Source organism: Odocoileus virginianus, chromosome 28 (genome assembly GCF_023699985.2).
Source record: "Odocoileus virginianus isolate 20LAN1187 ecotype Illinois chromosome 28, Ovbor_1.2, whole genome shotgun sequence".
NCBI classification, from domain to species: Eukaryota; Metazoa; Chordata; class Mammalia; order Artiodactyla; family Cervidae; genus Odocoileus; species Odocoileus virginianus.
This window is the reverse complement of record NC_069701.1, coordinates 11,124,368-11,268,546: the sequence shown is the minus strand read 5'-3', so window position 1 is coordinate 11,268,546 and position 144,179 is coordinate 11,124,368. Positions and strand designations below refer to the sequence as shown.

The following is a 144,179-nucleotide window of genomic DNA, read 5'->3' as shown; positions in this document are numbered from 1 at the left end:
TCGAGTATTTTCTCATGGCCTTTCTTTTTGTCTTCTTCTTCTGGGACTCCTATGATTCAAATGTTGGGGCGTTTCACCTCTTTAACAAGTGGTGCTGGGAAAACTGGTCAACCACCTGTAAAAGAATGAAACTAGAACACTTTCTAACACCATACACAAAAATAAACTAAAATGGATTAAAGATCTAAATGTAAGACCAGAAACTATAAAACTCCTAGAGGAGAACACAGGCAAAACACTCTCTGACATAAATCACAGCAGGATCCTCTATGACCCACCTCCCAGAATATTGGAAATAAAAGCAAAAATAAACAAATGGGACCTAATGAAATTTAAAAGCTTTTGCACAACAAAGGAAACTATAAGCAAGGGGAAAAGACAGCCCTCAGATTGGGAGAAAATAATAGCAAACGAAGCAACAGACAAAGGATTAATCTCAAAAATATACAAGCAACTCCTCCAGCTCAACTCCAGAAAAATAAATGACCCAATCAAAAAATGGGCCAAAGAACTAAACAGACATTTCTCCAAGGAAGACATACAGATGGCTAACAAACACATGAAAAGATGCTCAACATCACTCACTATCAGAGAAATGCAAATCAAAACCACAATGAGGTACCATTACACGCCAGTCAGGATGGCTGCTATCCAAAAGTCTACAAGCAATATATGCTGGAGAGGGTGTGGAGAAAAGGGAACCCTCTTACACTGTTGGTGGGAATGCAAACTAGTACAGCCGCTATGGAGAACAGTGTGGAGATTCCTTAGAAAACTGGAAATAGAACTGCCATATGACCCAGGAATCCCACTTCTGGGCATACACACTGAGGAAACCAGATCTGAAAGAGACATGTGCACCCCAATGTTCATCGCAGCACTGTTTATCATAGCCAGGACATGGAAGCAACCTAGATACCCATCAGCAGATGAATGGATAAGGAAGCTGTGGTACATATACACCATGGAATATTACTCAGCCATTAAAAAGAATTCATTTGAATCAGTTCTAATGAGATGGATGAAACTGGAGCCCATTATACAGAGTGAAGTAAGCCAGAAAGATAAAGAACATTACAGTATACTAACGCATATATATGGAATTTAGAAAGATGGTAACGATAACCCTATATGCAAAACAGAAAAAGAGACACAGATGTACAGAACAGACTTGTGGACTCTGTGGGAGAAGGCAAGGGTGGGATGTTTCGAGAGAACAGCATCAAAACATATATATTATCTAGGGTGAAACAGATCACCAGCCCAGGTTGGATGCACGAGACAAGTGCTCAGGCCTGGTGCACTGGGAAGGCTCAGAGGGATTGGGTAGAGAGGGAGGTGGGAGGGGGGATCGGGATGGGGAATACATGTAAATCCATGGCTGATTCATGTCAATGTATGACAAAACCCACTACAATATTGTAAAGTAATTAGCCTCCAACTAATAAAAGTAAATGAAAAAAATAAAAACTTTAACATATTATATTGTTATATATATTTCACTACATTAAAAAGAGAGATGTTTTCCAAGTCCTTGAAAGACATGCCTGGCAAAATGTTTTTTAAAAAGATTTATATACATCTCAAAGGGGTAGAGAAAGAACTTATAGTTTTTCTAAAGAAAATGCTCTAAGGAAAAGGAGGGGGAGAAGTCTGTCTTCTTACTCTCAACAGGGAGAATTAAGTTCCTTATTTTTAATTTGTATGTGCCATGAGTTGCAAAAGAAACAGTCAAAAAAATATAAAGGGAAGCCCTGGATTAGGGAGAAAATATTTGCAAACCATACATCTTATAATAGGTTAAAATCCAAAATATATAAGAAACTTCTTCTACAAATCAGTAGCAAAAATACAGATAACCTGATTTTAAAGTGGGCAAAAGACCTGGATAGACATTTCTGCAGAGGAAAAAATATGTAAAGATCATAATAATAAGAGTTCAACTAGAACACAAGCCATTAGAGACAGGAGACAGGATGCATGGTAATCTTTCTCAACAGGAGCCCCCTGACAAAATTAAATCTTACAGAAAAAAAATTTTTGAATGACCTTCTTTTAAATTATCTTAAGGACGGTGCATATCTAGGGCCATTTCTAACTACAATGGAGAAAAGTTAATTTGCTACACATTGTGGATACATTAAGTATTGGGGCATAATTCCCTCATTAAATATACTTTTTAAAAGACTTAAAGTAAGAATCCAAGGAAGAGAATGGTCAAGAAGGAAGACTGGGCTTCAGGTTTCGCGCCTGAGAGGCTGGGAGTTCTATTCACTAAGAAACACAGTCCTCTGGCTTTGCAGAAAGTTCTGCTGCATCTAGAATGATATTTCTTGCCCTTTCAGCCCAACCTGCCTGGATGCTCCACAAGCAGAATCACTCTCCATGTGCCAAAACCAAGTTCTCATTTTCCATTTCCCTATAACCTCTTTCTAACCTCAGTCGCCTGGACTTTGACCTGGTGATGACAGAAAGTCTGTGTTTTGTAACCATCATTTCAAGGGCAGGGTTGATGCAGATGTTTCTGTGCAATCTCACAGCTCCCGCCACAGGGCAGGTGCTCTCTGCATATTCAGTTCAGTCACTCATTTGTGTCTGACTATTTGCGACCCTGTGGACTGCAGCACACCAGGCTTCCCTGTCCATCACCAACTCCTGAAACTTGCTCAAACTCGTGTCCATCGAGGTGATGATGCCATCCAACCATCTCATCCTCTGTCATCCCCTTCCCCTGCCTTCAATCTTTCCCAGCATCAGGGTCTTTTCCAATGAGTCAGTTCTTCACATCAGAGGGCCAAAGTATTGGAATTTCAGCTTCAGCATCAGTCCTTCCAATGAATATTTAGGACTGATTTCCTTTAGGATTGACTGGTTTGATCTCCTTGCAATCCAAGGGACTCTGCAAGAGCCTTCTCCAACACCGGCATCAATTCTCCAGTGCTCAGCTTTCTTTATAGGCCAATTCTCACATCTGTACATGACTACTGAAAAAAAACATAGCTTTGACTAGATGGACACTTGTTGGCAAAGTAGTATCTCTGCTTTTTAATATGCTGTCTACGTTGGCCATAGCTTTTCTTCCAAGGAGCAAATGTCTTTTAATTTCATGGCTGCAGTCACCATCTGCAGTAATTTTGGAGCCCAAAAAATAAAGGCTGTCATGGTTTCCACTGTTTCCCCATCTATTTCCCATGAAGTGATGGGACCAAATGCCATGATCTTAGTCTTCTGAATGTTGAGTTTTAAGTCAACTTTTTCACTCTCCTCTTTGACTTGCAACAAGAGGCTCTTTCTTTAGTTCTTCTTCACTTTCTGCCATTAGGGTGGTGTCATATGCATATTTGAGGTTATTGATATTTCTCCCAGCAATCTTGATTCCAGCTTGTGCTTCATCCAGCTCAGCATTTTGCATGATATACTCTGCATATAAGTGAAATAAGCAGGGTGACAACAGACAACCTTGACGTACTCCTTTCCCGATTTGGAACTGTCTGTTGTTCCATGTCCAGTTCTAACTGTTGCTTCTTGACCTGCATACAGATTTCTCAGGAGGCAGGTTAGGTAGTCTGATATTCCCATCTCTTTCAGAATTTTCCACAGTTTGTTGTGATCCACACAGTCAAAGGCTTTGGCATAGTCAATAAAGCAGATGTTTTCTGGAACTCTCTTGCTTTTTTGATGATCCAGTGGATGTTGGCAATTTGATCTCTGGTTCCTCTGCCTTTTCTAAATCCAGCTTGAACATGTGGAAGTTCATAGTTAACATACTGTTGAAGCCTGACTTGGAGAATTTTGAGTATTACTTTGCTAACATGTGAGATGAGTCCAATTGTGTGGTAGTTTGAACATTCTTTGGCATTGCATTTCTTTGGGATTGGAATGAGAACAGACCTTTTCCAGTCCTGTGGCCACTGCTGAGTTTTCCAAATTTGCTGGCATATTGAGCACAGCACTTGCACAGCGTCATCTTCTAGGACTTGGAATAGCCCAACTGAAGCTTTGTTCGTAGTGATGCTTCCTAAGGCCCACTTGACTTCGCACTCCAGGATGTCTGGCTCTAGGTTGGTGATCACACCATCCTGATTACCTGGGTCGTGAAGATCTTTTTTGTACACTTCTGTGTATTCTTGCCATCTCTTCTTAATATCTTCTTCTTCTGTTAGGCCCATAGCATTTCTGTCCTTTATTGTGCCCATCTTTACATGAAAATTTCCCTTGGTATCACTAATTTTCTTGAAGAGATCTCTAGTCTTTCCCATTTTATTGTTTTCCTCTATTTCTTTGCATTGATCGCTGAGGGAAGGCTTTCTTCTCTCTCCGTGTTATTCTTTGGAACTCTGCATTCAAATGGATTTATCTTTTCTTTTCTCCTTTGCCTTTCACTTCTCGTCATTTCTCAGCTATTTGTAAGGTCTCCTCAGACAGCCATTTTGCCTTTTTGCACTTCTTTTTCTTGGACCGGTCTTGATCACTACCTCCTGTACAATGTCACAGACATCTGTCCATATTTCTTCAGGCATTCTATCAGATCTAATCCCTTGAGTTTATTTGTCACTTAGATGATAGCTTGTGGTAACTAGACTTTCCTGGTGGCTCACACGGTAAAGTGTCTGCCTACAATGTGGGAGACCCAAGTTCAATCCCTGGATTGGGAAGATCTCCTGGAGAAGGAGATGGCAACCCACTCCAGTATTCTTGCCTAGAAAATCCCATGGGTGGAGGAGCCTGGTAGGCTACAGCCCATGCAGTCCCAAAGAGTTGGACACGACTGAGCAACTTCAATTTAGGGTGATTAGTGATCTAAGAAGAATATTTAGCTTCAGGACCAGGGACCAGGCTTAATCACTCAAGAGCTTTTGTGTAGCAGAGTTTTATTAAAGTATGAAAAGGTACAGAGAAAAACTTCTGACATAGACATCAGAAGGGGGACAGAGAGTGCTCCCCTTGCTAATGTTAGCAATGGAGTTACATACTTTTTATTTGGTCATTACAATAAATCAAAAGAAAGTCTCAAGGTTGTAAAGATTTTACTAGACCCACTCCCATAATTTACATTTTAAGATGACAAGATTGGAATTAATAGAAAGATCTTACAAGACTCACTCCCATAATATACTTTTTAAGAAAATAGGATTAGTCAGAAGAATATTGGAGAAGGAGAAACTGTCCTCAAGCAGGATACATTGTTGTCATATAGTCCTTCAGTTTAGTTCAGTTCAGTTGCTCAGTCGTGTCCGACTCTTTGCGAGTCACAGCAAAGAGTGAATCATGAATCACAGCACGCCAGGCCTCCCTGTCATCACCAACTCCCAGAGTTTACTCAAACTCATGTCCATCGAGTCGGTGATGCCATCCAGCCATCTCATTTTCTGTTGTCCCCTTCTCCTTCTGCCCCCAATCCCTCCTAGCAACAGGGTCTTTTCCAATGAGTCAACTCTTCACATGAGGTGGCCAAAGTACTGGAGTTTCAGCTTTAGCATCAGTCCTTCCAATGAACATCCAGGACTGATCTCCTTTAGGATGGACTGATTGGATCTCCTTGCAGTCCAAGGGACTCTCAAGAGTCTTCTCCAACACCACAGTTCTTAGTACAAAGTTTAAGCTGAGTTGTTTGTTGTGTAATCATCAGTTCCAGGCTTAAATTAAAAAAAATGTTTTATGTGACTAAGACTAAGGAATGTAGAGAGAAAAAAAGTCCTTTGTCCTTTCCTTCTCCTTGAGAATTCCAGACCTCTATCTCCTCCTTAAGAGCCCCAGACCCCTTTCTCCTTCTCAGAGACCCCAGACTTCTCATCAACCTGCCTAGGAATTGACTATTCTCAACTTCCACTGTATAACTGTAAGGGATTTGATTTAGACCATACCTGAATGGTTTAGTGGTTTTCACTACTTTCTTCAATTTAAGTCTGAATTTTGCAGTAAGGAGTTCATGGTCTGAACCACATCATCTCCTAGTCTTGTTTTTGCTGACTGTATAGAGCTTCTCCATCTTTGACTGCAGAGAATATAATCAATCTGATTTTGGTATTGACCATCTGGTTGATGTCCATATGTAGAGTCATCTCTTGTGTTGTTGGAAGAGGGTGTTTGCTATGACCAGTGCATTCTCTTGGCAAAACTCTGTTAGCCTTTGCCCTGCTTCATTCTATACTCCAAGGCCAAATTTGCCTGTTACTCCAGGTGTTTCTTGACTTCCTACTTTTGCATTCCAGTCCCCTATGATGAAAATGACATCTTTTTTTGGTGCTAGTTCTAGAAGGTCTTGTAGGTCTTCAAAGAACTGTTCAACTTCAAAAAAAAAAAAAAAGAAACTCTTCAACTTCAGCTTCTTCAGCATTACTGGTTGGGGCATAGACTTGGATTACTGTGATACTGAATGGTTTGCCTTGGAAACGAACAGAGATCATTCTATCATTTTTGAGATTGCATTGCAGATTCTTTTGTTGACTATGAGGGCTACTCCATTTCTTCTAAGGGATTCTTGACCACGGTAGTAGATATAATTGTCAACTTAGTTAAATTTGCCCATTCCAGTCCATTTTAGTTCACTGATTCCTAAAATGTCAGTGTTCACTCTTGGCCTCTCCTGTTTGACCACTTCCAATTTACCTTGATTCATGGACCTATATGCTGCTGCTGCTGCTGCTGCTGCTGCTAAGTCGCTTCAGTCGTGTCTGACTCTGTGCGACCCCATGGACGGCAGCCCACCAGGCTCTGCCGTCCCTGGGATTCTCCAGGCAAGAACACTGGAGCGGGTTGCCATTTCCTTCTCCCATGGACCTATATATATTGAGTCAATAATTAGTTATGCACTCATGATGATTAAACCATTTGGAACTTAAGCAAGAAAGTGACTTAAGATTTGTATTTAATAGGATTACTCTGGCTTCAATGTGCATAATCTCTAGAGGTTTTCTTAACCTCAGCACTATTGATATTTGTACTGGTTAATTCTTTGTTGTGGGGGAATGTCCTTGCATTGTAGGATATTTAGCATCCTACATTCCTGGCCTCTACCCGCTCATTATCATTAGCTCTCATCCCCAATTATAAAGGCGAAAATGTCTCTTCAGACATTGGCAATGTTCTCTAGGAAGCAAAATTTTCCCTTAATGAGAACCACTGTCCAAAAGGGAAAAGAAGATGAAGGATCAGTCAGGAGGCCAGTCACCAGGTAATGTCACAGGAGGAAGAGGGAAATACAGTCACATTGATTGAAAATGTCTACTATGTGTTGGGCACTTTACATATGTTATCATATTCTAAAGAGGGGTATGGAATAAGAGAGCCCCACTCCCATACTGACTGTCCTCTGAAACCCCCTGACCTGAGGTCAAGTTCCCAAATGATTAAACCCTACAACAGACACCATCACTTTCCCTGGCCCCATATGAGTGTGGTGGAGTCTAATTCCCACGCCATGTCAAAGAGGAGTGTTTGACACTGCTCCATGGATATTAATTAGGTATTCTGGGGAAGCCTCAAAATCACTTTCCAGTCAGCTCCAAGGGGGGGACAGGGAGAGGTTCTTTGCACACGCTGGTCAAGCTCCAGAACTTGGGTATACTATTTCTTTGCCCAAGCCCTCAGGCACCTTTGGGGAGCCTCTCCCTGGGGATCACACAGCTGTAGGGCTAAGAGCTGAATGCTGCAGTCAACCAATTTTCCTGGTGGGTTCAGCTCAGAGGGCCCTGGCAGGTGCCTATGCCTTCATTCAGCAGCCTGGGGACTTGGTTTGCTCTTCTCTGCTCCCACCAACGCCCGCTGATTGTTGCTGGTATTAATAACATAAGCAGCAGGAGGCTTTGCACCAGAATCAGGTCTGTCTAGATAATTATCTAGTGGCCTAGGACCAGTCAGTAAATTACTCTGTGACCTGAGAATTCAGCAGGTTACCACCATCACTCAGTCCTGCTCACTTTATTGCTCTCCCCTCCTGCTGCACTGACATTTATTTGTCTAGTTTACATTCAGAGCATTGATTTCATGCCTTTTGTTTTCTGTCTTAGAGATGAGAATTAGTTCCTTTGGGAAGACTGGTTCTCAGGTCAGTGGGATGACTGTAGTGACATGGGGAGGGGAAACACTGGAGTTTCTGTTTAGTGCAATTGTTTCATGGGCTCCCAGCACATCAACACCTGCTCTCTGTGTTACTCCCAAACACATTTGTTTTTGTCAAGAATTGTGACACTCTCTAGTAAACTGCCTGTATATGTAACCTTGCATATTGGAGAAGGGGAGGTCAGAGAAAAAAACTCACATCACCCCCACCTCACTACATTTCAGCTATACCAAATAGGAATGGTACAAACTACTTTTTCCAAATTATTAATACTTGGGATATTTGCTTAAAGTGTTCCCTTTATCTAGAACACTCTTTGTCCTCTCCTAAACTGCACTCTTGTTCATCTTTCAGGTCCTACTTTAGATGCTACTACCTGCCCGCCCTCCGCCCCCACCACCATCACAAGGAAGTTTTCCCTCACCAATCCAGAACATAGTTACTCATGCCCCTTCTAGACTGCCATAGCATCCTATACCTTATTTTTATGAGCAGTTCAAGTTGGTTGCGATTACCTGTTTTCTTGTCTGTCCATCTTTTCAGACTGTGAGCTCAATGAGGACAAAAACCAGTTCACATCTGTACTCAGCTCCCATTCAAAGTAGCCAAAAAGATTTAGTAAGTAGATGTAGGAAGATATCCCATATGTCTATTTTCCAGGCAAATTCATTTTTCATCTTCAGCTCCGCAAAGACATTCACTTTCATATTCAATACCACTCTCCAAAGAGAGCTGTCATGAAATTTCCCAGTGGGGAACCTACAGCTTTGGCTAAGGATTTTATCCCCATTCCCTGGAATTATCTACTTCATCCAATCCTCTTTTCAATTCATTGGTAAAGTGAAACTCTTACCCAGCGCTAGTAAGGGTTTAAACTGTTTACAGTTAGACATATTTGGGACTCTGATTTGGCTTACCACCTACCACTGTGGAAAAGCAACTTAAATTATCTGACCAAGCCTCAGCCTCCTCAGCTGTGAAATGAACATACTAGTTTCTACCTCAGAGAGCTACAAGGATTGAATGAGGTGTAACCTTAGTAAAACATATGACTCAGCTCCCAGCTGAGTGCTGTATAAGATTTAGCTATCATTATTGATGTCAGGTTAAAATTAATCACTTTTGATGCATTTATCAAGCTGAATTTTACATGCCTGTCTCCCCTACAAGATTGTGATCTCCTTAAAGTTCAGGAACTTATATTCATATCTGTATTCCCAGATTGTGCCCAGGACATAGTAAGCTACAAATAAATGTTTTGCTATGCCAAATTGAATTATACATGTAGAAAAGAAAGTTATTCTTATAAGTACAAGAATTTAAAATAATACTTTAAATTGTTGTTGTTTAGTTGCTAAGTTGTGTCCAACTCTTTACAACCCCATGGACTGCAGCACAAGTGTTCTCTGTCCTTCACTATCTCCCAGAGTTTGCTTAAACTCATGTCCATCGAATCAGTGACGCCATCCAACCATCTCATCCTCTGTCGTCCCCTTCTCCTCCAGCCCTCAGTCTTTCCCATCATCAGGGTCTTTTTCAATGAGTCAGCTCTTCGCATCAGGTGGCCAAAGTATTGGAGCTTCAGCTTCAGCATTAGTCCTTCCGATGAATATTCAGGGTTGATTTCCTTTAGGGTTGACTGGTTTGATATGTTAAATAAAGTACGATTTTTTATAAGTGTACAACATGTTATCTGAACTGATCATACTCTAGAGTGGCTGTGACATTTTCACTTCCAAGTTCACGTTTTCACTTTGGTTCTCACAGTGAATTCATGTGGTAGATATTGCTATTCTGAGTTTACAAATGAGAGAAAGAACTTTAATTTTGCTCCAAATTCACAGAGCAATTAGCAGAACCCCAAATTTATCACTTTTCTCCCCTCTTATGCTTCCCTTGTCCACCCCCACCTCACACCCTCCCCATAGGAGTAACTCAACCACTCTTAAAAAAGTCAGGTATAAGATACTAAGCTTCCCCAAATGATCCCTCACCCAGCATTCAAGGAAAGCAGACACCAGGAACAGGGCCCTTCTCCAAGATGCCATTCCCGCTGGTTACTGCAGCCACCACTTCTCCACAGGCTGGTGGAGAAAGCATGTGTGTGCTGTGTGTCCCGCCCTCAGCATCCAGGAGACACTTGGTTTCTCGCAGTGCTTTGGGCTCCTCCAGGCTTTTCCTGCACTTTTGTGAAGCTGAGAAGGTGAAGCGTAAGGGTATCAAAAGCTGCAAACAGTCCCTACCTCTGGAGACAGGCATTTACTAGAAGAAAGGACGGACCACTGGCTCCCCAGAGCATTGTTCAGCCACATTAGAGAAGGGATTAAGCAGATACATTCAGCTATTCTAACAGATTTTCTTTAAGCTTTGAATACGCCTCTCACACTCACTCAGATAATCACATTAGTTTTGTCATTAAAAGATCCCTTTTATAGAAAGTACCTAAACCGCTTAAACCACCCAGAGAGGTTGCATACATTATCAAACACCAGGACAAACAAAAGGGATTTTCTATTCCACATCTGTTTTTCTTATTCCTCAAAAAATCTGGGAAATTGAGGTAGAAATAATTTTGCAAGTAGACAGTGGCAGGAGAGCGATTCTCACTCCTTCCTTCCCTGGGCAGTCCCTCAGCAATCAGAACTGGGAAGACTAAAAAACTTCCAACTACAGGGCCAGCAGAAAACAGAAGTTAAGACAGAGACGAAGATAGCAGGGCAAAGAAGGGGGTAGAAAGAAGTGTGCTTGCCTCTCTGACACAGGAAATGGCATTTGGAACCAAGGGAGAGGAGAAAAGCACAGGACTGGGGGTCAGACTACTGCCATTTACTAGATCTATAGCTAGTGGGTGGAGGTGGAAGAGTCACTTTGTTTTTCTTGGCCTCACGGTCCTTCTTTATAAAATGGGAGTAGGTAATATCTGCCTTACTTTCCACACAGGGATGTTAAGGGGCTCAAATGAGAAAAGGAAGGTGGCAGAGTTCATATAAACTGTGATACAAGCATTACAGGGGAGGGTTTCTTTTGACTTTCCTTTAATAACCCCCATGATGATAGTAACTATGCCTATTCTTTTCAGACATGATGGGTGTCTAACACTTGGTGTATGACGAGTAGAGCTTAATATTTTTTAAAATAGTGCTTTCATTGCCTTTCTCACCAAACTGTATCCACCCTGCAAACTTCTATCCTTCAAGTCTCAGCTCAAATGTTACTTCTCCTTTAAAGCCTTCCTGAAATGTTCACAATAAATTCATCACTTCAGCTTTCATGCTTCCACAAAATCCTGAATGCAACACAAATTCTTAGCCCAAAGCATTTAATCATCTGACATTGTGATCATTTCTCCCCATTAAGAGTGAGATTCCTGAAAACAATAAGGTTTCGCCTTTGAATTCTTACTACCTAACACCGTACAGCACAGAGTAGCCATTCAATACATGGTTGAATGAATCAATGATAAATGAACAAACAATCTCAAGAATTGCAGTTATTTGGCCCTGGGAAGAGAAATTCAAGGGGTAATTAAGAATTAGATTTCAAAATTAAGGTTATTAAATTTTAAAGACGAATGAGTCTGTACCATACACTTTGCTATTGTGTTGTTTAGAGCGTAAGACTGTTGGATGAACTGAATTAACCATTGGCTTTTCATTTCATTTGCTGGGTAAAGCTTGAGGAAAGGGCCTTAAATTATAGTGGAGAAGATTTAGGTTAGACTAGAGTTTCTCAACACCAACATTATTTCCATTTGGGGTCAGATAATTCTTTGTTGTGAGAGGTTGTCCTTTGCATTGTAGGATGCCCACTAAATTAGATGCCAGTACAACCCACCCTCCCACCTCAAACACCCCCCTACGTGCGATGACCAATGACACCTCCAGACATTGCCAAATGTCCCTGAGTGGCAAAACTGACAGTAGTAGAAAACCACTGACATAGACCTAAAGCATAAATTCCTGCAGGTGAGGGTTTCGTGGCATCAGAAAAGGAGACAAAAGAGATAGTGTGGCTCTGACCATGAGTTCCTTAGAGATAAAGCAGATGGTTTCCTTTACTGGTTTACATTGTACCTTCTATTCTGAAGGTAGGCAGATCAGTTAAACTGATATCGTGATAACACATGAAGCGCCTCCTGTTGACCATGAGATTTCTGAAACAAGAATAATCCGATAGCCTTTGTTGATGAAAAAAGAGGCCATTTATCAAATCACCTGGCTTTTTCCACTGTATTGCACTTACTCAAGGGCATTTAACATATATCCACAGTGTTAAAGCATCTTACATATCACCTGAGCAAAACGAATCACATGGAGTTTAATATCTTGGAGTTACTGATGGTTTTCTGCATGCCTTTCTTTGGCTATTTACATCTAGATTTCAGGAGCTACAAAATAAAGAAAAATGGCTAAAGCCACTCTCCCAAAGCTAAAGATGAAGTCTGGTAATAGAACAGATGCAAACATCTCTGCATAGACACACCTGATTCCCTATCTCTGCTCTGCCACCTCATGGCTGGTGAGCTACCAGTGATCCCATAGTTCATCTGTGAGCCAAGTAAGGTGGAAAGTAAAAGTGAAAGTGAAGTTATTCAGTTGTGTCCGACTCTTTGCGACCCCATGGACTGTAGCCTACCAGGCTCCTCCTTTCATAGAGTTTTCCAGGCAAAAGTACTGGAGTGGATTGCCATTTCTTTCTCCAGGGGATCTTCCCAACCCAGGGATTGAACCCGGGTCTCCTGCATTGCAGGCAGACACTTTACCGTCTGAGCAACCAGGGAAGCCAAGTAAGGTGTTAGTAGATGCAAATGTCTGAGTAGAGTCAGAAGCAGTTTTTCAAACTACTTCACCTATATTACAAAACATATTCAACTATTCATCATGACATTATTCAACTATATATAATGACATTTAAACTGGCCAACAAGGTTTCCTGGGTGGCTCAGTTATAAAGAATTTGCCCGCCAATGCAGGAGACATGGGTTTGATCCCTGCGTCGGAAAGATCCCCTGGAGAAGGAAATGGCAATCCACTCTAGTATTCTTGCCTGGGAAATCCCATGCACAGAGGAACCCAGGACATTACAGTCCATGGGGTCAAAAGAGAGTCAGACACAATTCAGCAACTTAACTGGCCAACAAACAACTATTCAGAAAACTTTTTGACTCAGAGTGTTCCTCCAGACACAGTAAATCTATTTCTAGATTAAGGCAGATCAGGAAACACACACACAACACACACACACACATACACACACACATATATATATACATACCAGTAGTATATTTTATTACTTCATTATAGTATAATCATTATCCTTTGGTAGTATGACTTTCCTTTATGCTGAAAGATCATATAAGAATGAATACAGGGAATTCCCTGGTGGTCCAGTGATTAAAACTCTGAGCTTCCAACGCAGGTGGTGTAGGTTTGATCCCTGGTCTGGGAACTAAGATCCTACATGCCACATTGTACTGCCAAAAAATAAAAATAGATAATTTTTTAAAAGATGTTTTAAAAACAGAATGAATTCAGCACAATTTATCAGTATGTATAGAGTCCACCCACTTGATGGACATGAGTTTGAGCAAGCTCCAGGAGTTGGTGATGGAAAGGGAAGCATGGCATGCTGCAGTCCACAGGGTTGCAAAGAGCTGGACACGACTGAGCTGATAGAGAAACTGAACATCTTATTCATTACATTTTTATTCTTTCAGGAAGTTACTGTGTGGGATTCTCCAGGTTGATTTATCTGGTTTTATCTTAAGCACAGTGTGAACTATTTAACTGACTTTATTTTCCTCCTTGCAAATGGTTGATAAAAAGCACAGAGCCAATTTATTGGCTTTACTCAACAGGAAATGTCGAGAATTCCATGGCAGCATTTCCTGGACAGTGTTTGACAGAGCATTACTCCCTCAAATGTTGTTGGAAAGGGGCTCTAGATCAAATGAGTATAGGAAATGTCACATTCTTGTTGGTTCACATGCACGTGGCACATAGTTCTGAGAGATTCTGTAGTAAAGAAAAGTTGTTTAAACTTATTTTAGTCACAAACAATTTGATCATATGTCAAGAATACATCTACAGGTGAAACAATTCACAGAGTACCTGCTGAACACTTGCAGAGGACCTCAAAAGGAAAAGATCCTCATATAAATGGGTAGAACAAAAGAGAGAAAGGGGAGAAAAAGAAAAGAAGGAAATGAGATGGGTCACATCCCTGGTGGGTGGAGAGCTGAAGGAGAGGAGAGGTTACCACACCAGGGAGGCCCCCTCACCACCAGTGAGGTACGCCAAAATAGAGAGGGGAGCTTCAGGGGCTACTAGAAGAAAGTGCAGCAGCTGGTCTGTGTTGGGCAGGACAGAGGGAGACTTGCACCGATGGTCTGTGCCACAGCCCTGCATGCTCCAGCCTGAGATGTACATCCACCATTGCTGATGGGGGCTGAGTACTGAAGCATGGAGTTAGGACAGTGGACCCACGGAGAGGACTGCTGTTGGCTATATGAAGACGGACTAAGGGGATGGGAGAGAGAGCTCACCTGCGTGAAGACAGCCTGAGAGGAGAGGAGTGAGGGGCTCTGCAGGCAGGAATGCTCCTGGAGGACGTGCAGGCTGCCTTTGAAGCAAGGGGCCATTGCTGAGTGGTGCACAAGGGGTAGCGCCACCATTGTAGGCTCTCTCCCCACACACCAGCCCCTGCCTCCGTGGGCACTAGACAGGGAATCCCAGTGGAGCTGAGCCCACACACCCGTCAGTCACCACCTCTTGCCTTTCCCACATTAGTGAGCAAGCCTGCCCCAGTCAGTCACTGCCTCTACTGCCTCTTGCCTGGGCAGATAACAGATGCCTAAGGGTGGCCCACATGCAGAGGTGGGTCAAAACCAAAGCAGAAGGTCCAGGGGCCATGCAATCAAAGAAGAGAGACTGAAATCTCTCTGTGCAGCTGTACAAGCCATGGATTAAACCCCACAATAACCTTGGTAAACTGAGCATCTACAGCACATCTAAATGGACAAGTGCTCTACAACTGAGACATATCTAGCTTTAGCAGCTGCTTTGGGAGCATGCAGCTTGAGGAAAAGAGATCACAAACACAGTAAGTTAGACAAAAATGAGGTGAAAAAAAGAAATATGTTGGTAAGCAAGGTAAAAACCTACAAGACCAAATAAATGAAGAGGAAACAGGCAATGTCCCTGAAAAAGAATTCAGAGTGATAGTAAACACAGTCCAAGATCTGGGAAACAGAATGAAAGTACGGATCAAGAAGATGCAAGAAATGTTTAACAAGGACCTAAGGTGGCACTAGTGGTAAACAATGCAGTAGATATAACAGACACAGGCTCTATCCCTGGGTCAGAAAGATCTTCTGGAGGAGTGCATGGCAATCCACTCCAGTATTCTTTCCTAGAGAATCCAATGGACATCTGTCCCATGGACAGAGAAGCCTGGCAGGCTACAGTCCCTAGGGTCACAAAGAGTCGGACATGACTGAAGTGACTTACCACTTTAGCAGCCCACGTGGCTCAGTGATAAAGAATTCACCTGTGATGCAGGAGACATGGGTTCAATCCCTGGGTCAGGAGGATCCCCTGGAGAAGGAAACGGCAACCCATTCCAGTATTCTTGCCTGGGAAATCTCATGGACAGAGGAAACTGGCAGGCTACAGTCCATGGGATTACAAAGAATCAGACACAACTTGGTGACCAAACAACAGCAACAAGAACTAAAGAACAAACAATGATGAACAACGCAATAAATGCAATAAAAAATATACTAGAAGGAATCAATAACAGAAAAACTGAGAAAGAACAAATAAGTGAGCTGGAAGATAGAATGGTGGAAATAACTGCCAGGGAGCAAAATAAAGGAAAAGGAATGGAAAGAAATGAGGACCGTCTCAGAGACTTCTGAGACAATAGTAAACATATCAACATTTGAATTATAGGGGCCCCAGAAGAAGAGTAAGACAAAGGGTCTGAGAAAATATTTGAAGAGATTATGGTCAAAAACTTCCCTAACATGGGAAAGGAAATAGTAACTGAAGTACAGAGTCCCACACAAGAGAAGCATATTAATCAAACTAACAAAAGTTAAACATGAAGAAAAAATATTAAAAGCAGCAAGGGAAAAGCAACAAATAATATATAGTGGAATCCCCATAAGGTTATCAGTCGATTTTTCAGCAGAAATTCTACAGGCCAGAGGGAGTGGCAGGATATATTTAAAGTGATGAAAGGGAAATCCTATAATCAAGAATATTCTACCCAGTAAAGTTCTCATTCAGATTCAACAGGGAAATAAATACCTTTACAGACAAGAAAAAGCTAACAGAATTCAGCACCACCAAACCAGCTTTACAACAAATGTTAATGGAACTTCTCTAGGCAGGAAACAAAAGAAGAAAAAGAACTACAAAAACAAATGAAAACAGTGAAGAAAAAAGGCAACAGAAACATACATATCAATAATTATCTTAACTATAAATGGATTAAAGGCTGCAACCAAAAGACACAGACTGGCTGAATGGATACAAAAACAAGACCCATGTATATGCTGTCTACAAGAGACCCACTTCAGACCCATGGACACATACATACTAAAAGTGAGGGGATGGAAAACAATACTGCATGCAAATGGAAATTTTAAAAAATCTGGAGTGGCAATGCTCATATCAAACAAAATAGACATTAAAGACCATTACAAGACACAAGGAAGGATACAACATAATGGTCAAGGGATCCATCCAAGAAGATATAACAACTGTAAATATTTATGCACCCAATATAGGAGCATCTCAATCCATAATCCAAAGGCTAACAGCCATAAAAGGGAAAATCGACAGTAACACAATAATAGTGGGGGACTTTAACACTCCACTTACACTAATGGATAAAGCATCAAGACAAAATTAATAAGGAAACACAAGACAAATGACACATTAGACCATGTAGACTTAATTGATAGTTATAGGACATCTGCATCCAAAAGAAGCAGAATACAATTTCTTCTCAAGTGTACATGGAACATTCTCCACGACAGATCACATCTTGGGTCACAAATCAAGCCTCAGTAAATTTAAGAAAATTAAAATCATATCAAACATTTTTTTCTGACCATAATGCTATGAGATTAGAAATCAATTACAGGAAAAAAACTAAAAAACACAAACATATTGAGGCTAAAAAATGTTATTAAATAATCAATGGGTCACTGAGGAAATAAAAAAATAAAAGGAAACCCAAAACTTATGGGATGCAACAAACACAGTTCTAAGAGAAAAGTTTATAGCAATAAAACGCTACTTCAAGAAGCAAGCAAAATCTCAAATTTAGTAGGAGGAAAGAAATTATAAAGATCAGAGCAGAAATAAATGGCATTGAGACAAAGAAAACAAAAGCAAAGATCAATGAAACTAAAAGCTGGTTCTGGGACTTCCCTGGTGGTCCAGGGGCTAAGACTCTGAGCTCCCAATGCAGGGGGCCCAGGTTTGATCCCTGATCAGAGAACTAGATCCCACATGCAGCAACTAAGAGTTAGCATGCTGCAACTAAAGATCCTGCAAGTAGCAACTACAGATCCTGTATGCTACGCCACAATGAAGGCTGAAAAACCCATGCTGCCACTAAGACATACAGCAGCCAAATAAATAATAAATATTTTTTAAAAAATAAAAGCTTGATGTAAATCCATGGCTGATTCATTTCAATGTATGACAAAAACTACTGTAATGATGTAAAGTAATTAGCCTATAAAAAAAAAGAGACATTAAAAAAATAAAATAAAATAAAACACACACAAAAAAATAAAATAAAATAAAAGCTTGTTCTTTGAGAAGATAAACAAAGTTGATAAACCTTCAGCCAGATTCATCAAGGAAAAAAAGGGAAAGGATTCAAAATGAAAATGGAGAAGTTAGAGTGGACACCACAGAAATACAAAGGATCATAAGAGATTATTACAAGCAGCTATATTTCAATAAAATGGACAACTCAGAAGAAATGGACAAATTTTTAGGAAGATACAACCTTCAAAGACTGAACTAGGAAGAAAGAGAAAATATGAACAGACCAGTCACAGGTACCAAAATTGAAACTGTGATTAAAAATCTTCCAACAAACAAAAGTCCAGAATCAGATGGCTTCACAGGTGAACTCTATCTAACATTTAGAGAAGAGTTAACACCTATCCTTCTGAAAATATTTCAAAAAAATTGCAGAGAAAGGAACACTCCCAAACTCATTCTACAAGGCCACCATCACTCTGATACCAAAACCAGACAAAATATCACACACAAAAAAACAAAATTGCAGGTCAGTATCACTGATGAACATAGATGCAAAAATCCTCAATAAAATACTAGCAATATGAACTCAACAATGCATTAAAAGGATTATACACCATGATTAAGTGGAATTTATTCCAGGGATACAAGGATTTTTCAGTATATGCAAATCAATCAATGTGATACACCACAGTGACAAATTGAAGAATAAAAGAGATGATCATCTTAATATATGCAGAAAAAGTTTTTGACAAAGTTCAACATCCATTTATGATAAAAACTCTCCATAAAGTAGGGTTAGAGGAACTACCTCAACATAATAAAGGCTATATATGACAAACCTACAGCTAACATCATATTCAATGGTGAAAAGCTGAAAGCATTTTTTTGTAAGATCAGGTACAAGACAAGGATGTCCACTCTCATCACTTTCATTCAACATAGTTCTGGAAGTCCTAGCCACCACAATCAGAAAAGAAAAAGAAATAAAAGAAATACAAATGGGAAAAGAAAAGTAAAACTGTCATTGTTTGCAGATGACATGACACTATATATAAAAAACCCTTAAGATGCTATCAGAAAACTATAGAACTCATCAATCAATTTGGTAAAGTTGCAGGATACAAAATTAATATGCAGAAATCTCTTGCATTCCTACACACTAACAATGAAAGATCAGAAAGAGAGATTAAGGAAAAAATGCAATATACCATTGTATCAAAAAGAATAAAATGCCTAGGAATAAACCAACCTAAGGAGGCAAAAGACCTGTATAGAGAAAACTATAAGATATTGATGAAATAAATAAAGGATGACACAAACAGATGGATAGATATACTTTGTTCTTGGACTGGAAGAATCAATATTGTGAAGATGACTATACTACCCAAAGCAATCTAAAGATTCAATGCAATCCCTATCAAATTACCAATGGCATTTTTTTACAGAATTGGAACAAAAAAAATTTACAATTTGTATAGAAACACAAAAGACTATGAATAGCCAAAGCAATCCTGAGCAAGAAAAACAGAGCTGCAGGAATCAGGCTCCCTGACCGAAGACTGTACTACCAAGCTACAATCATCAAAGCAGTATGGTACTGTCATAAAATCAGAAACAGAGATCAATAAAACAGGATAGAAAGTTCAGAGATAAACCAACACATTTATGGTCACTTAATTATGACAAAAGAGGCAAAAATATACAGAAAAAAGTCTCAACAAGTGATATGGGGAAAACTGGACAGCTACATGCAAAAGAATGAAATTAGAATAAACCCTAACACCATACACAAAAATAAACTCAAAATGGATTAAAGTCCTAAATGTAAGGCCACATATTATAAAACTTTTAGACAAAAACATAAACAGAGCACTCTCTGACACAAATTGCAGCAAGATCTTTTTCTACCTACCTCCTAGAGTAATGAAAATAAAAACAAAAATGAACAAGTGGGACCTAATTAAGCTTAAAAGCTTTTGCACAGCAAAGGAAACCATAAATAACACAAAAAGACAACCCTCAGAATGGGAGAACATATTTGCAAATGAAGGAACCAACAAGGGATTAATCTCCAAAATATACAAATAGTTCATGAAGCTCAATATAAAAAAAAAACAAACAACCCCATCCAAAAACGGGTGGGAGACATTTCTCCAAAGAAGACATACAGATGGTTATAAAGAATATGAAAAGATGCTCCACATTACTAATTATTAGAGAAGTGCAAACAAAAACTACAATGAGGTATCACCTCATACCAGTCAGAATGGCCATCAGCAAAAAATCTACAAACAATAAATGCTGGAGAGGGTGTAGAGAAAAGGGAATCCTTCTAACTGTTGCTAGAAATATAAATTGGTACTATGGAGAACAGTATGGAGATTCCTTAAAAAACTGAAAATAGAGCTACCATATGATCCAACAGTCCCACTCCTGGGCATATATCTGGAGAAATCCATAATTCAAAAAGATACATGTGCTCCAATGTTCATTGCAGCACTACTTACAATAGGCAGGACATGGAAACAATCTAAATGTCCATCAACAGAAGAATGAATAAAGATGATGGGAGACATACATACAGTGAAATATTACTCAGTCATAAAAAAGAAGAGAACAATGCCATTTGCAGCAACATGGATGGAACTAGAGATTCCCATATTGAGGGAAGTATGTCAGAGGAAAACAAATATATATCACTTATATGTGGAATATAAAAGAAGACTACAAGCAAACATACCTACAAAATGGAAACAGAATTAGAGACATAAAAAATAAGCTTATTGTTACCAGGAGGTAATGTGGGAGGATACATTGGAAGATTGGGATTGACATATACACACCACTATAGATAAAACAGAGAACTAATAAGGACCTACTAACAGCACAGGTAAGTCTACTCAATACTTTGCAATGGCCCATATGGGAAAACACTGGGCTGGATGAAGCACAAGCTGGAATCAAGATTGTCAGGACAAATATCAATAACCTCAGATATGCAGATGACACCACCCTTACGGCAGAAAGTGAAGAACTAAAGAGCCTTTTGATAAAGTGAAAGTGGAGAGTAAAAAAGTTAGCTTAATGCTCAACATTCAGAAAACTAACATCATGGCATCTGGTCCCATCACTTCATGGCAAATAGATGGGGAAACAGTGGAAATAGTGGCTGACTTTATTTTTCTGGGCTCCAAAATCTCTGCAGATGGTGACTACAGCCATGAAATTAAAAGATGCTTACTCCTTGGAAGGAAAGTTATGACCAACCTAGACAGCATATTAAAAAGCAGAGACATTACTTTGTCAACAAAGGTCCATCTAGTCAAGGCTATGATTTTTCCAGTAGTCATGTATGGATGTGAGAGTTGGACTACAAAGAAAGCTGAGTGCCGAAAAATTGATACTTTTCAACTGTGGTGTTGGAGAAGACTCTTGAGAGTCCCTTGGACTGCAAGGAGATCCAACCAGTCCATCCTAAAGGAGATCAGTCCTAGGTGTTCACTGCAAGGACTGATGTTGAAGCTGAAACTCCAATACTTTAGCCACCTGATGCAAAGAGCTGACTCATTTGAAAAAGACCCTGATGCTGGGAAAGATTGAAGGCAGGAGGAGAAGGTGACAACAGAGGATGAGATGGCTGGATGGCATCACCAACTCGATGGACATGAGTTTGAGTAAACTCCGGGAGTTGGTGACGGACAGGGAGGCCTGGCATGCTGCAGTCCATGGGGTCGCAAAGAGTTGAACATGACTGAGTGACTGAACTGAACTCATATGGGAAAAGAAGCCAAAAAAGAGTGGTTATGTGCATATGTATAACAGACACACTTTGTTGTAACACCACAATGTAAATTACAGCCCCCCAAAAAAATTTTTTAAAGAAAATAAGTAATAAATAAACATGTTAGCTATAAACCTTGGGGAATAACTTTTACATTCCAGGCCTGGGTTTCTTTTTAAAGAAGTAAGCTATGTTAAACACACATGTAGAACTAAATGATACCAAGACTGATTTCCAGTCTTGTATCTTGTCTTCCAATATTGTATCTATCTATTCCAGTTCCAACATTGTATCTATTTCCACTATTAAGCAGCAAAATCTATTAAAAACAGACCCTTCCTTCACCCCTTGCATTAAAAAGTGGACCCAGAGAAATCTAGCCACTTGCATGGCTGTTTTTTGTTGTTCAGTTGCTAAGTTGTGTCTGACTCTTTGCGACCACATGGACTACAGCAAACTGTTTCTAATCAGTGTTTTATTCCAACCTAACATCAGAGTTACATTCAGCTCCCTGGACAAAAAGTACAAGGCTTGTGTAGTGGGAAAAGGAGCCTCAGGCATAAGTAGTTGAAGTGAGGGAATATCAGTGAGTGCAAGTTGTAGATGTGTTGCGTACTTGGAGATCCCTTTTCCAAAAATCTAAGGAAGGCTAGAGGAGAAGGTCACATGAGAACATCAGAGCTGTGAAAGATGCTTGGCTACAGAGATAGACAGAAAGCTTGGCCTTTTTACCTGGAAAGTATGCTTTCATATAAATTTACTGAGGGCCTACTGAGACTAGTTGCCTGGCCCCATGCCATTACTGCTGCTGCTGCTGCTGCTAAGTCATTTCAGTCGTGTCCGACTCTGTGCGACCCCATAGACGGCAGCCACCAGGCTCCCCCATCCCTGGGATTCTCCAGGCAAGAACACTGGAGTGGGTTGCCATTTCCTTCTCCAATGCATGAAAGTGAAAAGTGAAAGTGAATTCGCTCAGTCACATCCAACTCTTCGCTACCCCATGGACTGCAGCCTACCAGGCTCCTCTGTCCATGGGATTTTCCAGGCAAGAGTACTGGAGTGGGCTGCCATGGCCTTCTCCATACTAGAAGCTGATTACTGGGCAAGAGCACTGGAGTGGGGTGCCATTGCCTTCTCCACACTAGAAGCTGATTACTGGAAGAAATGAGGCCTAGTCCCTGCTCTCAGATGGCTTGGTCAAAAAGAGAGTGAGAAGATTTTGCAAAATATCACAATTTGGGGTATGTGTACTAAATTAGACATGGTCAGGCACTGTTGAAAGCCACTGAAGATGCAGAAATGAACAAGACAGACAATCTCTACCGTGATGAAGTTTACATTCTAGCTGACAACCTAGGTGTGAAACTTGTTCTGTGACAGCATAGATTTAAAAGAACTACTCCTTTGGGGAAGCTGAGAAAGACTTCACAAGAGAGATCATCAAGTTGATCTGGGCTTTGAAGGATGCAAAGAAGTTTGCCAGTGAAAACATATTGCAGGGTAGTGATGAGAAGAGGAGAAGAGTTTTAGAGTAACAGAAAATTTGATGTGGCTGAAGTGCAGGGTATTAGGAAAGTGAAAGACAGCAGTAAGAATGGGAAATGAGTACAGAGACAGATCCCAATTTTAGCAAAGGTTGTATCAGCGATCACGTGACGGATTGGCTCAGTGGAGTCAAATGTACTACAGTTGTAGAATTGGAGTGTTCAGAGTCTTCTCAAGAATGTGTCATGGTAAGTACAGTACAGCAGCAGCTCCTGAAGCATATTTCCTGAACAGTAGCTCCTTGAGCTCACATCTCATGCTGTGATTACCATCCATTCACCATGGCTCTCCAGCCCAGACTGGTTTCCAGATCTTTATATTCAATAGTCCAATTTGACAGCTAACTCAACTTGGTTATTTCAAAAGTATATAAAAGTCAGCATGACAAACTGAACTCATAACCTTCCTGCCATACCTGGTCACCCTGTGGAACTCTCTTTCCAGTGTATGGCACTATCATCTATCCAAGCGCACAAGTCAGAAATCATCAACCTCGACACCTGCCCAATTCACATCTCAAATGTGACCCATCACCAAATCCCACTGACATTTCTTACCAAATCTCTCTCAAATTCATCCACTTCTCATTTCCACCTCTACCACCCTAGTCAAAGCTTTCTCTTACTTAGACAACTACAACAGTGGTCTTCTATATAACATGCTTGCCCTCTCCAATGCACACTCCAATCTGTGTGTGTGTGTGTGTGTGTTTGTGTGTGTATGTTAGCTGCTCAGTCATTTCCAACTCTTTGCAACTCCATGGACTGTAGCCCACCAGGCTCTTCTGTCCATGAAATTTTCCAGGCAAGAATACTGGAGTGGGTTGCCATTCCCTTCTCCAGGGGATCTTCCCAACCCAGGGATCGAACCTGGGTCTCATGCCTTGCAGGCAGATTCTTTACCATCTGAGCCACCAGGGACGACCCCAATCTATAGCCAGAGTGGTCTTTTTAAATGAAAATCTGTTCATGTCATTCCCCTGAATAAGGATGGTCAGGGATTTTTCAGTCTTTATAATGACTCCTCATCATGGTCCGCTTGAATGAGCTTCCTCCCTACCCAAGTCTCCAGACTTATGTTATGTCATTTTCTCTGTGGTCACATGATCATCTTCTGTCCCATACAGAGGGCTTCTTTCAGTTCCTTGAATATACTATATCCAGGGCTTTTACACATGCCGTTTTCTCCACTCCTCTTCTACTATAGCCCCATTTATCATTTAGATAACATTAAAATGTCATATTTCAAAACAGCATTCTCTTATTCCCACAGACCAGCTCAGGTTATTCCTTGCTAAATTTCCTAATAATCCCCACTCTTCATAGCATTTACAATTGTACCCACTTTTTGTATAATTTGACATTTATATTCCACTGGAATATAAACCTTCTTAGGACAGATACTGTGTTTGCTTTTTCACCACTGTATCCTCTAGGTTTCACAACAACATCTTATGCCTTGTAGGTGCTCCGTAAGTAAGAGAGGGAGAAGTTGTATTCTTGATTACCATTTTGGAAAGTCACAATGCCTATTTACAGATTAAAAAAACCAACTATTTAACTTTGTTTAACCCATCATTTTCCAAACTTGGCTTATCTATGAATCTATTACATAAGTCATGTATTTTGGGGGGGGAGGGGACACCTGTGTTCCAAGAAACACTGTTTGGCAGATACACTGAATTGCTTGAGCTGCTCTTCCTCTATCCTTATGCTAAACAGAGTGTCTCTCTTAAGTCATGCCTTTATGATTGCATCCCTCCCTAGCCACCTGAGAGTTGTGAGTTTGTGAGGTGGTGCAGCCCAAGAGGCCTGAGGACACCATTCTGGGAAGTCACTGCAGATCTTCTGTGAGCAGAAAAGAGGAAGCTGCTCTGCAGAGATGAAGCAGCCATGGGGAAGGAAGAATTTGGCAGGGCTCCCATACTCAAATGGGATCATGTAGTTCAACAGGAGTGAGGAGAATTCTTCTTCCCTGTTTGAAAAATTCAAATTCAGAACTTTCTTAACAACTGGTCCTCGAAGTGTGATCCCCCACCATCATGTGGAAATTTGTTAGAAATGCAACTTCTCAAGATCCACCCCAAGATGTATTATATAAACCCCGGAGTCAGGTTCACCAATGTTTTAACAAGCCCTCAGGTAATTCTGATGCACATGCACATTTTAGATTGCTGGCCAAATTATAAATAAGAGAAACAAATCTTACTCACAATTTGACAACTGATGACCTCTGCTGTGAGCAAGAGAAACAGAAAGTAGCAGTCTTGACTTTTAATGACTTTCCAGACCCTAATTCCATTCTTTCACAATTCCTAGTTACCCAAGTCCTGGAGCTATTCTTGCATAGCTTCAATAAACTTTTTCTTTTGTTTAAGTTCGTTTAATGAGGGTTTGTTGCTTTAATTCAAACAAAGATTTAAGCTACACCAATAAAATGAAAACAACAAAACAACAGTGACAACAAAGAAACCAGGATGCAAGGCTTGGTTCTGCTAAAAAATGAGTTGTGAGACAAAGCCCTTTTCTCTAGGTCATGATGGCATCACCTATGAATGATGTGATTGGCCTGGATGACACCTGAGAGGTCTTCAAAACCCTCTAATATGCTTGGCTAGACACTGGCTCCTCTGGATAATCTCTTAACTCTACAGATCCCCTAAGAAAGGCCTCGAAGTTTCTTTAGTTCTTCCCATTAGTTCTACCTGTCACTCTAGGTAGTAAGAGTAACAAATACAGAAAATAAAAAACACTCCAACTCTCTGTCTCTCTCTTTCCTGGTCTTTCAAAAGCATCAATCATTAATTAGAGGTATGCTTTAAATAAGGCTTATTTGATGCTTCAGGTGTTTTTCAATTTAAATTTTAAAATTTTAGTACATTATAATTAGGCCAACTTTAGTTAAGGTTGCTATCTGTCATGAAATGTACATAGAAAAAACATGTACACACAACCAACTTGCAGAAAAATTCTCATTTGGGAGCAACTATTCTCTTCACAAAAATGCAGCTCATGCAAACAATCAATATTGTGAAGTGGAAATGTATTTTTTAAAGATTTTAAGTAAAAAAAGGTTTCAATGAAAATATCCTAAAATTAATATATCCTAAAATAAACAATAAGAATACCCTCCATTAAGCCCATAAATGCTGCATTATAAAACTTATTAGTTGACAAAGAATAAAAAGTAGTACTTTTTTTGACCCTTAAATTCTCACCCCAGTAGACTTCTCTGATGCTGAAATGAAAATAGTGACCAAATGCTTTGATGGACAACTCATTACAATGAGAACTGAAGGCTTCTGAAACCAGACAAAGATTTTTCTGTATCTCCCAGATGCCAGGGGAAGTAAGAGAAATATTTTGGTTTACCATCCAAGAACGAACACTATATCTGCATTTTATTTAAAAAAAAAATAAGCACTTTAGAAATAATCAAGCTCAAGATACAGTTTTCAAAAAGCAGAAAATGTTACCAAGGCAGAGTGAAGAAAAAAAATTTGAGAGAAAATAAAAAGAAACAAGGGGAAAGAAATCTTTCAACAGAGTAGAAACTGTTAGTCTCTCTCTGTCCCTGAGGTTTTGATCCAACCCTATTTGTTATCCTAGAAAAGCTCTTCTGAAGAAAGGTCTCAGTGTAAGAACTGCTTAAAAGAAGCCAACCCCTTGGAAATAGGAACGGCTCAGCCATTTATTAATGTCAAATATGCTGCCTGCATGAATTAGTCAGCTTGTCTTTTGGAAGCTATACAGAAAAGTTCTTCTGCACCTGCCTCTTAGTGTCCTGACACTTCTGGCTTTAATGACAACATAACAACCACCAGAAAATGAAATTTAAAAAACAAAGCACTGAACACTACTATGTTTTACCTTCTGAATAGCTGATTGATCAATTTTTAAAGGCTTCTTACTGAATATCATCAGCGACTGGAGAATATAAAAGCTTGCTTAGATGTAAAAAGAAAAGGAAAACAGAGTCATTTTCCTAAACTGGCAAAATGTAACCAAATTACCACAAAACTTACCTTAGAAACAAAGAGAAATGGGGCAGAAAAGGCCAGATTTCTTACTGGCAGTACCACAGTGGCAAATATCCCAGAATAAGAAAAGCTGCCAAATAGAAGAGAGAAAATTAAAGGACTTTCCTTTAAAAACAGCCAAGCCCAGTGCACACAGCATTCCTAACAGCTGGAGCAAGCTTCAGAAGCAACACACAGGTAGGTCCAGCCCTATTCTTTATTTACAGCACAGTTCAAAGTCATTGAATCAAGCACAAAAGAAACGACTCCCATTTCCTGGTTTGGCATTGGATATCCTTCCTACCAGCTGCAATTACATCATTTTTATCTATCTTCTTCTTTTCCTTTGGGAGGGTAGAAAAGGGGCAAGTGACAAATGGGCCAAAGAGACTTCAACTTCAAAACCAAGAGAAATCCTTGCTTTCAGAGAAACAAAAGAAGTGATTCTCCCTCTTGTGAAAGGCAATCAATACTCTGCTCCAGTTATGAAGGCCGTGGATGGTGTGGGAAAGCTGTGGTGAAGAGATTCTTCCTGGAGGTGGCACAAGGATAGTGAGGACTCGGGTCGTGGGATGGTGCTATCCCCACCATCACGTTTGCTCTATCTCAGTCTTCACCACACCAGATTTAATGAACAAGGGAAAGTAATTATGCACAGAAAGCCAAAGTGAATGGAAATGTAGGAGGAATGAACTTAAAAGAAGAAACTGAAAATGATCAAAAGTTACTCAGTTCATTTTTCTCAGACGGACATAGAAATCACTGATCCACTGCTTCATGTATTTAACTTCCAAGGCGCGAGTTAACTGCACACTGACAGGATCCAAGGCATTGCTGGCTCGGAGATCTAGATGATGGGCTCCATTTGGGATGACGATCGCAAGTAAGGTGTCTGTAATATTCTTGGTTACTCCACCTCCTGACCAGGGGTCTAGTTCGCCATTGCTAAGTGAGAGAAAGAAAAAAGTCAGATTGCTAGTTTTTTATATCTATATAAAAGATAAGATAGGAGAAACCTATTATATGCATAACACCTAAAATTATAAGCTTATAAACTAGGGAATATGATCTGAGGATTTAATCTGTCATATAGAAATGTGCTTCATCCTGGAGTTTGACAATACTTCTGTGACCAGGTACAAGAAACAAGACCAGAGAACACTGAAGGTGGTGCCCCATGAATCAATCTAGATTATACTGGAACTTCAAATTTAGAAGACTCAATTCCAATCCTGGCTTCATTACTCAAAAGTTGTCTGACCTTACATAAGCTAGCTGCCTCAGTTTCCTCATATATATATAAAGCAGAGTTAACAAGGCTTACATCAGGAGGTTGCTTTAAGGGTTAAATCAGATGGCACATGTATATATACTGAATTAATTTTAGGCACGTGGGAGTCCCTCAATTAAAGCCTGTTTCCTTCCTTCCTAGAATCCAAATATTAGTGATAAGGGAAAAAAAAAACTCTACTTAAAAATGCTGTCAAAATTGCTGTCAGTCAATTCAGTCACACAGTTGTGTCTGACTCTTTGCAACCGCATGGACTGCAGCATGCCAGGCTTTCCCTGTCCATCACCAACTCCCAGAGTTTGCTCAAACTCTTGTCCATTGAGTCAGTGATGCCATCCAACAATCTCATCCTGTCATCCCCTTCTCCTCTACCTTCAATCCTTCCCAGCATCAAGGATTTTTCTAGGCAGTTCTTCCCATCAGGTGGCCAAAGTACTGAAGTTTCAGCTTCAGCATCAGTCCTTCCAATGAATATTCAGGATTCATTTCTTTTAGGATTGACTGGTTGGATCTCTTTGCTGTCCAAGAGACTCTCAAGAGTCTTCTCCAACACCACAGTTCAAAAGCATCAATGCTTCAGGGCTCAGCTTTCTTTATAGTCCAACTCTCACATCCATACATGACTACTGGAAAAACCATAGCCAACCTCTGTCGGCAAAGTATTGTCTCTGCTTCTTAATATGCTCTCTAGGTTCATCATAGCTTTTCTTCCAAGGAGAAAGAGTTTTTTAACTTCATGGCTGCAGTCACCATCTGCAGTGATTTTGGAGCCCCCCAAAATTAACTCTGTCACTGTTTTCACTATTTCCCCATCTATTTGCCATGAAGTGATGGGACCAGATGGCATGATCTTAGTTTTTTGAATGCTGAGTTTTAGGCCAGCTTTTTCACTCTCTTCTTTCACTTTCAACAAGAGGCTTTTTAGTTCCTCTTCACTTTCTGCCATAAGGTTATTGATTATCTGAAGTTATTATTATTATTATTATTAAGGTTATCTGAGGTTATTGATATTTCTCCCGACAATCTTGATTCCAGCCTGTGCTTTATCCAGTCTGCACTTCACCTGATGTACTCTGCATGTAAGTTAAATAAGCAAGGTGATAATATACAGCCTCGACATACTTCTTTCCCAATTCAGAACCAGTCTGTTGTTCTAGGTCTGGTTCTAACTGTTACTTCTTGACCTGCATACAGATTTCTCAGGAGGCAGGTAAGGCAAAATATAATAAGACAAGTGCCAGTCCTGAATATTCATTGGAAGGACTGACGCTGAAGCTAAAGCTCCAATACTTTGGCCACCTGATGCAAAGAACTGACTTACTGGAAAAGACCCTGATGCTGGGAAAGATTGAAGGCGGGAGGAGAAAGGGGCAACAGAGGATGAGATGGTTGGATGGTATCACCAACTCAATGGACATTAGTTTGAGTAAACTCAGGGAGTTGGTAATGAACAGGGAGACCTGGCAGGCTGCAGTCCATGGGGTCACAATGAGTTGGACACCACTGAGCAACTGAAGTAAACTGAACTGATAGAGCTTCTCTATCTTTGGCTGCAAAGAATATAATCAATCTGATTTCAGTATTGACCATCTGGTGATGCTCATGTGTACAGCTGTCTCTTGTGTTGTTGGAAGAGGGTGTTTGCTATGACCAGTGTGTTCTCTTGGCAAAACTCTGTGTGGCCTTTACCCTGCTTCATTTTGTACTCCAAGGTCAAACTTGCCTGTTACTCCATGTATCTCTTGATTTCCTACTTTTGTATTCCAATCCCCTATGAAGAAAAGGACATCTTTTTTGGTGTTAGTTCTAGGAGGTCTTGTAGGTCTTCAGGGAACTATTCAGCTTCTTCTGCATTAGTAGTTGGGGCATAGATTTGGATTACTGTGATGCTGAGTGGTTTGCCTTGGAAACAAACCAAGGTTATTTGTCATTTTCGAGATTGCACCCAAGTACTGAATTTCAGACTTCTTGGTTGACTATGAGGGCTACTCCATTTCTTCTAAGGGATTTTCGCCCACAGTAGTAGATATATAGTAGATATCTAGTAGTAGAGGTCTTCCTTAGTCACCTCATCAAAAATTCAAACTCCCTCCCAACCCCCACTAACATTTCATAACCTTCTTCCCTGGTTCATTTTTCCCCCCTTAGCACCTATCTCCTTCTAACATGCTTATAAGTGCTATCTTGTTTTTACCCATCTCTCAAACTAAAACTTCCCAAGGGCAGGGTTTTTCGTCTGTTTTATTACTGTATCGTCAGTGCCTGGCATACACTAGGAGCTATACAAATATTTACTGAATGAATAAAAAAGAATAATCTAGTCATTTGTAGCCTTATATCAGATGCCCTACACAGAAGAGGTCTATACATACATGCTTGTGAGTTCAGGAACATGTAAATCACTCCAGTACTTTTTACATGGAAAAGCAGAGTTCACATAAGTGATTAATGTAAATATACAGACAGTGACATTCAGCTAGGTATAATACTGGCAAGAAACAGTGAACTAAGTCAGCAGGTCTAAGTTTTATACCCCCAGTAAGCCACATGACTTTGGGTAAGTCAGCTGACACCTCTGAATCTAATTCTCATGTGTATTACCAAAAAAAACTTTTAAAGATAATGCCCTTCAATCACAGAGACACTGTGAGATTCAACTTGAATAATACATTTGGAAATAAGGCATAAACTATAAAATACCACATGAATGTGCAGTATTATTATAATTATTATCATATTCTATAAGCATGAGAAGTGTTAATACTTCTGAGAGGTAAGTGAAGCATGAAAAGCGATGCCACAGCGTTTCTCGACAGAAATTTGGTCAGAAAAATGCATTCAATGCAATCAATTTTCCAGGTAAATGTTCAAGTTAAAAAGGAAATAAGCATTTAGGTACATAAAATATACGTGTGCTTGAAATACAAGTCTAAAATCCCTGTTCTAGCCTGACCACACTTTTAACCACATTTTTGGTTTTTTAAGAAATTAATTCAATTGTAACAACATCATTCTTGGGGGGAGAAATCACTCTGAAAAGTTACCTTTTTTGGTTTTATTAAAAACAAGAGGAAAAACTCACATGCAAAATAGGATGTTAGTTTTCAACTATCAGATAAATTTTTAAAGTAAACTACACAAGGGGTTGGATTCTCTTAAGTGAACAAGTGGCCTTTATCATTATTCCAGTTTGACAGGACCAACCAAGATAGGAAACTCTCCATTATTTGCAAAACAAAAAAGCTATCCCAACAGCTACATAATAAGCAAACTGCATTTGATTTAAAAGGTCATCTGAATCCACCCAGTGGCTTAGCAACAGTGTTTGGAGTTGCTGAGAGACCTAAAACGCACATGGACTTGAATTTCTTGGTCTTAGACATGAGAAAGCTAAATCAGTCACTGCGAAATTTACAGGAGAAAAAAATACTGGCTTTCATGAGAGAACCTAGATGCCTGCATAAAATTCCCAACAGTAAGCCTCACTTAATTGCTGGCAACAATTAATTTGCCTGAAAAATTATGTTAAATTAACCAGCTTCTCAGGGACTCCTTTTTGAATTTATATTTAAATAACTGAAAATGATTATTGGTAAGATAATTTCTCAACAACTGGGTTTTGGGGAAAAAAATAAATCCTTCCAACAAAAATATTGTGGAATAAGAAAATTGCTGAAATGGAACTATTAATAGCTACTATTAAATTCTTATTTGCTCAACATGTTTACTGACTGCCTACTATGTATCAGGTACTGACTGGGTAGTTAACTCAACTGTGAACATACAAAATCTCTGCCCTCATAGTGCTCATTTCTATGATTATCTACTCCTTGAAGTAACTCTGGCAGGCAATTATTATTTCTAACTAATATAAATTGGCAATTTGCCTGAAGGCACATGGTTAACAGAAGCAGAATGGCACCTAGGTCTCTCCAACTTCAAAGCCCAAGCTCTTAACTTGCAGATCTCTAATTCAACAATTAAAAACAGACTGAATTTTCTAACCAAAAAAGTAGTCACAGTTGGATTTGTGTGAGATGCCTTAAGTATGAACATAAAATATGCTTTCCACATGGTTCCTTGGACATTTTCTTATCATCAACCATAAATATTTTGTAACTGATAGCCACTCAGTAGACAGAACAGAATCACCTAATGCTGCTTTTTTATTTTCAGAATGTGCTTTCTTTTAGAAAAGCAATAGAATTTTGAATTTTTAAATAAGGTATGTTTTACATTGAATTCTTCACACCTAGCAGTACATGGGGAAAAAATTTCTTTTTAAAAGTATATTTGCCACTGCAGGAAGATAAACCAGCATTTTTATATAGTTCTGCCTTTATACTTTCACATGCCTCTGAAATTTTCCTGATCTTTATGTCATTTCTCATCCTTATCAACACACACATTAACTGGGCATCTACTATGTGCCAGTCACTGTGGCAGGTGCTAAAGGCACAGAGATGATTAAGAAAAATTCTCTGTCACTGAGAAGTTCATAATCTCATTTGAACAGAGAAATGAGATTTCTCTGTTCTCTGAGAAATGAGTCAGGGGCAGAGAGAAACACAAACAGGCAACTTCCACACAGAGTGCTAAATGATAGTCACAGGCTTTAGAGGAGCTAAGTGTGTAGGGGAAATGTAACCTCCTTGGAGATGTCAGGGGAGGTTTCCTGGAGGATGCCTGAGTCTTAAGAAAAGGAAAAAAGTGGAAGGAAAAGGACATTCAGAAACGAGTAGTTCCCTCCTGGCTCAAAGCTAAAGTATAGGGCTGTGAGTATACTTACACTTACTCATTCAATGGAAATTTTTTGAGCATATAATTTGCCAGGTCTGGGCTAAATATTTCACTGGGTTAACTCTTTCAAGCATCACAGCAACTCTATAGGGTGATTGGCATTATTATTCTCATTTTACAGAAGAGAAAACTGGGGATCAAAGAGCTTAAGTAATTTAAGACAGTTCACTCTAACTATGCATAGCTCTGTTAGGAAGACCTTTCTTACACTAGCCAAAAGTTTTTTTTTTTTAATGTTGAGCCATATTTTCTACCTACTGTTTCAGTTCTACTCCCTACTTTTTTCAACAAAATCTATCCTTTCCCCAATGATGATGATGACAATAACTTATTTTGATACCCAGAGGAAAATAAGTATAAAAGGATAAATGGACAACTAAAATACTCATGTAATGGTTGAATCCAACAAAAAAAACACAAAGTATTTGACCAAAACTCAAATATCAAAACCTTCACAGATAAGATTCAAAGACTCCACTTTACAATTCAACTTGAACTTCAGCTTTATGAGGTCAAAGCAAATAAGGATGAGTTTATAGCCTCTGCATGCCAGAGAAATCCATATAAGTACTACCTGGAGGTAAGTTTCTAAAAACAAGAAAATGACAAAGTATTTCCTCCTCTGAGGGAACAAAGATGAGCTTTGATACCCAAGGCTTACATTTAAGCCTTTTCAGTCCTCTCAGTCCTTTCATGTTTTCCTGATTTCGAACATCCTAATTTGGTACAGTTTCCTACCCTAAATATATTTGTTTGCTCAACTGTCACCTCAAAAGGCCGAGCTGAAAAGTATAGTTTTGAAGAATTCTACTGAGGACAAGGTAAATAATTCTAGGGAATTAAACAAAAAGAATCTTCAAGTTTTGCATTTAGTGTCTCACATTTGTGGGGGGAGGTATCCTACTGAGTGAGAAAGTAGCATGAATCCAACAAGAAAAAGGTTCTTTTGCAAAATGGGCAGTGTTACTGGCTTAAACCCAGAGAGTGATCTTTCAGTTACAACAGCATTGCTCCTTCCTAAAAGCTTTCAGTCATGTCTCCAAAGTCAAATGTGACTCTGTTTAGAAGAATTTGTGAAAGAATAATGTTTACAATTTAAACAATTGGTTAAGAGATATGTATGGATATCTCTCTACTATTTCCACATAAACTTGGAGAATTTTCTTATTAAATGGTTGCTATTTTAATAACTAACAATCTAATGTTCAAGCCAAAACACGGTTTTGAAGTCACAATCAGGCACATTTTGAGTCTACTTGATTATCTCCAATATGAACCAATACCAAATGTGACTCTTCTAGAGAAACAGTGTTACAGAATAAACAGTTTTTGTAGTCAGATAGGCCAAGGTTGAAAACTGGCTTTATCACTTGGTAACTAAAACAAAACTGGATGAGTTTTGGCAAGTGACTGCACACACTGACTTCCACTTTCCTCCTGTAGAAACTTCTTGCAGGATTTTCGTGGGAATTATGTGATATATTTAAAGTGCCTCATATAGTGCCTGGGACAGAACAGAGTGGGCAACTCAAAAGTGTTTACTACGTATATACTAAAGATTTTTTATCATTGATAACAATAGAAACAATCATGAGACAAATTGAGAACAACAGATAATGCTTCCTTTTCTTTTGAGCACACTTTTTAAAATATTTTAACTTTGCTGCTGTTGTTTTTAAGCCTTTAAACATACTGCAATAGAAAAAAAATCATATCACCTCTCAGAATCCTTAGTCTTTCAAGGAGTAGAAAAATATGATAGATACCACTGCTATATTCTACACTGTTTTAACTGTGCAACATTTTCCTGGTTTTCTTTTCTCATCCATTCTACAAATGTCTCCATCAGCCAGAATTTTCTTTGAATCAATAAAAATTCACCTGAAAATGATATTTGTGTGTGAACTGATGTTCTTGCCTCCATACATAGTAGGGATCCAAGAGGGCCTTGGTCTCACACCCCACTGTTTAAAACAGTCATCAGAATATTCCTTCATGTTCCACGAGTGAGGTTCGAACATGTCATCAACGCCATCAGAACAGGTGGGCATGACCATTTCTGTACAGGCCTGAAAAAGCAAACCAGGAAAGATTCTAGTGAGAAAATGAAACACTAAGAGTGAAATAAATTGTCCAAGGTCATACAGCTCGGAAGCAAAAAAGTGAGGGTTTGAACTCAACAGTCTGGCTTCAGAGCCCCTGTTCTTTACTCCATACCACCTCTCTTTATTCCTAAGGCTCAAATGAGAAGTCACAGAAGTTGGGGCTATATATCCTTCTTCACAAACTATTTCATTTCATATCTATTATCACATTGAACTCTCAAAAAACTCTGGAGGAAAATATTGCTATTATTACTGTTCTCATTGTACAGATGAAAAAATGGAGGCTCAGATAGAATCAAGTTAGACTCCCTCTTCTCTTCTTTTCTGTGTCCATAAAATGCTACCTTTATAGGACTTACTAAGATCTATTGTAATATTAGTTTAGCTACCTATGTTTTCCACCAAGCTACATTTGATGATTAGATCATATTTTATTTACAATAAGATAAATTTATATCCAATTTGTATAGTTGGGGCCTGGAATAGTGCCTGACATGCAGTAAGTACTCAGAATATATTTGGTGATGATTAAACACCAAACTGAAATAGTATACATAGGATAGATAAACAACAAGGTCCTACTATATAAAAGAGGAAACTATATTCAATATCCAGCAATAACCCATAATGGAAAAGAATATGCATATATATAACTGAGTCACTTTGCCATTTATTAGAAATTAATACAACACTGTAAATCAACTATACTTCAATAAAATTTTTTAAAAATTGAATTGGTATTTAATGAATGAATGAAGAAACTCATCCACGGTCTTGAAGTGGAAGGTAACAGAACCCAGATTTGGATCCAGGTTAGGTGATAAGATCTTGAGGATTCTGTTATAGTACAACCATAACAGTGAAAAGTAAGCTCCAATTGGGGAAATTATATACACTTACCTGATAGCTCCAACCCAGGACTCCCAGACTGCTGGTTGCTGTCTCTGAGACATTGAGACATTTCGCCTGGCCCGAATAATTGTAATATACATTCAGAGCTTGGAAAATATTCTGCAGCATCAGGGTATCAGGTACATTGTAATATTTGAAATACTGGCACACTACCTGTCATTTTAGAGAGATAAAAGGGAGAAGAATCAAATATAAATATAAAATCACAGTTTAGCAAAACAAAGAAGAAACATGATTCTGATTTGATCATAAACAATCTTTAGCATCTAACTTCACTGCTTGACAATTTCTATTTATTGAGTATAACCACTTTCATAAACAAATAAACCTTTAAAATTAGTCCCCATGGGACTGTCCTGGTGGTAGTGGCTAAGACTACACGCTCCCAATGCAGGGAGCCCAGGTTCAATCCCTGTTCAGGAAAATAAATCCCACAAGCCGAAACTAAAGAGTTTGTAATGCTGCAACTAAAGATTCCGCATAACCCACATGTCACAACAAAGACTGAAGATCCATGTGCCACAATTAAAACTCGGCACAGCCAAAAAAAAAAAAATTAGTCCCAAAATTATAGAAATAAACCAAAATTATCTGCATGGTATGCAAAGTGCTTCCCACTTACCACTCTAGCTTCACCTTCTGTAGCTTCTGCTCTAGTCTAGCAAAACCATTTCTACCACACTAGCTTCTTTCCCTCCTCATTGCCATGGCTCACATTGAAACGCCCTGCTCCCACTCTCCCAAAGCAGTTGTGCCTGGCAAACACCAACTCATCTTCCTCAACGCAGCTCAAGTATCACCTCCTCCTCGAGGCCCCTTGCCTATGCCTTCAGGGCAGGAAGAACTAAATCACTCTCTTTGTGCCTGCACTGTATCCCGTGCCTATTTCTATCACAGCCCCTGTAATGCTGATACCATACCCATTTGATTCCAGAATGTCTTCCTCAGCACTTAGCAAGGCATCTGGCAACTAAATGCTTGCTGATTAAATGACTATCTTTTTATGAAAATGAAAAATTTATTAAATTTCTTTTGGAAAAACTCCACCAAGCTCCTATATCTGTAGCATTATAAGAAGCATCTCAGGCAGCACCCCAGTTCCAAATACTTGACTACAGTCAGTGCTAAAAATCACAAGTAATACCTGGAGTTGGGAGTTAAGACAGGACTGACTAGTCAGGGACATAGGGAACTTTCAAGGATATGAAAATATTTCTTATCTTTAGGGGCCTAGTACACAACAAGTAGCACATTCATGATTTGTATGTAAATTTTACTTCAAAAAATCATCAACAAATATAGAACTCTAGATAATGTTGTTAAAGCTGAAGTATATAGTCTATATTTCATTTATTTCTGCTCTTTCTTTCCTTCTACTGACTTTGAGCTTCACTTGTTATTTTTCTAATTCCTTGAGGTGTAAATTTATGTTGTTTATTTCAGACTTTTCTTATCTCTTGAGATAGGCATTTATCACTATGAATTTCCCTCCCAGAAGTGTTTTTACTACATCCCATAAATTTTGGTATGTTACATTTCCATTTATCTCTATGTATTTTTATTTTTCTTTTCCATTTATTTTTATTAGTTGAAGGCTAATTACTTTACATCATTGCAGTGGTTTTTGTCATACATTGACATGAATCAGCCATGGATTTACATGTATTCCCCATCCCGGTCCCCCCTCCCACCTCCCTCTCCACCCGATCCCTCTGGGTCTTCCCAGTGCACCAAGTCCGAGCACTTGTCTCATGCATCCAACCTGGGCTGGTGATCTGTTTCACCCTAGATAATATACATGTTTCGATGCTGTTCTCTTGAAACATCCCACCCTCGCCTCCTCCCACAGAGTCCACAAGTCTGTTCTATACATCTGAGTCTCTTTTTCTGTTTTGCATATAGGGTTATCGTTACTATCTTTCTAAATTCCATATATATGTGTTAGTATACTGTAATGGTCTTTATCTTTCTGGCTTACTTCAATCTGTATAATGGGCTCCAGTTTCATCCATCTCATTAGAACTGATTCAAATGAATTCTTTTTAATGGCTGAGTAATATCCCATGGTGTATATGTACCACAGCTTCCTCATCCATTCGTCTGCTGATGGGCATCTAGGTTGCTTCCATATCCTGGCTATTATAAACAGTGCTGCGATGAACATTGGGGTGCACATGTCTCTTTCAGATCTGGTTTCCTCAGTGTGTATGCCCAGAAGTGGGATTGCTGGGTCATATGGCAGTTCTATTTCCAGCTTTTTAAGAAATCTCCACACTGTTTTCCATAGTGGCTGTACTAATTTGCATTCCCACCAACAGTGTAAGAGGGTTCCCTTTTCTCCACACCCTCTCCAGCATATATTGCTTGTAGACTTTTGGATAGCAGCCATCCTGACTGACGTGTAATGGTACCTCATTGTGGTTTTGATTTGCATTTCTCTGATAATGAGTGATGTTGAGCATCTTTTCATGTGTTTTTGTGCCATCTGTATGTCTTCCTTGGAGAAATGTCTGTTGAGTTCTTTGGCCCATTTTTTGATTGGTTCATTTATTTTTCTGGAGTTGAGCTGGAGGAGTTGCTTGTATATTTTTGAGATTAATCCTTTGTCTGTTGCTTCGTTTGCTATTATTTTCTCCCAATCTGAGGGCTGTCTTTTCCCCTTGCTTATAGTTTCCTTTGTTGTGCAAAAGCTTTTAAGTTTCATTAGGTCCCATTTGTTTATTTTTGCTTTTGTTTCTAAAATTCTGGGATGTGGGTCATAGAGGATCCTGCTGTGATTTATGTCGGAGAGTGTTTTGCCTATGTTCTCCTCTAGGAGTTTTATAGTTTCTGGTCTTACATTTAGATCTTTAATCCATCTTGAGTTTATTTTTGTGTATGGTGTTAGAAAGTGTTCTAGTTTCATTCTTTTACAAGTGGTTGACCAGTTTTCCCAGCACCACTTGTTAAAGAGGTTGTCTTTTTTCCATTTTATATCCTTGCCTCCTTTGTCGAAGATAAGGTGACCACAGGTTCGTGGATTTATCTCTGGGATTTCTATTCTGTTCCATTGATCTATATTTCTGTCTTTGTGCCAGTACCAAACTGTCTTGATGACTGTGGCTTTGTAGTATAGTCTGAAGTCAGGCAGGTTGATTCCTCCAGTTCCATTCTTCTTTCTCAAGGTTACTTTGGCTATTCGAGGTTTTTTGTATTTCCATACAAATTGTGAAATTATTTTTTCTAGTTCTGTGAAAAATACCGTTGGTAGTTTGATAGGGATTGCATTGAATCTATAGATTGCTTTGGGTAGTATAGCCATTTTGACAATATTGATTCTTCCAATCCATGAACACGGTATATTTCTCCATCTGTTTGTGACCTCTTTGATTTCTTTCATCAGTGTTTTATAGTTTTCTATGTATAGGTCTTTTGTTTCTTTAGGTAGATATACTCCTAAGTATTTTATTCTTTTTGTTGCAATGGTGAATGGTATTGTTTCCTTAATTTCTCTTTCTGTTTTCTCATTGTTAGTGTATAGGAATGCAAGAGATTTCTGTGTGTTAATTTTATATCCTGCAACTTTACTGTATTTGTTGATTAGCTCTAGTAATTTTCTGGTAGGGTCTTTAGGGTTTTCTATGTAGAGGATCATGTCATCTGCAAACAGAGAGAGTTTCACTTCTTCTTTTCCTATCTGGATTCTTTTTACTTCTTTTTCTGCCCTGATTGCTGTGGCCAACACTTCCAAAACTATGTTGAATAGTAGTGGTGAGAGTGGGAAATTTCTCTTTTAATTTCTTCTTTGACCCATTGAGTGTTCAATAGCATGTTGTTTAATCTCCACATATTTGTGAATTTTTCAATTTTCTTTGTGTAATTTATTTCTAGTTTCATACCACTGTGGTTGGAAATGATGCTTCATATAATTTCAATCTTCTTTAATTTATTAAGATTTGTTTTGTGGCCAAACATTTGATTTATCTTAGAAAATGTTCTTTGTGCACTTGAGTAGAATGTATATTCTGCTATTTCAGACAGAATGTTCTATAAATATCTATTAAGTTCATCTAGTCTAATGTGTTAAGGCCAATATTTCCTTATTGATTTTATGCCTGGATGAACTATCTATCAATATAAGTGGAATATTAAAGTCCCCTCCTGGTCATGTACTGCTGTCTATTTCCACCTTGAGGTCTGTTAATATCTGCTTTACGTATATAGGTGCTCCTATGTTGAGCACATAAATATTTACAAATGTTATATCTTCTTGTTGAACTGACTCCTTTATTATTATGCAACACACTTCTTTGTGAATTATTAAAGTCTTTATTTTAAAGTCTATTTTGTTCAATATAAGAATAGCTACTCCAGCTTTATTTTGGTTTCTATTTGCATGGAGTATCTTTTTCCATCCCTTTACTTTCAGTCTGTATGTGTCCTTACATTTAAAATGACTCTCTTCTAGGCAATAATATTGATGGGTCTTGTTTTTTAATTCAATCATCTACTCTATATATTTGATTACAGAATTTATTCCATTTACATTAAAATAATTATTAATATATATGTGCTTATTGACATTTTGTTCATTGTTTTCTGGCTGTTTATGTAGTTTCTCTAGCTCCTTTTTTTACCTCTTGCTCTCTTTTTCTGTGGCTTGAAAATTTTCTTTAGTGGTATGCTTATATTCCTCTCTTTATCTTTTGTATATTTACTGTAAGTTTTTGTTTTGTGGTTACCATGAGGCTTATACATAACAGTTTATATCTACAACAAAGTTGATAACACTTAAGCTTGATCCCACCGAAAAGCTCAAAATTATTACCCCCCTCATTTTATGATTTTGAAGTCACATTCTACATTTTTTTATCTTGTGAATACCTAACAAATTATTGTAATCATGGTTATTTTTATTACCTTTGTCTTTTTTAGCCTTCATACTAGCTTTGTACATAATTAATCCACTACCTTTACTACACAGTAAGTCCCCTACATATGAACCTTCAGATTGTGAACTCAAAGATGTAAATGTATTATAAACCTATTACAGTACAGTACTATGGAGCTAATTGTGTTTGTTGTATACCTAGGCTAACTTTGTTGGATTTGCAAACAAATTGGACTTACAATTGTGCTCTTAGAATGGAACTTGTTTGAATGTAGGGGACTTCCTGTATCTATTTTTCTTTCCAGTGAGGTTTATTTTTCATATGAGTTCTCATTACTAATTAGCGCCATTTCATTTCAGCTTAAAGAAGTCCCTTTTAACACTTATTCTAAGGCTGGTTTAGTGGTAATGAACGCCTTTAGTTTTTGCTTATCTGGTAAACTCTATCTGTTCTATAGTGTTCTTAGTTTAAAGATTTTTTTCCTTTTAACACTTTCAATATGTTGTGCCATTCCCTTTTGGCCTGAAAACTTTCTGCTAAAAAATCTACTCATAGTCTTATGGGAGTTTCTTTGCATGTAAGAAATTACTTTCTCTTGTTGTTTTTAATATTTTCTCCTTAACAGAACTACCATATGACCCAGCAATCACACTGATGGGCATACACCATAGAAGATCATAATTTAAAAAGATACACGAACCCCAGAGCTCACTGCAGCACTGTTTACAATAGCTAGGTCATGGAAACAACCTGACTGTCCATCAGCAGGGGAATGGATAAAGAAGCTGTGGTACATACACAACGGAGTATTGCTCAGCTTCAAAAAAGAATGAAACTGTGCCATTTGCAGAGATATGGATAGACCGAGAGACTGTCATACAGAGTGAAGTAACTTATAAAAAATAAATTTCATATATTAACACATACATGTGGAATCTAGAAAAATTGTATAGATGATCTTACTTGCAAAGCAGAAATAGAGACACAGATGTAGAGAACAAAGGTATGGACACCAAGGGGGAGGAAGGGGGTGTGGTGAGATGAATCGGGAGATTCACTGGGATGGACATGCATCTACTGCTATGTGTAAAATAGATAACTAATGAGAACCTACTGTATAGCACGGGGAACTCTACTCGGGGCTCTGTGGTGACATTTCCTTCCCCAGATGGAAGGAAATCCAAAGAAGAAGGGACAGATGTACACCTGTGGCCGACTCCCTTTGCCGTCAGCAGAAACTGACAAAGCAGAGCAAATTGTTTCTATACTCTACTGCCAGCTTTTTATACTCCAGTTAAAAATAACAATATCATCTGTGTAAAAATATGTATAGATTTCCTTCTTGTCTTTAACTTCTGACTTTGTTTTTGGCTGCACTAGGCCTTTGCTGCTGTGGCTTTCTCTAGTTGCAGTAATGGGGGGCTACCCTTCATCACGGTGCACAGGCTTCTCAGTGTGGGGGCTTCTCTTGTTGCAGAGCAGAGGCTCTAGGTACATAGGCTTCAGAAGTTGTGGCGCATGCATTTAGGTACCCCGTGGTATGTGGAATCTTCCTGGACCAAGAATCAAACCCACGTCCCCTGCATTGGCAGCCAGATTCTTATCCACTGTACCACCAGTGAAGTCAAGACTTTTGACACTTTAACAGTAATTTGTCTTGGTATTAGTCTGTTTGGATACCTCTTATTTGGAGCTCTCTGAGATTCCTAGGTCTGGAAGATTAGGGGAGCTTTCAGCTGTTTTGTTTTCAAATAAGATTTCTGCCCCTCTTTCTCTTTTTCTTCTGGGAACCCTATGAAGTGAATGTTAGACCATTTGATATAAATGTTAGTCTATAAGCCCCTTAGCTATTTTCACTTTTCTTCATTCTGTTTTCCTTCTGCTGCTCTAATTCAGTAAGTTCTACTGCCCTGTCTTTGAGTTGGCTGATCTTGTCTTCTGTTTCATCTAATCTGCTGTTGAACCTCTCCAATGTAATTTTATCAGTTATTGTATTCTTGAGCTTTGTAACATCTTATTCGGTACTTGTTTAATATTTTCCATGTCTTTTTTGAAGTTCTGTGTTCATTCATTCTTCTCCCCAGTTCAATGAGCATCTTCATAATCATTACTTTTAACTCTTTATCAGGTAAATTAATATTTCTCTCATTAAGATTTTTCTGAGTTTTATATTCTTCTTTCTTAGAACATATTCTTTCTGTTTCTTCATTCTGTTTGATTCTCTGTTTCAATTTCTATATAGTAGATGAAACAACCACCTCTCCCAGTCTTGAAGGAGTGGCCTCCTACAGAAGACAAACTTTGTTGTTCAACTCTGCCCTTAACTCTTGGTTGTCTTTCAAACCTCTGTGCTTATCCAAGCAGCCTACTATAGTCTTAATAACTCCAAGTAGTTGAAGACATGCCACAACCTGTCAACATCCCAAAAGGGAGAACCTTAGTTCTTTGATTCAGGCTGACTAGAAGCCAGACTCTCAAGCATCAGTTTTTAAAAATATGCAAATATATACAGTCCTGTGGGACTGCAAGCATGAGTCCTGTTGGCCACCAGTCGGATGATCCGGAAGTGTCCACTGGGCAGTCACAAAAAACGGGCTCTAGGTAAGCATATAAGCTCTTTTCTAGGTGATAACAGCAAGGCAGAGTGAAAGCACCAAGATGGCATCCACAGCCTACATTCTTTAAGAGCAGCCTCTAAGGCCACTAAATATGTGTCAAACCTGAAACCTGCCCTGCAGGCAGAAGCTCCAAACTAGCAAAGAAGTCTCTTTCACAAAAATACTGGGCAGTGTGCCCCAACCTGCTATTTGCGCAGTGCCCTGAGGGCGGCAACCTGTCAAGAATCATACCTCCAATTACACAGTCTCATGGGACGCAAGAATGCAAGCCGTAATCCATCCCCAGCCACCAGGGCCAGGTGATTAAGGGGTGTCCCAAGGGTGGCAGCCATAAAAACTGGAGCATCAGATATAAAAACCAGGATGCCAGACATACGTAAAGCTCCCTTCCAGGAAACACTTGCAGTCTGGAACATGGCAATAGGAAAAAAAAAAAAAAAAAAACAGGATCCTTGAAAAGACAAAGAAAATTAACAAGTCTTTAGCCAGAGTGAGCAAGAAAAAAAGAGAGAACTCAAATAAATAAAATAAGAACTGAAAGAGAAGATACTACAATTGATACCACAAGAATACAAAGGAACATAACAAATGACTATTATGGCATGTTATTGATATAATTTGATGATAATTATGTCACCAAATTCAACAACTAGAAGAAATGGATAAATTCCTAGAAACATGCAACCTATCAAGAATGAATCATGATGAAACAGAAAATCTGAACAGGCTGAATACTAGTAAGGAGATTAAATCGGTAACCAAAAACCTTCCAAAAAAACAAAAATCTAGGACCAGATGGTTTCCCTGGTGTAGTCTACCAAACATTCAAGGAAGAATTAATATCAATCCTTCCTAAATTATTCCCAAAAAAATAGAAGAGGAGGGAACACTTCCAAGTTCATTTTACAAGGCCAGCATTACCCTGATACCGAAACTAGTAAGACTGCCACAAGAAAAGAAAATTACAGGCCAATATCTCTGATGACCACAGATGCAAAAGTCCTCAACAAAATATTAGCAAATTGAATTCACATATATATTAAAAGGATCACACACCATGATTGAATAGGATGTATCCAGAGATTCAAGGATGGTTCAACATCCACAAATAAGTCAATGTGAACCACCATATTAACAAAATAAAGGATAAAAATCATATAATCATCTTAATAGATGCTAAAGAAGTATTTGACAAAAATCAACAGCCATTTATAATAAAAACTCTCAACAAGGTGGGCATAGAGGGCACATACTTCAACATATAAAGGTTATACATGGCAAGCCCAGAGCAAGCACCATACACAACAGTGAAAAGCTGAAAGCTTTTCCTCTAAGATCAGGAACAAGACAATGATGTCCACACTCATCACTTTTATTCAACGCAGTACTGGAAGTCCTAGCCAGAGAATGTAAGTAAGAAAAAGAAATAAAAGGCATCTAAATCTGAAAGGAATAAGTAAAACTGTCTCTATTTTCAGATGACATAAAATTATATATAGAAAACCAAAAAGTCTCCATCAAAAAACTGTTAGAGGAAATTCCCTGGAGGTTCAGAGGTTACGACTCTGTACTTTCACTGAAGCAGGCACTGGTTCAATCTCTGGTCAAGGAACTAAGATTCTGCAAGCTCTGTGGTGTGGCAAAAAAAGAAAAGCTGTTAGAAAAATTAATGAATCCATTAAGAAAAATCTATGACTTTTCAAGATACAAAATCAAGTTTCAAGATACAAAATCAACATACAAAAATCTGTTGCATTTCTATATGCTAATAATGAACTATTAGAAAGAGAAATTAATAAAACAGTCCCATTTACAATTACATTAATAAGACTAAAATACCTGAGAGGAAGTATTTTAGATATGGAAGACCTGTATATTAAAAAAATACAAGGGACTTCCCTGGTAGTCCAGTGATTAAGACTCCACCTTCCAATGCAGGGAAAAGGGTTTGACCCCTGGTCAGAGAACTAAGGTCTCACATGCCACAGAGTGCAACCAAATTTTTTTTATATACAAAACATTAATGAAAAAAATGAAGATAAATGAAAATATATTTCATGCTCATGGACTGGAAGAATTAATATTGTTAAAATATCCATACACCCAGCAATATACAGATTCAATGCTATCCCTACTAAAATTCCAATGGCTTTTTCACAGAAATAAAATTTAAAAATCTGTGTGGAACCATAAAAGACCCCAAATGGATAAAGCCATCTTGAGAAAGAGAAATGCCAGAGGCATCACACACTCTGATTTCAAACTATATTACAAAGCTATTTTAATTAAAACAATATGGTATTGGCATAAAAACAAAGACACAGAATAGAGAAACCAGAAATAAACCAATGCATATATGATCGATTAACTTATGACAAAGAAGTCAAGAATATACAACGGGGGAGAAACAGTCTCTTAATAAACGGTATTGGGAACACTGGACAGTCACATGTAAAACAATGAAACTGGATGTCTATTTTACACCAGACACAAAAATTAACTCAAGTTGAATGACTTGAATGTAAGACCTGAAACCATAAAATTCACAGAAAAAAACACAGGTAGTAAGCTCCTTGACATAGATCTTAGCAATGATTTTTTAAATCTGAAACCAAAAGCAATAGCACCAAAAGCAAAACTAAACAAGTGGGATTACATCAAACTGAAAGGCTCCTGCATAGCAAAGGGAACCATCAACAAATGAAAAGTCAACCTACTGAATGGGAGAAAATATCTACAAATCATTTATCTGATAAGGGGCTAAAATCCAAAATATGTAAGAACTCAAACAACCCAACAGCCAAAAAACCAAAAAATCTGATTAAGAAATGGGCAGAAGATCTGAACAGATACCTTTCCAAAGAAGACATACAGATGGCCAACCAGTATATAAAAAGATGCTCCACATCATTAATTAAAAGGAAAATGCAAATCAAGAGTACAATCAGATATCACCTCACATCTATAAGAATGGCTATTATCAAAAGGAAAAGTAGGAACAAGTGTTGGCAAGGATGTGGAGAAAAGGGAATCCTTGTGCACTATTGGTAGGAATGTAAACTGATACATCACTATGGAAAACAGTATGGTAGTTCCTCGAAAATTTAGAATTGCCATATAATCCAGCAATCCCACTTCTGGGAATTTACCCAAAGAAAAGAAAAACACTAATCTAGAAAGATATATGCATCTCCATGTTCATTGTAGCATTATTTACAATGACATAGGTCTTGGCAATGATTTTCCAAGATATGGAAACAATCTAAGAGTTCATCAGTGCATGAATAAATAAAAGAGATATGGTACATATATACAATGGAATATTATTATGCCATTAAAAAGAATGAAATCTTGCCATTTGTGACAACATGGATAGACTTTAAGGGCATGATGCTAAGTGAAATCAGTCAAACAAAGACAAATATTGTAAGATCTCTCATATGTAGAATCTAAAAAAAATTCTTTTAATTTAAAAATCCAAAAAAATAAATAAATAAAAAATAAAAATAAATAAAAATAAAAATCCATGCTAATAAATAAAAAGAACAGATTAGTGGCTACTAGAGACAGGAGGAGGGCAGCAGTGGAGAGAAATAGATAAACTGGTTTTTTGTTTGTTTGTTTAGTTTTAATAAATTAAGTTTAAAAAAATTAAATCACATCACAGTATTCAGGAAGAAGTGTACTGATGTCTGCAACATACATAATGAATTTAAAAAATTAGATGGAAGGATAGATAGAGGGGTGGATAAGTGAATATATATATTATAAGCAAATACAATATAGCAAAAATAATAATATTGTCGTTGTTGTATAGTAGCCCAGTCATGTGCAACTCTTTCTGACCCCATGGTTTGTAGCACACCAGGCCTCCCTGTCCCTCACCATCTTCCAAAGTTTGCTCAAGTTCATGTCCATTACAAAATGAACAAAATGTTACTTACATTTTCACAATAAAACATTGGGCCTCCAACTAATAAAAATAAATGGGGAAAAAAAAAAAACATTGGGGAAAAATCATAGGCAACAGAATCAGTTGAAATAGGGACAATAGCAACAACAGCAATAGCTACTAATTATTGATTGCTGGGTTTACAAATATTACATCAATTAATCCTCCAACAATCTCACTAGATATATATTTGTCTACTAGTTCACATGAACAAACTGATTCTTAGGTTAAATCACTTTATTCAAGGTCATCGAGTTAGTAAATGGTAGAACTTAGAGTCTTTCAACCCCAGGTCTCTCTGGTTTTAAAACATACATCTATTATGCAGCTTAGGAGGCATCCCCTTGAAAAACTGCAAACACCCCAATGGCAAAAAAAATACATTAAGCTCACATCCTCTATTAACCTCTTGACATGTATTCAGTGATCTGATCCCCTCTCATTTCATACAGAAAAGATACATACAAAAAGGCAAGTTCTGACAAAAAAGACAGGTCCAGAGAAGATGGAGCCAGGCAAGAAAGAACCCAGCTACCCCACTTCAGAGAGAAATTCCGGGCAGCAGGAGCAACAAGGCCTCGTCTAGTGACTCGCTCCCACAGTCAGGGAAGGTGATCACTGCAAAAGCAGATGAGCAGTCACAAGCAAAGCTGGTCTCTCACCACAGTTCTGCCTAGGACCAGCTTCCAGCAACACCTTCCTGAGAAAAAGGGAAACTTGAAAAGACAGAAAAAATGAATTACAGGGAAATTTTCATACCTCTCCCCAAATTTATTTGGCACAATATGTCTATGGAATGTTAAATGATACTTTTTGAAAAAGCATTTGAGAGTCAAATAATTTTAGGAAATGTTGTAGCAGCAAATGTGAACAGTATTCTTAACTACAGGATTTCTCAGAGCCTTTAACATGCTCAACTGCAACATGACTTTCCAAAAGTGTGATACAATGTGATTATTCTCAATAAGTTTTTGGAAACGCTGAGTGTGAGAAAGTAAAAAATTAAGATTCACAAACTTATCAAGTCTAAAGCAATAAGGAAATGAAAGCTGAAGAAAACAGGCAAAAGAGTGTTTTACTATTCTGACAACTCTCAATCATTCATGATAAGTCAAAAATACCTAATTGTATAGCCCTTTACTCAGACAATGTTCCTGAGACATAAGCCAATCAGAAATTCTCAAGAATACATGAAAATCAAGAACTAATCATAGAATTATTAAACTATCTACTGCCATGCAATGGACCAGCATAGCAAAGACCATCATTCTTTCCTGCATGTGGATTCCCCCAGCCGACTTAGGTCTTTCAAAATGCAGCAGGAGACTCCGGAGCAGACCCATGGAATGCAGAGAAGAGCATTATGTTCAAGCACAGCATGGCAGATGAGGCAGGGTGAAACTGCAAGCTGGGCAGAGGGAGAAGGGGGTGCTGATGTGCAGTAACAAGTGGCCTAAAACTCTTGAAGAGAACAGTAACAAGTGAGTGTGACTCACATGCTGGCATCAGATCCCCTCTCAGAGCAAGAACACTGGGCCTCTGTCAGGCAAAGAAAAGGAGTCCCCATGAATAGCCATCTCTGCAAACAGCAGTTACTGTCACTCCCTAAAAGACACAAGCATGGCTGGAGACCGGCACCAGCTGACAATACTTGGGTTTTGGCAGCCCCACTTACACAGAGAGAACATCATGATCAGAAACTTGGCCTCTGCTGATAGAAATTCCATGTCCAGATTAAGGGCAATCCTGGGCCCACTCTCCTCTGTGAGGTCAGAGCGCCCTTGGAGTACTGTGTCCAGTTCTGAGCATCACACTCTAATAAGGACAATGACCAACATGAGAAAAGTCAGAAGGCAGCAATCAGCATGGGCAGTTGAGGACAAATTGGTAATTTGTATTATTTCCAATCTTTTATTATTATAAGTAAGGCTATAATAAATATCCTTGGGGCTAAATCTACCTACCCTTGTTTTCTTGAGATAAATTCTTAGAGGAATTACTGGCTTGAAAGAAAAACATTTTTAAGTCTTTTGCTACATGTCAAAGTACCCTATAGAAAGGAAGTATCAATTTATAATGCTACCAGTATGCTAGATAGAAGGCCTGGAAAATATCACTTAAAATTTGTTTGCCATAGATCGATGGCGCTAGTGGTAAAGAATCTGTCTGCCAAAGCAGGAGACATAAGAGACATGGGTTTGATCCCTGGTTTGGGAAGATACTCTGGATAAGGAAATGGCAACTCACTCCAGTATTCTTTCCTGGAAAATCCCATGGACAGAGGATCCTGGTGGGCTACAGTCCATAGGGTCACAAAGAGCAGTACATGACTGAAGCAACTTAGCACTTAGCAAGGCTAGAGAGAAGGCCCAAAAAATATCACTTAAACTATGTTTGCCACAAATTTCCTGGTGGCCCAGGGGTTAGGACTCAGCACTCTCACTACTGGGGCCCTGAGTTCCATCCCTGATCAGGGAACTAAAACCCCATAAGCCACACAGTGTGGTCAAACAAAAAATAATTGAAATAAGATAATTTGATTATTTTAGGTGTTTCTAAATTTCCTTTCTAACACAAAGATTCTGTGAGTCTAAGCATCATCCTCTAGCTTAAAAGACACACTTCCTAACATATCTCTATGTACAGCTGACCCTTGCAAAACACAGGTTTAAACTGAGTGGGTCCATTAAAGATTTTTCTCAATAAATATACAGCCAGCCCTCCATATCCACAAGTTTGGTATCCGTGGGTGGAAATTTCCATCTGAGGCTGGCTGAATCCACTGATGGGAAACCCACGAATAAAGAGGCCCACTAACCCTACTTCCCGTTGTTTAGTCGCTAAGTTGTGTTCGGCTCTTTTGCAACCCCATGGACTGTAGCCCACCAGGATCCTCTGTCCATGGGATTTCCCAAGCAAGAATACTGGGGTGGGTTTCCTTCTGCAGAGGGTCTTCCTAACCCAGGGACTGAACCCACAGCTCCTGCATCAGCAGGTGGGTTCTCTACCAGGGAAGCCCACTGACTGTACTCAGTACATAGTACCCATGTACTATGCCATTTTATATAAGGGACTTGAGCACCCATGGATTTTTGTAGAAACATGGGCTCCTGGTACCAATCCCCTGAAGATACCATGGATACTAAGGGAAGACTGTATTCTATTAAGAATTTTGGGGTAGCCAAGAGTGAATAAAGTTTTCCCCAAAACATGTATATTAGCAAATCCTCAACACCATTCCCATGTTTATTCAAAAACTAGTAGTTCAATAGAAGATATTCATAACCTTTTGTTAAACTACTATAAGATGCATAAAATACCTATGTAAATGTTAAGTTGAATCATATGATATTGTCATGCTTATGAGTCAAACACAAATATTGGCATATTTGGTTCAATCTCATATAATACTTCAGCTTAAGCCTGAAATTTCCAATTATTACCCATATGACTTGGTCCATTAATTATTTACTTAGGGACTGTGATCTTATCAAAGAAAAATTCTCTGCCAACCACTTCTATTCAAAATACTCAGCATTGAGATAGCCCCTGTATTATAAAGCAGAAGAATTGATGCTTTTGAACTGTGATGTTGGAGAAGACTCTTGAGAGTCCCTTGGACTGCAAGGAGATCCAACCAGTCCATCCTAAAGGAGATCAGTCCTGGGTGTTCACTGGAAGGACTGATGTTGAAGCTGAAACTCCAATACTTTGGCCACCTCATGTGCAGAGTTGACTCATTTGAAAAGACCCTGATGCTGGAAAAGACTGAGGGCAGAAGAAGGGGACGACAGAGGATAAGATGGTTGGATGGCATCATCGACTCAATGGACATGGGTTTGGGTGGACTCCGAGAGTTGGGATGGACAGGGAGGCCTGGTGTGCTGCAGGGGTCACAAAGAGTCGGACATGACTAAGCGACTGATTTAATTAATTATACTGTCTATTTACTTTGTAGACACTAACAAACAGTGCCTTCTAAACAATTTCTACATATGGCATAGCATTCCTACTTAGACCATAAATCCACTGATATGGGAACAGCTGGAGCAGAATCTGCTAGTAAAACTATTGACTATTCCTTGAGGTCAGGTGTTTTTCCTACAGTGACCCAGGGAGAAACATAATAACCATCCCCACTTCACAGAGAAGGAAATAAGCTCAGAGAGGTCTGACTACAGACACACAAATTTAAAACAGTGAATACCGGTTCTGAACCCAGAATCTGGCTATAAACTCTTGATACAACAATGTCTTCTTGATATGTATATATATAGTAACAATCATATGCATATAACTAGCATCAATTTAGTGCTTACCATACAGCAGGTCCTATTAAATGCTCATAATGACTCTAATAAAAATTATAAATACTTTATCCCCATTTTGCCAATGAGGAAACCAAAGCAGAGAGAGGTTAAGAAACTTCTGCGAAGTCATACAACCAGAAAGTAACAGAACCGGGATTCAAATGCAGAACACTCTGAAGATACCATTTGTAACCACTACACTGCACACACTCAACTCTGAAGTCACAGTATAAGAGTCAAGTAACAACAAAAACGATACCTAAACATACCTGCAGCCTCATGCTTAATTTTTTTTTAATATTTTTTTATTCTTATGTTACAGTTTTCTAAGTGCATTTGTTTTAGGTAAAAACTTAGAGAAGGGATTCTGTGGCAATATAAAATTACAAAAAACTTTTTATTAAGAAATAGTAAAAACAAAACTGTAAAGCAGTGGAGTAAAATGAGGTTTAAGAAATGGACAGATTTAATTCACTTTCTATTTCCTAGAACAAATGTGAACATTCAGGAAAAAAAATAATAAGAGCATAAGAGGTCCATTTTAATAATTCCGTTTTAAATAGTGGAGAAATCATGGAGATAGTAGAACACTGTAATGTCAGTTCCAAACTGATCAGCTCTTAACCCAAATATAATGCCACGTACACCAGAGAAAGTAAAGATAATGAGTTGTTTAAAAGCTTTAAGTGTCCCTCTACCTATGAAGATAAGCATTTGAATAACAGAAACAAAAAGAAGGCAAAGAAATGCTTTTAAAGAAGATAGGTCCAAAAAAAAAAAACCCTATCTCTTCTCAGAGAGTATGGCCCATCCACATTAGAGAAAGGATTAAGCAGATACATTCAGCTTTTCTAACAGATTTTCTTTCTCTAAGGCTTCAATACCCCTCTCACACTCACTCAGATAATCACATTAGTTTTGTCATTAAAAGCTCCCTTTTCATAGAATGCACCTAAACCGCTTAAACCACCCAGAGAGGTCGAATACATTATCAAACACCAAGACAAACAGAAGAGATTTTCCATCTTATGTCTTATTATTTCACTGTGTCTATCTGCATGCTCAGGAAGCTAAGCCAAAAGACGTGGTGAGTTATCAGCTGAAAAATGATTCCAAAATAAACAAACTATAGTATCCTTTACCACTGCTCTTGAAGCTGAGAACTGAGAGCTAGCAGTTTTTATGCTGACAGAGCAGTCAAATGACAGAGGGGTTTTCTATTTCCTTTTCTCCTCTTCCTTGTGTTCTATCGGCCAAGGCCATGATTATTTCTGCATGAATGTTGCAGCTTCTGTTAACAGTAAACAAAAGCAAATGGAGTCTGAGTGTGCATGGCTCAAAGATAAATTAGAAACAATGATACTTGAGTTGACGTGGAAAATGGAATTCAGACACTCCACATGGATACTTCAGAACCGTACAAGTCCAGGCAGCACTGGAAATCACCTGCATTTTTTCATAACTATTACATATCATCTCACCATCCTAAGCTTGAGTTACAGACTCAGAAAAGGATTGCTGTTTGTTAGTCCTTTAAAAAGGAGGAAGTGTATCAGAGGGAGGAGGAGTCCTGGTTAAATGGAACTATCCAAGTGAAAGGGCAGTCTCCAACTGGGTAGTGTTCCAGGGATTAGGGGGTTGGGAGAACAGAGAGGGGGTCAAGAAAGGAGAAACAGAATGAACAGTGAAAGAAAGTGATCTGAAACTAAAAGTTTGGGAGGCAGACATGTAGTGGAAAAATTCTGAAATCAGATGGGATAAAATCAGAGATAGATGGAGGCAAAGAAATTTCTCAAGCAAGAGGCAAAGAGAGGTTACTTTTGGTGGTTTGCAGGCAGGAAACAGATTTATAAACATACCATAAACAATCAAGAGTTCCTTAATAAATCAAAAGAAAGGATAAAGTTGGTAACAAAACAAAACAAAAAAAACCTGAAGGAAATGACAAGAACAAGTCCTAGATAAAAGAAGTAAAAGGTGATTATGAGGCAAAGGCACAAAGTTACTTTGCTTTAAAAATAAACTTTTAAAATATATATATGCACACAAAAGATAAAAAAGACTGTGCTAAATCAAAAACACATGACAAAATATTTGAGATATACTATACTAATTTTGAGTGATTACTTAGGAGAGAGAAAAGACAAAGCTATATATTTACAGTTAAGATTCAATAGCAAAATATCTCAAAAGGAATATTAAAGATGCACAGACAAAACCAGTTAGGCTGTTTACTGTTCCAAATCATAAATGAACATTAAAAAGATGTATTCCTCTGGCAATTTTCCTAATTTGGGTCAGCAAACTACAGGCCCCAGGCCAAAGCCAGCCACTGCCTGTTTTATAAATACTGTTGGAACATAGCCTTCCTCATTCATTTAAATATTGTCTGTGGTCACTTTCTTGCCAAAGCTACAAAGCTGAGTAGCTGTCACAGAAACTATACAGCTCACAACACCTAAAATATTTACTATCTAATCCTTTACAGATAAAGTTTGCCAACCCTTATTCTAAATAACAAGGGAAGTCCCCATATGTTTTTATCATCTGACAACTCATTCTCCAAATGGGCATAAAGATGTAAATGTAATTCTTACTCTGTACACAGAGTATAAAGTTAAGTCTGATAGTTGTCACACTGCGGCCAGCAATCTACCCAATTCTTCCCTCAAGTATTCCATTAATAGTTCAGTGCAATACGTGAGAAGATCATGGGCTGTGAACAATGGTAGACTTGCATTCAAAACCACTTCTACTAACTCTTAGTAGAGCTTAAATTTCCTCTCCATAAAACTGGAATTATAACTCTTGACTGTGAGGATTAAATGAGATAGTATACATGAAAGTGCTTTATAAATATAAAATAATATAGAAAGATAAGACATTATTAGCACCTATAAATTTATGGAGACTAATGGTTTCAGATTTAGTTTTTTCTCATTATTTTGATATAGGTTTTCTTACCATGTGAAAGAGATCTACTCTTTAAAATAATTTTGTAGTGTGAAAATTCAATTTAATTCAAATACATATTTACCTCTGGTTTGCTATGTGCAAGATACCCACTGGCCATTCTACTTTTTAGATGAAGAAAAATATCTCTAGTAGCAAATGATGTTGTTTCATTTGGGTTACAAAGTTTTAAGCAAGGTGTGCATTTAATAATTCAAAAGGACAGCTAAATTAAAATTGCTTTCGAAATCTGGTTCTTACATTACCAATTCTCTATACATTTACAGCACTCGTTCTAGCTGTAGAATCTGTTGTATTCTCTGAATTTAATAACCATCAAGTTGGCCAGCCTTTGTTTCTAAAACTATGAGGAATGCTCTTTACAAAGGAATGCTTAACAAGAATACATACAATAAAGAATTCTGGCACGAAAAGAACTTTAAAATTTATTGTGTCATGTTTCTCTAAATTTTCCAGAGCGTTTTCACATCCAATATTTTATTTGATCCTCAGCACAACCCTACTGAGAATGTAAGTATCATTATCCCATTCTGCAGAGGAAGACACAGAGGCCTAAGAAGAGGAGAGACTTGCCATGACCACACAGCTGGAAGAGGGTGGCTCTGGATAAGGATCCAGAGTCAGCGCTCTTTGTACTCCACCTTGCTGTATGTACGTAGCCTTTACGATGTCTCTAGTACTCAGAATACATTTAGCAGTTGACTGAATCATAGCACCATGATAGCAGCTCCCATTTATCAAGCACTGACCATGTATTAGGTATAGCTCTATGTGACTCACATATACAAATTGTATGTATGAAGTGTACAGCACAGAATTGGGCACATAGTAACTATTCCATTAACAGCAACTATTGGTCTTATTTCTAAGAGTTAGTCTTTAGTTCTAAGAGTTGTAATTCATACAACTCTGTAATCTATGCATTTTACTCCATTATTTAAACGAGGAAACTGAAGTTCAGAAGAGCTAGGTTAACACGTCCAAGTTTGAGTAAAACCAGGATTCCTACCTAGGTTTGAGATTCGACTAATTCCAGAGTCCCCTTGTCACTTGGGACTTCCTTTGATGCTAAAAGTCAGAGAATGCACCAAAAAAAAAGGGGGGGGGGGCGGTGAAGAGAGAGAAGTATGTTATTAAAAGTGATGAAAGGATATCTTCCTGTTACCTTAACAGGCCAAGCAGGCAAAGGCTGTAAAAAGTTGGACTCGTAAGGGTAGTCCACCATTGCCAGATTCACCCAGGTTTCAGAGATCCAGTCTTTCAAATGCTGAACATCCTGCCATTTTGTTAACGGAGTGCATAAGTGAAGGGCCTCAGAAAGCCAACGCAAGCCAGAGCCTGAGAATAGAGTCACATTGTTGGAATCTAAAAAGCACCACTCAACAGAAGGGTTTTACAGATCATTTATTCTTCACCTGTGTTTTAGAAAGCTCCGTCTCCTATGCAGTTTCTCCAAAAAGGTTTTTTTAACATTGAACAAAATATCTTTAGAGCAACTGGTTAATCTCATGATAGATAAGTTGCCTATCTTCATGGGGCTTACCAGAGTTAGTATTCTCAATCACTGTCATGTGTAAATAAACAAATGAAACACTATAGAGCTAAGAGAATGCATAAACTACACCTAAATAAAACAAATGGATTTATCCCACAGTGTTGAGTAAAAGACAGCAGAGACAAAAAAATACATGCTATGCAATTCCGATTATTAAAAAATTTAAGAGTAAGCAAAGTTAATTTACGGTTCTAGAATTCAGGATAGCAACTGGTTTGATAAGCACAGAGGTAGTATCTGCAAAGAGCCAGAGGGGATTTGGGGGTGGGGGTGGGGGGATTTCCTGATCTGCATGCAGAATACACTATGTATTCACTTTGCAAAAATTTACCAAGCTGTATATCTTGATTTGTGTACTTTTCTATATGTTATATTTAAATATGTAAAGTGAAATAAAAGAAAGTGTTAATCGTTCAGTCATGTATGTTATATTTTTAAAAAAGTTTACTGAAAAAGTGGAAAGTGTTAGATTTAGCACTTAAAAGGTACAAAAAAAAAACCTAAAACATGATTCCATTCTCTTAATTAAAGCTTACCCTTTTTTGCAAGTCGACTAATGGCATCCCAGGACCTGCGGATACTCTCTGAACAATTTGGGCCACTTCTGCCAAAATCTGTAGTTACAATCTTCATAAATGTGTCACAAGGCACCAGATCATTAAACTGCCAGATGGGGGCAGAGGATGCAAGAGCTCTAAATGGTAAGAAGACCGAAAGAAAGAGAAAAGAAAAAAATGTAACTCACATAATTCAAGTTTTAAAATTGAAACTGATACTGAACAAGAGTGGTGAGAAAAATCTACAACTCTTAGTGAAATAGAAATTAAAAATCTCAGTACAATAGAATAGGATATGTTTTACCTACCCCCGCCAAAAAAAAACCACTCTATGTTCACTTTGCCAATCATTAAGAAAGTGCTCACATCCAACATAAATGAATTTACCCAACCACCAAATGAGGATACTTCATCCTGAACCAGGCTGCAAGCATGCCACCATAAGAGCCCCCAAGGGCAATGACAGGTTGATTTCTAGCTCCTGGGATTGTTCTTTTCAAGTATTTGATTAACTTTGCAAAATCAGCCAGAGCTTGTTCTGTTGTCAGAAAATTCAAGTGTTTGGAATCCTAAAGAAAAATAACAAAGCACATGGGTATAAATGTGCATATAATAGCAGCTTAGGCATAACATAGATCCAGAAAAAAGCCAGATAAGCTTTTCTCCAAACAGAATTTCTAGGCAACTGAGTTAAAACACCCAGTTAAAGCATTAGCACTGCTAATTTACACTCATGGAAAAGTGATTTCAAGTTTGTGGGAAGAAAATAAGGTATTTTTGCATTCAAATGTAATTTCTATTAAATGCTATTTACCAAAGACTTTGCTGAAGTAGTAGAAACAACAAAGACAAATCGTAAGTAACATTTAACAACAGATGTGGTAGCATACAACACTAATTTTAACAGACAACTATTCTATTATAATTTTTATTTCAAATCTTGAAACATTTACAAAGGCTACCACATAAAGCAAAGGTAAACTAAATCCTGTGAAAAATGGAAGAATAATCAGTAAAAATAAAACATCCTTCCTCATCAGAAAGATTATTATGTCTGATAAACAAACAACTGGAATAAGTCAGCCTGCCTGTTGTACAACTATAAAATTGGAGTTAAGGAGAAAAAACAACCTTTTTCAGACATTGGAAAAGCAACACAAGACTTTGATTCCTGAGAGAAGAATGTTGTTGTTCAGTTGTAAAGTTGTGTCCGACTCTTCGCGACCCCATGGACTGCAGCACGCGAGGCCTCCCTGTCCCTCACCATCTCCCCAAGTTTGCCCAAGTTCATGTCCATTGAATCAGTGATGCCATCTAACTATCTGATCCTCTGTCACCCTCTTTTCCTTCTACCTTCGATCTTTCCCAGCATCAGGGTCTTTCCCAGTGAGTCAGCTGTTTACATCAGGTGGCCAAAGGACTGGAGTTTCAGCTTCAACATCAGTCCTTCCAAAGAGTATTCAGGGTTGATTTCCTTTAAGATTGACTGGTTTGATCTCCTTGCTTTACAAGGGACTCTCAAGAGTCTTCTCCAGCACACAGTTCAAAAGCATCAATTCTCTAGCATTTTTAAAGTCTAGCTCTCACATCTGTACATGACTACTAGAAACACCATAGCCGTGACTTACTTACTCAGGAAGTAAGTTCCATGATCATCTAGTTCTCTGCCTAGGGAGAATTTCCTCACTGCAGTGTAGGAAGGTGGAACTCAAATGGAGTCCTGCTAAGCTGAGAAGATTAAAGAAGAGTCTCCTTTTAAAAGCTGAAGCCTAATTCTTCCCCCTTTGAACTTGGTTTGGACTTAGTGACTTGGTTCTAACACAAATAGAATGTGGCAGAAATGATATATGACTTCCAAAGTCTGGTCATAAAAAGCATTGCAGGTGGACTTCCCTAGTGGCCCACTGGGTAAGACTTCACCTTCCAAAGCAGGGGGTGTGGGTTTGATTCCTGCTTGGAGAGCTAAAAGCCCACATGTACATGCATGCTAAGTCTCTTCAGCTGTATCCGACTCTTTGTGACCTTGTGGACTGAAGCCCACATGACTTGCAGCCAAAAAACCAAAACATAATACAGAAGCGATATTGTAATAAATTCAGTAAAGACTTAAAAAAAAAAAAAAAAGCACTGCAGCTGCAGCTTCCACCTTGCTCTCTTAGATGACCAACTTTGAGGGAAGCTAGTTGTCATGTCATGAAGCCACTCAAGTAGGCCTTTGGAAAAACCCAAGAGAGGACAAACTAAAGCATCTTGCTAACACCCAGCACCAATCTGTCACTCATGTGGATCCTCTATATAAGCAGAGAGGGTCCTCCAGCCTCAGTCAAGCCTTCAGATGACTGAAGCACTAAATGATGTCTTAACCTTATGAGATCCCCTGAAACAGAACCACCTAGTTGAGTCACTCCAAATTCCTTACCCGTAGGAACTGGAAAATAATAAATGTTTATTGTTGTTTTAAGCCACTAAAGTTTGAGGTAAATTGTCATGTAGCAACAGATAACTAACACAGCCACATATCCATCAGACTATCCTATTTAACCTTCATATTTTGGTCTCACCACTCTGACTCCTCCCATCACCTGGCATATTTTGGAACCACAGAGGCCCATCTTTCCTCTCTCCTATGCATGTCACTTACTCCTTTAACCTTTCCTCTTATCCAAGATGTATGTTCTCTGACTTCTTAACTTCTCTCTCACGGTCTGTCACTATTCTTTACCTTTAGTTTTCATGGTACGATGTATAGTTGAGTGCAATTTTTTCCCAATCCTATGCATTTGCAATATTCCCCCATGCTACTAACAAATTCTGCAAGCACATGAAGGGAAGGAAGCATGGCATAGAGAGCCCTCACCTCCTTTTTCCTAGCAGAGTATGGACCACAAGGAACTAGGAAAGAAGGTTGTGTTTTTATCTGCAACAAACTACTTTTCAATGGTTTCAAAAGCTGTCAACTTCCCTAATCAGATAATTATGCAAAATAATAAACTAAAGAATAGAGTTTCCCATGCAATCTAACAAATATCAGCAAATCACTCTGGTTTTCATTTATAACACAAGAACTTTTTATTTATTTATAAGATAAGATAAAAAAATTTCTGAAAATAAAAAGTTCTTTCAAAACAGGAAGCCTAGAAAATGACTGACCCAAGTTCCTCTAACTCAGATTTCTCCAAAATCATGGTACTGAGATTTCCCTGGTGGTCCATTCACCTTCCAAAGTAGGGTGTACAGGTTCCATCCCTGGTCAGGGAACTAAGATCCCACATGAATTAGGGCCAAAAATAAAACAGAAGTAGTGTTACAAGAAATTCAATTGAAGACTTTAAAAAAAAAGTGATCCACATTAAAAAAAAAAAAAAAGGAAAGAAATCTTTTTTAAAAAATGCCTGGTATGTGTATAAAGGTGGTATACATCATGATCCTAGGTAGTGCACAAACATTTTTACTTTAATACTTGTTCTATTTCAATATAACTTAGAAAAAATAGTACATAAAGCCTTCATTAAGAAAGTACTAAGTTTGAAAAGTGAGTTGCTAAAAGAAAAATAGTAAATAATACAGATGGCAAATCCATATAGTCAGAAACACATGGGTAGTAAATAAGTGACTCAGCTGAGGAAAGGGTGTCTTGGCTTATTAAAGCATAGATTTGTGATCAAGGCCAAAGTTCCCTGAGAGAAAAGAAAGGCTAGGAGGGAATCTAGTGACTAGCTGACCTCTCTGAATCATAGAGATGATCTGTTCTTACTTTATTGAAAAACACCTTACTAAACAAGCATTTGTGCACTCCTAACATTTTTTCCAGTGATAGACCCAATAATTTACACATATAATTTATAAAGAGGATTATTTACTGATATTTTTAAACAATGAAAAGTTCCCTCCAGTCTCCACATTCTTAGATTAAGATTTACCTGGCAAAGGCTAGCCTCATCACATTGAGTTACAGACTGATCAATACTATAAAAATGGTAATAATATGATTTTTAAAATAATTTTTAAAATTATTTTAAAAATAATATGATTATTTAAAAATAATAAAATTTTTAAAATTGAGGCTTTAAAATTATATATGAAATTATATATGAAGTTATATATGAAAAGGTTTCAAATTATATATGAAAAGGTTAAATACAAGTTACTGAAATTTCAGGCAGTCAAGTTAAAGATATCATTTTTCTTACAGTGGAACATGTAATTAGAAAATGTTCTAAACCTAAAAGACACACTTACCGAGAAGGAGTCAGCACCAAAGGGTAGGGACTCTCCATAGTACCGATGTTCAGCAAACACCAACATGGCTTTCATTTCCTCAGCTATGTCCCACATGAACCCCTAGAAGGAATTTATAAATTCACAGGGTAAAATTAGGATGTAAAAAATGTCTTAATTTTTTTTGCAACTCATATGAAATGGATGTTAAACCATACCAAAAAGAGTTCTCTGAGAATCTGGACAATTCATATTTGTGCTACAGATAAATGATATAACTGTTTCATTGTTGCACATCCATCTCACACTGTATCAGAGGGAAACAATTCAAAATAAGACCACCGTGCACAACTACCAATCATTCCAACTCTCCTTATTCTGACACTCTAACCTCAGAATCAACATTATGTCTACAATAGGCTTCAAACTGCACTGTATCCCAAAGAATATAGGAAAGAGCAGGATAACTAAGCTATCTGCCTACTCACAAATAACTTTTATTTATAACATAAAAGACAACAGTACAAATAAACATACTGGACTCCCCTGGGTTTTGTATTAATCTTATATACATGAAGATAAATAATAGCTAACAATAGCTAGTATTAACTGAGTGCTTACAACTCATTAAATACCATTCTAAGCACTTTATATGTATCAATTCACTTAATTATCATAACAATCTAAGAGATGGGTACTTTGATTATTAATCTTATTTACATGAAGATAAATAGTAGCTAACAACAGCTAGTATTAAGTGAGTGCTTACAGCTCATTAAAAACCATTCTAAACACTTTACATATATTAATTCACTTAGTTATCACAATCTAAAAGATAGGCACTTTGATTATCTCTACTTCACAGGCAAGGACACAGTTTAAACAACCTGTGACAGTCACAGAACGAGAAAGCAGCAGAGCCAACATTCAAGCACATGCCACCTAGCTCCAGAACACAATCATCAAGTGCAAACTTCCTTATTTCCATACATAATGCTGGTCATTAATCAACAGCGGCAATTTTTTCACTTACCTAAAGTTCTGACCTCAGAATCCTTCTTAACAAAGCATTCTAGGTGGCCAACGTCAATTAACTAGATTTAGATTTGTTGTTTTTATTTAGTCTTTTCCGACCCCATGGACTGTAGCCCACCAAGCGCCTCTGTCTGTGGGATTTCCCTGGCAAGAATACTAAAGAGGGTTGCCCTTTCCTTCTCCAGGGGATCTTGCAGACCCAGGGATTGAACTCACATTTCCTGCATTGGCAGGCAGATTCTTCACTACTGAGCCACCAGGGAAGTCCCAGATTTAGATTTAGCATAGATTACAACTGCTTGTCATTCCTAGTGCACATTATTGCTTTTTAATGAGCTCTTATTCCTTTACAAAGACTGAGTGAAAGTGTTGGTCCAACTCTTTATGATCCCATGGACTGTAGCCCACCAGGCTCCTCTGTTCATGGAATTCTCCAGACAAGAATCCTGGAGTGGATTGCCATTTCCTTCTCCAGGCGATCTACCCAACCAAGGGATCAAACCTGGGTCTTCTGCACTGCATATAGATTCTTCACCACTGAGCCACCTGGGAAGCTCCTAACAAAGACTAAGACAAAATTTTTGTTTGTCTTGACCAATAAATGAACAATTAAAAGAGCTGTATGCATGTGAGGATGGAGAGTTTAACCTGATATTTGTGATGGTTTCAATTACCCCATTTTCTCTCCTAACACCTTGCTCATTTCCTACCCCTGCCATGTATCTACAGACACTGTACCCCAGCTCAAGATGCCCTCCTCTGCCTGCCCTCTTGATGACTTGCTGATCACGCCCTCCTATCAATACCAGTCTCAACAGGTATGGATCTCTATTACTTTGTTTCAATATTTGCTTATCTGTGTCTGACCCTACCGGAGTATGAGTTTCTTAACAGTAAGGATCATCCAACAAAGTAATCAGAAGAGTTGACCTCAGGTTTTGAGAGGAAGTAAATGTATTAATTTGGACATGAGCTACCCCGCGTCCAAGGTCAGGAGCAGCAGCCATGAGGAGCTACCCTGAGTCCAAGGTCAGGAGTGGGGGCCGTGAGGAGATACCCCACGTCCAAGGTAAAGAGAGCCGTAAAGAGATACCCCACGTCCAAGGTAAGACAAACCCAAGTAAGAAGGTAAGTGCTGAGAGAGAGCATCAGAGGGCAGACAGACTGAAACCACAATCACAGACAACTAGCCAATCTGATCACATGGACCACAGCCTTGTCTAACTCAATTAAACTAAGCCATGCCATGTGGGGCCACCCAAGATGGTCAGGTCATGGTGGAGAGGTCTGACAGAATGTGCTTCACTGGAGAAGGGAATGGCAAACCATCTCATATTTTTACCTTGAGAACCCCATGAACAGTATGAAAAGGCAAAAAGATGGGACACTGAAGATGAACTTCCCAGGTCGGTAGCTACCCAATATGCAACTGGAGAGCAGTGGAGAAATAACACCAGAAAGAATGAACAGATGGAGCCAAAGCAAGAACAACACCCAGTTGTGGATGTGACTGGTGATAGAAGCAAGGTTCAATGCTGGAAAGAGCAATATTGCATAGGAACCAGGAACGTTTGGTCCATGAATCAAGGCAAATTGGAAGCGGCCAAACAGGAAACGGCAAGAGTGAACGTTGACATTCTAGGAATCAGTGAACTAAAATGGACTGGAATGGGTGAATTTAACTCAGATGACCATTATATCTACTACTGTGGGCAGATATCCCTTAGAAGAAATGGAGTAGCCATCACAGTCAACAAAAGAGTCTGAAATGCAGTACTTGGATGGAATCTTGAAAATGACAGAATGATTTCTGTTCATTTCCAAGGCAAACCATTCAATATCACTGTAATCCAAGGCTATGCCCCAAACAGTAATGCTGAAAAAGCTGAAGCTGAACAGTTCTATGAAGACCTACAAGACCTTTAAGAATTAACACCCAAAAAAGATGTCCTTTTCATTATAGGGGACTGGAATGCAAAGTAGGGAGTAAAGAAACACCTGGAATAACAGGCACATTTGGCCTTGGACTGCAAAATGAAGAAGGGCAAAGGATAATAGAGTTTTGCCAAGAGAACACACTGGTCATAGCAAACACCCTCTTCCAACAACACAAGACTCTACACATGGACATCACTAGATGGCCAACACCGAAATCAGATTGATTATATTCTTTGCAGCCAAAGATGGAGAAACTCTATACAGTCAGCAAAAATAAGACCGGGAGTGGACTGTGGCTCCAATCATGAACTCCTTATTGCCAAATTCAGACTTATACTGAAGAAAGTGGGAAAAACCACTAGACCATTCAGGTATCACCTAAATCAAATCCCTTATGAGTATACAGTGGAAGTGAGAAATAGATTTAAAGGACTAGATCTGATAGACAGAGTGCCTGATGAACTATGGACAGAGGTTCATGACATTGTACAGCAGACAGGGATCAAGACCATCCCCAAAAAAAGAAATGCAAAAAAGCAAAATGGCTGCCTGAGGAAGCCTTACAAATAGCTGTGAAAAGAAGAGAAGTGAAAAGCAAAGGAGAAAAGGAAAGATATTCCCATTTGAATTCAGAGTTGCAAAGAATAGCAAGGAGAGAAAAGAAAGCTTTCCTCAGCGATCAATGGAAAGAAATAGAGGAAAACAATAGAATGGGAAAAACTAGAGAACTCTTCAAGAAAGTTAGAGATACCAAGGGAACATTTCACACAAAGATGGGCTCAATAAAGGACAGAAATGGTATGGACCTAACAGAAGCAGAAGATATTAGGAAGAGGTGGCAAGAATATACAGAAGAACTGTACAAAAAAGATCTTCACAACCCAGATAATCACGATGATGTGATCACTCACCTAGAGCCAGACATCCTGGAATGTGAAGTCAAGTGGGCCTTAGAAAGCATCACTACAATATGACAAACCCACAGCAAGCATCACCCTCAATGGTGAAAAATTGAAAGCATTTCCCCTGAAATCAGGAACAAGACAAGGGTGCCCACTCTCACCACTACTATTCAACATAGTTTTGGAAGTTTTGGCCACAGCAATCAGGGCAGAAAAAGAAGTAAAAGGAATCCAGATAGGAAAAGAAGAAGTGAAACTCTCTCTGTTTGCAGATGACATGATCCTCTACATAGAAAACCCTAAAGACTCTACCAGAAAAATACTAGAGCTAATCAACGAATACAGTCAAGTTGCAGGATATAAAATTAACACACAGAAATCTCTTGCATTCCTATACACTAACAATGAGAAAACAGAAAGAGAAATTAAGGAAACAATACCATTCACCATTGCAACAAAAAGAATAAAATACTTAGGGGTATATCTACCTAAAGAAACAAAAGACCTATACATAGAAAACTATAAAACACTGATGAAAGAAATCAAAGAGGACACAAGCAGATGGAGAAATATACCATGTTCATGGATTGGAAGAATCAATATTGTCAAAATGGCTATACTACCCAAAGTAATCTATAGATTCAATGCAATCCCTATCAAACTACCAACAGTATTTTTCACAGAACTAGAACAAATAATTTCACAATTTGTATGGAAATACAAAAAACCTCGAATAGCCAAAGTAATCCTGAGAAAGAAGAATGGAACTGGAGGAATCAATCTGCCTGACTTCAGACTCTACTACAAAGCCACAGTCATCAAGACAGTATGGTACTGGCACAAAGACAGAAATATAGATCAATGGAACAGAATAGAAAGCCCAGAGATAAGTCCACGAACCTATGGTCACCTTATCTTCGACAAAGGAGGCAAGGATATACAATGGAAAAAAGATAATCTCTTTAACAAGTGGTGCTGGGAAAACTGGTCAACCACCTGTAAAAGAATGAAACTAGAACACTTTCTAACACCATACACAAAAATAAACTCAAAATGGATTAAAGATCTAAATGTAAGACCAGAAACTATCAAACTCCTAGAGGAGAACATAGGCAAAACACTCTCCGACATAAATCACAGCAGGATCCTCTATGACCCACATCCCAGAATTTCAGAAATAAAAGCAAAAATAAACAAATGAGACCTAATGAAACTTAAAAGCTTTTGCACAACAAAGGAAACTATAAGCAAGGTGAAAAGACAGCCCTCAGATTGGGAGAAAATAATAGCAAATGAAGCAACAGACAAAGGATTAATCTCAAAAATATACAAGCAACTCCTCCAGCTCAACTCCAGAAAAATAAATGACCCAATCAAAAAATGGGCCAAAGAACTCAACAGACATTTCTCCAAGGAAGACATACAGATGGCTAACAAACACATGAAAAGATGCTCAACATCACTCATTATCAGAGAAATGCAAATCAAAACCACAATGAGGTACCATTATACGCCAGTCAGGATGGCTGCTATCCAAAAGTCTACAAGCAATAAATGCTGGAGAGGGTGTGGAGAAAAGGGAACCCTCTTACACTGTTGGTGGGAATGCAAATTAGTACAGCCACTATGGAAAACAGTGTGGAGATTTCTTAAAAAGCTGGAAATAGAACTGCCATATGACCCAGCAATCCCACTTCTGGGCATACACACCAAGGAAACCAGATCTGAAAGAGCCACATGCACCCCAATGTTCATTGCAGCACTGTTTATAATAGCCAGGACATGGAAGCAACCCAGATGCCCATCAGCAGACGAATGGATGAGGCAGCTGTGGTACATATACACCATGGAATATTACTCAGCCATTAAAAAGAATTCATTTGAATCAGTTCTAATGAGATGGATGAAACTGGAGCCCATTATACAGAGCGAAGTAAGCCAGAAAGATAAAGACCAATACAGTATACTAACACATATATATGGACTTTAGAAAGATGATAACGATAACCCTATATGCAAAACAGAAAAAGAGACTCAGATGTATGGAACAGACTTGTGGACTCTGGGAGAAGGCGAGGGTGGGATGTTTCAGGAGAACAGCATTGAAACATGTATATTATCTAGGGTGAAACGGATAACCGGCTCAGGTTGGGTACATGAGACAAGTGCTCGGGCCTGGTGCACTGGGAAGACCCAGAGGGATTGGGTGGAGAGGGAGGTGGGAGGGGGGACTGGGATGGGGAATACATGTAAATCCATGGCTAATTCATATCAATGTATAACAAAAAAAAAAAAAATGAAATAAGGAAAAATACTATAAGCTATAAAATAACTTATAATAAAAAAAAAAAAAAAAAGAAAGCATCACTACGAACAAAGCTAGTGGAGGTGATGGAATTTCAGTTGAGCTATTTCAAATCCTGAAAGATGATGCTGTGAAAGTGCTGTACTCAATATGTCAGCAAATTTGGAAAACTCAGCAGTGGCCACATGACTGGAAAAGGTCAGTTTTCATCCCAATCCCAAAGAAAGTCAAGGCCAAAGAATGCTTAAGCTACCGCACAATTGTACTCATCTCACACACTAGTAAAGTAATGCTCAAAATTCTCCAAGCCAGGCTTCAACAGTATGTGAACCATGAACTTCCATATGTTCAAGCTGGCTTTAGAAAAGGGAGAGGAACCAGAGATCAAACTGCCAACATCCGCTGGATCACCAAAAAGCAAGAGAGTTCCAGAAAAACATCTATTTCTGCTTTATTCACAATGCCAAAGCCTTTGACTGTGTGGATCACAACAAACTGTGGAAAATCTTGAAAGAGATGGGAATACCAGACCACCTGACCTGCCTCTTGAGAAACCTATATGCAGGTCAGGAAGCAACAGTTAGAACTGGACATGGAACGACAGACTGGTTCCAAATAGGAAAAGGAATATGTCAAGGCTGTATATTGTCACCCTGCTTATTTAACTTATATGCAGAGTACATCATGAGAAATGCTGAGCTGGAATCAAGATTGCCAAGAGAAATATCAATAACCTCAGATATGCAAGATGACACCACTCTTATGGCAGAAAGTGAAGAAGAACTAAAGAGCCTTTTGATGAAGGTGAAAGAGAAGAGTGAAAAAGTTGGCTTAAGGCTCAACATTCAGAAAACTAAGATCATGGCATCCGGTCCCATCACTTCATGGCAAATAGATGAAGAAACAGTGGAAACAGTGGCTGACTTTATTTTTTGGGGGTTCCAAAATCACTGCAGATGGTGACTGCAGCCATGAAATTAAAAGACGCTTACTCCTTGGAAGGAAAGTTATGACCAACCTAGACAGCGTATTAAAAAGCAGAGACATTACTTTGTCAACAAACGTCCGTCTAGTCAAGGCTATGGTTTTTCGAGTAGTCATGTATGGATGTGAGAGTTGGACTATAACGAAAGCTGAGTGCTGAAGAATTGATGCTTTTGAACTGTGGTGCTGGAGAAGACCCGTGGCTTTGGCATAAAAGAGCAATCGCACAAGAAAGAAAAAGGGAGACAAGGCAGCCTCAGTTGTTTCACAGAATTACAGAGCAGGAATCTTATGGAAAATAAATTCTGATTTCAGCTGTCACTCATCTAAAGTAAACAGATATCTACGATCTCAGTTCTTACAGAATTATTTTATTTTCAACTAAAATATTTAGACTAATAACATCCTAAGGAATGTTATTTCCTAAGGAAATAATTAGAAATATGGAATACAATAACACAACATAATTGGGTTCATATCTTTGCTTTTAATGTAGTTCAGTTCATCATTTACTAAGATCTTCTGAATACCTAGCACCATGTCAGACATTGGCAGTGGAGAAAATATGATTCAGTCCCCACCCTAAGGTAGTTCACAGACTAGCTTTCTGGTATAAAGTTGACATTTTCTAGTCTTAGCTCTGGCTGATTAAAAAGGGAAATTTCTTCCTTTCATGTGTCTTAATTAAGTTTTATTAACAGATTTAAGCACTATTATAAAAGAAGATAGAATATATAGTCAGAGAAGCAAGCTAACAGCTACAGTATTTTTTATCCTCACAAATATAAGAAAAATAGTACAACAGGAAAGCTAAAATATATCTACCTTTGCCCATCCTATCTGAAAATCAAACTTGCATTTTTTTTTCTTATTTGCACTGGTTTTGTTTAAATTTTATTAATTAATTCATTTAACAAATATTTATTGAGTACCTGGTATATGCCTAACACAGCCTTGGATCTAGGATACACCACTGAACAAGCAAACAAAAATTCCTGCCCTTGTGTTCTCATTCTAGACTGTAATAATAACAATAAGCTATATTTATTACATAGTTATGACATCCCTACTCCCATTTCTCCCATATCCTTGTTCAATTTTGAAATAAGCTGGGATATTTTTTCATCTTTTAAAATTCAGTTGTCCAAAAATAGTATCATATATCATTCTTTTCACATGTAATTCTTTAAGGCTGAACAAGCTTATTGGATGTCTGTATTTATTCTTTTGTAAACTGCTTATTCACATACTTATGCTATTTCTCTGTTACTTGTGAGTTTACCTTTTTGTTTTTTTTTTAAAGAACTTCAGAATTATTTGGTCATATATACTACAAAAGATTTTTTTCTAGTTGATCATAATAAGAAATTGAGCACAGGAGTTTCATAAATCTGCACATACCGTGTTATTGCAAAACCAGATAATGTCCCCTTCATTACCAGTGTAGAAAAGTATTGATCCACCATCTTCCTTCCAGTAGTTATCAGCTATTAGGTACCGCTGTTTAAAAGTTCTATCAATATTAAATCCAAAGTGATCAACCTATGACAAAAAAGAAACAGACAAGACATATTTCAAAGTAATTAAAAACTAAAAAGTACATATATTATTCTTCCATTCAAATCAAGCTATGCTACAAAAATAAAAAAAAGTTAAAACTTCATTTGGTTTCATTAGTAGTAGTAATATTGATATTATTTTGAAATCATTTTTTCATATTTTAAGATAAAGCAATGTTATTGGTCAAGATTTTCAGCATAAAATATACAATTATAAAATCAAGTAGCCACTTAAAAACACAATAATGTTAAAATTGAATTGGAAATAGTAATATGAACTTAGTAATTTTTAAAATACAGACATTCCTTACTACTTGAATTTTCTTTTTTTTTAATTAATTAACTCATTTATTTTACTTTACAACATTGTATTGGTTTTGCCATACATGGACTTGAATCCGCCATGGGTGTACATGTGTTCCCCATCCTGAACCCTCCTCCCACCTCCCTCCCCATCCCATCCCTCTGGGTCATCCCAGTGCACCAGCCCTGAGCACCCTGTATCATGCATCGAACCTGGACTGGTGATTCATTTCACATATGATAATTTACATGTTTCAATGCCATTCTCCCATATCATCCCACCCTTGCCTTAGTAATTTTTAAAATACAGACATTCCTCACTACTTGAATTTTCATTATTGAAACTTTCAATATTGAAATTCAAGGACTAGAAAGACCACTGAAAAGGTCTCTAAACATTGTCATCCCAATAACAATTGACATTCCAAGGGCCAGGATCTATCATTGGCTGAAGTTTTAATTAATTGAACATAAAACAAATGGAACATAAAAAGAATAATGATTGTAGATAATTAAAACATTTGATTCTATGTTTTAATTGATTCATGAAAATCTATTACTCCACAAGGATACCAAAAGAGAAAAAGCAAGAAAAATATTTATTCCTCACCATTTATTTATTAAGCCAACTCCTCACTTAGAAGTTGTAAATAAAAAAGCAAAGAATTCAACATTTAACTTGCCTTTCCAACAGAATTGTATTTCAAGGTACTAAATAGTCCCAACTGATGAAAAACAGCTCTGTTTTATCAAATGTCAGCTAATGCAGAAGCAATGACAGAATTAGGAAAATGGTATTTGACAAACCCTAGTGAAGTTACTGATTCAGGCAAGAATTACTAAAGTGTTAAAGGCATTAGGAGAACGGATGATAAGAAAATGAACATTCATATTACTACCTGTCACAAGATCAACCTGTTAACCTAGTGATCAAAGTTAGCATCACTAGAAGTGATGTGAACAAGAATTATGTATTTCCTCACATTGCACAGTACAAAACACCTATCATCCATGATAAATTCTTGCCAAAAACATTCAGTTTGTATCTCAGTCCAGTCTTTATATCTAATTTCCAGTTTCTGGGAAATACAAAGGCAGAAAAACAAGCTGAACATACTCTGAAGAAGCAATCAGACAAGTCCAAAGATAAGGTATTTTATAACAAAAAGACAAGGCAATATCTGATTAAAGGACTGTTTGTTTTAGATTACAATAAATTTTAAGGAACATAATAATCAGATGCAGTGCATGATTCCAGATTGTATCCTAGTTTGAATAAACAAGATATAAATCACAATTTAGGGACAACTGGGTTAATTTAAATATGGACTAGGTATTAGGCATTACTAAGGATTTATTAACAGTAATTTTGTTAGAAGTGATCATATTGTTTTGGCTACATAAGAAAAAATTTTTCTATTTTACAGCTGTATATAAAGGATTTAGAGAGAAAATATCATGCTGTTTGTAATTTACTTGAAAATACTTCAACTTAGGACTTCTCTGGTGGCTCAGTGGTGAAGAATCCACCTGCCAATGCAGGGGACATGGGTTTGATCCCTGGTTGAGGAAGATCCCACATACCTCAGGACAGCTACTGAGCCCACATGTCACAACTACTGAAACCTATGCTCAGCAATGAGAAGCCCACACACCACAACTAAAGAGTGGCCCCCACTCACCACAACAACAGAAAAGCCCGTGCACCAACGAACACCCAGCACAGCCAAATAAATGAATAAAATTATTTAAGAAAAGAAGAAAAAAAATACTTTAGCATAAAAAAGGTAAAATGGGAACTTCCTAGACTGATCCAGCAGTTAAGACTCACACTTCCACTGCAGGTAGCACAGGTCCAATCCCTGGTTGGGGAACTAAGATCCTGCATGCTGCATGATGCAGCCAAAAAGTATTAAAAAAAAATTTTTTTAATTTTTGTTAAAGTAAAATGAATTTAAAGGAAAAAAATTTAATCTATACTAAAAAAGACAAAAGACACTGCATACTGAGACTTTGCCAGATACAATACAAATCATGTCAAAATGACACAATTTTGAGCTTAAATCGAACTTCACTAAATGAACTCACCATTTAAAAAATACAATTGTTAAATGCTATAATAAGGTAAAGTTCACATACAACTATCTGAATTTAAAGAGTTACTACAGACAGAGCCTACCAAGGTTTAGGATCACAGGGTTTGAATTCCTCAGTGCTCTGGAGGGACAGGAGTGAGAATGCGGAGTCTGGACTGGGGCACACATAGGCTGTTGCTCCAACCTCCCTGGGGCAGGAGTTGGTTCTGACCTAACCCAGACCTTGCAAGATTTTCTAGACCATTGCAAAAGAAATGGAACTTCCTGTAACCACTCCATCTACACACACACACATACCCCCCACACACACACACACACACGCTTCACATTCATACCTCAGGTTCCGAAATGCAAGTTCCTCAAATCTACACCTTATGCACAGTTCCCAATGTCCACAATCTTCACCATATATGGTCTTAAAATACAGGCTATTCTAATATAAATACTATTTACCATTCAGTAAAATAAGCAGTTTATATGGGGCAGGTATATAATAACGATATCCATGTGCTAAAAAAAAAAACCAAACAAACCCTCCTATGACATATCTTGAAGAGGGCACAGCAACACACTCCAGTATTCTTGCCTGGAGAATCACCTGGACAGAGGAGCCTGATAGGGTCCATAGGTTCGCAAAGAGTCAGACATGACTGAAGCGACTTAGCAAGCACACATGACATACATTAACTCACTCAATCACTTATTCAACAAGCATCAATTGAATGGGCCAAGTATTTGTTCAAGGCCAAGGAGTAAAGTAAGCAACCGGATAAAGAAGTGACTGAGCCACAGCTCCTTAATTTAACTCAAACTAATTCAACTACACTCACTAAGCCTCAAAGTAAAAAAGAGCAAGAGAAACAGACAAACAGTGAAGGAAAGATAGACAAGTGATTCCACTTGCTTCCGTTCAAATTAATATAGTGTTTCTCCATGTAAGGTCCCTAGATACCAGCATCAGCTTCATCGAGGAACTTGTTAAAAATACAAATTCTCTGGCCTACTTGTTAAAAATGCAAATTCCCAGGCCTACTGAGTTAGAAACTGTGGGGAGCAGAGCCCAGTAACTTGTGTTTTAACAAGGCCTCTGAGTAATTCTGGGGCTTCCCAAGTGGTGCTAGTGGTAAAGAACTCGCCTGCCAATGCAGGTAGATAAGAGACACAAGTTCAATCTCTGGGTCAGGAAGATCCCCTGTAGGAGGGCATGGCAACCCACTCCAGTATTCTTGCTTGGAGAATCCCCTGGACAGGAGCCTGGCAGGCTGCAGTCTTTAGGGTCACACAGAGTCGGACATGACTGAAGCAACTTAGCACAAATGCACACCAAGTAATTCTGATGTACAGCTAACGTTCTGAGAACAAATGAGTTAAGCCCCTAAATAAGACATGAATCTGCTCTTCCTTCTCTTGATTGAAGTTTCACAATACTTCTAATATGTAAGCCTCTCACTATGCTGAGACCTGGGTTCAATCCCGGGGTGGGGAAGATCCCTTGGGAGAAGGGAATGGCAGCCCACTCCAGCATTCTTGCCTGGAGAATCGCCATGGATAGAGGAGCCTGGCAGGCTACAGTCCATGGGGTTGCAAAAAGCCAGACACGACTGAGTGACTAACACATAAACACACACACACACACACACACACACACACACACACAATGCTGAATGAGACTCTGATGCTCAAAGATATGAACTACCACCCACCATGGCTCCCTGGTGGCTCAGATGGTAAAGCGTCTGCCTACATTGCAGGAGACCCGGGTTCGATCCCTGGGTGGGGAAGATCCTCTGGAGAAGGAAATGGCAACCCACTCCAGTACTCTTGCCTGGAAAATCCCATGGGAGGAGCCTGGTAGGCTACAGTCCATGGGGTCGCAAAGAGTCAGACACGACTCAGCGACTTTACTTCACTACTTCACGGCCCCTAAATACAAGCCAACTGCATCATTTGAAGCTCAACAGGAAAAACCATGATCTGTTTCAACAAAGGAAGAAAGACTAGCTGTGCTGGAGTTAAAGAAAGGAAGTACATGGCTCTCTAACAAGATGACTTCCCCCTGGTATTCTCAAAGATAATTCTGTCACAGTGATTTTCAATTTACCCACTGACTTTAGAGCTGAACTTTGAAAAAAGGCTTATATCTATAATTACAAGAGCCACAAGAACTTTAGAGAAAGCCAAACTTCCTTATACGGCCACTCTCAGGGCACTCCTGCTCCTAGCAATCCCTAATTGTTTAATTTGGGAGAAAAGGGGTGGAACTCCGGTATGACAGAAAGAAAGCAGATTCAGGAGTTAACAGATGTGAACTTGAATGTTACTGTGAGGTCTCAGGCAAGCCACTTAACCTGTATGAGTCCCATTTTCATCCTATATAAAATAAAGATAATAACACACAACTCAAAGGATTACTGTGAAGATTAAACATACCTCAAGTACCAGGAAGAGTCCCTAATGTAAAATGCATGCTCAATGAATGTTAGCTCTCCACTCTACCCCATCTACATACCAGTCCCAAGAATGGGGTACCAAGATGAGGTAAGTGAGGTGGAGAGTAACAAAGCTCTTCACAGAATTATAGGACATCCCACTAGAATGTCAAAATCTCCTATTTCTTGAGTGCTTCAGCTAAATAGTAAAGAGCTAGAAACAGGTAGTGAAATATCCTTTGCAAAACATTCATTTACAGAATTTTCTTGACTCTTCCTAATCATCAGGTATATAGATATCTGTAGACAGTTCCCAATACCTAATGGCCCGGCATACTAGGTGCAGTGTGCCCTCTGCTGTGGAGAGTTGAGGGCTGCATGCTACTTCCAGCTCTGTGGTCCTGAATAGAAATTTTATAAATCACAAAAGAAACAGAACAAGAGACTCAGAAGTCTGTACTGGTCTGTATTGTTCAACTGAAAAAAACCAGGCTCAAAGAGGTCAAGTGGCTTGGCCAAGGTTACAAGTCAGAGGCAGACCTGGAATTTTTAATTATCTTTTCAATTTGGTATATTGAGATAACTGAAATAATAGCACCATAAAGGCCACGCAAACATGATCTCAAAAAGGGAAAACACCTCTAGTCACACCCAGCAGTTCTCTCTACAACATGGTCTTATTTCATGAGAAATTTTAAGAGATATTTCCCTCCTTCACCTTGTAGAGGATAAAGAGATCCATGAGAACGGGTAGACAGGAAGAAACAAAAGGAACATCCTTTAAATAGTTTCTTGTGGCAACAATAACTACATGGACTTTAAAACTGCTCAAAAACAAAATTTACATCCAGAAAAGCCTGTAAGAACATCACACCTATTAGAAGTTTTTGGTGGCAACTTGGAGAAAGTGGGGGGAGGTTAACACAGAACACCTATTCTGGGTGTGGTACCGTGCTGGTGCTTTGCATAGATCACCTTACCATCCTCCCCATCAGCCTCCGGGGGCATGTTCATTACACCAATCCTATAAATAAGGGTACGAAAGCTCAGAGAGATCAGATAACTTGCCTAAGGTAATGTAACTAATAAATAAAAGTAAAATACAATTCTTCTTCATGTGTGTTTTCCACTACCCAGTCCTACCTCTCACAAAATCCAGTCTGCTTTTTTCATTGTAACACACTATTACAGATAGGGCTGGCTACAAACTTCAACCTTCAGCAGGGGGCACTAGGGTATCTTTCTCCTAGATTTGCAAAATGAAGTACACATTCCCACCCATATACCAACAGTTATACTGAAGAACATGGTCTTTTCACTGACTTAACTCAGTAATGGTTACTATACTGTTTTTAACTCATTTAATTAGGCTACTTATATAAAAAGAAAACAATGTTTACTCTTACTCAGTAGGCTTTAGTTTTAGGAAAATTGGTTTATAGTTGGTTTCATTTACATATCCAGATATACAATAACAACAGAATTTTACTAAAATACACAGGGCAAAAAACAGACTCACACTTCAAATTAAGGTACCTTGAAAACAGAGCTCTCCGGTGTCCAGTTCTAGACCAGAGACATTGAAATGAGGAAAGACTTCCTTTCCTCCATTTGATGTGTGTGTCCTGTATTAATTTTGGATTTATGGCATGACATTCTGTTAGAGTCCCTAAATGGAGACTAACATTGTTTCTGGGCAAGCTGGACCTCCCCTGAAGGGCTGGACACCTTCATGGTAGAACTTCCAGAAGAAACCAAAATCTGAAAGGATGGTGGGTTTTTGCAAGGTTCCAGGTCTGTGGGTAGAGAAAAGTGGAGCCCGCCTAAGCTGTCCCTCACCCAGGATGAGCCCCCGAGCTGGGACTAGACGGGAGAGCAAGCTATATCTTATGAATCAGATCATGGGTGACTCTTGGCTTATTTTCACTTGACTATGTCAGAACATTTCAAGAATCCTTTGAATGTTCTACTGTTGCAGCAAAAACAGAAATGAGTGAACAGCCTTTGGTACATACCAGTCAAACAGGCCTGCAAGATTTAAACAATCTTGGTTATTCTTTAGCTGTTACTACTAACAAACACTTATAGCTAGACTTGCCCTTTACAAAGCTAAACAAAACTAATCACTCTCTGATTCCATATGTATTGTACTTGGCATCTGACATTCTTCTTCCCCTACACTGTCTTGTAGCATTCTGCATTTTCAAAAAGGCCATGGGCTAGATAACTTCAGTGACACCAATCCTGGTTGCTGAGTTGCCTAAAGCCAGCTGTGGCCATTTTGAAATGTTGCAGAATGAACAAAAAAAAATACAAGACCTTCAGAATGATATAAAATTCCCTATTCCTGAGAGAAAAGGGGCACAGTTTTTGAGGTGCTAGCCTGCTATGTATTCCCCTCTGCTGGGCAAAGATAAAGTCATTTTTCTTATCCTTGCAAAACTCTGTCTCTGTATTTCTCTTCAGCATTGGTGCACAGAGAGTCAAGATTTTGGCAACACTACCTTTATTTATATGTATTCTGAAGATACCAGGTAAGTTCTTGCTGTTCAGTTGCTCAGTTGTGTCCGACTCTTTGTGACCCCATGGACTGCAGCACGCCAGGTTTCCCTGTCCATTACCAACTCCCGGAGCTTACTCAAACTCATGTCGAGTGAGTCAGTGATGCCATCCAACCATTTCATCCTCTGTCATCCCCTTTTACTCCTGCCTTCAGTCTTTCCCAGCATCAGGGTCTTTTCTAATGAGTTGGCTCTTTGCATCAGGTGCCCAAAGTATTGGAGCTTCAGCTTCAGCATCAGTCCCTCCAATGAATATTTAGGACTGATTTCCATTAGCATGGGACTGGTTTGATCTCCTTGCAGTCCAAGGGACTCTCAAGAATCTTCTCCAACACCACAGTTCAAAAGCATCAATTCTTTGGTGCTCAGCCTTCTTCATGGTCCAACTCTCATACATGATTACTAGAAAAACCATAGCTTTGACTAGATGAACCTTTGTTGGCAAAGTATTGTCTCTGCTTCTTAACATGCTGTCTAGGTCGGTCATAGCTTTTCTTCCAAGGAGCAAGAATCTTTTAATTTCATGGCTGTAGTCACCAACTGCGGTGATTTTGGAGCCCAAGAAAATAAAGTCTCTCACTGTTTCCACTGTTTCCCCATCTATTTGCCATGAAGAGATGGGATGGGATATCATGATCTTAGTTTTCTGAATGTTAAGTTTTAAGCCAGCTTTTTCACTCTCCACTTTCACCTTCATCAAGAGGCTGTTTAGTTTCTCTTTGCTTTCTGCTATAAAGGTGGTGTCATCTGCGTATCTGAGGTTATTGATATTTCTCCCAGCAATTTTGATTCCAGCTTGTGCTTCATCCAGCCTGGCACTTTTCGTGATGTACTTTGCACATAAGTTAAATAAGCAAGGTGACAAGATAGCCTTGACATACTCCTTTCCCAATTTGGAACCAGTCTGTTGTTCCGTGTCCGGTTCTAACTGTTGCTTATTCTGAAGATACTAGGAAAGACTGGAGGGCAAATTTGACTTAAAGAATTAAAAAGGAAACAGTGTCCCTTGATGACAGAGTGGAGATGGTGACAAGGAAAAGGATCACAAGTCCCTGCAAGAGGAAGGTAAGTCTAAGAAACAGGAATGTCCTTCCCTCACCACAGGGATGCTCCCTTCATTGCCAATCATAGAAGGTCTAGTTTATTTTAACAAGGAAGGTGGATGTTTGCTCAGAGATACCATTCAAATCAAATCATCCTTCTATGTAACAAGATGTGGCATATTTTCAAACATCTTTCTGTGCATATTAATATATACAAGAGAACTGTATTTCTTCCTTCTACATATTATTTGTAACCTGCTCTTAGTCTCAAAAAAGAAACTCTTAGATATAAATTATTTACTTAAAGGTAAAATAACAAACTGGGAAGGAAATAAAAGGATATAAGAGAGTCCACTGTGTAAAAAAATTTGTCTATCCAACTTCCTACACCTACAAACAGATTGTTAGAAAGGGAAGAACACAATAGCTACCACAGTGCCCCTCTACAAGACAGATACTTTACAATTAATAAATGAATGCAGTTCAAATCTTCTAAATGTGGTTTCCCACATTTCTGTGTATAAGGACCTCTTGTTAATATTAAATTCTCATAGACATTTTATATATCAAGCTAGTGCTTGAGAAAATATAAGAGAAGGTATTATAAACTCAATAATGGTATAAATAAATATCACAACGGCATCTAATTATATTTTTAACAGTATATACTTGGTCGGAAAATGGGTACAGCAAAATTCTACAGTGCTCAGGAAACCTCCTTTCCCATAACCAAGGACTTTGGACCCCAAAAGGAAAATCATATTCTAAATTACCAAAATCCTATGACATCATAATATTCTGTACTCTAATATTAAAACAACGGTGAAGATGTCCTGCCCTTTAGAAGACCGAAAACATTCTAGTAAATCAATACACGTTTTTCAAAGAATAGTCAAGTGTTTCAGGAGAGGAAGATTCTGGTATCATCTACTGGCTAAACAACTCTGTGACAGCAGCACACAGTCATTAACTTACTGTGGCTTCAGGAAGCTATGTACCACCAGAATGATCTGACCACAGCCTATGCTCTCAAGTTTGAAATCTATTTAAATTTTAGGAAATATTACATCGTCAGAGGGCACTACTGTATAAGCAGTAAAGTGGGAGAACTGTTAAGTTTTAAATATTAGAGTCATAAAATTTTAGGACAGGAAGGGAACTTAAATCTCAAGTCCTAAGTCTAAAATGAAAAAAAACTGAGTTATAGAGATGTCAGTTATTTTAAATCTTTCTTTTCAAACAAAGATATATTCACATAGTTTAATATCAGAGTTCAAAATGCATGTTGTTAGAAGTCAGAATAGTGATTACTCTTGCAGGGGGAAGGTGACTCTAAAAGAGAATTAGAGGATTCTAGAGTTAAGCTGGTACATTTTTTCTATACTTTTAAGACAATGAGGGCTTCCCTGGTAGCTCAGTGCTATAGAGCCCACCTGACAATGCAGGAGACAAAAGAGATGTGGGTTCGATTCCTGGTTCAGGAAGATGCCCTGGAGGAGGGCATGGCAGCCCACTCCAGTGTTCTTGCCTGGGAGAATCCCATGGACAGAGGACCCTGGCAGGCTACAGTCCATGGGGTTACAAAGAGTTGGACATGACTGAAGCGACTTAGCAAGATAATTAGCAAATAGATTTGTAAACACTTGAGACTACATTTAAGATACATTTTTTAATTTTATAATGTACATGCCTGTATTTCTACCTCACTGTGTTGTTCTTTAGTCGCTAAGTCATGTTCCACTCTTTTGCAACCCACATGTACTGTAGCCCACCAGGCTCCTCTGTCCATGGGATTTCCCTGGCAAGAATGGGTTGCCATTTCCTTTTCCAGGGCATCTTCCCAACCCAGGGGTTAAGCCTGGGTCTCTTGCATTGCAGGCAGATCCTTTACTGTCTGAGCCACCAGGGAAGCTCCTATTTCACCGCAGTCTTATGTAAATTATACTAAAGCACATCTATACTTAATTTCTCTTTCACTTAAAAATGTGCGTTGAGTACTCATTAAGTAACAGGCATTAGGAAAGAGAACTAAGACACAATTCCATTTCTCAAGTTTTTAATCTAGAAAAGTGATGAGCATAACTAACAAACAGTCACAAGATGGTCAGGTCTACATACAAAGTATTGTGGGAGCTGAGAGGTTACAGTCTGACCCAAGGGAATCATGGAAAGCTTCACTGAGAAAGTGATACCTGAGTTGGACTCTGAAGAGTAACAAGTTTTTTCAAGCACAGAAAAGCGTGTCAAGCAAAGAGCATGATGAACTCTGCAGAACAAGCATATTCAGGAACTGCTGTTGTTTGTACCAGAAGAAACATAATTTAAGAGGTGATGAGATTAGATTCACCAGGCTAACACCTAAAATCTCCCTATAAAGAGAAACCTGAAATCTGAGATTGCCTCTCTAAACCAACAGTAAGTGAAACAGGTGCACGAGCAATAGAGCCTTAATGAGGCAGAGATTTTTGTCTGTTTTGCTCACTGCTAAGTCCCCAGTAAGTAGAATAAGGTCTGACACATAGTAGATCAATGAATAGGGATTTCCCTGGTGATTTAGGGGTTAAGAATCCGCACTTCCACTTGCAGGAGTCCTGAGTTCAATCCACTGTCGGGGAATTAAGATCCCACTTGCCACATGATGCCACCAAGGCGGGGAGAGAGGGGGGAATCAATGAATATACATAGAATGAATGTATACATCCTAGCTCTGCAATTGGTATTAAAACAAACCCAACACAGCTTCAGAGAAAAGCATGACTCAAAGCAATGAGAATGGAAATCAAAGTTCCCAGGGTCAAGTCTGTGCAGATTCATTTATTGCAAGAGTCTGTTACTGCCTTTGGAAGAGTTACAGAATGCTGTAGTCAGATGTACCTTGTGCCCAGACAAATCACATGTCTGAGGGAGAACCCAAACATAAAATCTAAACCTGACTCATAATAGTTTAGCTTTACCCAGGCAGCTGAGGAACCAGAACTGTATGCCCTCTGCTGGGAGGAGCAAAAGGAAGATAAATAAGTCCAAATTAATGCAGGCAAATCTGATTAGATGGGCAGGGGAAGGACTAAAGAGCATTTTGCTGAAGTATATAAGCTAAAAGGTCAGGGATGACTTTGAGACAGGGTTTTTGTTGTTCAGTTGCTCATGATGTCCGACTCTTTGTGACCCCATGGACTGCAGCACACCAGGCTTCCCTGTCCTTCACTGTCTCCTGGAGCTTACTCAAACTCATGTCCATTGAGTCAGTGATGCCATCCAACAATCTCATCCTCTGTTGTCCCCTTCTCCTCCTGCTTTCAATCTTTCCCAGCATCAGGGTCTTTTCCAATGAGTTGGCTCCTCACATCAGGTGATCAAAGTATTGGAGCTTCAGCTTACAATGAATGTTCAGGGTTGATTTCCTTTAGGATTGACTGGTTTGATCTCCTTGCAGTCCAAGGGACTCTCAAGAGTCTTCTCCAACACCACAGTTCAAAAGCATCAATTCTTCAGCGCTCAGCCTTCTTTATGGTCCAACTCTCACATCCATACATGACTACTGGAAAAACCATAGCTTTGACTATATGGACCTTTGTTGGCAAAGTAATGTCTCTGCTTCTTAATGAGCGATCTAGGTTTGTCATGTATTCTTGGGCTTCCCCTGTGGCTCAGCTGGTGAACCCGACTGCAATGCAGGAGACCTGGGTTTGATCCCTGGATTGGGAAGATCCCCTAAAGAAGGGAAAGGCTACCCACACTTCAGTATTCTGGTCTGGAGAATTCCATGGACTGTATAGTCCATGGAGTTGCAAAGAGTCAGACATGAGTGAGAGACTTTCACTTTCACTTCTTCCAAGGAGCAAGAGTCTTTTAATTTCAGGGCTGCAGTCACCATCTGCAGTGATTTTGGAGGCCAAGAAAATAAAGTCTCTCACTGTTTCCACTCTTTCCCCATCTATTTGCCATAAGAGATAGAAATAGAACTGGATGTCATGATCTTCACTTTTTTAATGTTGAGTTTTAAGCCAACTTTTTCACTCTCCTCTTTCACATTCATCAAGAGGCTCTTTAGTTCCTCTTCAATTTTTGCCATAAGGGTGGTATCATCTGCATATCTGAGGTTATTGATGTTTTTCCTGGAAACTTGATTCCAGCGTGTACTTCATCCAACCCGGCATTTCACATGAGCTACTCTGCATATAAGTTAAATTAGTAGAGTGACAAGATACAGACTTGACATACTCCTTTCCCAGTTTGGAACTAGTCCATTGTTCCATGTCTGGTTCTAACTGCTGCTTCCTGACCTTCATACAGATTTCTCAGGAGGCAGGTAAGGTGGTCTGGTATTCCCATCTCTTGAAGAGTTTTCTACAATGTGTTGTGATCCACACAGTCAAAGGCTTTAGTATAGTCAATGAAGCAGAAGTAGATGTTTTTCTGGAATTTTCTTGCTTTTACTATGATCCAACAGATAGATGTTGGCAATTTATTCTCTGGTTCCTCTGCCTTTTCTAAATCCAGCTTGAACATCTGGAAGTTCTCGGTTTGTGTACTGTTGAAGCCTAGCTTGGAAAATTTTGAGCATTACTTCGCCAGCTTGGGAAATGAGTGCAATTGGGCAGTAGGTGTGACAGGGTTATAGTCACATTTTCTAGGGCTGTAAAGCACTTAAAGATATGGTTCTTGGCCAGTGCACAGCTATTTAACCTGAATGACAGCTTCCTATAAAATGTCTATCATACCGGCTCATTCAGCAGCATACTAGTGTTCAGTAAATCAAATGTGCTGCCAAATGTCGATTTGATCAAGGTGTAAGATACGTTTTTCCAGCAAAGGGTTTACAAAGAAGAAACATAGGAGAGGTATAAGATCCAAAGGCAAAAAGTAATTAGAGGGAATAGTTGAGACTCTAGGTGGGAGGGGGATCAGTAATGCCTGGAGATTCTGAGGAGACACAACGAAATGGTGCCAAAGACACAGACGGAGGGATTTGATTTGGATAGGAGGACCCCCTCCTCTGTTGGGGAATAGATGGGCACAGAAGGAATTATATCTCTAGGTGGAGAAGGAGGTAACTGAAGGGGTTACAGCTAAAACACCTCTCACACAACAACAAAGTTGTTTAATCAGTGAAGTAAGAAGCAAGGCTATCTATTAAAGGAGAATAGAAGGGCATAGTGTAGCAATGCTTTGAAGATAAAAGTACAGCATGGAAGAAGGAACTGATGCTCAGGCCTCCATTGGATCCCTGAGTTTAGAGGCTAAGTTTGCAGGCAGAACTTCTTAGTTGTGGGATTGCTTCAGCAAACATCCATCACCCAGGATAATAGAGAAGTTTAGTGGCTGGATAAAACCAGGATGGGAACTTCCTAAAGCGGCTGTGACATAGTACACAAGAGGCAAGAGAGTTTAGGTCATCCCTGATGTCCATGCAACCATGAATACCCAAAGCCATGAGGTCCTCTCCTTCACAGGCAAATGCTGCCAAAAGTCCTTGTTGAATTGCAAGGGAATCTAAATTGTTATATCTATTCCATTTTAAAAAGTGAAAATTCTTGCTGAAACTCAATACAGTAATACCCCATCACTCATGGTGGGTATGTTCTAAGATCCCCAATGGATGTCAGAAACTGAAAATAAACCTGAACCCTACAGAGTCAGCAAACCCTATACAGTCAGCCCTTAATATCCATGGATGCAGAATCTACAGATACATAGAGCCAGTTGTATTATGCCATTGTACAGTATGATACATAAGGGCCCTAAGCATCCATGAATCTTGGTATCCTTAGAGGGGTCCTGGAATCAATCCTCTGTGGATCCCAAGGGAACATATTCTATGTTTTTTTCTATGCTAACAAATGGACAGCATATACAGCATGAATATGCTGGACATAAGGATGATTCAGGTCCTGGCAGGACAGAGCAGAAGGTGTGAGATTTCATCAGACTACTCACTCAGAACAGCATACAATTTAAAACGTATTGCTTATTTCTGGAATTTTCCATTTAATATTCTTGGACTAAGGTTGACTGCAAGTAACAAACTGTGGAAAGAAAAACTGCAGATGAGGGGGACAATATGTAAGCATTTCATTAATAATCTTAAAAATGATATAATGTTATCAAACAAAACTTCACAGGTTTATATTCTCTTACTTTGCCAAATATGCTATGGTGTATTACTAATATTTTTCTTCCTTCATGATGGAAGAGATGAGGCTGGTATCTAATCAAGCATAACGGATAAAGACTCCCACCCCTAAAAAGGCAAAACCATGCTTCTAAAGTTCAGGATACATACCAGTGATACAAGTAATCTATAATCCAGTCTTCTCTATCCCCTCCTCTGAAGGAAGGTCCTCCTACAGAGGGCCATGAGGACTTGCCAGATATACACCTCTCCAACTAAGCAAAACCCCAGTTCTTACCCCTATAGCATGATTTCAAAATTCCTCACAACTCCATTCACATCCTAGTACACTTATCTTCCCTCTCACAGATGGCGTGCCCAGAATTGAATGTTATGCGTAAAATGTGGTCTAATGAAGTGCCATGCTCATCCATAACTTTGTGATCAATAACTTTGTGAGTATGTTTATAGATATAGCTCCACCAACACAGCCTACTTTAAATTGTATGTTTATAGATATAGCTCCACCAACACAGCCTACTTTAAATTAAGAGTCAGGGAAGCTGTTTTGGGTTGAACAGTCTTCCCCCAAAATTCATGGTCTTCCTGGAACCTCAGAATGTGCCTTAACTTGGAAATTGGGTCATTACAAATATAATTTACTAAGATGAGGTCATGCTGGAGTAGGGTTGGCCCTTAATCGAATATAATTGGTATCTTTATAAGAAGAGAAGAAACAGAGACAGACACAGCGAGAAGGCTATGTGAAGACAGAGAAGAACTAAAAAAGAAAGACAACAACGAGATGACAGCATACACTGGAGTCATGCAGCTGCAGACCACTAAGGACTGCCAGCAACCACCAGAAGCTAGCAGAGTGACTAGCTTCTAGTCACTAGTTCCCTAGGAGGAACCAATCCCACCAACAGCCTGACTTTGAACTTCTGGCCTCCAAAACTGTTAGAAAATAACTGCGTGCTATTTCAAACCTCCCAATTTGTTGTACTTTGTTACAACAGCCCTAAAAAACTAACAGAGATGGTCCTCCATGGAGGTGGCATTGAGAGTAAAGCCTCAAGGAGCCAGCCAGTGGAAGAACTCTGGAAAGAAGTAACAGAAAATATGAAGGCTCAGAGGCTTGGCATGTTGTAAAACAGAAAGGAGACCAGAGTCTCTCTAACATGGTGAACAAGAGGAAGCACTGTGGAATGGGATGAGGCTCAGGGCCGGGTGGGCCACAGGAGGGAGTTTAAATTTAACATGAAGAGCAATGAGAAAGTCTTAAAGAGTTATAAGACTTATTCTCATTTGTATTTTAAAGAGATTGTTCTGGCTATACTGCAGAGACTGGCCTGCAGAATGAGATGACAAAAAAGGCGGAGAAGAGTAAACAGAAGGCTACTGAAGTTCCAGATGGGAGATCATGGCAAGGCTAATAAGCCAAGTTTCTTTAGTCACTACATCTATAACACACAGAACATAATACACCACTTTCTAAAATCATAGAACACCCAGGAAAGATCACAATTTAGAAAAGGACCCAGTGTACGACATCAGGAATATTTGCAAAACAGCAATAAACAATAGGAAGTCTTCTGAACAGCTGTAACCACCACTATCATCCTTTAATAACTGATTCTGCACTGACTCTGTCCATTATAAATATAAGAACTCCAGTAAATGGTGAAAGAGTTCCAAGGCCATCAGGCTCCCAGTAGCACTTAATGGAAATTAACAAGGCAGATTTTACTTCTACCCTTTTTATTCAAACCCTATTTCAAGAAATTATACAAAGTGAGAATCTAATTGTTCTCAAACTTGACAGTCTCTGTTTCTCTCTGGTGAGACACAAGACATCAGGGACCACAATCTCTACCTAGTTACCTGTGTCAAAACAATAAACTACTCTTTTTTAAGTAATACATACAAAGGAGATACTACTACACAATGCTAAAATACAACTCCTCCTGCCCCACAAAGGATCTTCTGTGAATAACACTGTGAGAACTGCTGAAACAGACAACTTACAGCATTCTCTCTTTAGAGATTGCTTAAAATAAGTTTTTCTTACATTGACTAATACATGACTTTAAAGGTTTTTACCATTCCAAATTAAACTTTACAATATGTCCACATGAAGATCCTCCACAAAAGAAAGCAACTTAAGAAAGTAGCAGCAGTTTTCCTCCGGGGAACTCCAACACCCAATTTTCAGTCCCAGTGTCACTATAAAATGGGCTCTAGAGACTCTTAATCATCACCTTAAAAATATACTCTATAGACTACTCATTGTTTTCAGCATTCATCCGGTCTGAATGATAAGGGCACTGTAAGAAAGATAAAGGAAAGGAAAAGGATATCCTCAGCTAAAACCAAAAAGCTCAGAACAATGACAGCAAGTTCAAACACGACCAAGTTGCTCCTTTGATTACTTTCAGGTGCTTCTGTCACTGCGCCACCATCCTGTATAGCAACTGCCCTGGAGCTAATAGGATATACAGATAAATGTCAGTCAGTGGTTAAAGACATCAATTCATTTAATAAGTATTTCTCTAGTGCCTACCAGTGGTTAGTGCTAGAGATAAAACAGTGAACAAGCTAGATATGATTACTGCCTTCACACAGCTTATAATCTAATGAAAGAGGCAAATAATAAAGAAGCAAATATACAAATAAAAAAATACTTAGATACTGTAGCCTTGCACATTTGACTGACAGAGAATATAACAGAGAGCTTAATTTTAATAGGGTGGTCAGAAAAGAGGTCTCAGACCAGGCAATAGTTAATGAAGCCTTTACCCTCCACAGCCTTTCAGTCAGGTATGTCAACTGTGTAAAAAGAGGATTCTATTCAATGCCACTTCCTACACAAAGCATTCCTTTGCCTTCCTGCTTTGTGCATCCATGGTACTTTTAGCTCTATTATAGTGCTTTTCAAGTGCAGCTTTTGCTCTGTAGTTACTTATTTACACATGTTGTATACCTGCTATACTATTAAAAACTCTAAAGTAACCCAATAAGATGCTAGAATCTATTGATTAAAACCATGTGTGTTATTCCCACCTGCCCTATGAATAGGGTAAGGACTGCACTAAGGGCTAAATGTACATTCTTTCATTTGCTCATCACAGGAAGTGAAGAAGCTGCATTTTTCCCACCATGCCATACTGCCTCCCCTTCCTTGTTCATGCCTGAACCCCACAGCAAACAGTACAGTGGGCACAGGACTTGCTTCATCAATGACTGTTGAGTTGAATTGAGGAGAAAAAGGGAGACGTGTGATGTGACATCAGAAGACCAAGTAACCCAGGCTGGGTGTGGGCGACACCAGTTAACACTGCTCAGGGCCTCTGGAGCCACCAGTGAGGCTCTGTTAGCTTTCCACCAGGTGTGTTAGCCTCAGGAGGACCTACCCTGGTGGCTCAGATGGTAAAGAATCTGCCTGCAATGCGGGAGACCCAGGTTCAATCCCTGGGTCGGGAAAACCCCCTGGAGTGGGAAATGGCAACCCACTCCAGTATGCATGCCTGAAGAATTCCACGGACAGAAGAGTCTGGCAGGCTATCGTCCATGGGGTCAAAGAGTTGGACCCAACTGAGCAACTAACACACATAACACATAACCTCAGGAACTGTGAACAGATCCTAAAATTATCAAGTTAAAATCCTGCTCAACCTTGAAAGGGTAGAAGAGCAGGAAGTACATGGGTACACTGGATACAGAATAAAAGGTACAATCTTTGCTCTCAAAGAGGCCATGGTCTAGTCTGCCACAAAGTATATAACCAAGAAAAGTTTCACTTCAAAGTCTCATTACATTTAAAAAAGGAAGAAAGAAAGAACAAAAAGGGAGGGCTTCCCTAGTGGCTCAGTGGTAAAGAATTCGCCTGCCAATACAGGAGACACGGGTTCGATCCCCGACTCTGGAATATCCCACAGGCCGAGAAGTGACTATGACCGTGTGTCCCAGCTACTGAGCCGGTGCTCTAGAGCATGGGAGCCACCACTACTGAGCCTGAGTTGCAACTACTAAAGCTGGCAGCAAGGAACACCCAGCAAAGCCAAAAATAAATTAATTAATTTTAAAAAAAAAGAAAAGGAAAAAAATCAATGGAAAATAAACAACATCTTCTGAGGGAAATTACTCGGGAGCAGGAATTCAAGTGTATCAATATTACTTACTATATAACATTCCCTCCCTTCAAAACTATAGTTCAGGAAGCTTACAGTGAAAAGGTAATTAACACTTTGCAAGTGATGGTGTTTTCATTTCAGAGCCTAGTACCTCTTAAGAATTTCCCATTTTAAAAAGTTTTTTTTTTTTTTGGTTCATCCACAAAATGGATGAGTATAAAACAAGAAATAAATCTTCTCCCTTATGGTATTCTGCTTTTGCTCATTAGTATTTAGAAATACAATTCATATCAGGAAACTTAAATTACAAGCCCTGTTATTACACAAGCACATAAATGCTGAGGAGGAAAATAAAACAATGAGTAAGTAAAGACTAAATGGATATGTATTATTCTCGCATGACCTTGTGAGAAGAAAAAAACAACAACAACCCTGAAAGGGGCTATTTAACTACTAAAGGAAAAATCTATAAGGGATACCAAAGTCCCTTCTTCCCCAAAGAGACTCATCTTCCTACAGTAGGAAGCAGCTTTTACCCTGAAGTTCTCTCTCCTCTGAACTCCCCCGCTACCTACCATTCCTGCAATTCTTTACACTCACCCTGTAGTAAAGATTTTTGCTTCCAGGACTTAACCTCTCCATTACAAGAGAAAGATTCATCTTTGTAAGGCCCATATAGTTTAGTGTTTTATAAAATGGGGGTTGTGATCCAATAGTGGATTATAAATTCAATTTAGTGGGTCACAGTCAGGATTTCTCCTTAACAAAATTGCACATTATTCAGAAAGCCAGCTACAGAATTTATGTCTATTAAGAAATCTTTAAAAATCTATAGCCTGAATCATTATCCTCCTGTGGGTGTATTAATTCTCAGACTTTCTACTTGAGGGAGAATTACCTATTAAATCATATTCCAAGATGTAATTGTAATTCAGGCAACAAGAGCCATTTCACAACATAGAGCATAGCTAACAGCCAAATGAATGCTACAGACATTAAGTACCAGGGAAGCCCAGAGAAGGATAGCTCATGCTAAGCTGAGTCAATTAGGGAAGGTTTTCCTGAGGAAGTGAGGCTTACAGAGCTCCCAGTAAAACCTGGATTAGAAAAGAGGAGGGGGGGGGGGGGGGATGCCAGCTAGCCTGGATTGAAGCAGAAAGAACAGAAAAACTCAAGAGGCTAATACAGTACTTTACTTTGGGCCCATACAAGGTAAGAACCCTGGGGGTGTAAAGGAAGGGGCAAAAACTAGAAAGGAATCATGGACAGTCTTGGCGATTGACTGGATTTGGGGCATGAAGGCAAAAGTGAGGCAATCAAATAACTCAGAAGTTTTCTATCCTGCGTGACCAGGAAGAGAGTAGTGCTATTAACAGTAACGTGAAAAAAAAAAAAAGTCAAAGGAATTTTAGAAGGGAGTCTTATGCAATCTGTAATAAAACATTAGTTATAAAAGTTTATCTTGTTCTGAATGCTTATACCCAAGTTGTACCTCCGTAGCCATGAGGGATACTAAGCAATATAAGCAGCATCCTATTCTTAGGCACTCACTATCTGGAAGAACCAAGGCTTGACACTCAGCCAGTTCTTAAGATACTGAAACACCACACCTGTTGGCAAAATAATTACCTTAGCACCTCGAGTGATGCCGTCCCCCTCTCTATGCCTACCATCCCAGCTGCCCCAGTTTCTTCTCCACATCTGCAGACCTAAAGAATTAACCTTCAGCACAGCAAGAGGCCCCAGCTCTATGATTCATTTCTGCTTTGACTGGGCAGTATCTATGCCATGTTGGTAGCACTAGGAAAAATATAATAAGACAAATGCCAGTCCTGAATATTCACTGGAAGGACTGATGCTGAAGCTGAAGTTCCAATACTTTGGCCACCTGACGCGAAGAATGGACTCATTGGAAAAGACCCTGATGCTGGGAAAGATAGAAAGCAGGAGGAGAAAGGGAAGACAGAGGATGAGATGGTTGGATGGCATCACTGACTCAATGGACATGAGTTGGAAAAAGCTCCAGGATTTGGTGATGGACAGGGAAGCCTGGCATGCTGCAGTCAATGAGGTCACAAAGAGTTGGACATGACTGAGTGACTGAACTGAACTGATATGTTTTTAAAGGTTGATCCTAAAATTCATTTCCATTTTCTAAGCCTACACTAGCTAAGCAAGGGATGAGGCAGTCAAGATATCCTGAAAGGCATAGGGTCAGTCAGTTTATTATTTTAAAATGAAGTAACATGGAATCCACACATCAACTACAGTTGCCTGCACTTATTAGATATGTGTAATCAAAGATAAGAGTAGGACAGTAAATGAACTGGAGTATGCATTAGGAGCAAAATAACAACAGAAGACATCATGACTTTTCCATTAGTTTCCTGAAAGGGGAACATTTTTTTAACAGAAGGGAACAAGTGAGTGTTAAACACACCAGATACATTTCAAAATTGAAGAAATATTTCGTGAATAAAGCTTTGCAAGAAGACCAAGAGGAAGGAGTAAGTATGTCTGGGATGTGCAGTGGAGAAAGGTCACATGAACAACAGAGACTACAGATAAATGACTAACAATGCAAATTACTAAAAGAGTTTGGCAATGTTACAGAATTTGACTGCAAAAAGCCTTTCTGGAAGGCTTTAAAGAGCATGATCCATATTGTTTGGAAAGTAATTCCCCTGGAATCTCAGCCAATATCTATTTCACCACAGTAAGACTCACATTCTTCAGAAATAGACCAAAGCACTGGGGGTATATAAGTAACAGCATTAGACCGTTCCACACCTTGCCTAAGGTCAGATATTTGCATTTAATGTTTGCAATAAAACAGGACATAACATGCAATTCATTCCATCAGCTCAGTCCCACATGTACAGAGCTTGGTGCTGTAGCCTCCCAGATCCACAGATTAGTGAAATTCAAGGTTGTTGCCTTTGAGGAGATCAGGGAGAAATGCTCAGTAAACATGAATTCCCTTCTCTTTTAAAATGTGCTCATTTTCTGGATATTTATATAGTCTAGACTATATAAGAAGGGGAAAAAAAGCCTGCTTTGGTCTTCACTGGCTGTGCCAGTCATTGTTGAGAGAAAGGAAGCGTCCGAAGCCAAGGAGAAGGGAGTCATCACCACTGCTTCCCAAAGTTGTTGCATGAGCGGCGCCCTCAAAGGAAGAGGCCATCAGTGCTCAGGAAGTGACAGAGGTTTCCGACAGTTTTAAAGCACGGTGTCTGCAGCATGACCCTTGGTTCAAACTGCATAAAAATTAAAATTAACTGACAAATGATAACAAGTACTTCCTCACTTTCCTATCTGCTGAATCACAGCCATTGTTTGGGTTGCAGCTCCTTGTTTAAATTAGGTTATTATATCACAATGATGCTGACCAAACATGCTAGTCATATAATAACAGGAAAACTTATCAAAAATGCCAAAGTGTGTCAAGGCCTAAACACACACACACACACACACAAGTTCTTTTGCACTAATAAAATCTAGCCAGTACCACGGACATCTTTCAAAAATCTGGGTGTTTTTTTTTTTTTTTCCTCCTAAAAACCACAAATGTTCTGTGATGAAGTGGAAAGGGAAGGGAATTTGAAGACAGATTTGAGTTGAGTGCCAATTCTGCTATCTATTAGAGCTATCTGAACTTCAAGAAGGTACTTCACATCTTTGGGCTTGTTTTCTTACATGTAAAATTAAAAATAATAATGACTATCATGGACTTTCTTTTTTTTAATTTTTAAATTAGAGCATAATTGCTTTATAATATTGTGTTAGTTCCTGCTGTACAACAACATGAATTAGCTATAAGTATACATATATTCCCTCCCTCTCAATCCTTTTTTTAAATTATTTAATTGGAGGGTAATTACTTTACAATACTGTGGTGGTTTTTGCCATACATTGACCTGAATCAGCCATGGGTGTACATGAGTCCCCCATCCTGAATCCCCCTCCCACTTCCTCCCCATGCCATCCCTCTGGGTTGTCCCAGTGCACCATCTTTGTGTGTCCTGTTTCTTACATCGAACCCAGATTGGTCATCTATTTCACATAAGGTAATATACATGTTTCAAGGCTATTCTCTCAAATCATCCCACCCCTGCCTTATCCCACAGAGTCCAAAAGTCTGTTCTTTATATGTCTCTTTTGCTGTCTCACATATAAGGTCATTGTTACCATCTTCCTAAATTCCATATATATGCGTTAATATACTGAAGTGGTGTTTTTCTTTCTGACTTACTTTACTCTGTATGATAGGCTCCAATTTCATCCACCTCATTAGAGCTGATTCAAATGCATTCTTTTTAATAGCTGAGTGATATTCCTTTGTGTATATGTACCACAGCTTTCTTATCCATCTGTCTGCCAATGGACATCTAGGTTGCTTCCATGTCCTAGCTATTGTAAACAGTGCTGCGATGAACATTGGGGTACACATGTCTCTTTCAATTCTGGTTTCCTCAGTGTGTATGTCCAGCAGAGGACATAAACCGTATGGCAGTTTATTTCCAGTTTTCTAAGGAATCTCCACACTGTTCTTCATAGTAGCTATACTAGTTTGCATTCCCACCAACAGTGTAACAGGGTTCCCTTTTCTCCGCACCGTCTCCAACATTTATTGTTTGTAGACTTTTTGATGGCAGCCATTCTGACATGCCTGAGATAGTACCTCATTGTGGTTTTGATTTGCATTTCTCTGATGATGAGTGATGTTGAGCATCTTTTCACGTGTTTGTTAGCCATCTTCTTTGGAGAAATGTCTGTTTAGTTCTTTGACCCATTTTTTGATTGGGTTGTTTATTTTTCTGATATCGAGCTGCATGAGCTATTTGTATATTTTTGAGATTAATTATTTGTCAGTTGCTTCATTTGCTAATATTTTTTCCCACTCTGAAAGCTGCCTTTTCACCTTGCTTATAGTTTTCTTTGTTGTGCAAAAGTTTTTAAGTTTAATTAGGTCCCATTTGTTTATTTTTGCTTATATTTCCATTACTCTGTGAGGTGGGTCATAGAGGATCTTGCTGTGATTTATGTCAGAGAGTGTTTTGCCTATGTTTTCCTCTAGGAGTTTTATAGTTTCTGGCCTTACATTTAGATCTTTAATCCATTTTGAGTTTATTTTTGTATATGGTGTTAAAAAGTGTTCTAGATTCATTCTTTTACAGGTGGTTGACCAGTTTTCCCAGCACCACTTGTTAAAGAGATTGTCTTTTCTCCATTGTATATTTTTGCCTCCTTTGTCAAAGATATGGTGTTCATAGGTGTGTGGATTTATCTCTGGGCTTTCTATTTTGTTCCATTGATTTATATTTCTGTCTTTGTGCCAGTACCATACTGTCTTGATGACTGTAGCTTTGTAGTACAGTCTGAAGTCAGGTAGGCTAATTCCTCCACTTCCATTCTTCTTTCTCAAGATTGCTTTGGCTATTCAAGGTTTTTTTTTTTTTTTTTTTTTTTGTATTTCACAAATTGTGAAATTATTTGTTCTAGTTCTGTGAAAAATACCATTGGTAGCTTGATAGGGTTGTATTGAATCTATAGATTGCTTTGGGTAGTGTACTCATTTTCACTTTATTGATTTTTCAGATCCATGAACATGGTATATTTCTCCATCTATTTGTGTCATCTTTGATTTCATTCATCAGTGTTTTATAGTTTTCTATATATATAAGTCTTTTGTTTCTTTTGATAGATTTATTCCTAAGTATTTTATTCTTTTTGCTGTAATGGTGAACAGAATTGTTTCCTTAATTTCTCTTTCTGTTATCTCTGTTAGTAGGAATGTAAGGGATTTCTGTGTGTTAATTTTATATCCTGCAACTTTACTATATTCATTGATTAGCTCTACTAATTTTCTGGTGGTACCTTTAGGGTTTTCTATGTAGAGGATCATGTCATCTGCAAACAGTGAGAGTTTTACTTCTTCTTTTCCAACTGGATTCCTTTTATTTCTTTTTTCTCTGATTGCTGTGGCTAAAACTTCCAAAACTATGTTGAGTAGTAGTGGTGAAAGTGGGCACCCTTGTCTTGTTCCTGATCCAGATGTGTCTTGTGATGATTAATTTGGATAATAAATTCATGCAAGTGCCCACCAAGGGCCTACAGGAAGTGAGAACTTGGTATATTTATATATTTTGTAGTATATTATTAGCATTCACCTCCCAAATCTGAAACCACTTTCAAACACACACACAAACATACACAACAATTTGTGTCATGTGCTTAATATTACCACTTAGGAGGAAAAAATTAGTAATATGAAACTTTAGCAATTTATTCTTAGTGTTCATTTAAAAAACCATGACTTTGGACTGCTCTGGTGGCACAGTGGATGAGAACTCACCTGCTACTTCAGGGGACACGAGTTTTGATCCCTGGTCTGGGAAGATCCCACATGCCATGGGGCAACAAAGCCTGTCCACCACAACTACTGAGCCCGTGCTTAACTACTTAAGTCCAAGCGCCCAAGCACCCAGAGCTCTACAACAAGCAAAGCCACTGCAATGAGAAGCCCACACATCACAATGAAGAGTAGTCCAAGCTTTCAGCAACTAGAGAAAGCCCACATGCAAAGCAACAAAGACCCCAGCACAGCCAAAACTAATTTAAAAAAATTTTTTTTAATGACCTAACAAAGTAAAATTAAAAAAAAAAAAAGTCAGTTCTCTTAGGTAGTGACTTGGTAACATTAAGACCCTCTTAAACACCAAATGTGTTGTGGTCCAGTATGGGATATGCTTTTGCTTTTGACTTTCTGTCCAGTCACCAGTAACCAGTGCATTCAAAGTGAAAGTCTCTCAGTCATGTCCAAGTCTTTGAGACCCCATGGACTATCCAGTCCATGGAATTCTCCATGCCAGAATACTGGAGTGGGTAGCCATTCCCTTCTCCAGGGGACTTCCCAACCTGAGGTTTGAAACCAGGAGTACACGTTCATTGATGTACAAATCATGTAGCTCTAAGGAAAGGTACATACTGCAGCAATGAAACATGGCAATTTTAGATTTTTGAACTTATTTATAAAGAAATTTAAAATAATCTGTGATATCCTCTTCATCACTTCATATGCTAAAGATTATAAATCCATATCTCAAGGAATTACTTATTTCCTCCCACATAGGAAAACAATGGCTCAAACAGCTGGACTTCTCATAAAAGTGATTAAAGAGGTTAGCTTAAATTTTCAGTCTAATATCCTTTAAAACAATAACACTTTATTAAATAAATGGGAGAATAGTACTATTATTCTAAACACTATGTTTAAAGATGAGACCAATATCCAGACTTTTAAAGAAAACAAAATACATAGGTAGAATTAACTGGACTTGACTTCCTAATCCATGGACTAGGAGACTTTCAAAAGCAGGGTGCCACAGTGACCTGTGTCCTTTGGAGTTACTGGGTAGGAGAGGGGACATTCAAGGACCTCTGCAAGTGGAGTGGAAAAGATATGCCAGCAACTAGTCCATGTAGCATAGATTAGGGACCTTTATAGGAACTCTAATTAACTTATTCCAAGCCAAATTTTGTACTTGGATTGCTTAAAAAGCTTAAAATGGAGGATCTTCTAATGGATTTGTGGTAAACTACATTAAGTGCCAAGTTTGAGGGGACAAAATTCTACAGTAGTGACTTCATTCCTTTATTCCCATGGAGAGAGAGAGAGGTCGCTCAGTCATGTCCAACTCTTTGCAACCCCATGAACTCTAGACTGCCAGGCTCCTCCATCCATGGGATTTTCCAGGCAAGAATACTGGAGTGGGTTGCCATTTCCTTCTCCACGGAATCTTCCCAATCCAGGTATCGAACTCAGTCTCCTGCACTGCAGGCAGACTCTCTACTATCTTGACACCAGGGATGTCCTCTTATTCCCACAGAGTGCCTTTTAGTGATCATCAATGGAGGTCTCTTAACATATTTTGCTCTAGAATGTATACGGTCACCCAAATATATCTCCTAGTATGTTTTACCCTAGGTGACATAGTCCCCTTCCGCTACTAAAATAGTTCCCATTCATTTTTTACAAGATGGTGGAGGAACAGGATGGGGAGACCACTTTCTCCCCCACAAATTCATCAAAAGATCATTTGAACACTGAGCAAACTCCATAAAATAGTTCCCATTCATTTCTTAAATTAATTTTTATTGTAGTATGGTTGATTTACAATGTTGTGTTAGTTTCAGTTGTACAGCAGAGTGAATCAGTTATACATATACATATATTCACTCTTTTTTACAGTTATTTTCCCATGTAGGTCATTATAGAATATTGAGAATTCCCTGTGTTATACATAATGTCCTTATTAGTTATCCACTTTACATATAGTAGAGTGTATATGTCAATCCCTTATTTCCCAATTTATCCCTACCTCGCTTTCCCCCCTAGTAACCAACCATAAGTTTGTTTTCTACATCTGTGACTATTTCTGTTTTGTAAATAGGTTCATTTGCAACATTTTTTTAGATTCTACATATAAATGATATCATATGGCATTTGTTTTTCTCTGACTTAACATCACTCACTATGACAATCTCTAGGTCTATTTATGTTGCTGCAAATGATGTTATTTCATAGTTTTTTACGGCTAAGTGATATTCCACTGTGTGTGTGTATATATATGTGTGTGTGTGTGTGTGTGTATACACACCATGTCTTTATCTGTTCTTCTGTTGATGGACATTTAGGTGACTTGGAGTACACGTATATTTTTGAACTATGGTTTTCTTCAGGTATATGCCAAGGCATGGGACTGTAGGATCATATGGTAATTCCATTTAAAATATAACTAGCATATGATCCTGCAAACTCATTCATTTAAATTCTTCTTTCCATAACACAAAACCAAGGCCAGAAAAAAGTTCTGTATTGTTTTTTTTACTCTCTGATTTTTTTTTACTCTCCAAAATTACCCAACTTCCTATTTAAAAAGATAATTGAAACTCTTTATTCCTCAACTTTATTAATGTCTAATCTGGATTTCCTTACAAATGTGACTTCTACAACTATCTCTAAATCATAAATTACAAAATCTTCTATCTATTCCATAAATACAGCTAGTAAAGAGGCAAAGTGGAATACAGGCTTTGATGACACCAAAGCTCAGTTTAAATCCTGATGCTATCATTTATCAGCTATGTGATCATGGATAAATTACTTCATCTCTGAGCCCTTTATTCCTCTGTAAAATAGATGCAGTAGCTCTGTGCAGGGTCCAAGATAAGCATATGAAGAGCAGTACCTGTCACAAGGTGAATGTGTCATATCCTGGTGAACAGAGCAGTGCTATGTCTCACAGCAACTCAACACCAAGTCACGTTCTTAAAGTCAATGAAAACTTCAAAGAAGGAATATCCACACCAAGAGTGTGTAAGTGGAAATAGTAACACTGACTTCACAGTGTTGATCACCTACCTCTTGCCTCATCACCTCTGCCCTGTCTCAATCTTATTGACCTCCTTTCAATTCCTCCTACTCATTTCTAAATTACTATCTTGTATACAATATATCCTCTACTTAAACAGAAATCTCAATCACCTCCCTTCTCCTGGCCAATAATTCCTCCTCAGCTTCCTGCCTCTGCTTTAGCACCATTGCTGACCAGAGGACTCCCTGATACCCAAGACTTAGGACCCTACTGTGGCTGCTACAACATATTATTTCCTTAAAACACACATCATAGTTGTAATTACTTATCACTATCTTCTTTCCCATTAAAATGTAAGCTTCATGAGGTATGTCTTTGCCTTCCCCTTAGCCCTAGCTACTGACAGTATATGGCACATAGGAAGAGTTCAATCAATACGTGTCAAGTGAATATATAACTGTATTGCTTTACTCTATAAATGTTAGATATCATAACTTCTGTAATAGTTATACTTTCATACATATAAATTCTATCACACAACCAAACTGCAGGGCTGCTGTGGGAAAGTTCCTAAAGAAATCTGACTTTAATAAAACTGTCTTTTCCTAATGCCATGTGGACAGTTCTCACAATATAAATAGCAAGAAAGAGAACATCATGAGCCTGACAGAGACACAGCAGCTGTTTCTCTCCATTCACAGCACCACAGGCAACTTAGAACTAACTGACTCATACACAATAGATTGCAAGGATTTACAAATACACATGGTTAATTAGCTTCTGTTTGCAAATAAAAAGAAAAAAAAAAGAAACATAAAAATATTGCCTTTACTTTAGCTCTCTAATAAACAAAGGCACTTCACAATCACTACAGAAGTAGCTTTTAAGGAGATACTGTTTCTGAAATGTTCATTCTTCACCCTTCCCACAGCCCACATCCATACACATACAGGGACTGCTGCACTCCCTCCCATGACCGTTCTCTGTAGATATGCTGAGAGAAAGGTCAGTACAGTTTGCCTCCAGATCATCACAATAAGAGGATGAAAACAAGTAGGGCTGTTCTTACTTGCCTGGCTTCCTACCTTGTTCCCTCAAAGCATCTTAGACAGTTGGGAATCAAGTTTCCATACTCTTCCCTTCCCTATGCATACACACCCCTTCCTTACCTCAATGTGCAGGGAAGCAGGAAAAGGGAAGGGGAGAGATATTGATTCAAAAAACATTTGTGCAGACGATATTCTAAGTAAAACAATGTGCAAAGGGCTGTGAAGGGGTACGGATACTTACAAGACAGCCTTCCTGCTTTGAAAGGTGAACAAAAGGTTTTAACATCAGGCTTGAGTTAAGACAAATGCCATGAGAGAAATACAAAGAAAGATCTGACCAGTCACACACTTTCTGGCCCCTGGAGGAGGAGTGTCTGAGATGGGGCTTAAAAAATGGAAGGGGTTGATAAAGGAGGAAAGAGGCATAGGAGAGGCATTTCAAGCAAAGGGAACAATGTGAGTTAAAATCCAGAAACAGGAAAGAAATGGGTATGTGTGGAGAACAGATAAGCAAACTGGAAAGGTGGGTTGGAGTCAAAGGGTGGAAGGCCTCAAACACTACAGGATTTTTTTTCTCAAGAAAGCAAACAATCAGGAAACTGCAGGTCCTGAGAAGAAGATTGGTTTGACTGAAGGGGAGGTGATTAATTTGGCCCAGGGGGACTGCAGCGGAGGAGGAACTACAGGTTGCAAGGAGGACCAGTTAAGACTCTTCCAGGGACTTCCTTGGTGGTCTAGTGGATAAGAATCCACCTTGCAGGACAGAGGACATGGGTTTGATCCCTGGTTGGGGAACTAGGATCCCACATACCACAGAACAATTAAACCTGCATGTCACAAGTAAGACCTGATACAAATATTTTTTAAAAAAAACTCAGGGAAACCTTCCTGAGATAAACCTTTCCATTCCACTGTACACCCATATGTACACATACATATCACCTTACTTATTTAACCTATATGCTTATTTAACCTATATGCAGAGTACATCATGAGAAATGCCAGGCTGGACAAAGCACAAGCTGGGATCAAGATTGCCGGAAGAAATATCAATAACCTCAAATATGCAGATGACACCATTCTTATGGCAGAAAGTGAAGAGGAACTGAAGAGCCTCTTGATGAAAGTGAAGGAAGAGACTGAAAAAGTCAGCTTAAAACTCAACATTCAAACAATGAAGATCATGGCATCCTGTCCCATCACTTCATGGCAAATAGATGGGGAAACAATAGAAACAGTGAGAGACTTTTTTTGGGGGTTCCAAAATCACTGCAGATGGTGACTGCAGCCATGAAATTAAAAGCTCCTTGGAAGAAAAGCTATGCCCAACCTAAACAGCATATTAAAAAACAGAGACATTACTTGGCCAACAAAAGTCCACCTAGTCAAAGCTATGGTTTTTCCAGTAGTCATGTATGGATGTGAGAGTTGGACCATAAAAAAGGCTGAATGCCAAAGCTTTGCTTTTGAACTGTGGTGTTGAAGACTCTTGAGAGTCCCATGGACTGCAAGGAGATGAAACCTGTCCACCCTATAGGAAATCAATCCTGAATATTCAGGATTATTATCCTGGAGAAGGAAATGGCAACCCACTCCAGTACTCTTGCCTGGAAAATTCCATGGATGGAGGTGCCTGGTGGGCTACAGTCTATGGGGCCACAAAGAGTTGGACACGACTGAGCAACTTCACTTTCTTTTTCTTTTCCTGAATATTTATTGCAAGGACTGATGCTGAAGCTGAAGTTCCAACACTTTGGCCACCTGATGGGAAGAGCTGACTCATCGGAAAAGGCTCTGATGCTGGGAAAGACTGAAGGCGGGAGGAGAAAGGGACAACAGAGGATAAGATGGTTGGATGGCATCACTGACTTGATAGACAGGAGTTTGAACAAGCTCCAGGAGTTGGTGATGGGCAGGGAAGCCTGGCATGCTGCAGTCTATGGTGTCGCAAAGAGTCAGGACACAACTAAGCAACTGAACTGATCACCTTGCTTCTCAAGTGTCACAGTGGTAAAGAATCCTGCTGCCAATCAGGAGCCACAGGAGACAGAGAATCAATCTCTGAGTCGAGAAGATGCTCTGGAGTAAGAAATGGCAACCCACTCAAGTATTCTTGCCTAGAAAATTCCATGAACAAATGAGCCTTGCGGACTATAGTCCATGGGGTCACAAAGAGTCGGACAAAACTGAGCACACATCACCTTGCTTATTTCCTTCAAGGCAATCATTACAGTCTATAATTATCTTATTTATTTAATGTTTATTTGCTTATTATCTACTTCCTAACTAGAAAATAAGTTGCACATGAGCAGTCCAACTATTGTCTCAAGAACCATGCCTGCCATTTATATAGACTCTCAGTAATTTTTTAAAAAATGGTTAACAGTGCCACAAGGAGAAAGTTGTCATTTAACCAGATGAGTCTGGTTCTGAGTCAGAACTATAGATCCAGGAGAAAAGGGAATTCTCCTACACTGCTGGTGGGAATGTAAATTGATACAGCCACTGTGGAAGATGGTATGGAGATTCCCTAATAAGCTAGGAATAAAACCATCATGTGACCCAGCAATCCTACCCCTAGGCATGAGTGCCAAAACTGAAAAAGACACATGTACCCCAATGTTCACTGCAGCACTATTTATAATAGCTAGGACATTGAAACAACCTAGATGTCCATCAACAGATGAATGGATAAAGAAGCTGTGGTACATATATGCAATGGAATACTTCTCAGCCATAAAAAGGAATGCATTTGAGTCAGTTCTAATGAGATGGATGAACCTAGAGCCTATTATACAGAGTGGAGAAAGTCAGAAAAAGGAATATAAATATCATATACAGATGCATATAGATGGAATCTAGAAAGATGATACTGATGAATTAATTTTCAGGGCAGCAATAGAGAAACAGACATAAAGAACAGACCTATGGACATGGAGGGAGGGAAGGAGAGAGAGGGTGAGATGTATGGAGATGGTAACATGGAAACTTACAATACCATATGTAAGCTAGATAGCCAATAGGAATTTGTTATATGACTCAAAGAACTCAAACAGGGGCTCTGCGACAATTTAGAAGGGTGAGATGGGGAAGGAAATGGGAAGGAGGTTCGGGAGGGAGGGAACATGGGTATACTTGTGGCTGATTCTTATTGATGTATGACAGAAAACCACAAAATGCTGTAAAGCAATTATCCTTCAAATAAAAAAATTACGTGACAAAAAAAATCCTAAAAAAAAAAAAGAACTACCTATTCAAGTAGAAATATTAGGAGGCAGAGTGAGGTAGTGATTAGAATACACTTGGAACCTCAGTTTCTCCTTCTATAAATTGGGAATAGCAGTACCAAAACCAAATGAGGTCAATGGGAGAATTAATGAGCTAATATGTGTGAAGTGTTTACATAAACATAAACACAATGCTCTGTGTTATAAATATTGTATCAGTGGGAGAGCTAATTTTTAATTTAAAAAACATTTTACATGATCTGAGTCTGTATCTTACTCAAAGTTGGGATGGAAAAATTGTTTAGGTCTCATCTGTCCATAGGGTCACACAGAGTCGGATACGACAGAAGCAACTTAGCATGCATGCATGCATTGGAGAAGGAAATGGCAACCCACTCCAGTATTCTTGCCTGGAGAATCCCAGGGACAGAGGAGCCTGGTCGGCTGCCGTCTATGGGGTCACACAGAGTCAGACACGACTGAAGCAACTTAGCAGCAGCAGCAGCATTTACCAAAGGCAATTAATCGTAGAGAAAAAACAGAACTTGTGCCCACATCCCCACCTGATATATTACTAAATATCCACTCTTGATATAATTCCCTACATTTAGGAGGCACTTATGAACAGAATTACAGGTGCATCAGAGATTAGCAGATCTAATCTTCTCATCTTACATATTAGTACACTGAGATCTAGAGTGAAGCAACTTGCCCAACATAGTAATACAAGTTAGTAGCAGGGCTGATACTAGCAACCAAATTTTGAAACTGTGTTTTATGTACCTAAAGCATAAAATCCCTGTAATTTGCAGATGGATATAAACATGCATGCTTAGTCACTCAGTCGTGTCCGACACTTTGTGACCCCATGGACTGTAGCCCACCGGGCTCTTTTCTCCACAGAATTTCCCAGGCAAGAATACTTGAGTGGGTTGCCATTTCCTACTCCAAGTGATCTTCCTGACCAAGGGATCAAACCTGAGTCTCTTGTGTCTCCTGCATTGCAGGGAGATTCTTCACCATTGTACCACCTGACAGTATAAAATTAACTTTTGCTGAAACTACATTTTAGCATTAATTGGTAAAATATTCAAAACTCAGCTATTAGAAAGACAGTGTTAGATTTAGTATTATTATCAAGGAGGTATTTAAAAAAACTGAAAGGATACAATTATTATCATACATTTTTCTCTCCACAATTTACCAAAACTCAAAACAGTATAGGAAAAAAGTGGAACTAGCTTCATATGCCTTTTTTTATGTATCAGTCTTATGTGAAAGAAAATAATTTCAAGTGAGGAAAAAAGTTAATTTCTATGCCTTATTTACAAGTGTACTATACTACATCCCACTGGAAAAAAAGAAACATTTGTAATAGTTAAGTAACAGAAAAGAACTCACAAAGACTTTCATATTTACCAGAATAACTATTTTAGATGATACGGAATGACTTAAATATTTTATTCTGAGTGGAGAGGAGGTATGTGCTCAGTTGCTCAGTCATGTCCGACTGTTTGTGATCCCCAGGGCTGTAACCCACCAGGCTCCTCTGTCCATGGGATGACCCCGGCAAGAATACTAGAGTGGGTTGTTATTTCCTCCTCCAGAGGATCTTCCCCACCGAGGGATCGAACCCACATCTTCTGCAGCTCCTGCATTGGCAGGCCGATTCTTTACCACTGAGTCACCTGGGAAGCCCCCAGAGAAGAATTTAAAGCCATATGAAGAAACTGCAAGATAAAATAAAAATAACATTTACCATTTACTAAGTGTTTACCAAGGGATCTAAACTGCTAAATAAGCACGTTACACATATCAGCTTATTTCACAACAATTCTGTGAGATGAATAGTATAATTATCCCTATTTTGCTGATTATAAAAATAGAAGCTCACAGTAACTTGTCTGAAATTACTCAGGTAGTGTTAGAAACAGAATGTATTCTCAAACCAGTATGGTTGTCAAGCTCTATCAAGTTCCTAATCCTCAACAGTTTTGATCAAGATCAATTCATCACAGCTTAGGGTGAACTACATGACCCCTTCTGACAATGAGTCTGTGAGTAAAAATAGAAATCAATTCATATAATATTTGTGGCAGTATGCTCCAGGCATGAGGGGAAGGTCATCAATAGATGAACCAGTAAGAAGAGGAGAAAGGAAAAATGAAAAGAAGAACAGGAGGAGAAAAAGCTATAGGCCCTTCCAAGGCACCTGACACAGCTCCATTTTACTAGACATTCACTAGGGCCATCATGACAAGAAAGGGAAACCCAGAATAGGAATTGAAAGTAGAACTGTAAGGGTAGAAAGTAGAACTGAAAGCTATAAATAAAAATTGCTTCATCTACCATGATGGTCTCAATGCAGATGAGGAAGGAGCTGTAGGAAGGCCCTGCAAGAGTCAGCAGCCATGAGCTCAGTGCTGGGCCAGAATGCACAGTTCTCACATAAACACTGGTCAGCAGTTAAATAAGAATAGTTGAGTATAGATGACTGACCACTAGGTTTCTAGAAGAGGCATTACCACAAGTGTCAGCATGTAGATCAACCTGAAATGCATGGCACTACAGAGAGTGTGGTTTAAAGACAGAGAAGGGGAGGAACCACCATTTACTTCATTAAGATCCTCAATTTCCTAATGTTCCAGGCACTGTGCATGTGCTTTCCTGAATTACCATATTTAACGCTCACAACAGCCTTAGGTACATGTAACAGTTAATTTTACATGTCAACTCAGCTGAGCCATGGTGCCCAGATTGCTCAAACATTCTAGATGTTTCTGTGAAGGTGGTTTTTTTTTGATGGGATTAACATTTAAAACAGTGGATTTAGAGTATAGCAGCTTTACCCTCCATAATGTGGGTGGGTCTCATCCAATTAGGTGAGGCCTGAATAGCACAAAAGATTGACTAATCCTGAGCAAGGAATTATGCAAGTTGACAGCCCTGGGACTCAAACTGCAGCTCTTTCCTGGGTCTCCAGTCCACCAGCCTACCCTGAAGATTACAAGGCTCCTCAACAACATGAGTCAATTTCTTAAAATAAATCAATCCCTCTCTGTGAAGAAAGAGATATACATACACACATGCAGATACACACACCCTACTAATTGTTTCTCTAGAGATCCCTGACTAATACAGTAGATACTGATTTTTATTTTCACCAGTGAGGAAAGTAACAGCCTGAAAGGACCCATTCTCCTTCCCCATTCCATCACACAGTAAAATGCCCTCAGGATTCACATTCAGATCTGAGAGATTAGGGTGGGAGTAAGAGGATAATGAGAACCATGGAAATCAAATAAACACAAGTCACGCATCCCAAGGAGCCCTTTACAACACTCGCATCACACATATGAGTGAATGAGTGAATGAGTGAATGAAAGTCACTCAGTCAGGTCCAACTCTTTGCAACCCTATGAACTATACAGTCCATGGAATTTTCCAGGCCAGAATACTGGAGCGGGTAGCCTTTCCCTTCTCCAGGGGATCTTCCCAACCCAGAGATCGAACCCAGGTGTGGATTCTTTACCAGCTGAGCTACCAGGAAAGCCCAAGAATACTGGAATGGGTAGCCTATCCCTTCTCCAGAGGATCTTCCTGACCCAGGAACTGAACTGGGGTCTCTGGCATTGCAGGTGGATTCTTTACCAGCTGGGCTATCAGGGAAGCCCTATCATACATACATGCAGAGCCCTTGATGTGCCCAAGTGATGTGTTATCCTTTCTTTGCTCTCCTGATTCAGTTATTTTTGATTAAAAAGAAAATCAAACATTCCTACTAAATCAACATTTGAAGACTGTGAAAGAAAAGGAAATATAAATGGTAAAAAAAATAGAAGGAAAAGATTAAAAAGGAAAATAAATAGATATTTGTGTCAATTAAATGATGGTAGACCTTGTTTGGGCTTTCTTTGGGTAGTCATTCATTCACTCCCTCAACAAATATTTATTTTGTACTTCATATTTTTATGGGCTTTTCTGGGTTATGGATAATGCTATCTAGCTAAGGAGACACAAAATAGTAAATGTGAAAAAAGTCCAACTAAAATCAAGAAAGTTTCACAGAAAAGATGATATTTCAGCTGGGACAGAGGTACGCATTTAACTAGCGGAGAAGAGGGAGGTATTCCAGACAGAATTTCTGACACAGTAAATTTCAATTGAGTCTATGTTCTATGTTGCTAAAAGTGTATGTGTGGAGAAGGTGGAATGAGGTAGAGACCTATGGCAGGATATGAAGCTGAAAGACCAGCATGCAATGAGAAACAATACGAAGGACTTTGACCTTTATTCTGCAAGTAAGCAGAGTTATGAAAGAGACAATTCATGGAGTTTGCATGAATATAAGGACAACTGGGAATAGCTTAGACAGATACAACAGATAAAGAAATCATTATAAAGTTGAATGAAAATTAAACCTTGAATAAAGACTAAGTCTTAAGTACAATAATAATGTTTATAATTAAAAGGTATGAAAGTACTTCATGTGCTCTAACTAAAAAAATTAAAAGTTGAGTTTACACATACTTTTCAAACTCGACTAAAAATTTATGGTCCAGAAAAACTGGCAATTACTATAAAACCATTATTATGCAACAATTATTATACAACACATTTGTATACATGTGAAAGTCTTTCTCAAAACAGTGAAATAAAATTCAATTGGAGTTGATGTAAAGATTATTATTATTATTATGGTAATAATATTTTATTATTATGGTAATAAATTATTTGTGGAATAAATTATTATTATTTTGGTAATAAATCTATTTGTGCAATCTGAGTCCTAAAATGTGAACTAAATATAAACCAGAGGGCAAAATGTGGCTGAATAAAGCCAAACAGACCTTGTAAATCACCACAAATGGAAAAAGAGCTGGCCTTTTATATTTAAAGAGTGAATTGGTCAAGAAAGAAATTTATAATGTAGGAATATAAATTAGGACCTAAGAGATCATTCAATCTTTTCTAACTTTTCATTCCCTCTTTTCTGCTGATAGCTCTCACCATTCCTAAAAGGATTACAGATATCCATTCCAGTAGTTTCCCTTCAACTTAACTTTAGTTATGGAACTCTGCAAAATCCCAGCATATAAAACAAATAAAAATATAAACCTCAGGCTGAAAGAAGTCAGAGAGGGCGGGTTCTGGGGTATCCTAACTTGGTTTCCACATGGGCCTTCCCCATCCCTCTGAGACAGCTACCCCAAAAGCCTTAATTTTTTCAGTAAAATGTGAAACACATTGGTCCTTGTCCAAACCTCTCAATTTACAAATGAGGACAATGAAACCTAGAGAGCTGCCTAAGAAAAAGATGTTTCCTAGTACTCCTGCTAAAACTAGAATGCTTTCTCTTCTTCATAATCTCTAAATTTCTGGGTTAAAAATGATTTCTTATTCTAGAAGTTCACGTCATCCCTCTATATCAAATTCCTATTCAAAATTCACATAAGTTAGTAACCATCAATTTACTAAGTATCTACTTGAGACTAAATACTTTGCTAGGGACATGTCATGTATTCTCATTTAACCACCACCAAATCCCCCAGAGGTCAAGAAATCAGGCTGAGAGGGGTATATGAAACTTCCCAAGGTCATAGAGCTAGTACTAATAGATTGGAATTCTAATCTAACTACTAAAGCCAAACCTCAGACTCTTGTACTTCTAATCCCAACATTTCACAAATCTTTGCTTATCTTCACATGCAAGCACACACACGTGCTCAATCGCCCAGTAGTATTCGACTCTCTGAGACCCCATGGAATGTAGCCCGCCAGGCTCCTCTGTCCATGGGATTTCCCAGACAAGAATTTTGGGGTGGGTTGCCATTTCCTACTCCAGGGGATCTTCCCCCACCGAAGAATCAAACCCCCATCTCTTTTATCTCCTGCCTTGGCAGGCAGATTCTTTACCACTGTGCCACCTGGGAAGGTCATCTATCTTTTCACAGGCTCCCAGAAATACAGAACTCTAAGTAATATTGTCATTTCACAAAAGATCTACTTCTTCATCCAGGCTTCTCTGGGAATACCTACCTCATGCTTCAGACAAGCACAAAGGCATCATGCCTACCTTAAACCTCTAAACTCAGACTTCAGAACTACAGAGATGCTCACCTTCACTCCCCCCTCCAAATTTTGACAGACTCCTGCAACTTCCAGGGAAAGTTGAAAACTCTTAATAAAAGGGCTACAAAAGCAACAACTCTTGAGTTGAGCATGAGACAACAGACTGGCATTTTAGATTGAAAAAATATTATATATTATCTGGTAAGATATTAGAAATTTGAACTTAGGGGCTGCTTTGGGACAAAAGATGACTGTCACCGCGAAGTAGGCTCCAGAGCTGGCATTAAATAATTTCAATTTGGCGAGAGGTCAAAGGAATTTTAGGGCATCCTCTGCAAGCAGGAGTTGAAGTGACTGTGCTGGTCAATCACAGAAGGGAGTGTAGAGCCAGAACTGACAATAAATTATTGGTGATGGAAGGTGAGTTTAAACAGACTGAGACTTGAGGCCACCATCTGTAACATGTGAGTCAAAGGTCGGACAAGTCCTCAGCATCAGGGTTCTGCAATTTCGGATGAGCTCCGGTGCCTGAAAACCACAAAGCCCCAGTCCTCGCCACCCACTCGGACACTCCAGCCCTTTTGGCCTTACCTTCTGTTGGATGTAGCGAATCGAATACTTCAGGGTAATAGTGGGGCGGGATTTGAAGCTGGTTGACCAGGGCAGGCTGCTAGGGGCCCTCAGTGACGGCGATACGGGGCTGGAGGCCCCAGGAGTCAGGAAAGCTAGGAGCAGGAGCAGGAGGGAGCGGCGCCCCATGGCTCAGGACCGAGGCTGCAGAGCGGGTAGAAGGGAGACAAGCAGATGCACGCCGCCCCGCCCAGCCCGCAGCTCCGCCCCCGAGACAGGCCCCTCCCTCCCCGGGGAAACCCCATGCCACCCCGCCCCTCAGCAAAGCCTCTCAAATTCGAATTGCCCAAGCCATTCCGACTCCTGTCCCAGTCCCACAGGGCGCCGCCAGATTTGATTTCCCTCTTGTACCGTCCCCTCTTTAGCGTTCACCTTTAGTCCCTTCCGACTCAAAGCCTGCCTTTATCATCCCAGGGCCCCTTCTATCTGACCTCTGAACCCCATTCTTAACTATATCACCCCCTCACAAACACTTTCCCCCCCACCCTCTATCCTCCCGTTTATCGTCACTGCCAAACCCTGCCCTGTCCATCTCTATTTCATCGCCACATCCTTGTCCTCCACAAAACCTACATAATAATTGTGTGTGCATGCGTGCGAACGAGCTAAGCCGCTTGAGTCGTGTCCAACTCTTTGCGACCCTATAGTCGGTAGCCTGCCAGGCTCCTCTGTCCATGGGATTCTCCAGGCAAGAATACTCGAGTGAGTTACCATGCCCTCCTCCGGAAGAATCTTCCCAACCCAAGGATCTAACCCAAGTCTCCCGCATTGCAGGCGGATTCTTCAGCGTCTGAGCCACCAGGGCAGCCCTGGGAAGGGCTACTGCCAACTAAAAACTGGTACTCGCCACCAGCTCTACAAGGACTAAATCACTCACTAGCCACTCAGCCCTGACAGTCAAAACAGCCTGAAAGGAGGAGCTCAGGGTACAGATCTGCTCCTCCTGACTGGCAGCGGGACCTACCAATCCGTATTAATGTGTGCATATCCTGCCCTTTTCACTAAAATCATATATACTACTAACCTTCCCCACTACCTCTTTGAAGCAGTTCCTCAGCGATATGGGAGACGCTGTTTCTAGGGTTATAGCCCTCATTTTGTCCTGCTACAGGTCACGATAGCACTGGGCTTAGTGGCAGACACTAACTCAATCATGGGTCGTGTATGACTGCTACCCTCACTTACAGCTGAGGACACTGAGGTGAGGAGAGGTGCCGGGACTTGCACTAAGTCACTCAGATAGGAAGCAGTGCAGCACGGCTTCCTGGCTCCTTTGCACCGCCACCTCCGGGTCAGCCTAATCACCTCCTAGGGCACTCTGGCGGCTGGTCACCCCTACACATGCGTGAAGCCCACGCAGTCCACTTCTTCCACTTCTCAACTGAGGTCGCCCCGGAATCCTACTAGGTCCCGGTCCCTGCTTCCGAGCTACGCCCCCTTCCGTCTTCCGGCACCCAGCTTCGGACCCCGCCTTCCCTTCTCCTTGGGGGCAGTCCAAGCCCCAGAGGGCGGAGTCCCCTTCGGTCTTCGCGACTCTCCCACCACCAACTTCCGCTTCTCCTTCCAGTCAGCCAGGTGAACGTCTGAGGGGCGCTCCCACCCACTACCACCCTTCCCGGGATCCCTACGCTTAGCTGGCTCAACTCTGCCTCAAAATCAACTGTACAGACTGTACTACTGCTCCATCAGTTGGAAAAGGACACTTGCCAAACCCTCTCTGACAAAAATGGTCGTTCCCAAAAGCTCACAAGTTGTTGCGCTACATCTCCACCCTCGGCGGCGTCTTCTTCTGATTGGCTCTGAGTCCAGACAGTCATGGCGTCACTTCCGGCGGAAGGAGGCGCGGGAGATTCGATTGGAAGACACTCTCTTGCCGCTTGAGTGCTGGGAGTCCGCGTCACTGAGCTTCGCCCGGGCAGGTTCCTGGTCTTCTACCTCAGGTGAGGAGGTGCGGGAGGAGATTCTCGGTAAACAAGAGCCAGAGACTCCTAAGAAGACCCTTAAACGTCGTTCTGAGTGAGCCTCAGAGCATTCTACGTTGTTTTTTCAGGAGTCAGTCTCTTCCATAAAAGGGCGGTTATGAGAGTAGAAGAGTGAGGTCAGTTCTTTTCATTTTAGATGGTGCTGTTGCAGTCAATCAGAGAGCATTTGTGTGTGCCATCGACCTGGAAACGGGTAAGTGTCTGGAACCCGAAATACAGGGAGGAAAAAGGTGCTACTGCAATTTTTGAGGTGCTCGGAGGTTCGTACACAGCTGGCTGCTAGGCCCAGTAGTATCTGCTGAAAAGGGATCTTTTCCAAACTGCTTTGATGACTCAGAGGGACAAGTGCTTCACTGAGCAGGGTGTTCAAGCCAGAAACAAGTTTTCTGGGTACCTTCCTTGTCTCTCACATCAAGCCATACCAACCTCTTGAATATCTCAATCCATACGCTTCTCACCAGTTTTACTTTGGTTCAGCACAACTGCTTCATAGCTATGACTGTAGTCTCCCAGCTGGTTCTTTCAATTTCCTTACGTTTCAATCCAGTCTCCACGTTGCTAGGCTAATAAAGTACAAATCTGATCAGGGCACTCCCCATTAAAAAACCTTTCCTTTGGTCGCTCCTGTTTGCCCTCAGGTTTAAGTCTAAACTCCTTAACGTGGTTAACGGGGCACTTCTTGTCTGGCCTTTGCCTAGTACTCCAGCTTTGTTTTTCCACCTCTCCAGCCCTGTGCTCCAACAACATGGAATATCCTTTTAAATGCACCATTCTCCCTCACCTTCAGACTCCTTCTGAATCCCATTCCACCTAGTTCTTACTCATTCTTTAGATCTCAATTTATAAAGCTTTCTAAATCAGGAAGCCTTTCATCATCCTGCAAAATTGGGTCACAAAGCACCCGGTAGTTACTTACTCATTCTACAGATAGTTTTTAAGTGTCTCCCTCTGTGCCAAGAACTTCAAGGTATTAGGATCACAATGATGAACAAGATGTGAGATTCCTTCCTTTTGTGTGTGTGTGTGTGTGAGATTCCTTCCTAATGGAACTTAAACTTTTTATGTGTGGACTTAAAAAGAATAAAGTGGAATATATTTGACTTAGGTTTGTCTGGGAAGGCCTCTGAGGAATTGACACTTAGATTGAGGCCTAGAAGATGAGAATGATCTAACTATGCAATAGAAGAAGAAATTCCAGAGTGAACAGGTTTTGTGAAGGCCTTAAAACAGGAAAGAACTTAGCATCTTAATGTTTAAGAAACTAAGAAAAGGCCAGTGTTGCTGGAATGTGTTCAGAAAGGACAGCTGCATGAGATGATTTTTTTCTATCTGTAACCCTGTCCCCTTCCCTATCTCTGGAACTTTACCTGTCATAAGTGCAATGAACAAACTGTGCTTGATACTCACTAAGAGTTTCTTGAGTAATATTTTTAAAATATTTTTCATCAGTATTTCTCCAAACAAAAGAGGTTTTGTCTGTTTTTTATTTCATTTTTTTTTAATCTCCTGCCTTCCTCTCCCTTTTCCAGAATTTTCATTTTAATGTCAGAAGATCATTTCTCAGGGACTTGTTATGACTGCCTTTAGAAAGATTAGACAAAGTATGCACCCTTGGAGGCCATTAGACAGCTTTAATAAAGCAATTCAAAATAACTACCCTTTCCATAGCTGAGGAGTCTGTCCTATAATATATGAAATGGGAAATCTGAGAGCAACAGAATGACAAAGATTTTCTTGCAAAGCAAGAGCAGTTTGAGGAGGAATGAAGAAAGGGAGAGGAGTTAGTCACATCTTCTTTTCTGTATGCCATTAGAAGTGTGGGCCAGTTTTTTAAAGGAGTGATTTCATCTTTTGGCCATAGGCTTAGACTGAATCAGTCCCCCTGTTATATTTTCTCATGGTATAATGTACTTTTCCTGTATAGAATTTTCCACCTATCTCTTATGAAGCTATAGATCTAGGGACCTTGTCTATTTTGTTCATCACTTATATTATTCCTATCACCTGGTATTTATCAACTGCACAATAAATAATTGATAAATAAGTAAGTATATTGAACTTGGACTTCTCAGGTGAAACTAGTAGTAAAGAATCTGCCTGCTGATGCAGTAAACACAAGAGTCACGGGTTCGATCCCTGGGTCTGAAAGATCTCCTGGAATAGGAAATGACAACCTGCTATGGTAATTCTTGCCTGGAAATCCATGGACAGAAGCACCTGGTGGGCTCCGTCTATGGGGCCACAGAGTCAGGCGCGACTCAGCACATATTGAACTTATTAAATTAGAATACGGTTTGTTGACTGTGGTGGAACTGAAAGCAATGTAATGCTGTATCACCGTCCTCCCCAATAAAATCAAGAAGAAAGATAAACCGCAGGTAGATACCACATATGGAATTGTTCCCAAGTCTGTGATCATGTTTTCCTAACTTTAGTATTTGCTCATTCCTCATGCTTCATTCAGTTGTCCATCAAACATGGATTCAATACCTTAAGTCAGTCACTAGAGAGAGACACAAAACACACTCGATGATGAGAATCATAAGGAAATACTATGGAGACAGCAAAGGGAATGACTAATAGTGACTGCCTAAAAGGATCTGATTTCATATTTGTCCACTGCCAATGGATGGAAAGTCTTTTTGCTGTTTGCTGAGTTTACCAAGTGAAACGCAAATAATAAAAAATACCTCAATGACCTTTTTCATTTCCGTTCTCAAATTTACCCATTGTTTTCTGAGCATACTTATTTCTCCACTAGAGGGCAATAAACCCTTAAATAATAACAATTTAACCAATTTCTTGCCTTTAAAAATATAGCGATTAGTGCTTGCACAATTAATTTAGAAATTAATTCCCAAATATTTCTACTTATATATGTTTTTGATTGACTGGTGACTTGATAGACCAGGCCCCCATCCTCATGAAACTTTCAGACTAATGAGGGTAGAACTAACAGAAACAAGGGAGCATGTATCATCTGATATATACATTTTCATAATGGCATATTTCACAAGTGTGATTAGTACCATAAAGGAATGAAATGGATGATATGGAAACCAAGCAGAAGAGAGTATTTATTGAAATGAAAAGGGGATCTCTACAGGGTAACATTAAAGATTTAATGATGAGGATGAGAGCCAACTATTTGAAGAAGTAAGGGAAAAGCTTTATAGACAAAGAGAAAAGTAAGAACAGAAGCCTGAAAAGAGAAGTTATTTTGTGCATTTAAGGAGCAGAAAGAAGGCTGGCGTGGCTTGAAGTGTAGTGATTAAAGAGGGCAAGTGGGACGAGGTGAGGTCAAAGAGGTAGTGCTGGATGAGCTAAGGCCTTACAGGCATTGTGGAGAATTGAGGCTTGATTTCAAACTACAAGATTTTAAACAGATAAAAGACCACATTTTCAGGAGGGAGTTTTGCCCTGTTTTATCTCCCCTAGCTCATATATGGGCTTCTGTTGTGGCTCATGGTAAAGAATCTGCCTGCAATGCAGGAGACACAGGTTCAATCCCTGGGTCAGGGAGATTCTCTGGAGGAGGAAATGGCAACCCACTCCAGTATTCTTGCCTGAAGAATCCCATGGACAGAGGAGCCTGGCAGTCTACAGTCCATGGGGTTGCAAAGAGTCAGATATGACTGAACAATTAACACTTCACTTTTCAGCACATAGGTAGCTGTACCACCGTGTTAACATTGTACCCAAACTGGATTTTAGAGATGTTTGGGAAAGATGCCTTTGCTGACATACATTCCATCATTTGCTGCTTGGTAAGAAGGAACTTGACGTCAGTAGCACTAATAATAGCAGTGTTCTCTGGCCTACCTTTCCACTATGTCACCTCCTCTGCCTTATCCTTAGAGATTGCCATGTGGCCTAAGGTGGCAGCCAAATCTAGGAATACGTATCTGCTTTTGGTAGAACCTTATTAGTCATGTATACCTAAGGGTACAAAAGCAAGGACTTCAACAAGAATTAAGCAAGGTGAAATGTCTTTGTTTTTTCTTTTTTTGTTTGTTTCCTATGCCCTCTTTAATAACATAAATCAGTGATTTATGTAAATCCATTTGTCTATAATCTTTGTAAGTTTCCATCTTAACTGCCTTCGGTGGCAAGATTTTATTTTCACAGAAATATTCTGATTGATAGACAGGATTAGTGTCACTTTAAGATATCCATTCCAAAATCACACTTATAAATTTGTCATCATCCTCAGGATGAGCTATATGTAAAAGATTGTTTTATGATTTTTAAACTAATGACTTCCACTTTATCAAAATTTGCTGATGCCAGTCTCAGAATGTTTCATACATTTTCAGAAATTGAAAGATTTTGCCATGTGTTTGCAAATGAAAATTTATTGATATAGCTTTATCTTGAACATCTACAGAGACGTTTATTTCAGAGCATTTACATTATGCTATATATAAACTGATCAGTTTTAAAATTTTTGATAAACCAACACTTGAATTTTAAAATATATATATATAAGAGGTGAATTGCTATTTTATTGTTTTACTTCTCTGATGTGTTTTATACAAGGCTCATAAAGCACTTTGAACTCTTCTTTGATTTTTATTTTTCTATTTGTACACTCTAAAATGTCTTTTTTCCCTCTTCAGGTTGTATAAAAATGTACCCAGACCAAATACTAAAATCTAATGAAGTGATTTTTTCCCACTAAAAAGAACGGTTTCCCACCAATACAGATTTAAACATTCATGTAAGTTCATTTATCTTCTTTCCTGTTAATGGTAGAAACAATTTCTTTATAGCTCTTTAAGATGTTGAAAGAAGTTAAATGATACCTTTCTTGAATTACCAGGGTAGAACGTTTATTCAAAAACCCAGTATTTGCTTGAGCTACTCTGTTTTAAGTCTTACTTTCTTAACTATGTAGAAAAAGAAAGTTAGTTTTCCAATATACTGACACTTACTACAAAAAACATCTATTGACTTTGTAGTGAAGGTTGGGTGATAAAGAAGTGAGATATTCACATGCAGTTAAAGATTTGCCATTCATCCCAGGGCTACTTTGTTTTGCAGGCCACAGTGAGAACGCATGAATAGAAGAAGAAAATTTCTTCTTGCCTCAGTTCTTGCTCTCCAGAATTCTAGTTTTATATATCCTTCATGTCAAAAGTGCTTTTCTCGGATAATCCTGGTCTCCAAAAGGTAAAAATAAAGCCTGAAAGTATGAGAAGGAAAATACAAGAATTCAACCAACCACAGAATATACAGTACCATAGTGTTCACTGTTGGGGGGAAAAAAAATCCATGGATAAGTATACCCCTGCAGTTCAAACCTGTGTTGTTCAAGGGTCAGCTGTATAAAGTTAGTTTGGGGGGAACTTCCCTGATGGTCCAGTGGTTAAGAATCTGCCTTCCAATGCAGGGGATGCGGGTTTGATCCCGGGTCAGGGAAGTAAGATCCCACGTGCAGTGGGGCAACTAAGCCTGCACACTACAACTACTGAGCCTGCATGCCCTAGAGGCCTCACACCACTACTACAAAGAAGCCTGCATGCTGCAGCTAAGAACTAACACAGCCAAATAAATCAATACTTAAACGAGCCCTCAAAATCTTTTTTAAGTTTGGTCCTTCATTTGAGAAGATTATCATATATATGTGTGTGGTGTGTATGTGAATATGATAATTTCATATGAAGGAACAAACTTCAGTTCAGTCACTCAGTCGTGTCCAACTCTTTGCTATCCCATGAATCACAGCACACCAGGCCTCCCTATCCATCACCAACTCCCAGAGTTTACTCAAATTCATGTCCGTTGAGTCAGTGATGCCATCCAGCCATCTCATCCTCTGTCGTCCCCTTCTCCTCCTGCCCCCAGTCCCTCCCAGCATCAGGGTCTTTTCCAACGAGTCAACTCTTCGCGTGAGGTGGCCAAAGTACTGGAGTTTCAGCTTCAGCATCAGTCCTTCCAATGAACACCCAGGACTGATCTGCTTTAGGATGGACTGATAGGATCTCCTTGCAGTCCAAGGGACTCTCAAGAGTCTTCTCCAACACCACAGTCCAAAAGCTTCAATTTGTCAGCACTCAGCTTTCTTCACAGTCCAACTCTCACATCCATACATGACCACTAGAAAAACCATAGCCTTGACTAGACGGACCTTTGTTGGCAATGTAATATCTCTGCTTTTTAATATGCTATTTAGGTTGGTCATAACTTTCCTTCCAAGGAGTAAGTGTCTTTTAATTTCATGGCTGCAATCACCATCTGCAGTGATTTTAGAGACCAAAAAAATAAAGCCTGACACTGTTTCCACTGTTTCCCCATCTATTTCCCATGAAGTGATGGGACCAGATGCCATGATCTTAGTTTTCTGAATGTTGAGCATTAAGCCAACTTTTCCACTGTCCTCTTTCACTTTCATCAAGAGGCTTTTTAGTTCCTCTTCACTTTCTGCCCTAAGGGTGGTGTCATCTGCACATCTGAGGTTATTGATATTTCTCCTGGCAATCTTGATTCCAGCTTGTGCTTCTTCCAGCCCAGCATTTCTCATGATGTACTCTGCATATAAGTTAAATAAGCAGGGTGACAATATACAGCCTTGACATACTCCTTTTCCTATTTGGAACCAGCCTGTTGTTCCATGTCCAGTTCTAACTGTTGCTTCCTGACCTGCATATAGGTTTCTCAAGAGGCGGGTCAGGTGGTCTGGTATTCCCATCTCTTGAAGAATTTTCCACAGTTTATTGTGATCCACACAGTCAAAGGCTTTGGCATAGTAAATAAAGCAGAAATAGATGTTTTTCTGGAATTCTCTTGCTTTTTCGGTGATCCAGCGGATGTTGGCAATTTGATCTCTGGTTCCCCTGCCTTTTCTAAAACCAGCTTGAACATCTGGAAGTTCAGGGTTCATGTATTGCTGAAGCCTGTCTTGGAGAACTTCGAGCATTACTTTACTAGCATGTGAGATGTGTGCAATTGTGCAGTAGTTTGAGCATTCTTTGGCCTTGCCTTTGGGATTGGAATGAAAACTGACCTTTTCCAGTCCTGTGGCCACTGCTGAGTTTTCCAAATTTGCTGGCATATTGAGTGCAGCAGCACCTTCACAGCGTCATCTTTCAGGAACAAACTTACATATACATAAATTACGAGCGAAGAAGGCAACTCATTTGTCCATATAAGCCATCCACCCATCTCAAACTAGTAATTGTTGTTTAGTTGCCAAGTCATGTCTGATTCTTTGCAGCCCTGGATTACAACATGCCAGGCTTCCCTGTCCTTCACTGGCTCCTGAAGTTTGCTCAAATTCATGTCCATTGAGTTGGTGACGCTCTAATTACCTCATCCTCTGCTGCCTTTTTCTCCTTTTGCCTTCAATCTTTCTCATCATCAAAATCTTTTCCAGCAAGTCATCTCTTCGCATTAGGGGGCCAAAGTATTGGATCTTCAGCTTCAGCATCAGTCCTTCCAATGAATATTCAGGATTGATTTCCCTTAGGATTGACTGGTTTGATCTTCTTGCAGTCCAAGGGACTCTGAAGAATCTTCTCCAGCACCACAGTTTGAAAGCATCAATTCTTTGGTGCTCAACCTTCATTATGGTCCAACTCTCAACATCTGTACATGACTACTGAAAAAACCATAGCTTTGACTATATAGACCTTTGTCGCAAAGTGATGTCTTTGCTTTTTAATATGCTGTCTTGGCTTATCATAGCTTTCCTTCCAAGGAGCAAGTGTCTTTTAATTTGATGGCTGCAGTCACCATCCATGATTTTGGAGCCCAAGAAAATAAAATCTGCAACTGTTTCCATTGTTTTCCCATCTGTTTGCCATGAAGTGATGGGAATGGATGCCATGATCTTAGTTTTTTTAATGTTGAGTTTTAAACCTGCTTTTTCACTCTCCTTTTCACCCTCATCAAGAAGCCCTTTAGTTCCTCTTTGATTTCTTTCATTAAAGTGCCATCGTCTGCATATCTGAGATTGATACTTTTCCTGGCAATCTTGATTCCAGCTTGTGAGTCATCCAGCCTGGCATTTCACATGATATACTCTGTATATAAGTTAAATAAGCAGGGTGACAATAAACAGCATTTATGTACTCCTTTCCCAACTTTGAACCAGTCAGTTGTTCCAAGTCCATTTCTAACTTGCTGCTTGACCTGCATACAGGTTTCTCAGGAGACAGGAAAGGTGATCTGGTATTCCCATCTCTGAGAATTTTCTAGTTTGCCATGATCCTCATAGTCAAAGGCTTTAGCATAATCATTGAAACTAAAGTAGATGTGTTTTGAATTGCCTTGCTTTTTCTGTGATCCAACAGATGTAGGCAATTTGATCTCCGATTTCTCTGCCTTTTCTAAATCCAGCTTGCACATCTGGAGGTTCTCAGTTCATGTACTGGTGAAGCCTAACTTGAAGGATTTTGAGCTTAATCTTGGTAATGTGAAATGAGTGCAATTATACAGTAATTTGAGCATTCTTTGGCATTGCTTTTCTTTGGGATTGGAATGAAAACTGACCTTTTCCAGTCCTGTGGCCACTGCTGAGTTTTCCAAATTTGCTGGCATATTCAATGCAGCACTGCTATTCCATAACAAGTGACATTTTGGATATAGGAGTGCCTCTAGAAATTAAACCAGGGACTGTGATTTGAATGTGTTGTCTCTACCCTTGCTTTTCAAAATGTGGTCTGAGGAATAGCTACATCGGCATCACCTGGGAGCTTGTAAGAAATGCAGAATCTTGGGCCTTGTCCCAGACATAGTGAATTAGGATCTTCATTTTAACAAGATCCCTAGGTAATTGGTTTGCACATTGAAGTTTGTAAAGCTCTGATCTATATTACTCCACACTAACATTTATTTCAGTTCAGGCTTAGCTTATTCCCAAAAGGATTAAAGGAAACTGCATAAATAAATACCTTCATATTACATATAATATAAAAATATATAATTTAGTATATATATTCATTATTGCTAATAATGCATTATGCTAGTAATGTCCTAATCCTAGTCTCTCTTAGGCTATCATTGATATTCTCTATTTATAACATAGTTCATTCACAACCATACCATACTTATAGTTATCATCCAAGAAAGAACTCCCGGCAAAGAATCCAAAGCCTTGGATTTCAACATAAAAATCACTAACTTTGTCACCTTGGGTGACAGTTCACCCCAACTTCCCAGTTTTGTGAATGGGGGTAAATGCCCTGTTTACCTATCAAAAACAAAGTGTGTGAGTGCAGTTCAGTCACTAGGTCGTGTCCAACTCCTTGCAACCCCATGAACCGCAGCACACCAGGCCTCCCTGTCCATCACCAACTCCCAGAGTCCACCCAAACCTATGTCCATTGAGTTGGTGATACCATCCAACCATCTCATCCTCTGGTGTCCCCGTCTCCTGCCCTCATTCTTTCCCAGCATCAGGGTCTTTTCAAATGAGTCAGCTCTTTGTGTCAGGTACCCAAAGTATTTGGAGTTTCAGGTTCAGCATCAGTCCTTCCAATGAACACCCAGGACTGATCTCCTTTAGGATGGACTGATTGGATCTCTTTGTAGTCCAAGGGACTCTCAAGAGTCTTCTCCAACACCACAGTTCAAAAGCATCAATTTTTCGGCGCTCAGCTTTCTTTATAGTCCAACTCTCAGATCCATACATGACCACTAGAAAAACCATAGCCTCGACAGACGGACCTTTATTGACAAAATCTCTGCTTTTTCATATGCTGTCTAAGTTAGTCATAACTTTCCTTCCCAGGAGTAAGCGTCTTTTAATTTCACAGCTCAGTCACCATCTGCAATGATTTTGGCGCCCAGAAAAATAAAGTCAGCCAATGTTTCCCCATTTATTTGCCACAAAGTGATGGGACTGGATGCCATGATCTTAGTTTTCTGAATGTTGAGCCTTAAGCCAACTTTTTCACTCTCCTCTTTCACTTTCATCAAGAGACTCTTTAGTTCCTCTTCACTTTCTGCCATAAGGGTGGTGTCATCTGCATATCTGAGGTTATTGATATTTCTCCCAGCAATCTTGATTCCAACTTGTGCTTCCTCCATCCCAGTGTTTCTCATGATGTACTCTGCATATAAGTTAAATAAGCAGAGTGACTATATATATCCTGACATACTCTTTTTCCTATTTGGAACAAGTCTGTTGTTCCATGTCCAGTTCTAATTTGCCTCCTGACCTGCATACAAGTTTCTCAAGAGACAGGTCAGGTGATCTGGTATTCCCATCTCTTGAAGAATTTTCCACAGTTTATTGTGATCCACACAGTCAAAGGCTCTGGCATTGTGAATAAAGCAGAAATAGATGTTTTTCTGGAATTCTCTTGCTTTTTCGATGATCCCGCGGATGTTGGCAATTTGATCTCTGGTTCCGCTGCCTTTTCTAAAACCAGCTTGAACATCTGGAAGTTCAGGGTTCATGTATTGCTGAAGCCTGTCTTGGAGAATTTTGAGCATTACTTTACTAGCATGTGAGATGTGTGCAATTGTGCAGTAGTTTGAGCATTCTTTGGCCTTGCCTTTCTCTGGGATTGGGATGAAAACTGACCTTTTCCAGTCCTGTGGCCACTGTTGAGTTTTCCAAATTTGCTGACATGTTGAGTGCAACACCTTCATAGCATCATCTTTTAGGATTTGAAATAGCTCAGCTGGAATTCCATCACCTCCACTAGCTTTGTTCATAGCGATGCTTCCTAAGACCCACTTGACTTCACATTCCAGGATGTCTGGCTCTAGGTGAGTGATCACACCATCGTGATTATCTGGGTTGTAAAGATCTTTTTTATACAGTTCTTCTGTGTATTCTTGCCACCTCTTAACATCTTCTGCTTCTGTTAGGTCCATACCATTTCTGTCCTTTATTGAGCCCATCTTTGCATGAAATGTTCCCTTGGTATCTCTGATTTTCTTGAAGAGATCTCTAGTCTTTCCTGTTATATTGTTTTCCTCTGTTTCTTTGCATTGATCGCTGAGGAAGGCTTTTTTATCTCTCCTTGCTATTCTTTGAAACTCCTTATTCAAATGGGAATATCTTTCCTTTTCTCCTTTGCTTTTCACTTCTCTTTTCACAGCTATTTGTAAGGCCTCCTCAGACAGCCATTTTGCTTTTTTGCATTTCTTTTTCTTGGGGATGGTCTTTATCCCTGTCTCCTGTACAATGTCACAAACCTCCATCCATAGTTCATCAGGCACTCTGTCTATCAGATTTAGTCCCTTAAATCTATTTCTCACTTCTGCTCTATAGTCATAAGGGATTTGATTTAGGTCATACCTGAATGGTCTAGTGGTTTTCCCCACTTTCTTCACTTTAAGTCTGAATTTGGCAATGAGGAGTTCGTGATCTGCGTCACAATCAGCTCCTGGTCTTGTTTTTGCTGACTGTATAAAGCTTCTCCATCTTTGGCTGCAAAGGATATAATCAGTCAGTGTTGGCTATCTGGTGATGTCCCTGTGTAGAGTTGTCTCTTGTGTTGCTAGAAGAGGGTGTTTGCTATGACCAGTGTGTTCTCTTGGCAAAACTCAATTAGCCTTTGCCCTGCTTCATTCTGTACTCCAAGGCCAAATGTGCCTGTTATTCCAGGTGTTTCTTGACTTCCTACTTTTGCATTCCAGTCCTCTATGATGAAGAGGACATCTTTTTGGGTGTTAGTTCTAAAAGGTCTTGTAGGTCTTCATAGAACCGTTCAACTTCCGCTTCTTCAGCATTACTGGTTTAGGCATAGGCTTGGATTACCGTGATATTGAATGGTTTGCCTTGAAAGTGAACTGAGATCATTCTGTCATTTTTGAGATTGCATCCAAGTACTGCATTTTGGACTCTTTTGTTGACTATGATGGCTATTCCATTTCTTCTAAGGGATTCCTGCCCACAGTAGTAGATATAATGGTCATCTGAGTTAAATTCACCCATTCCAGTCCATCTTAGTTTGCTGATTCCTGGAATGTCGATGTTCACTCTTGCCATCTCCTGTTTGACCACTTCCAATTTGCCTTGATTCATGGACCTAACATTCCAGGTTCCTATGCAATATTGCTCTTTACAGCATCGAACCTTGCCTCTATCACCAGTCCCATCCACATCTGGGTGTTGTTTTTGCTTTGGCTCTATCTCTTCATTCTTTCTGGAGTTATTTCTCCTCTGATCTCCAGTAGCATATTGGGTACCTACTGATTTGGGGAGGTCATCTTTCAGTGTCCCATCTTTTTGCCTTTTCATACTGTTCATGGAGTTCTCAAGGCAAGAATACTGAAGTGGTTTGCCGTTCCCTTCTCCAGTGGACCACGTTCTGTCAGACCTCTCACCATGACCCATCCATCTTGGGTGGCCCCATACGGCATGGCTTAGTTTCATTGAGTTAGATAAGGCTGTGGTCCTGTGATCAGATTGGCTAGTTTTCTGTGATTATGGTTTTAGTGTGTCTGCCCTCTGATGCCCTCTCGCAACACCTACCGTCTTACTTGGGTTTCTCTTACCTTGGACATGATAACGTTTGTAAATTGTAAAACACTGATGCATATTAATTCTAAGATTTGCTAAGAATTTTGCATTAGACTTGAATGCATTATTAATATATAATTTTTGAAGAAGTTCTAATATATGTTTGAAACATTTTAAACACTAATTCATTTCACTAGAGCTTGGTACTGGTAAGGTTTTATCACCCTGGTAAGTGGATTACCTTTACTTTATTCTATGACCAGAATACAACACAAACTGCAGCCAGTTTGGTCAAGATTATATGAATGGATTGTCACCTCTCCATTATCATTGTGGATATAAAAATAATTAGCACAGATGTAATGAGGGCGAATCAGTAACTTATATGAAGGATTAACCTTTGTTCAAAATAGTCACCTTGTGAGTCATGGAATTTAGGCTCCCCCTAGTGGCTATCTGGAAGCAATCAAATTTATACAACTATGTTTTAACATTATTTTCAATTTGCACTTTTCCACTTTTTTTAAGCCAAATCATTAGGGACATGAAGAAAAAACATTCTAGGATTAACCATTACCATAGATGTTTTAAGGGGTCAGTTTGCTAAATTAAGAATGTTAAAGATGGATAGCAGAATTCGAAAATAATACAAACTAGTGCTCGCTTCGGCAGCACATATACCAAAATAGTACAAACAACTAGAAAAGGGGGAAATATAAGCAGAAGTGGTAGTAAACCAATATTTAATTATGAGATAGAAGCAGACTAAACACATTAATTTGACAAGATCTGTACTAGACTCTTTAACATTCTTTTCTTATACTTTGCCTCATTTTATCCTTCTTCAATCCTGGATTTCACAGATGAGTAAGTTTAAGTTTAAAGATCTCAGTATGTATTCCGACACCAGAGAGCTAGTACATTACAGTAGTGTTATACTTGACACACAGTATTTTCTTATAAGAAAGCCTTTGGTCATAATTGTAACACAAGTTAAACAAGATGTTTTGTACCTAGTTTCTGTAATCTAATAAATTCTCAACATACTTCAATGAATTTTTAAAAAGTTAAGTTATCCTTACCATAGTGAGAAAAATATGACTAGGAACTTTGTTTATAAATATTTAAAGATTACTCATTGTTCTTTTAACAGAAGATAGACATTAAATTTTAGGTCTTCTCTTGGTGTGGCATTTACTTCACTATATTTAGTTTGCCCCCACCAGTAAAAGTAACTTATAAATAAAGAAAATTCAAAAAGGGTTGATCTGAAATCATTTTAGAATATAAGTTGTACATTTTGTACAGAAAATATTTTTAATCTTTACTTTGCCAGATTTATTTTACATCACAAAAAAAGTTAGTGAACATCTCTATTTTCCCTGCACTTTTCCAGGTCTAATTGTCCAAAATGTGGCTCTACTGGTGAAGCTGAAAATGCCATTTACAGATACAAGCTTTCCTTAAAAGTTGCAGAATCAAACAAATTATTTGGCATTACTGTATTTGGAAGTTGCTTAGATGTATTTTTTGGTCTCACAGCCACTGGTTTGCACAGGTAAGAATATTTAAAGCATTCTTTTTCCTAGCCATGTACATCAAGTTTGAAGATATGTGTTTTTAAAATAATATGCATTTAGTAAAAAGATGATCACTTGACCTCAAATCATCAGTTCATTTAAAAAGATAAGAAAGAAAAAGATGTTTATTTCCTGAATACATATTGTGGTGATGTAAGACCATGCTCCTTTTATTCAGACCAACTAAACTGTAATTAGAGTATTAAATTACAAAACTTTAATCCAAGTTAGAGAAATATAGATGAAGAAAGTAAAATCATTTCCAACTGAAGGATTATTCAAATCAAGTGGCTAAGGTCTCTTGAGGTGGAAGAAGCTATTTGAAGGAATATTTACATATCAGAAGTTGAAATTTTGTCATTTATTTCATTTGCACTGCAACTTCATCTGCATAATTGAACCTGTTAAGATGTTGTCCTGACAATGTAAGTGTATAGAGAGAGAGAGAGAATCTCTGTCCATCTCCTTGTAGCTGTGAGCAAACTGATTTGAAGAAAGGAAAAGCCAAGGACCACAGCCAGGATTGCCAGCGATGAGGAAAGACTTCCTTCTACATTGAGGAGAAGGGCTAAAGATCCCACCACTTCTCCCACTGCCACTTTTAGAATAATTGCTGGGCCTGATTACTAGACAGGCATCTACTTTATTCACACTTGATCAACTGCTTTTGTCTTTCTAGGCAATAGGAATCTAGAGGGAACAAAACACCTAGCTGTTAAAGTCACATTTCTTTTTTCTATCTGCAACTCAAAAGTTTCATGCTTTCCCATTTTTTCTTTTCTTTTCAATTAAGGTACATTCAGGATCCCAGTGAAATTCCAGAAACTCTGGACAGTGATACAACTCAAAACCTATTAACTAAAGCAGTGGAAACTTGCTTTGTTGGACAAAACTTTATTTTTGGAGTGACGGTAATTGAGACTAGTTTTGTTCTTAGTATTATGCTAATATTTCCATTGTAATGAAACTATTTTAATTTTCTAAATAGCTTTTAGGAGTCATAAATGTGAGGGCCTGTAGAAACCCTTTAAACTACATAAAAATAGGCTATAGGTGATCCTTTAAAACATTATGTATATGACAAGATCTTCTTTCAAAAGCTAGAAGAGCCCTGTTGAAAAGCTTTCAGAGCTTTAGAAATATAAATTTATTATATATTCACAAGTGCTAGATATTTTGTTTTGATATTTGGTATTTACTGTACTCTCTACCGGAGAAGGCAATGGCACCCCACTCCAGTACTCTTGCCTGGAAAATCCCATGGATGGAGGAGCCTGGTAGGCTGCGGTCCAGGGGGTCGCTAAGAGTCGGACACAACTGAGCGACTTCACTTTCAGTTTTCACTTTCATATATTGGAGAAGGAAATGGCAACGCACTCCAGTGTTCTTGCCTGGAGAATCTCAGGGATGGGGGAGCCTGGTGGGCTGCCATCTATGGGATCACACAGAGTCGGACATGACTGAAGTGACTCAGCAGCAGCAGCAGTACTCTCTAAATTCCGTTTAGATTCTATAGTAAAACTTTAATTAACTCTTTTATCTACAAAAAGAAGGAGGGAAGTAACATTGAAACCAAAATAACTGAGTACTGATAACTCTAAGAATAGGTTAGGAAGGATGGTCTTAAATATAAAAGTGACTGTAGAAAAAGTCTAAAGAATGTGCTGACTCTTAAGGAATAATCATTTTCTGTCTCTTGTATGCTAACGGGAGCAAATAAATATTTTGCCTGTATTGCAATCAGGGTTTTAAAAAAGGAACAGAGCACTTCACAGCTGAACAGTGAGAAAACCCAAAGGGAAGTTGAAACTAGGAGCTACAGAGGTTTTCTTTGTTAAGATCTTAGATGCCTTTTTTTCTCCTTTTTTTTTAACAATATGAGAACATTCCTTTAAACATTCAAAGTTTATGGAAGTAAGTGAAAAATGTAATAGTAACTACCATTTATTGAGCAACTACTATTTGCTAAGCACCACAATTTTTTGTGTGTTATTGCTAATACAATAATCCTGCCTTTTTATCCTTATTTTATAAATGAAAAAACTGAGGCTCCTAATAACTTATCCAAAGTCCCCACATTAGGAAATGTTCGAAACAGAACTTGAAGACAAGTCTCTTTACTCCAAGGTTTACTTCCCCATAATTACAATTCCCTATATAACCCTATCATGCTAGAGGAATTGAAATTATGGGTGTGGAAGTTATAGCTACATCTGTTTTAACCTTTTATATCCCTGTTTCACGTTTAAGTCAAAGGGAAAAAAATTATTCTCATTTAAATTCATTTACTTCTTTCACAGAATTTTGAAAATCAGCACGGAAAAGGTTCAGGTTCCAGTAACTCCTCAGAGCAGTGCTCAGACCACAAGAGAGTAGTTAACGCACTCGTAGCTTGCCAGATCATTCCACCAGACCCAAGTGTTGTAGGCTTCACTGTCATTGACTATTTCCGTCGGCTTTTGCAGCTTTCTGCTGTCAGGAAACTTCACTGTGGCTCCCAGACACCTAATAGCCACTTACTTGCTTTAGAAAGTTCGAATAGCGATCTCAGCAGCTTATGTGGCCTTAACAGCAGTTCTTATTGTTTTGAGCCCCATGGCAAAGATTATTTTTCAGGATTCTGGCAGCTATCACTACAACTGACTTCTGTTGTTTCACAACTAACAGATGATGATTTTTCAGCTTCGGAACAAAGCGAGGCCAATGGTACTCTTCACCAGAACAGAAAGTGCATCTCCTCTGCAGAGGCCACTGGTTCCAATAGCTGCCTTGATACCATTCAGGGTTCATGGAGCCTTGTTTCACATATGGACAAAAAGAGTTCAGCACAAAAGTTAGATGAAGAACTTGGCCTACAGGCTAATCAGCCAAGTGCAGTTCATAGCAATCATCATGAAATTGGAGTTCCTGGCTCTAATTTATTCCCTATGAAAGTACAGGAGCCATTTGAACCAAGGAATACAAAACCCTTGCACAGTGCAGTAGAAGTTAAAAGTATATATTCTCAGCATGAGATAACATGTCTCCAGAATCAGGAGGTAGATACGCCCCCTAGCTTTCAGCAGAGATGTATGTGTTATCCATCTTCATCAGTCAGACTTGAGGAAATAGCCAGTAGTTCCCAGGACTGTGACCTCGAGATCTGGGATGACCTGCCACTCTCTGAAAGCCTAAACAAATTTCTGGTAGCTATCGAAAGTGAAGTCGCTATAAACCAGACAGATGCCAGTAGCAGGAAATGTCATCTAGATAATGACATCAGTAAACTACATGTGGACTACAGCAGGTTATCATTGACCCCACAAAGAACCCCTGGAGCCTTGCATACACCACCTATAGCCTTAAGGTCATCACCAGCAATAGTCGAAGCAAACTCCAGCAGAGATAACTTCCTTTCCAGCCATGAAGCAAATCCAAGTCCTAGCATTCATAAGGAATCACATCCTGAGAACACAGCAGAGGCTCTCTCTTTTAGTGGTAATAAAAGAGACATTTCTGAACATTCTTTACCAAATGTTCATCTGTCAGCTCTTTTTCCATCTTCAAAAGGCTTGGGCACAACAGTTGCTCTTAAGTCTACGAGAATTCTACCACATGAGACTGAAATTTCATGCAAGCACAATACTTCAGAGGCTGACCATTCTTGTCTCAGCAGCAAATATAATGGATGTGGAGAAAAATCACTTTCAGAAATGAGTGAAAAGTTGAAAACTTTGCATTCTAGGAGGTATAATGTTTCCAACTTTCCCAGCTTAGAAAATAAACAATACTGTAGGCGGCCAAAGAGTCAGGGCAACAGTTTGACAATTTGCAGGAAACTCACATATCCTTTAGAAACTCTTCACAGTACTCCAAATAGAAGTATGAATACATTGAGAGAAATGCTTTATGAACACACTGGTAATAACCTAACACAGAACTGTTCTACTGGTCATGAAGGCAATTACAATGCTTCTGTGGATCTCTTCGATGATAAAGAGATGGACATTGTAACAGAAATGACTAAAAGGTCACAGGATATTTTATTACAGTGGGGTAAGTCTTTGGCAGAAAGTCATCATACAGAATCTGAGTTTTCACTGAGATCACTTTCTGAAAACTCCAGCCGGTCATCACAAAAAATATCATTGCAAAACACATCTGCCTCTCTCTATCCAAGAACCTGTCCCTCTCCACCTCATTTTCAGTCAGATTCAGAATGTGATTTTGAATATAGCCAAGAATTTGTTCCATGTTCACAGTCAACTCCAGTTATTGGATTCCATCAAAGTAGGATTCATGGGATGAAAGGAGCTTTCCAAAAATTACCTGCCTTTAATTTGGACCTTGATGCCAACTATAAAAAAACAAGGATTTCCTCTGCAAATGATGCACAGCAATCCACCCCTATCTGTCCACAAAATATAAACACACCTGGCCAGAAATCCAGAAGCCCTACTGTATCTGGTATTACACCACCAGAGGTCTCCAACAACCATCCTGTCACTGAGTGCCTTGAAACTGATGCTGACGAATGGGTCCCTCCTACCATACAAAAAGTATTTCCTTCGGAAATGCTTGGATTCCGGGCCATGGGTCTAAAGAAATGCCATGCTGCTTATAATTCTCCTGATCAAAATGAGTTACCAAGAAAAAAACTGAAATATGTCAAGCAAAGAACTGGTAAATGCTTAATTAAGAAGGAGTTAAATTTAAAGAATATGCTTACAGCAGCAGTTATAAAACAGAAAACTCCTGACTGTAACAATATAAAGTCAGCCTGGATTTTTAAAGAGTCAGTTTTGGGACGTAGTTCTTGTGCAGAAGTCAAATGTTGCCTTCCATTTTCAGAAAATTGGTCACCTTCAGCACCTGAAACTAAAAGTGCTTGGTCTCCTGAATTGTTCTCATAAAATTTCACCTAAACCCAATTTCTGAGCTTTTAAAGGTATGTCTCTTTGGAAACTCTGCCTCCAATGTCATGGAAAGCATTCTTACCATTTTGAAGACTTGAAGCAAATAGAAAAAAGGTGCTATTATGCCTATAAGCGAGGGGAAGCCATTGTTTTTCCCAGCATTTTATCCAGAATGCTCTGATTTCAGACAGTTTGGCACTTTATCTTGTATTGTTGATTGTACTTAAGTAATACTGTTAATTTTGCTTGTTAAAAGTATTTGTTAAAATCACACATACATGCAGAAATAAAGCTTTTGCAGACCAAAGCTTAGTCTTTCTTACTTGTTCAGCTTGGATCAGAAAATGCCTGCCAGCTACTGTTGGGTTTGTGATACAAAGCTATAAGATCACTGATCTCTAAAGATTTTAGTCTACTAGGTAAGACAGAAATATAATAGACAATTTCAATACAATACAATAAACACAATGATGGAATTTTTTAATGGATATTACATTTATGTTGCTCTGGGAGCATGGTAGATAATCAGTTAACCCAGCAGCATCTGTGGGCTTTGTATCAGAAGAAGGGTCAATAAAGACTGAATTAAATATGAAACTGTCACTATTTGATTTAGTTTGTATTTGTTGAATCCTTTGGAGGAGCCTGCTAGGCTATACTGTCCATGGGATTACAAAGTCACACACAACTGAGCAACTTCACTTTACTACATGCCAGGTGCTATGCTAGGTGCTGGGAACTCAAAAATGAAAGTCAAGGCCCTTTACCTCAAGAAACTCATGGTCTATTACAGTATACTAACACATATATATGGAATTTAGAAAGATGGTAACGATAACCCTATATGCAAAACAGAAAAAGAGACTCAGATGTATAGAACAGACTTGTGGACTCTGTGGGAGAAGGCGAGGGTGGGATGTTTCAAGAGAACAGCATCGAAACATGTATATTATCAAGGGTGAAACAGATCACCAGCCCAGGTTGGATGCATGAGACAAGTGCTCGGGCCTGGTGCACTGGGAAGACCCAGAGGGATCGGGTGGAGAGGGAGGTGGAAGGGGGGACCGGGATGGGGAATACATGTAAATCCATGGCTAATTCATTTCAATGTATGACAAAAACCACTGCAATGTTGTAAGGTAATCAGCCTCCAACTAATAAAAATAAATGGAAAAAAAAAAAACTCATGGTCTAGAATAAAGAAGCAGTTAGTATCAATGAGTTCTATGAGAGGAAGATAAAGGGCTAATAGTGAGCAGAAATGAGGGATGGTTTCTAGGCATGCAAGCCCTTAGCATCCTGCCGCCTGGGCCCTGTGAGGGTCTGTTGCCGTGCGCAGGTTCTCCCCGGTGGCCGAGCAGGGGCTGCTCTTCACTGAGGGGCGCAGGCTTCTCGCTGCAGACCACAGGCTCTAGATGCACAGGCTGCAGTGGTTGGCGCACTCAGGTTCAGTAGTTGTGGCACATGAGCTTAGCTGCTCCATGGCATTTGAATCTTCCCAGACCAGGGATCAAAACCTCGTCCTCTGCACTGGCAGGCGAATTCTTATCCCCTGTACCACCAGGGAAGTCCATGCACCCCATAAAAACTTTTTATGTCTCCGGTCAGCTGCTTTTGCCATTCCCCACAGCAGCTACTCCAAATCCTCACTGTCTCCATTCCACCGACCAACCTACTCTCCTTGCCTCATACTTCATGGAGATCACCTGGTATTCCCTTACCTTCTCACACCCATGCTTAGCGACTTGTCTGTATCTCCTCACCCAATACTTTTATCCTGTAATCTCAGAAAATAATGAACACTGCCTCCTGTCTTTCTGTTTGGGCTGTTGCCATTATACCCATCTTCAATATTATCTAATGTTTAGCCCATATTTAAGCTTTTTTACTCGTCCCTGCATTGTCTTGTAATTGTTGAAGTTTACCAAGGATTTTTTTTTAATTCTTTTTCCATTTATTTTTATTAGTTGGAGGCTAATTACTTTACAATATTGTAGTGGGTTTTGCCATACATTGACATGAATCAGCCATGGATTTACATGTATTCCCCATCCTGGTCGTCCCCCCCCCCCCACCTCCCTCCCCACCCGCTCCCTCTGGGTCTTCCCAGTGCACCAACCCATGCATCCAACCTGGGCACCAGCTGAGGATTTCTTTAAAATGAGTCCACGGTTTTCGGTTATGTCTCATCTCATTTTCTAGAACATAATTAGATTTAGGGTTTTGACAGATATTTCATAGGTTTACGTTGTGCCTTTCATATTGTATTAGGATACACAATGTCAAGTGGTCCCACTCTTAGTGATGTCAGATAATAAGATTGCTTTCTTAAGACGTTGCCCACCAGATCTCTATTGTTCAGGTACTTTTTTTTAAGAGTCAGAGGACTTCCCTGGTGGTCCAGTGGTCAAGAATCTGCCTTCCAGTGGAGGGAACGCAGGTTCCACGTGCCATGGGGCAACTAAGCCCAGGCGTGCTGTGAAGACTCAGCACAGCCAAAAGAAAAGGAGTAGAGTCAGTGTTAGAGAATTCCCTGGAAGTCTAGTGGTTAGGATTCTGCACTTTCACTCTGAGGACCTGAGGTTCAGTCCCTGCTTGGGGAACTAAGATCCCACAAGTCACACAGCATGGCCAAAAAAAAAAAATTACAGTTGTCTACCAGTGGTATTAAATGAATCTGTTTTTCCCACTCTCCATCAGTATTTACTCAAGGATTTTTTTTTCATTTATTTTTATTAGTTGGAGGCTAATTACAATATTGTAGTGGTTTTTGCCCTACATTGACATGAATGATATGCAGTCAGTTTCACTCATGATTCTTTTTGATGCTCCATGTAATAGTTGCTCCTGCATTTCTGTCTACTATTGTTTATAGCTAGTCTTGACCAAAAAAAATAGTCACTGTCAAGTTTCACGTCACTCACTGTTCAACCTACTGAAATTCTCTCCTCACCAGTCCCAGGGACGGAGAGCCTGGTGGGCTGCCATCTATGGGGTCACACAGTCGGACACGACTGAAGCAACTTAGCAGCGGCAGCCCCCACCTCCAGTGGCTATGGTGTTGATAGTTTTCTAACCCTCTAATCCAACGGATTTGTCATTCCATATTCTATTTGATCTCTTTGCACTCTATTTCCAAGATAACATTGTTGTGGTTTCTGGTTTCTCCTAGACTCTAATCGGACATGCCTGCAGGGTTTTTTATTTTGTTTTTACGGGGGTTTTATAAACAATTTGATTTTTAAATGTACTATAAAACCCATGGTCCCATATAAGGTAGAGTGGTTTGTCGGTGAATATTTAGAATATTGCCTAGTCAGTGATGTGAAGGGCCTTTCTAGTATATAGGCCAAAGATATAGTCTCTTCATGTTCTTTTATTATCAAATGTGCCATTCCTGGCTAATTTCATATCTCCCACTGTGATTAGAGTAGTAATGCAGTTACTATTGTACTGAACTATATAGATCTTAGCTCTACAGCTCCCTAATATCATTTATTTAATGCTGGTTACATCTTTACTCATGATGGTGCATCCATTGTGCCATTATGAGTACTGGCTTCCAGTAACAAAGATTATTACTCTGTTTCATCGATAATTAACAAAAATGCAAGTCTTACCCAGAGAATGCAGGAAAATGTGAATAATAAGTCATTTCCTAGCCATTGGACTTTTCTAACATAAACATAGAATATGCATTCTAGCCATGTCTTCTCTTGAACTTTTTAGGCTATAGTTATTGCATTCCTAAACTGTGATCTCTTAGCCACTCCCAGGAAGAATAATCCAGAGGTACACGGGTGAAGCAAGAAGAGTGGTTTCATTTGTGCAAGGAATGTCCATTTCTCCATCAGTAAGGCTTAAGCCCAAGCCTAGAGAGCAAAATGTCACCGTCAGTGAGAAATGAGAGGACACTGATTGGAAGAGCCAGTTGGCATAGCAGCAACAGTCTTGACAGGCCTCAGATGAGATGGCCTGTCCTGACCCACAGTGCGGAACCCGCAGAGAGTGTAGAGTGATCTCCCTGGTGCTAGTGATGGGAGGCGGACAGAGTTAAGAACAATGTCCCCAACCTCACAAATCTGGCGTCTATAGACCAGAGACAATACAAGAGTTGGAAAACAGACTAATGGGAGCCAAAGCACAGGCCCACACAACTCAATTTGAAGGTTAAAGTCCTGTTTCATTGCTATTAATGCTTTTTTTCCCTAAAATCTAGTTATTAATGTACTACGTTGGTTTTGTCTTTGTTCATATTTGTGAGAGGTGGGTGTTTTGTTTTGTTTTAAAACTTTCTGTATCTTTATGTCTTAGAAATGAGTTGGGTTTTCTTTTATTGTCCAGTTTGACAATCTTTGTCCTCTACCTGGAACATTTCCTTTCTTTCGATAGTTTGGTAGCCCAAAACCCTGAATTCATCCTGTGTCCAATATGAGAGTCACCTAAAAGCACCATTCTGGCAGCTCAGTCTCATATTATCGTGTGAAAGAAATATTGCTTCAGCCAGTAGAAATGTTCCACTCCAGACCCAAGGGACTAGGGTAGGGTCCTTTCTTACTCAGGTCTTAGAAATACTGCCTGATCATCCCCTTATATCATGCTTGACTCCTTCCGTATTTGCCTACCTTTTAAAAGATGATGGCCTTAGTGTTCTAGTATTGGCCCTTCTACTCTTTGGTTGAATTTTTCCACTCATCTACAGTTACCACTCGTAAGCTGTTGAATTCGAAGTCTTACCTTTTATCTAGACATTCTTCTGAGGCCAAACTTGTATGTTAGTGTTATGATTCCACTCAAAATGTTTTATAATTTCCATGAGTTCTTGGACCTATGGATTTTTTTTTTTTTACAAATGTGTTTTTTTTCCAACTGACTTCTTTATCTGTGTCTAATCTACTTTTCTACCTAATCCATTGAGTTTTTCTTTCAAAAATTATATATTTCCTAAAAGCTGGATTTTCAAATTTACTCTATCACATCTTCCTTTTTCTCTAGACATTTTTAACTTTGCCTGCTACTGCTTTGAACACAATAAGAATAGATGTTTTACATTCTGTTTGACAGTCTAAATAAAGTCTTCATAAATCCCCACTTGGAGAAGACAATGGCAACCCACTTCAGTACTCTTGCCTGGAAAATCCCAAGGACGGAGGAGCCTGGCGGGCTGCAGTCCATGGGGTCGCTAAGAGGTGGACACGACTGAGCGACTTCACTTTCACTTTTCACTTTCATGCATTGGAGAAGGAAATGGCAACCCACTCCAGGGTTCTTGCCTGGAGAATCCCAGGGACAGGGGAGCCTGGTGGGCTGTTGTCTATGTGGTCACACAGAGTCAGACACGACTGAGGCGACTTAGCAGCAGCAGCAGCAGCAGATCCCCACTGTCATATTTGTTTTCTCCTGGTTCTCACTCATAATGCCATGTTTCCTTGAAGCCTAGTTTAGCTGGAGCTACCTGTTTTCTTTGGGAAATTATTTATGCGACTTCTGAGGCCTAAAATTGATTTTCTGGGAAAGGTTTTCCATTTGCTTCTGACAATGCCTGGAATCTACCAATATAAAACAACTTGGACAGCAAGGAGATCAAACCAATCAATCCTAAAGAAAATCAACCCTGAATATTCATCTTAAGGACTGGTGCTGAAGCTCTAATGCTTGGACCACCTGATGCTAGGAAAGACTAAGGGCAAGAGGAGAAGAGGGCAGCAGAGGATGAGACAGTTAGATTACATCACTTACTCAAAGGACACGAGTTTGAGCGAACTCTGGGAGATAGTGAAGGACAGGGAAGCCTGGCATGCTGCAGTCCATGGGGTCTCAAAAGAGTCAGACATGACTTAGCAATTGAGTAACAGCAACAGTAAAACAACTTTAAGTTCATAGTTGAAGGGTTTTTATTTTTTAATTTGTTGTATTAAAGTTTAGTTGACTTATAATGTTGTGTTAATTTCCACTGTGAGGGTATTTTAGATCCACCAAATGAGCTAAATTTGGGTTACTAAATCATATAGGAGTCAGATTATGATTATACCTTCTTTGAGACTGTTTCCTTCCTCCACTGCTGAGAGTTTATATCTAGTTCCCCTCACATGAAGACCTTCTGAGGTCCTGCTTTAATGGGCAGTTCCTAATCCTATTATATTCCTTACCATAAGCAAGTTATCTTCCGTCACCCATGTCCCACATAACAAAATTGAGTTAAGATTGTCCCCTAAGCATATTGTTTTATGGATAAATTATTTGTGAACATATTACAACATGTGACCTTCCGTGAGTTATCATTTAGTAATAAAAGTCCCAGGATTTTTACTCTTTTTTAGATGATTTTTAAAAACCACCCCCAAAGTTGCAACTACCTTTATTAGTCTGTTAAGACAGTTATTTCATTTCTAAATATTGGATTTCATCAATTCTTAGCATTTTCAACCTGGAAGGGACCATGGAAAACATCTGAATTAGTGGTTCTCATCTATGGGCTTCTCCTTTAAATTACTTGGGACAAAAAAAGAAAAAAAAAATCACTTGGGACCTTTTAAAATTATATTGATGTCTAGATCCCATCCCATACCAGATTTATAGAAATTTGTGAGGGTAAATCTCACATGTCAGTAGTTTTCTCAAACTCTCTAGGTGATTCTAATGTGATACCAAGGTTAAAAAGCACTGATCTAAACCTCAGATACAAAGATGCTAAAAGTCTTCCCAAAATGCACATTTACACAAAGTTGAGGTTAGTATGTGAGGGAGCCTAACTCTTAACTTCCAGACTCTATTACCCCATTCTGCCTCCTTTATTATTGAATGTTAAATAAAGACTGGCAATAACATTTCTTTTAATTCTAGAATTCATACAACAAACATCAATTGTTTTCTGTGTACTCTCCCTTGATGATAGAATGATTCAATAAAAAAACACTCTGGAAACTTAAGGTTGGAGAGAAAGCTGATGGAAAACTAAGGATTATCTAGTTAGCATTTGTCCTTTAAAGTCACTGCCTATTCTGGACCCTCTACCCAAGGTGCAACAAAATTTTTTGTTTATAATTTCATACGAGGGTGGAGAGAGATTGTCTCCTATTAAAACTGATATGCTTAATTATTTTCTAATAATGAGAACTGCATCGTTGACTGTTTTTGCTTTTTCTTGTAAGGAATCCCAAACCAAACATGAGGCTCAATTTTAGGCACTGCACTGGGCCTTATGGTTTTCTCCCTCCTTTTAAAAGTAATCTGAATTTTATTTCTATTTTTGTTAACATTATGGCATAATGTCCTTTATTATAAAAATGCCTTATATTGGTTTGAAAGGAAGTGAACTAAATTTTTACACAATTTCAATTTCAACTCATTGAGATTGCTACCATTTAATGAATAAAATATGTGTAAAGTGCTGTGTTTTTTACCCCCCAAAGTGTTTTACCAAGGAAACATAAAATATAGACCCCTAAATTTATCTAGAGAAATTTAGATATGTGGTTTTTTCAATCAGGATTATTCATTTTCTCAATTTTTTTTTGATAATTATCAAATATGAAAGTCATGGGTTGCTATTATAAACAGTGCTGCGATGAACATTGGGGTTGCCAGTTCCTTCTCCAGGGAATCTTCCTGGACCAGGGATCAAACCCACTTCTGCTTGGTAGGCAAATTCTTTACCACTGAGCCATCAGGCAAGCCCTTATGCATAGGTACCAGAATCTAATGTGATGTTGTAGCCAACCAGACTTTTATTTTGGCTACTGATCTTTAAAAGAGTCAATATCCATTTCTTGATAATCATAACTTATTTGTTAGGTCCTATCATTCATTAAGGAAGCTCAGTTGGTAAATAATCCGCCTGCAATTCAGAAAGACTCCAGTTCGATTCCTGGGTCGGGAAGATATGCTGGAGAAGGGATAGGCTACCCACTCCAGTATTCTTGGGCTTCCCTTGTGGCTCAGCTGGTAAAGAATCCACCCACAATGCAGGAGACCTGGGTTCAATCCCTGGGTTGGGAAGATACCCATGGAATCATGGACTATACAGTCCATGGGATCGCGAAGAGTCGGACACGACTGAGTGACTTTTCACTTTCATTCATTAAAAGTATTCAGCAAATTGTGTGTTGAGTTCTAGAAAGTACCTACCACTGCACTAGGTTTAAGCAAACTGCCATCAAGAAGCTCACACTCTAATAGATGATGTCACATATATTACACCATTTAACCTTCTTTCAACCCTGTGAAATAGGTACAAGTCTGACAGGAGTTGAGGTTGGAGAGGTAGTCTACTGTATTAAACAGCTCAAACTTTATCCTACAGAGTATAGAGTCACTACACAGACTTAAGGAAAGTTTTCTGGAGAAGGAAATGGCAACCCACTCCAGTGTTCTTGCCTGGAGAATCCCAGGGACAGGGGAGCCCGGTGGGCTGCCGTCTATGGGGTCGCACAGAGTCGGACACGACTGAAGCGACTTAGCAGCAGCAGTATCTTCATAGGTTTTTCTTTCTTATTTGTAAAACAGAATTAATACCTCTTAAAGCTACTGTGACAATAACTGTGGGACATAGTTCCTGCCTTCAAATTCAGTGTTCTTTCCACACCACCTGCCAGTACTAGACTTTTCCGTTTGCTTTCACCTACCCTTTTATTCTTTGGATACCATTTCAAATTAGTATCTGCTCTTCTGTGGCTGTAATCCCTTTACCCGTTCCAATTTCTCACCTCCACCATGGCTTTCCCATCTCTCTCTCCCTATTAAAACTCAGTCCTTTTCTGACCCCTTGCTTTGGCCTCGCAACCCAAAGTATTTTTTGAAAAGATGCCTAATCACTGACACATTGCTGATGGCAATGTAATTGGTATGAATCCTGTGGAAGATGATTTGGCATTATCTATGAAAATTTTAGAGGCAGCATTTCCACTTCTAGAAAGTTATGCCACAAATATATTCATATATAAGGAAATATTAAAGATTTTCCATATAACATTGTTTTTAATAGTAAAATAGTGAAACAAATAACTATCAACATTTATAAGTGGCTTTGTATGTGTAGAATATTACTGGAAGGATACAAAAAAAAAAACAGTGAAGAAAAACAGTTTTAGGAACTTCCATGGTGGTCCAGTGGTTAAGAATCAGCCTTCCAACGCACAGGACAGGGTTCCATCCCAGGTTAGGGAGCTAAGACCCCACCTGCCTCAGGGCAGCTACGCCCTCAATCTGCACCTCACAGCCCATGTGATCTGGAGCCCACAGGCTGCAGCAGAAGATCCTGCATGTCGCAACTAAGACCCAATGCAGCCAAAACTAAAATATTTAAATATACAATTTTAAAATACCAAAATGCATCTATATATGTAAAAAGTAAAAAATTTTTAAAAGTTTTAAAGGTCAGAATATGGTATGATATGTCTATATATACACATGTATATATATGTATATGTATCTATATATGTGTGGGTGTGTGTATTTCATGAGTATAATATTTTAAACCTCAGGTGCCTTCAAATAATGATAGAGAACCAATTCATTATCTTTAAAACTGATAAAAACAAAGAGAAAGAATTAGACATTTGTCTTAATTTTCTTACACAAACTGTACCATTGGAGAACCAAATAGATGTGGGGAAGTTCTCCTTATAAAGACTCCAATTATTACATTTCATAAATGATAGAAATAGAATATCACCATTTTGCAACCACTGATGAGTAATGGATGTACTCATTGAGCATCGATGACTGCTAATATTCCAAAAAGAAATAGGAGTACCTGTCTGTTTACTAGATGAGTTGTTGCTTGATTCATGAATCATTCCATAAAGCCAATTAGGTCTTCAAAAAAAAAAAAAGATATTATATGCTTCCTAATGGAAAAATATATGATTTCCTTTCATCTTGCCAGAGGGATTGAACCTGAATCGAATCTTGCTTCTGTATCTACCAGTCAGTTTGTGAAATATACAACTGACAAAAGACCATGTGGACCTACATCAATAAAAATGAAATCAGCAAAATCCAGACTAGGAAACTGCACATCAAATAATGCATGTTCTTCAACAGATGATTTTAAGGAACTGGAGCTAGAAGGGGAGCCTGAAAATCATTTTAAAAGCTCATGAAAATTTTTTCTTTAATGGGCAAGACCAAACTCCAGGGCTTATGTGCATCACTTGATTACTATAAAAGTCAAGATAGCAGTTTCTCTGAGGAGGAGAGGAGATTCTGGAATTGTTGGCAAAGTTCTATTCTTGACTCAAATATAAAGGTGTTTACCTTTAACAGTTTATTAAATGATACACTTACATTCCTTCATTCATGTTTTAGTTTATATTTTTAAATGTTTTAAAACTAACTGAAAAAAATGTAAATAGGTGCATTGTAATGAGGGAAACAAAAGGCATTGACAATATAGAGTGTCTCTCTGGGCCTGTCCTCATGGGCATTTTACATGTTTTGTCATTTACAGAAGTCAAATAATTCACTCAAGGCCAAGGCCACCTTGCTAGTAGCTCTGATTTTTCCAGTTTGCTGTGCTGCCTGTGGGGGCTTAGACGGAACGCTGCGTGAGTCCTCATCTCTTCGGCCAAGCGTTTCTCTCTGAGACACTTTCTGCCTTCCTGTTGACCAATGGCTGCAGCCACTTGAATAATTTAAGGTCGAAGGTAGATGAAGTATTCTGCAGTATTTTAACCTGGTCTATCACTTGCACTTTCAGCCTAAAGTAGTTTGTGATATGGTAAGAGAAAATTGTCTCCAGGGAAAGAAATTAACCCATCTATAAAAATCTTGCCTTTTCCCTAATAGGATTCAGTGTGTTTCCTGCAGTTCCCTTTAGGTGCCAAGCGGAAGTAGATGACCACTTGGCCTATATCTCCTTTTGTCACAGATCCTTCACTGGCTGAAGAATTTTCTGCTGACTAACTAGAGGTACCGGCTCTGCCAGAAACAAGTGTTAGTCCGTCTCTTGCCTGCCTTGAGTGGGAAATGATAACTCGTGGCATTACAAAACCCCGGGCTGACCAGTGGTTTTTTCATCTGTGTACAGAAACCATGAGGGCTTGGAGTGTGGGTTGGTAGACACAATAGGACCTAAAAGAGCTATGTATACCAGCGATTGGTGGCACAATGGTAAAGAATCCGCCTGTCAATGCAGGAGACACAAGAGAAGTGGGTTCAATCCCTGGGTGGGGAAGATCCCTTAGAGTAGGACGTGACAATCTGCTCCAGTATTCTTGCCTGGAAAATTCTATGGTCAGAGAAGCCTGGTGGGCTACGGTCCATAGAGTCTCAAAGAGTCAGACACAACTGAGCGACTGAGCACAGCACAGCACATTGATTATGCCTCCAACAATTATAAAGTCAACCAACCAAAAGCATCTTGAAAACAGATGTTATCCAAGATGGCTAAAACAGACTTAAAAATCAGCAAGAGCCATAGAAGTAATTTTCCCACACTCTGAAGATCTAAACTTAAGATGTGTGTGTTCAATAAAACGGGCCTTTTTCATCGGGCCTTAACAAGATTACTTTTCTCAGGATTTGCAGTTTGGTTGGCATCAGATGAAGGGATTCATTGAAAGCATTTGTACAAATAATTTGAACAAGTTTAATGGATGTGATCGAGTTAACCAGAGCCAATAAATGCTGCAGACAATATGTTGTAACTCTCCTAGCTCTTGGGGTATTTCTTACGTAACAAACGGGAAGTAAAGATGGTAACTCTCATATTGAACCTGTAACTAAAGCAGTCCATCAGCCCAAATAACAATATGTCAGTTCAGTTCAGTTGCTCAGTCATGTCTGACTCTTTGCGACCCAATGGACTGCAGTACGCCAGTCCTCCCTGTCCATCACCAACTCCTGCTGTTTACTCAAACTCACGTCCATTGAGTTGGTGATGCCATCCAACCATCTCATCCTCTGTCATCCCCTTCTCCTCCTGTCTTCAAATCTTTCCCAGCATCAGGGTCTCTTCAAATGAGTCAGTTCTTCCCATCAGGTGGCCAAAGAATTGGAGCTTCAGCTTCAGCATCAGTCCTTCCAGTGAATTTTCAGGCCTGACTTCCTTTAGGATTGACTGATTTGATCTTCTTGTGGTGCAAGGGAATCTCAAGAGTCTTATCCAACACCACAGTTCAAAAGCATCAGTTCTTCGGTGCTCAGCTTTCTTTATACTCGAACTCTCACATCCAAACATGACTACCAGAAAAATCATAGCTTTGACTAGACGGACCTTTGTAGGCAAAGTAACGTCTCTTCTTTTTAATATACTGTCTAGGTTGGTCATAACTTTTCTTCCAAGGAGCAAACGTCTTTTAATTTCATGGCTGCAGTCACCATCTGCAGTGATTTTGGAGCCCAAAAAAATAAAGTCTGTCACTGTTTCCCCATCTATAATACTATGTGCTATAGGCTAAATATTTGTGTCCACCCAAAATTCATATATTGAAACCTAATCCCCAAAGCAATATTTGGAGGTTGGGTTTTGGGGCTTCCATGGTGGTTCAGACAGTAAAGAATCTGCCTGCAATGAGGGAGACCTGGGTCCAACCCCTGGGTTGGGAAGATCCCCTGGAGGAGGGCATGGCAACCCACTCCAGTATTCTCGCCTGGAGAATCCCCATGGAGGGAGGAGCCTGTCAGGCTACAGTCCATGGGATCTCAAAGAGTCGGACACAACTGAGCGACTAAGCACAGCATAGCACATGAGGTCTTGACTGGTTCCAAATTGGGAAAGGAGTACATCAAGGCTGTATATTGTCACCCTGTTTATTTAACTCATATACAGAATACATCATGTGAAATGCCGGGCTGGATGAAGCACAAGCTGGAATCAAGATTGCCAGGAGAAATATCAATAACCTCAGATATGCAGATGATACCACCCTTACGGCAGAAAGCAAAGAATTAAAGAGCCTCTTGATGAAAGTGAAAGAGGAGAGTGAAAAAGTTGGCTTAAAACTCAACATTCAGAAAATGAAGAGCATGGCACCTGGTCCTATCACTTCGTGGCAATAGATGGGGAAACAATGGAAACAGTGACAGACTTTCTTTTCTTCAGCTCTAAAATCACTCCAGATGATGACTGCAGCCAAGAAATGAAGACGCTTGCTCCTTGAAAGAAAAGCTATGACAACCCTAGACAGCATATTAAAAAGCAGAGACATTACTTTGCCAACAAAGATCTGTCTAGTCAAAGCTGTGGTTTTTCCAGTAGTTTTCCAAAGTAGTTTTCCAAAGTAGTGGTTTTCCAACTCTCACATATGTGAGAGTTGGACTATAAAGAAAGCTGAGCACTGAAAAATTGATGCTTTTGAGCTGTGGTGTTGAAGAAGACTCTTGTAAGGAGAGCCAACCAGTCAATCCTAAAGGGAATGAGGCCTGAATATTCATTGGAAGGACTGATGCTGAAGCTGAAACTCCAATTCTTTGGCCACCTGATGGGAAGAACTGACTCATTTGAAGAGACCCTGATGCTGGGAAAGATTGAAGGCAGGAGGAGAAGGGGATGACAGAGGATAAGATGGTTGGATGGCATCACTGACTCAATGGACATGCATTTGAGTAAGCTCTGGGAGCTGGTGATGGACAGGGAAGCCTGGCATGCTGCAGTCCATGAGATCACAAAGAGTCAGACACGACTGAGTGACTGAACAGAACTAAACATCTGAGGGCAGAGCCCTTATTAAAGAGATCACAGAGAGCTCCCTCACCCCTTCTGCCATGTGAGAACACAGTTAGAAGATGGCCATCTATAAACCATAAAACACACCCTCACCAGATATCAGATGTACAGGACTTTGATCTTGGATTTCCCAGCCTCAAGAACTGTGAGAAAGAAATTTCTGGTACTTATAAGCCATAAAGTCTCTGGAATTTTGGTATAGCAGCCTGAAAAGAGTGACACCATCTCTCAATGGCCTACTAGATAACTAATTTTCATTTTATATATATATATATATATATATATATAGTTTTATTTATTATGTGCCTTTTATATGCCAGACACAATGGCACTTTACTTGTATTACCTCATTTAATCCTCAGAGTAGCACTAGTATTCTGAACACTAGCTCAATTTTAAAAATTTTTATTTATTTATATATTTATTTATCTGGCTGGCTGGGTCTTAGTTGTGGCATTTGGTATCTTTGATCTTTGTTGCATCATGTGGTATCTTTAGTTGAAGTATATAGGATCTAG

General features: G+C 39.2%; 2 protein-coding genes across 5 annotated transcripts; one reads left to right on the top strand and one right to left on the bottom strand.

Annotated features, from left to right (window-relative positions):
- Nucleotides 1-27,396: 27,396 nt before the first annotated feature.
- PRCP (prolylcarboxypeptidase) lies at nt 27,397-110,924 on the bottom strand. Of its 3 annotated transcripts, none has more exons than XM_020882491.2 (10): nt 110,863-110,924; nt 109,076-109,258; nt 69,925-70,065; nt 61,381-61,482; nt 57,529-57,710; nt 57,121-57,278; nt 56,195-56,367; nt 36,294-36,458; nt 35,170-35,357; nt 27,397-28,142 (listed from the first exon to the last, which is right to left on the bottom strand). In XM_020882491.2, the coding sequence occupies exons 2-10, from the start codon at nt 109,241-109,243 to the stop codon at nt 27,926-27,928; spliced, it is 1,494 nt and encodes a 497-aa protein (XP_020738150.2). In that variant the 5' UTR covers nt 109,244-109,258; nt 110,863-110,924; the 3' UTR covers nt 27,397-27,925. The 3 variants fall into 3 exon arrangements, with proteins under 3 accessions (XP_020738150.2, XP_020738153.2, XP_020738151.2); XM_020882494.2 differs by lacking the exon at nt 110,863-110,924 and adding an exon at nt 110,300-110,472; XM_020882492.2 differs by lacking the exon at nt 110,863-110,924 and adding an exon at nt 110,139-110,264.
- Nucleotides 110,778-130,589, top strand: DDIAS (DNA damage induced apoptosis suppressor). 2 transcript variants are annotated; one of them, XM_020882490.2, is made up of 7 exons: nt 110,778-111,054; nt 111,233-111,289; nt 115,716-115,816; nt 116,140-116,268; nt 124,914-125,075; nt 125,891-126,008; nt 127,398-130,589. In XM_020882490.2, exons 4-7 carry the CDS (start codon nt 116,156-116,158, stop codon nt 129,987-129,989), a joined length of 2,985 nt encoding a protein of 994 aa, XP_020738149.2. In that variant the 5' UTR covers nt 110,778-111,054; nt 111,233-111,289; nt 115,716-115,816; nt 116,140-116,155; the 3' UTR covers nt 129,990-130,589. The 2 variants fall into 2 exon arrangements, with proteins under 2 accessions (XP_020738149.2, XP_070313320.1); XM_070457219.1 differs by lacking the exon at nt 111,233-111,289.
- The last annotated feature ends 13,590 nt before the right edge of the window (nt 130,590-144,179 follow it).

Coding starts and splice junctions, on each gene's coding strand:
- PRCP (XM_020882491.2), bottom strand. CDS start 109,243: ATGGGGCGCCGCTCCCTCCTGCTCCTGCTCCTAGCTTTCCTGACTCCT. Junction 70,066..109,075: donor TTCGCTACATCCAACAGAAG/GTAAGGCCAAAA, acceptor TTTTTGTCATAG/GTTGATCACTTTGGATTTAA. Junction 57,711..61,380: donor TTGGTGCTGACTCCTTCTCG/GTAAGTGTGTCT, acceptor ATTTTTCTTTAG/GATTCCAAACACTTGAATTT.
- DDIAS (XM_070457219.1), top strand. CDS start 116,156: ATGAATAGAAGAAGAAAATTTCTTCTTGCCTCAGTTCTTGCTCTCCAG. Junction 125,076..125,890: donor ACAGCCACTGGTTTGCACAG/GTAAGAATATTT, acceptor TTTTCAATTAAG/GTACATTCAGGATCCCAGTG. Junction 126,009..127,397: donor ACTTTATTTTTGGAGTGACG/GTAATTGAGACT, acceptor CTTCTTTCACAG/AATTTTGAAAATCAGCACGG.